This window comes from Acomys minous (assembly GCF_964271855.1).
Source record: "Acomys minous genome assembly, chromosome: 7".
Taxonomy (NCBI): domain Eukaryota; kingdom Metazoa; phylum Chordata; class Mammalia; order Rodentia; family Muridae; genus Acomys; species Acomys minous.
In genome coordinates, this window is record NC_140488.1 from 43,173,657 (window position 1) to 43,317,835 (window position 144,179).

General features: G+C 40.0%; 1 protein-coding gene and 1 pseudogene across 6 annotated transcripts; both read left to right on the forward strand.

Moving 5' to 3' along the window:
- Window positions 1–27,484: 27,484 nt before the first annotated feature.
- GUCY2F (guanylate cyclase 2F, retinal) lies at window positions 27,485–118,505 on the forward strand. 5 transcript variants are annotated; one of them, XM_084790129.1, is made up of 22 exons: window positions 27,507–27,590; window positions 31,526–31,616; window positions 32,100–32,170; window positions 33,837–34,651; window positions 43,163–43,464; window positions 58,062–58,416; window positions 59,788–59,875; window positions 64,319–64,415; window positions 67,900–68,031; window positions 75,453–75,542; window positions 83,097–83,273; window positions 85,469–85,625; window positions 91,752–91,901; window positions 96,420–96,568; window positions 98,742–98,905; window positions 99,697–99,889; window positions 102,915–103,089; window positions 106,067–106,165; window positions 109,093–109,187; window positions 114,494–114,582; window positions 114,679–114,767; window positions 117,980–118,505. In XM_084790129.1, the coding sequence occupies exons 2-21, from the start codon at window positions 31,569–31,571 to the stop codon at window positions 114,764–114,766; spliced, it is 3,534 nt and encodes a 1,177-aa protein (XP_084646255.1). In that variant the 5' UTR covers window positions 27,507–27,590; window positions 31,526–31,568; the 3' UTR covers window position 114,767; window positions 117,980–118,505. The 5 variants fall into 5 exon arrangements, with proteins under 5 accessions (XP_084646257.1, XP_084646259.1, XP_084646255.1 ...); XM_084790130.1 differs by having other exon boundaries at window positions 59,791–59,875; XM_084790131.1 differs by lacking the exon at window positions 31,526–31,616 and having other exon boundaries at window positions 27,485–27,590.
- Window positions 93,945–94,563, forward strand: LOC311602275 (BCL2/adenovirus E1B 19 kDa protein-interacting protein 3-like; annotated as a pseudogene). Its single transcript has one exon. The product of its transcript is annotated as a BCL2/adenovirus E1B 19 kDa protein-interacting protein 3-like (transcript).
- Window positions 118,506–144,179: the final 25,674 nt, after the last annotated feature.

Genomic DNA, 144,179 nt, shown 5'->3' on the forward strand with positions numbered 1-144,179 from the left:
ACAAGAAAATGAAAAAGAGGCTCCTTCCATGGCTGGAAGAAACTGATTCTAGAATCTGTAAGTTATTAAACTTATTATTTCCAGTGCCAGGGATGTAAAACATCTCCATGAGTTGTTGGGGAAGCTGTAAAGGCACATAAAACAACACAGGCTTTTTGTCATTTCTCTTGGTTTCCCATCAAAAGCTAGATAGATGACTATTCATATAGTCTATCCAAAAGATTCTATAAATTATTTAAAATATTTAAGCAAACAACAAATTCTGGATAAAATTAGAAAAAATCATTTGTGTGTGTATATGATCATCATCAAACAACTAGAAGTAATTTTAAAAGATCGACAAGGTTTGTTACTACATGCCTGTAATCCCAGCTCTTGGGAGGGTGGGGCAAAAGGATTGCTGTGACTTCAGGGCAACTTTAACTTTAGAATGAGTTCCAGGTCAGCCTAGATTATATTGAGACACTATCAAAAGAAAGTATTTTTAAGAAGACAAGACCATTTACAATATCGTAAAATTCAAGTGACTTGGGAGGAAATCTAATGAAAGTTGTTTGCTACTCTTAATGAAGCATTGCTAAGAGAAGCAAGAAACTCAAAGCAAAAAATGATACACATATTATTGTTTTGGAAAGTCAACATTATTACAATTTTAATTTCTGTAAAGTGATCTAATATTCAACGAAATCCAAACCCAAGTCACAATGTAACTGATTGTCAAATAAGAAAAAAATCTGAAATTTTTGTATCAAGATGCAAAAGATCCAGAACAGGAAAAAAATTGAAAAAAATCAAAGAAAAGGTTTTAAAGAGATATTCAGAACCAAAAAATAAAAAATAATAAATAAATAAATGAATGAATGAATGAATAAATAAATAAAAAAATAAAAAGAATAGCAATTAAAAAACAGTGAAACTAGGTGATGTAATGCAAAGATCTGAGTTGTGATGAAGACTACACTGCTGTTTACTAGGGGAAAGGAATTCTTTGCAATAAAAGGTCACCTGCTCTGTGCTTCAAATCACACCATGTAATAAAGAACACAAACTACTAAAGTATAGAAGAATATCTTAAGGACCTCCACGGTAGTTAAACTTTTCTGCACTGGGACACAATAAGGACAAATATTAAGAGGGAAAAGTGAAAAATTGCATCTCATCAAAATTAAAACCATCTTCTCATCAAAACACACCAGTAAAAAAAGAGAAAATGAAAAGCCAGAAATCTAAATAAGACATTCAAGGTACATACATTTTTTTACTTTCCTTTAAAAGTTTATTTGTTGTTTTTGTATGTGTGATGGATGTATAAAGGGAGAGTGCCATGAAATACATGTGTAGGACACTGTTGTGGAGTTTCTTCTCTCTTTCCATCGTTGTGTGGGTTTCTGGGATTAAACTCAGGACACAGGGCTTATGTGGCAAGTACTTTACGCACTGAGTTATCTTAATGGCCTGTATTTATTATTAGCTGGGAGATTTTTGTAATTTGTATGTGTATAAGAATGAGTATATTTTATTTAGGCTATGTAATTTTATAATTGTTCATTATATTCTTTTGTACACATTTTTATTAAATTATATTTATTTGTGGTGTGTGTGCATGTGTGTGTGTGTGTGTGTGTGTGTGTGTGTGTGTGTGTGTGTGTGTGCTTCTACCACGTGGGGTCCCATTTTTTAATTTTCACTTTATTTGGGTCTAAGATTGAACATATGCCCTCAGGTTTGGTGGCAAGTGCCTTTTAAAAGATTTATTTATTTATTTATTTATTTATTTATTTATTTATTTATTTTATGTAGATGAGTCTCTATCTGCATGTACACCTGCACACCAGAAGAGGGCATTAGATCTCATTATAGACAGTTGTGAACCACCGTGTGCTTGCTGGGAATTGAACTCAGGACCTCTAGAAGAGCAGTGTTCTTGACCACTGAGGCATCTGTCCAGCCAGGTACGTGCCTTTTTATCCGGCAAGTGCCTTTTTATGTTGAGCCATCTTGTCAGCCTTATTTTGCATTTTTATAGCTTTAAGATATGCCTTCATTTCAACTTTTTATTTTAGCGATCCATTTCTCCTCTGTTTTCCCTGTTAATTTTGGCAATGTTTGCCAGTTTATTAATTATTTCATAAAATCAGCTTTTGATCTGATAATACTCTCAGTTTCATTTATTCCATATTGACATATATGGTACTCTTTATTATTTCCTTTTGCATAGTGATTTTAGCTTCTTTTGCCCCTGCCCCATTCCTTCAGGTATTAAGTTATTGATTCCAGATGTTTCTACTTTTTTAATGTAAACAGTTCCTGCAATAAATTTCTCTTTGACCAGTGACTTCATTATACACCATATATTTCAGTATGCTTAGTTATTAAAAAAACAGAAACTTCCAAAACGTTTCTAATTTCCCTTGTGACTTCTTCTTTCATCTATCGACTATTTAAGGCCGCAGTGTTTACTTTCCACATGTTTATGGATTTTCAGTTTTTCTTCTAATGATTATTTCTGGCTCCATTTTGTGGTACTCAGAGAAAATACATTGTACAAAGAATCCTCCTCAATGTATTGAGAGTATTTGGGGGAACTTAACAAAAGATCTATTACAGAGAATGGGCAGTGTGGGCTTGAGATGAGTCCCTCTAGTTGGGGCTATTGAGTGTTGTACTTGTTTCTGGTGCATTTTTTTGGTTTATAGTGTTGCACATCTCTATTTTCTTACTGATCTTCAGTCTGTATATTCTACTCAGAATTAAATGAGAGGAAGAGGCCCTGGAACTACCCATTTCACCCCTACCTCCTATAGCACTGATTACCTTTTTTTAAGAAGTTGTTTTTTGGGGAAAGAGAGGATAGGTGAATGTTTCCCTTTTATTGAAAGTAGATTTTTTTAAATCACAGAATATATCATAATTATGACTTTTCCTCCCTATGCTTCCCCCAGCTCCTCCACACCTCTCTTCCTATTTGGATGAGTCCCATTTCTGTCTCTCATTAGAAAATGGACAGATTTCTAAGAGATAATAATAAAATAAAATTTAATATAATAAGATAAAACAAAATCTAGCACATTAGAATTGGGCAAAACAAACAAACCGGGAGGATAGCACAAGAAAAAGAGACCTATTTGTTCACACACTCAGGAATTCCATAAAATCACTAAACTGGAAACCATAGTATGTATGCAAAGGACCAATAGGATAAAAAGATAGAAGGAAATAAATAAATGAAATAAAATTAAAATTTAAAAAGATAAAAACTTTTTTTTAAAAAAGAATGATCATTGACAGATTATTATGAGACAAGGAACCTCCAAAAATGCTATTGAGTTCATTTACTGTTGGCTGTCGACTGCTGGACATGTAGCCTACCCTTAAGAGTAGTAGTTATCTCAATGAGGACTCATTTGAGCAAAGTACACTTTTTCTTTTTTTTAATTTTATTTTTTTTTACTTTTTTATTAATTTATTCTTGTTACATCTCAATGGTTATCCCCTCCCTTGTATCCTCCCATTCTTCCCTCCCTCCCATTTTCCCCTTATTCCCCTCCCCTATGACTGTTCCTGAGGGGGATTACCTCCCCCTGTATATGCTCATAGGGTATCAAGTCTCTTCTTGGTAACCTGCTATCCTTCCTCTGAGTGCCACCAGGTCTCCCCCTTCAGGGGACATGGTCAAAGGTGAGGCACCAGAGTATGTGAGAAAGTAATATCCCACTCTCCACTCTACTGTGGAGAATGTTCTGTCCATTGGCTAGATCTGGGTAGGGGTTTAAGGTTTACGGCCTGTATTGTCCTTGGCTGGTGCCTTAGTTTGAGCTGGACCTCTGGGCCCAAATCTGCCTATCATAATGTTCTTCTTGTAGGTTTCTAGAACCTTTACTTTTCAAGTGGTAAGCAATTGGAGATTGCTTCTGAGTGTGAGGTGAGAGCACATGTCCACCCCTCCTTTTAGCTCTAGGACTCCATCTGTTCACACCCATGCAGGTGCTGTGTGAGCTGCCTCAGTCTCTGTGAATTCATATGTGCGTTGATCATGTTGATTTAGAGCGCCTTATTTTCTTGGGGGGTTTCCATGCCACCTGGTTTTTAGACTCTTTTTGCCTCCTCTTCTGAGGGGTTCCCTGAGCCCTGCAGAAATGGATTTCATGGAGACCTTGTGCTTAGGGATGAGTGTTCCAAGGACTGACTCTCTCTCTGTCTCTCTGTCTCTGTTTCTGTCTCTGTCTCTTTGTCTCTGTGTCTCTGTGTCTGTTTCTGTTTTTTTTTCAAGACAGGGTTTCTCTGTGTAGCCTTGACTGCCCTGGACTCACTTTGTAGTCCAGGCTGGCCTCGAACTCACAGCGATCCGCCTGCCTCTGTCTCCCGTGTGCTGGGATTAAAGGCGTGTGCCACCACGTGTTTCTGTGTCTGTGTCTGTCTGTCTCTGTCTCTCCCTGTCTCTGTCTCTCTGTGTCTCTGTCTCTCTCTCAGCATAATGTCTGGCTGTGGGTCTCGGTATTTGTTTCTTTCTTCTTGCAGGAAGAAGCTTCTCTGATGATGGCTGAGCAATAAGAATTGCAGGACATTATTAAGAGTCATTTTATTGCTACTTTTTAAGCAGTAGTATTTGGTTTTACCTGAGGTGGCTGGGATATTTTTTCTTAGGTTCTTGATCATCCAAGCAGTATTGGGTATGAGTTCTTTCTTGAAGAATGGGCCTTAAGTTAAATCAGATAGTGGTTGGTTACTCCCACACATGTTTTGCCACCATTGCTCTAGCAAATTTTACAAGCAGGACACCATTGTAGATCAAAAGGTTTGTGGCTGGGTTGGTATTTACATTTCTTCTTTGGTAGCATGCAGAGTAGCTTCCTGTACCAAATATGCTAGCCCATAGGAGTGAAGGCTCTATGTACAAACAAGATCTACTTCATATTCATGTGGGTATTGTCTTCAGCAATGTGGCCCTCCTGTCAGTTTTTTTTTGGAGAGAAATCTATGGCCTTGGCAACAGATTGGGATGTTTGTAAGTTCCTATGGGGCCCCTTCGGGCAACAACTCAAATAGAAAGTTCCATGTATAGTTGAAAAGGTATATTCTTTTGTGTTTGGGTGAAATGTTCAGTAAGTATTTTTTAGTTCGATTTGGTTTATAATGACTGCTAGCTCTAGCATTTTTCTGTTTGTCTTTTATTGTCCTGAGTGATCTGTCTGTTGGAGAGACTGGTTTATTGAAATCTTTCACTATCGGTGTGTAAGGGTCAATATGTGATTTAAGCTATAGTAGTGTCTCTTTTACAAAGTTGGGTGTCTTTGTGTTTGGGTATAGATGGTAATGATTGAAATGTCATCTTGGAAGATTTTTCCTGTAACAAGTATGTAGTGTCCTTTGCTATTTCTTCTGATTAGTTTTGGCTTGAAATCTATTTTATTTGGCTTGAAATCATATTAAAATGGCTGTACCAGCTTGATTTTTATGTCTATTTGCCTGGACTGTTTTGTCCATCCTTTTACTCTGAGGTGATGTCTATCCTTAATGTTAATGTGTGTTTCTTGGGTACAGCAGAAAGATAGACCCTGTTTTTTAAAATTCATTCTGTTAGTATGTGTCTTTTTATTGGGAAATTGAAACCATTGATGTTGACAGATACCAATGAACAATGTTTGTTGATTCCTGTTATTTTATTGTTGTTGTTGGTGGTGGTGGTGGTGATGGTGTGTCTGTGTGTGTGTGTGTGTGTGTGTGTGTGTGTGTGTGTGTGACATTTTTTATTTTACTGGTCTTGGATAATTTATTCCTTCTTTTTATTATGTCTGGCTAACTCTATAGGTTGGAGTTTTCCTTTTATTCCTTTTGTAGAGCTAGATTTGTAGGTAGATATTGCTTAAATTTGGTTTTATCATGGAATGTCTTGTTTTTCCAGTTACTGTGATTGAAAGTTTTTCTGGGTATATTAGTCTGGCCGTCATCTCTGTAGAATACCTATCCAGGCCATTCTATCTTCTAGACTCTTTATTGAGATGTCAGGTCTTAATTCTAATAGGACTGCCTTTATATGTTCTTGGTCTTTTTCCAAGTTTTTATATTTTTATTTGTATTTATTTTTATATATTTATATTCATACATATTTACATATAAGTCTTTTAACATTCTTTCTTTGTTGTGCCTGTTTAGTGTTTCGGTTATTATGTGTTGTGGGCAATTTCTTTTCTTTAGTGTACTATAATTTATTCAGATTACATTCCAATTATTCTCTCTTCACTTGTATCTTCCCCTTCCCACCTTCCCTTCCTCTTCTGCCCTATTCCCCTCCTCTAGACCTCTGACAGAAGGGGACCTCCTCTCCCATCACAGCTTATCAAGTCTTATCTGGATAGCCTGCATTCCCTTCCTTTGTGTGCCTGCTGGGCCTCCCCACCAAGGGGAGATGATCAAATCAGGGGTACCAGAGTTGATGTCAGAGGCAGTCCCTGCTCTCCCTGGCAACCGTGGAGAATGAGCTGTCCATTGACTAGATCTGAACAGAGGGTCTAGTTTTACTGCATGCATTGTCCTTGGTTGGTGCAACAATTTGTGCAGGCCCCCTGGGTCCAGATCCTCTGATCATGATGGGCTTCTTGTGGGGTTCCTGAACACTCTGGGTCCTTCTATCCCACTATTCTTCCAACCTACTCTCAGTGTTCCACCCAGAGTTTAGCAGTGTTTCTTTTCTGGTTCAGTTTATTTGGTGTTCTGTTAGCTTCCTGTATTTTATAGGCATCTCTTTCTTTAGGTTAGTAAGTTTTTTTGTATGATTTTGTTGAAAATATTTTCTGTTCATTTGCCTTGGGTTTCTTCTCCTTACTGTAGTTCTTTTATTCTTAGACCTGGGTTGTTTCCAATTTCTGGCTATGACGAATAAAGCTGCTATAAAACACTGAGCAAATGTCCTGTTGTATGTTAAAGCATCTTTTGGGTATATGCCCAGGAGTGGTATAGGTGGGTCTTGAGGTAGAACTATTCCTAATTTTCTGAGAAATTGCCAGATTGATTTCCAAAACTGTTGTACAAGTTTGCACTCCCACTAGCAATGGAGGAGTGTTCCCCTTTCTCCACATCCTCACCAGTATGTGCTGTAACTTAAGTTTTTATCTTGGCCATTCTAATGGGTGTAAGATGGAATCTAAGTCAGTTTTGATTAGAATCCAGGACCATCGGCCCAGGGATGGCACCACCCACCTGGGCTTGGCCCTACCCCATTGATCACTAATTGATCTTACAGTTAGTAAGTTAGCCTTACAGTTAGCTTTACAGCTGAACCTTTGGAGAAATTTTATCCACTGAGTCTCCTTCCTCTCTGATGACTCTAGCTTGTGTCTTGTTGACATACAAAACCAGCCAGTACATTTAGTTTGTATTTTCATGGATTTCTTTATGGGATTTATTTTTCCCTTTTAGGGATTTCTGTCATATTCATAAAGGCTATTTAAGGTCTTTGTCATCTGTTTCAGATATGTTGCAATTGTCAGGGCCCACTGGGATTTGGGTTGCTGGGCTCTAGTGGAGAAATTCTGTCTTGGCTGTTATCAATTGTGTTTTTACACTAGCATCTAGGCATCTAGATAGGTTTGGGAAGATTATTATCTTAGGTCAGCAGTTCTGAACTTGCTCTCAACACCTTTGGGGACGAATGACCCATTCATAGGGGCCACCTAATACCATCGGAACACACAGATATTTATATTCTGATTTACAATAGTAGCAAAATTAGAGTTCTGCAGTAGCAAAGAAAATAATATCATGATTAGGGGGTTAACCACAATATGAGGAACTGTATTAAAGGGTTGCAGCATTAGGAAGATTGAGAATCATTGTTGTAGGTGCTGATATCTGGTCTTGTCATGGTTGTATGTGTGATTTGTTCCTTGGTTTTCATCATCCCCATTCTTAGGAGAGTGTGGTGGCTGTATGTTGCCTGATAAGAAATTCTTCTGGGATTCTGATAGGTGTGGTCACTGGAAGTCCCTGGAAAAACATGTTCCTAGGTGTTGGGAGCTGACACTTGGGAAGGGGGATGGAGTAGGCAGGGCACAGGGGTGGGGGGTGTCCACAGGAAGGAGGAGAGCAGGGTGTTCCATGTGGATCTGTTTAGTCTTCTGGGAATAAGTCAGTGAATAAAGAGAGGGCACAACAGGTAGTCTGCTACAGAGCTGTGGATGCAACTAAAGCATTGGATGTGGAGGAGAGAAAGGAAGAATGGAGATCTGAAGCTCACTTACCTGCTCAGCTGGTCTACCTGCTTCTCAGTCGGGCTTGGCTGATGGGTTCCCAGAGAAGGTCTTCTGGAGCCGGGGGCTGGGTGAGCCTGGAGGAAGGCTGGAGGAGGAGATCTGCTAGATCCCCTGGAGATGCTGGCAGGGAGAAGGGAGAGGAGGCCCCAGCAGGTGGTCTGCTACAGAGATGGGGATGACAATAGGAGATTGCATTGGAGGAGGAGAGGGAGTGGTGAAGAGCCACAGGCAGACTATCTGCTTCCCTGGGTGGAATAGCTTGTGGGTTCCCAGGAAATAATTGGTAGAGCTGGAGGTTCAGATAAAGTAATGAGTGTGGGGAGTGAAGTTTGGAGGGGAAGATCTGTGTGATGCACTGGAGATGATTGGGGGGGGTGCTGCCTGGGGTAATATGGGAGAGGAAATGACTGAGGCAAGAGCAGAGCTAGGGATGAAACCAGGGGGTTGATTTAGGGAATGGGGAGAGAGGTGAAGATCTGCAGTTAGCCTTCCTGCTTCCCTGGATGCAGTGTTTTCCATTAGGTTCTTTTTTTCTTTAACTGCTGAAGTATCATTTTGTCTCCTGTTTTCTTTCATTTTTATTGAAGAAGAAAAACACTTTCTCATTATGTGTTTTTATTTTTCTATTGTAACTACTTTTCATATTTTCTTTAGCTAGCTTTTCTAAAGTTTACTTCTGGTATATATATATACCAGATATATATATATATTTGTTCCCTGATTAGTTTTTTGGGGGGCTCCTTTTGTATGTCTTTTGTCAGTCTTAGAAACATTTCCGTCAGCATTTTTTCATATAGTACTTTTGACTACTGATAGTTACTTTGATTCTTATCACATGCACAGGTGGTGCCCTATCAGCTCCATGAGGGTTAGTGATGTCCAAGATCTTCATATGTCTGATGGACATTTGCGTGTTTCTTTTTCAGAAATGCCAGATTCTACAAATGGATCATTTAGAAGTGGGTTTTTTTCTGAATTGTTTGAGTTTCATGTAAATCCTGTGTACTAATCCCTTGTCAAATGTATACACTATAGATATTTTCTCTCATTGGAAAACTGTCTATGTGTTGTGCCACTTCTTTTTACTGTGAAGAAGGTCGGTCTTTCTTTCTTTCTTTCTTTCTTTCTTTCTTTCTTTCTTAATTTATTGCTATTCACAGCTAGTACTTAATTCAGATAGCAGTCTCATTACACATGGTCCCAGAACACTCAAGTAAGAACTCAAAATCAGATGTTAAAAATTGGTCTTCAAACATCATAGCCAACAATGCCACGTTTGCCTATGATCTCTCCAACATCAAACTGCATCCACACGTCAGTTGCCCCCAAACCATTCAGAACAGCCTCTTTAATTGTAAGCCCTTTGAAGCTACCCATTTTAGCACTTTCAATTATTTTTTTCAGGCTCTGAATCGCTGTAGAGATTTCAGCAGGGGTTGGGGGAACCAACTCAGTATGCCAAAGTAAAGAAGGTTTTTAATTTGATGTAATATCCTTTTTGGATTTTTACTTTTGTGGCTTGTCCATTTGGAGTCATAAAAATAATAGACTGTTTCATTGTTCTAAAATGTTTCCTCTCAGTTTTCTTTTAGTAATTTCATGTATTCTAGTTGTCTTATATTTAAATATTTATTTCATTTTAGTTGATTTTGTAACTGCTTTGGTATAAGTGTGTAATTTCATTATTCTATATGTGGACAGCCAGTTTCCCAGCATCATTTATTTGAGAGACTTCCTTTGTTATTGTGTGATCTTGGTTCTTTTGTTAAATATAATTTGGTTATAAATGTGTGGTTACTTATGGAATTCTTATTTTTCACTATGTCTGTTATATCTGTGTTTATGTCAACACCATGATGGTTTACTGACTAAAGTTTTGTAGCATATTTTGATGACATAAAATGTGAAATATTTGGCTTCATTCTTTTTGCTAAATATTACGCTGGCTGTTCGAGCATGGTTCCATATGAGTTTCAGGAATTTTTTCATTTGTCTGTGAAAATAACACTGATATTTTGATAGGGGTTATATTGAATCCAAAGGCTTCCTGGAGTAATATGGACATTTTAATAATATTAGTCCCTTATGATGTGTAAACACAGAATATCTTTTCATTTATTTGTACCACTTTTTTTATTCTTCAAAATTTTTTACCTTTGTGTGTATATGTGCATATGGTCTTGTGTACTTATGTGCACATATATGTACCTATGTCACATATGTGACAGAGATCAATGTCAGGTGACTAAGTGTCCCAGTGAACCTGGAGCTCATGGTTTCAGTTAAACTGGCTAGTCATCATTGCCTCAGTGCTAGCATTATAAGTGATCACTGATCTCTGTTTTTCTTCATTAATTAGTTAATTAATTTACATCTGGTTTGGAACTTCCCTTCCCTCCTCTCCTCCCAGTCTTTCCTTCTCACCATCCCTTCCCTACCCCTGTACCCCCTCCCTTTCTTCTCACAGAAAGTGAGACCTCCCATGAGTATCAAGCCACCTTGGCATATCAAGTAGGGCTGAGTACATCTTCTTCCTAGATGAGACTGTCCAGATAGGGAAAGGGATCCGAAGGCAGGCAACAGAGTCAGAGGCAGCCCCTGACTCCCACATGAGGACTAAACTGTACATCTGTTACATATGTGCGTGATGGTGGTGAGGGGGCTAGATCTGTTCCATGGATGCTCTCTGGTTGATGGTTCAGTTTCTTTAAGCCTCTACGGGTCCAGGTTAGTTGACTTTTGTAGGTGTGTGTGTGTGTGTGTGTGTGTGTGTGTGTGTGTGTGTGTGTGTGTTGTCCTTGACCTATCTGGCTCCTTTAATTCTTCCTCCCCCTCTTCCATAAGGTTCCTCATGCCTCACCTAATGTTTGGCTGTGGGTCTCTGCATCTGTTTCTATCAGCTGCTGGGTGAAGACTCTCGGAGGACAGTTATGCTAGCCTCCTGTCTGAGACTATTGCAGACTGTCATTAGTAGTAGTAATAGTGGGCTCTCTCTCATAGCATGCGACTCAAGTTGGGTTGGCTGAGTTGAAGGTTTTGTGTAAGGGTTGGTGCTCCCCATCCTGCACTGGAAGTCTCATCTGACTACAGGAGGTGGCTGGCCACTTCAGGCTTCATATTCCCTTTGCTAAGAGTCTCAGCTAGGGTCACCGTAATGGACTTCAAGGAGCTTCCTCATTCCCAGAGATGCTCCCTCACCAAATTTCCTTCTTTTTCCCAGCTCTCCCCACTTTCCCCCATACCTTATTCTCACCCCAGTTCCCCTTCCCTACCCTCTCTTCCACCCATTTACCTTCTTACATCTGCTTCAGATGTCTATTTTATTTCTCCTTCTGAATGAGATTTAAATATCTCATCTTGAGCCCTCCTTGATGCTTAGCTTCCTTGGGTCTGTGGATTATAGTGTGGTTATCCTGTACTTAATGGCCAATAACAACTTATAAGTGAGTACATAACATGCATGCCTTTTGGAGTCTAGGTTGCCTCACTCAGGATGATATTTTCTAAGTTCCATCCATTTGCCTGCAAATTTCATGATTTTTTTGTTTTTAATAGCTGAGTAGTATTCTATAGTGTAAATGAACCACAGTTTATTTATCTATTCTTCAGTTGAGGCACATATAGGTTGTTTCTAGATTCTGGCTATTACAAATAAAACTGCTATGAACATAGCTGAGCAAGTGTCCTTATTGTATGGTGGAGCATCTTTTGGGTATATGCCCAGGAATGGTATGGCTGGGTCTTAAGGTAGAACTATTTCTAATTTTCCAAAGTAGTTGTACAAGTTTGCACTTCCACCACCAAAGGAAAAATATTTCCCTTGCTCCATATTCTTGCCAGCCTGTGTTGTCACTTGACTTTTGATCTTTGCCATTTGGGGGTGGGGTTGAGATGGTTTTCTCTGTGTAGCCCAGGCTGCCCTGGACTTTCTTTATAGACCAGGCTGGCCTCGAACTCACAGCGATCTGCCTGCCTCTGCCTCCCAAGTGCTGAGATTGAAGGCATGTGCCACTATGCTCGGCATTCTGACAGGTATAAGATGAAATCTCAGAGTTGTTTTTGATTTGCATTTCCCTGATGACTAAGGACATTGCACATTTCTTTAAGTGTTTCTCAGCTGTTAGAGATTCTTCTGTTGAGAATTCTCTGTTTAGCTCTGTACCTCATTTTAACTTGGGTTATTTGGTTTGTTAGTGTCTAATTTCTTGAGTTCCTTATATATTTTCAATATTAGTCCTCTGTCAGATGTACAGTTGGTGCCATTTTGTCCTATTGATGGTGTCCTTTGCCTTACAGAAGCTTTTCAGTTTCACGAAGTCCCATTTATTAATTGTTGATCTTAGTGCCTGAGCTATTGTTGTGCTGTTCAGGAAGTTGTATCCTGTGTCAGTGCGTTCAATGTTATTCCCCACATTCTCTTCTATTAGATTTAGTGTATCTGGTTTTATGTTGAGGTCTTTAATTCATTTGGACATGAGTTTTGTACAGGGTGATAAATATGGACCTATTTGCATTCTTCTACATGCAGACATCCAATTAGAGCAGCACCATTTGTTGAAGATGCTGTCTTTTTTCCATTGACTGGTTTTGGCTTCTTTGTCAAAAATCAAGTATCCATAGTTATGTGGGTATATTTCTGGATCTGTGATTCTATTACATTGATCAACCTGTTTTCAAGCCAATACCATGTGAATTTTATTATTATTGCTCTTCAATGCAGCTTAAAATCAGGGATGGTGATGCCCAGAGAAATTCTTTTGTTATACAGGATTGTCTTAGGTATCCTGGGTTTTTTTCCATATGAAGTTGAGAATTGTTTTGTCAAGTTCTGTAAAGAATTGTGTAGGTATTTTGATGGGAATTACATTGAATTTGTAGATTGCTTTTGGTAAGATGGCCATTATTACTATGTTAACATGGGAGATCTTTCCATTTTCTCATGTCACATTCTTTTCCTGCGATCCAGATGTAGAACTCTCAGATATCTCTCTGGTGCCCTAAGACAGGGTGAGTGCCCACATCCCAGTGAACCCTTATCAAACAGAAGAGATCAGATTGACAGACCAGCTTGAGCCCTATCCAACCCCAAAGGATTCCCTTTCTTCCTCGACAAGTCTCTTCCCCTTTCTTCTAGAATATGAACTGCTGATAGCAACATCCTTTGGGTGCCTACAAGAATGTGGGTGTCAACCCTTCTGGGCTGCACTTTATGGTCCCCTTATCTGTCTCACTGATAGAAGGTGTTCACCTGCCAAGTGATGCTTTTGGGCAATTCAAAGCTGAGCCTTAGCTGGTGGCTTCCTGAACAAAAGGCCCTAGGGCCTGGGGGAAAAGTCAGCCTTAGGCTTCAGTACTCCACACCCATGCATGCAAACAATCACAACAATTCATTACTTTTCCTTATTGGAGAATTATGAGACACTGGAGAATGTGCCATAGGGCCCTGGTCTTAATTTACCTGTGTTTATCTTATTGGTAAGAGGGCTTTCTAACACATGAGCTCAGTTTATTCTGGGTGCACCATGAAAAGGTAAGAGACGGATCTTTTAGCTGGTAGTGGTGGCACACTCAAATGGTCTCAGGACTCAGGAGCCTCTGGCAACAGGTTATGTAGTGCTGGAGGCTAGCAAGCTTCAAAATATAGAGACAAAGGGTGGATGGGCAGGAGAAGTACAAAGGGAATGGGAGGCAGAGGGGGGAGACATATTTTTAAATCCAAGTTTAAAACATTAGAGATTATTATAGCTTGGATTTCTCGGAAATAACACTACTGTCTTCTTAAGAAGGAGAGGAACTCTCTTAAAGAGACCACGCAGAAAAGACTTTTCTGAAAGCCAAGGTCCAGTTCTTGTCATCAGGGCTGCCAGCCTGGGCATGGGGTGGCAGGATCTGAAGAAGGTAGGGAGTTGGTGACAGGAGAGAAAAGTGCCTACTCAGAGCAGGGTCCTGAGTCTCAGTGACAATCATGCTGCTTCTGAAAAGAATGGTAGTGGTGCCAAGCTTCAGATAGCCCAGCCACAGAGGCTATAGGAGGCCACTTCCCATCCAGCTGGTTTAGATGCCCTGCAGAGTGTTCCACTGCTGAGTCCAACTGCCCACCGTGAAGGGTGGGAGGAAGTCACCAACTGCCGTAGGGTAAGTATGGCATTGACGCAACTCATGCCTGTGAGAGCCTTCCCCTCCTATGTCTTCTTCAGCTTCACGACATTGCTCTTTGGGAGTATGGCTTCATTACATCACAGGTATCCCCTGGACCCTTGTTCTGGACTACCTAAATAGCCTACACTCCAAGGAGGTTTAGAGGTGGCCAGCCATGATCTCTTCCCAACTTGATGATCCAGCATGGTTCTGCATGGGACCAGCTTCAGGCCTGTCTCTACAGTTTTCATCTGAGGAGTCATACCATAGACATGTCCAGCAGGAATACCAGTGGACAGTCTCATACCCAGATTCTGCCTGGCTCCACATTCTGGCAGCTTTTCCTGTCCAGAGGCACTGCCATCTCAGGGAGTAGATGGGAAAGACTTGTCTATACCCACGTTAGGGACAACCTCTAACCATTATGGTAGGCCACATTCTTTGCTTGGCGGTAGCAGTAGCAGTACTTAATCAGCAGTGTGACTGTAAGGGCATTTGCTTGATGCTTTTTTTTTCTTGTTTCCAGATGGCAAAACCCACACTATATTTGATGCCATTTCCCTATTAATGCTGGATAACCTTGTACTGCCCTGTGAGGAACAGCAAGTCCATTTTGTTAAGGACAAGCAAGGGATGCTTTAGCTCAGGCGTCTTCTGGAGCACAGAGCTGTGACTTGAGTGTGAGATCCTGTTAAGGGTCCAACTTCATGCTATTTCGAATATGCTTCAGAACCTTGGTCATTGTAGCCCAGTAACCGACGGGACACATTGCTAATACCCTAGCTGGAGACACTGGCTTCAAGTGACCTGAGTGCCACATGGAGCTTTTAGTTAGCTCACAATAATTTCTTGCTTATCCCCTTTGTTTTGTGGAATCAATTGAAATGTTCCTTCTTTCATTTCTGATGTTGACTGGCAGGGACTTTCCACCTTTTTTTTCTTACATAGTCTGGCTGGGAGTTAAGGAGCTAAAAATCTAATCCTTAGTGATTTGGATTAGAAGTCTTTACTATCCCATCTTTGACTTTAAAATAAAAAAAATAGCTATTATTGTGTAGGGGTGGAGAGGGTGGGCACTCTCCATGAGCCACAGTGCTCATGTAGAAGCGGGAGGACAATATCCAAGAGTCACTTCATTTCTACCATTGGGTCCTGGGATTCAAACTCAGAGCATCAGGCTTTGTAGCGAGTACCTAACTTACTGAGCTACCTCACTGATTTTGCCTTTGATTTTAAATGGGGATGTTACTTTGTTTTTTGTTTTTTTTTTTTTTAATTTTTCAAGACAGGGTTTCTCTGTGTAGCCTTGGCTGTCCTGGACTCACTTTGTAGACCAGGCTGGCCTCGAACTCACAGCGATCCACCTGCCTCTGCCTCCCTAGTGCTGGGATTAAAGGCGTGCACCACCACAGCCCGGCTGGGGATGTTACTTTATTATATGTATATGGTTGCAGATTTCTTTTCTCGTCAACCACCTTATTTCTTGGTGTATTAATGTGGATCTATTGATTTCCCACGATTTCTTTCTGAACTAAAATTTAATCTAAAAAGCATACTTTATATTTAGCAATGCAGTAGATGTGTTAAATAGCACTGTAGCAAGAGGATTTGATACAGTAGTGTTTTAGTCAATGCTTTATTGTTATGAAGATACAGCAAGACCACGGCATTTCTTTTAAAAAAAAAACATATTTAATTATGGTTGTCTTGCAGTTTCAGAGGTTTAGTACATTTTCATCATGGTGAGAAGCATGGCAGCACACAGGCAGACATGGTATAGATGAGAGTTCTACATCCAGGTCCACAGGCAGCAGGAAAAGAGAGAGAGAGAGAGAGAGAGAGAGAGAGAGAGAGAGAGAGAGAGAGAGAGAGAGAGAGAGAGAGCCTCTGGACCTTCATGTGAAGTTAATAACATATTATCTGTAGATGCTATTCACATATGACATATTACAACAGGGAAAATATAGCCCACAAAGCCTAAGAATATTTGCTGTCTGCACTTTGACAGAATAATATTAGCGATCCCCTACTGTAAGCTATTAGGATCCACTGTAGGATGTTGAACACATGAACGTTATGTAAGTAGTACTACTACAGAGATATACCTTGACCTGTGCAAGACATTTTTGTCTTGAGCTATAAGGGGGTATGTATTTGTCACTTTTCTGCTGCTGTGATAAATAACATGACCAAGGCAAGTTAAGGAAGAATGAGTTTATCTTAATTTTATGGTTCCAGAAAAATAACAGAAGGGAGATACAGCAGCAAGTAGGAGACATGAAGGCTGGAGCAGAAAGCCAAGAGATCACATCCTCAAACACAAGGATGAAGCAGAGCATCAATAGGAAATATGGAGAGACTATAAACACTCACAGGCCTTCCTCAACGATGTACTTCCCCAAATAAGGTCCCAGCTCCCAGAGGTTCCACAACATCTCCCAAAGAGGGACACCAACTAGGGACCAAATGTTCAAATATCTGAGACTACTAGGGACACTGTCATGCAAACCATCACAGAGTGGCTAGAGAGAGAGGAGCGCCACATAGACTATCAGGCAATTACTATAATATACATAGCAGTTATAATAGCAGTTGGTGTTTAGTGGCTAGTATTTTATAAACATGTATACTTTGCAAGTATTATAAGACTTTTAATTTCACAGCAACCCTGTAAAATACATCATTTCTAGTTTTATGGTGTACATGTGAACTCAGCTTTCTATGTTTGAAGCAGCAAGAGCCATTTTGCATTACAAATGAGCCCAGGATGTATCACTCCTTAGAAGCAGTGTTTTTTCTTTTTTTAAATCTCATCAATGGTCAATCACTAAATTGACCATTTGTGCAGTAGGAATTAGACAGGACTAATCACACTAAACCTCTTAGAGGTGATGTTCATTTTCAAATTTGTTCTGGTGGAAGGGTTCTGTAACCTGTCATGTTTCCATTCTTTCTTCAGTTAATCCTTCTGGTGGCTTCAATGAGAATGGCCCCAATAGACTCAGAGATTTGAATGTTTCATCACCAGAGAGTGGCAATATTTGAAAGTATTAGAAGGGGTGGCCTTGTTGGAGTAGGTGTGGCCTTATTGGAGGAAATGAGTCACTAGGGACTCATTTGCAGACAGCAAATATTCTTAGGCTTTGTGGGCTATATTTTCCCTGTTGTAATATGTCATATGTGAATAGCATCTACAGATAATATGTTATTAACTTCACATGAATGTGTTCCAACAAATTTTTACTCAAAAATTAGTGGGTAACACGTTCCACTGGATGGCTCCACATTCATGCACATATCGGCAGCATTAATGGGACTCAGAGTAAAAATAAAAGACGTAAAGCTAGGAGGGGGACACATTGGGGAGTGAGTCCAGGATGAATTGGAGGGGGGTATAAGGTAAATATAATTAAAATACATTGTACACATAAATGAAATTCTCAAAAAATAACTAAAATATGCCTAGTTTTAAAAACTTATTATTTTTTTAAGGTCATGTTGTTTGACATCTGCTGACTCCTGGTCCATGGATTTCTGTCTTGTATTCAGGAGTCTATTGCCTGCAGCTTTGTTTCACACTGCCTGCTCCTAATATACATTCAGTCAAACCAGACAATGCTCTTTTCTCTTTGTTTACACCATTTCCCCTGTTTCCTCCCTTTACAAGCAGTGTCAGTTAAAATAATCTCTCCTGTGCCAGGCATAGGGAGGCTGAATCAGGGAGATCTCTGAGAGTTCAAAGCCTGCCCAGTCTACAGAGCAAGTTCCAGGATAGCCAGGGCTACACAATGAAACTGTGTCTCAAAAATAATCTTCCTAGCTCACTGTCTCAAGTATAGTCCTTTGTGAGCAAGCGACAGATGACCTTGCCTATAGTACAGCGTGTGGGGGTTCATCCCTACAGTGATCACCCTGTAGCTACACTTTCACTTTGTGAAGTTTTAGTTTCTCATGGTCAAATGTGCTCTGAAATTTTATGCAGACAGTTTGCAAAATAACCCTTCAGTTTTCAACTGCCTACAGTTGTGAGAAGTGAGATGAAATCCCATGCCGTGCTGTGTTGTCCTGGCTGGCCATGCGTCAGTTCTTGATCAAGTGTGTACAGGCTTTACATTCTAACTTCTCCTTACTCACTTAGTAGCACCAGTCTGGCCTATCGGCTTGATTGCTACACACTGTTTCTGCTTAAGGAACCCACGCTCTGCTTCTTAAGGTCCCCAAAGCATAAAGACAATGGTCCTGGAAGTTTTATCTTAGTATGTTGATGTCATTGTTATATTTATTTTATTCTTAGTCATGCACAATCACTTACTATGCTTCATTTATTAATTAAAATTTGATGTAGGTATGTATGTATAGGAAAATTCTTTGTACAGTTTTCAGTACTATGTATCATGGTGGGGGGGGTGGCTTGGAGTTTATTTCCCATGTAACAGAGGAAGCTAATGAATCTAAGATCTTTTCTTTGCAGATACCTATCCAGGTTACATTTCTTGGCTAACTTGGCAAACACATCCCTGCCTTCTGGGCAGTGTAATTTGAATATAAATGATGTGTCCTGTTCTCCATAGACCACCACCTCATTTGATCCTGCCCATTAGATGCAGATGATTCTTAAGGCCTAAAGTAGATCAAACATAGTCAAAGAATGGAAGCAAATAACTGGGGCACATTCTCCCAGTTCATTCCTTTTGAATGAGGAAATGAACAGAATTCAATATTTGCGTCACCACGGTGTGGGGGTTGGTTTATGACATATGCAGACTACTATCCTTCCTAATTAAGGACCCAATATGGAAGAGGATGGGCTGACTGCTAGTAGGGAAGCTGAACAATTGGGTCTAAGAAAATATGGAAACTGCGGCATCTATTAGACGCTACATCGAATAAAATAATAGACTACTTTCCCAAGGCACCACGGGCCCTGTGAACACGTGCACTATAAGTTATGTAGCTCAAGCTTCGTTTGGGTAGGATGGTTAGCAGAAGAAGGAAAGGGCGTGAAGACTGGAAGTCCCTAAACGGTCTCCAAAATGGGAAGAGGACAACCTTTCACAAGGGAAAGTATATCTTACAACATTGCTAAATCTTGAGCTTGATGGTGGACAAACCACAATTCTATTAAGTTTACAATTTGACTTATTGTGCCTCTCAGTTTTGGATTTCCATTTGATTTTCTATTACATTATGATTTTCTGGTGACATCCATTGTGTCGGCTTTTATGTTCTTTAATATTTATAGCCCATGCCATTTAGCTGACATAACTTGGTCGTAATGAGTTTTTCTATCTTGCCTGTAATTTTTCTTCTTGGTGATATTTCTTCAGATTTCTGTTAATTTTTTCTGGCTCTGTGCCTTTGTTTTTGAACAAGTATACAGGCTCTTGATGACCTTGGGTCCTTCTAAGGATGACCCTCACTGTTTTCTGTCAAGAGACAGAAATAAAAATTATTTGAATCAATGCAGCCTCTGAGCTAAGACTGGAGACTACATCCTAATATTTGTTAGGCTATATTTATGTCTAGCCCAGCACATCCTTAAGATCAAAGGAGACACAACATGAGATGCAGGCACAGGGGTTTACCAGATTCAGTGTTCTTCAAGAAGTCCCTTGTTAGCATTCAAGGGAATAGCATCCACTCCATTTTTAAAAGCCACTTTCTTCATATCTACACTTTTGTCCTTTGCAACATGACTGGCAGGTTAAGTTACTCCTCCTCTTCCTCCTCTTCCTCCTCTTCCTCATCCTCCCCAGAATCAAGGCTACTCAAATCTTAGGAGGGCTTGGATCATCTCAAACTCCAATGTTTGTTCCCTTGAGTTTGGGAACATTATCTAAAGCGATGTTGCCTTTTCTGCCTCTTTTCTTCATGTGTCTGGCCCACAGACTGACAAATTCTCTAGGGGGGCATGGAAACCTCAACATGCTTAAAGTTGGGCTTGTCTGGATAGGAACTGATTGCTTGTTTTCTGTCTCTCTGATGTCTTGAAAGGGGAATCTGGGGTCCAAGCAGAAGACCCTTGTTTGGTACAGCATTTCTGAGAATTTTCTTTCAAATTTATCTTATTTATTCAACCCATTATAAGAACAGCCAATTATGAGATCCAGCACTTAGAAATGAGTTCGGGAGGCTCTGTTTGACAACTTTTCTGTGTTCAGAACTTAAAGTATTATAGATCCTCAATAAGGTGGCTAGTGAACATGACAGAAAAACTACATCTGTGCATGTGCACACAACTTTCTAGCTTGCCAGGCAATGTTTGACTGCCAAATTGTACAAAAGTGCATTTACTTGATAACATCTGATATATATATATATATGTGTGTGTATATATGTATATGTATATTTATGAAAAATCCTAGATGTATAATGTTCTAACATGAAAAGGAAGCAATCTCTTTTTATTATCTGATTGTACGATACTTATAGTATGACCCACTATATACTTCCTTATTTTTTACTTTAATTGTTTTGAAATACATTTTTGTTTATTTACTTTGCTCATGTGTATACATACATCTATGTGGTGTGTGTATGTATGTGTGTGTGTGTGTGTGTTCATATGTGTGCCACCACACACAGGTCATAGGACAACTTTCAGGAGTCACCCCTCTCCTTTAACCTTCTAGGTCTCAGAGATTGAAGCCAAGTTCTCAGTCTTAGCAGAAGCAAGTACTTTTACCTAGTGAGCCATCTCACAGGCCCCACACTATTTAGTTCTGCATAATGGTGAAAAATAACAATTTGGGTCATTTCTTGCCTACTCTTGAACCTTAGAAGCAGAAAAGGACAGATAATTCACAAAACAGGATGTGGGAGGTTGGCTTAAAAATTATGGCAACAGATTTTAAACATGAAATTACCTATTATAAGAATATGTGCTAAATCCTATAACTTGGGATGCAGAGGCAGAGGCAGAGGCAGAGGCAGAGGCAGAGGCAGAGGCAGACCCAGCCTGCTGTACAGAGTGAGTTCAAGGACAGTCAAGGCTACACAGAAAAACCCTGTCTCAAAAAATAAAATAAAATAAAATAAAAAGAAAGAAAGAAAGAAAGAAAGCACTAAATGAAAAAAAAGATTAAAATCTTAAAAAAAAATACACTAAAACAAAATGTTATTTTGAAAGGTCCACAAAGCTTTGGAAAGCAATAGAATGGGCACTTTCATTTCATTTGCTATTGGTGAGAGCACAAATTGGTTGTAATATTTTGTAAAATAATTACACCATATATACTATGAACTATACCTGATGTTCATACACTCTGATGTGGTAATTTCACTTCCGAATCTATCCTAAAGTAAGCATCCCAATGTACTATAAATAGGGTTATAGTTAAAGATCACACATTGCAGCATCAGTTATAATGGGAACATTGGAGACAATCTAAATCTCTATGACAGAATATAGCTGAGCTCATTTTGGAATGGACACAATGAAATGCATTATCTTGAGGGCTGCAGAATATTTCAGAGGCACAATGTCCCAGACCTGTAAAGTTCCCAAGGCCTGCAAAGGAATTTGAAGCTTGACTAAAGTTGTTGGAGGTATTGGCTCAATGCAACAAGATAAATCTAAAATCCAAGTCAAGCAAGACATGATAGGTAAATATCAAAACGTACAATGCATTGACTTTATGCATGCTTACATTTTAAATTCAGAAAAATTTACTGGTTTGTCAAAATGTCTAGTTGACTAATACATTTGTAAGAATCCCTGAGTATCTATAATCTCTAGCAAGAAGTGTAAATATAGTCTCAATACGTGGGAGGTGGATGCAGAAAGATCGCAAGTTCAGCGTCAGGGCCAATGAGATGTTTTAGTGGGCAAGGACATATGTTTCAAAGCCTCATGACTTGAGCTTGATACCTAGGTCTCACATGCTGTATGCAGAGAACAGACTCTCCCAAGTTGTCTTCTGGCCTGGACTAGCTTGTTTCAGCTTGCTTGCACATGCACTCACACGCGAACACAGCACACACATGCACGTGCCACGCCAAACAAATTGAGAAAGAAACCCAGGAGAAATTCAGTTCCATACTTCTTTAGATAGCAAGTTTGAGGCCAATCTGGGCTATCCATGAGACCTCGTACTAAATGACAACCACAAACATGTCACCAATAAAGGACGAGTACTAATCAATGTTAGAGCTTTAAAACTCTTTACTTTTAGTTAATGCATATGAGTGCTTTCCTGAATTGATGCCTTGCACTATTTGCATGCCTGCTTCCAGGCAGCCAAAAGAAGGTGCTAGATTCCTAGAACTGAAGTGGGTGCTGGTAACTGGACCCCAGTCCTCTGCCAGAGCAGCCAGTGCTCTTTAACAGCTGTGCTATTTTTCCAAGCCTTTAAATTCTTTTACACACACACACACACACACACACACACACACACACACACACACATACACACACACATATATATATTTGAGGCAGGGTTTCTCTGTGTAGTCCTGGCGGTCCTGGAACTCATTTGTAGACCAGGGTGGCCTCGAACTCAGAGGTCCACTTGCTTCTGCCTCTCGAGTACAGGGATTAAAAAGATATGCGCCATCTCTGGCTGACTCAAATTTACATTTTACATTACATGTCAATGTCTGTGGGAGAAGACATGAGGCAGGGCCTCCAAAGGCAGTAGTGGAGAGGCCCTACCATAGACTTAAAAGGCCTTGAGAAAAAAACACCATGATTGGAGACCCTGCTGCATACTAGACGTGTCATCTTTAATCTCCACAAGCAAACTCATAAAGTTAGGAAAGGAGGAGATGGTATTTGAAGGCAGGTCCGGTTTGACTCTGTAGCCTGTCATTTTAATGAGAATATGTATGTTGCAATATCATATCTAAAGCATTAACTGCACTGGGCATAATGGTGCATGCTTTTAGTGCCAGCAATTGGGGAGTAGAATTAGGCTAATATGTGAGTTCAAGACCATTCTGGTATAAAATATAAACCCAGTGTGGTGGCTGACACCTCTAATCAGCACTTGGGAGGCAAAGGCAGGAGGATTGTCACAAGTTCGGGCCACCTCGTACAGTAGAGTGAGACCTTGTCTCAAAAAAGCAAATGCACACACGAATGTGGCATTCAATGTAAACAAAATATTTTAATGATTTTTTATGGTTCTATATCACAAAATGTTTTCATAAGCAACATGTGAAGCTTTATATTAATATTAAAAATTCAAGTTAGAGGAGTTTTTTTAGTCATAATGGTATAATAGTGACATCCTGTGACTATGTGCTGTAATTACAGCTTTAGTTTTAATTGTAGTTTCGACGCTGACCACTAGAGGGCAGCACTGAGCCTTACGCTATGCTAGCTGGAGCAATATGCCACCAGTCCAGTTAAAACTGCAGAAAAACAAATCCATTTCTAACATTTTAAATGAATACATAATATGTGCACAAAATAATACAGTCATGAAATTATCTTCCTATTGTTTTGTGCAACCTGAAGTAATATAACAAAATTATTAATTGTCAAGTTCTCAAACCACACTCCCTAAATTCCAGTCATGACCCCATTATTTACTAACCTCCTTAGTCAAGCAACATAAACATATACGGCATTAATCAGTTTCCCCACATGTAAAGTGAGGCTAGCAATTGTCTCTGCATCTTAAGGTTGCTGTGAAAAATAAATGAAATAATACATATGCAGTGCCAGTTGTGAGTCTGGGTAGAGCAATTGGTAATTATGATATTGCTCCTGACTCCAGACTATCCTTTTTAAAGAACCAGTGTACCTCCCATTGAGCACTATAAGCATAATAAATGGAGAGAGATCTTTGCTATCACTACTGAATGAGCTAAAGACATGTCAGCAATGGGACTCAGCAGTTAAGAACATTGGCTATTCTTCCAGAGGATATGGGTTCAATTCCCAGCACCCACATGGCAGTTCATAACTATCTGTAACTCCAGCCTCAGGGAATCTGACACCACTTCTGGCTTCGATGGGTACTACATGCAAGTGGTTTACAGACATACATGCAGACAAAACCCATACACATAAAACTAACAAATGATTGTTCAGTGTAGGGGACGGGCTATATGGCCAATGTTCAGCCATCTTGTCAGAGCCTAGGTCCCTATTTCTCCAACAGTCTGCCATTTACCAGAGACCAGTTGACCTTGTTGTGGTTTGGCAGTTAGACACCTGTTGTGGTTTATTGTGGTGGCTGGTCATTCTAAGACCCCCGAGCTACTCCTTTTCCGGTAAGACTACTGATAAGATCAGATTAAAGGCCAGCTGCCTGCAAGCAGCAGTTCTGGGAACTTTTTCCTGACTAACCAGATCCTTCACAATTTCCCTGGAACTTCTCTCTCTGCAATTATAGCAGCTGTAAAGGTAGACACCTGCTGGAGCATTCCAGAGTTAGGTATCCATAGCAACCCTTGCTTATGCAAATACCCATGCCTCTGTGCCTATAAAAATTCTGTGAAAATTTTCAATAAACGGGGTTTGATCAGAATCCAGACTTACCCCCTTCTTCGTGTCTTGTGTTCTGTCCCTATACAGGAAAATTCTCCTCCTGAGCGTTAGTTGAACCCTGGTGGGCCGGGGCAGTTCAAGATATTTTAAGAAAACAATTTCAGTGGCATAGTGTCAATATGACACATTTTTAAAGCTTAAAAGTTGTCAATAAATGCCCTCATGGGAAATAGATGGGCTGTGGAAATCTGTCTAACATCTTTTTTTTTTAATATTTTATTTATTTTATCTATGAGCGCTCTATCTGGATGTGCGTCTGAATGCCAGAAGAGGGCACCAGATCTCATTAGAGATGGCTGTGAACCACCATGTGGTTGCTAGGAATTGAACTCAGGACCTCTGGAAGAACAGATAGTGCTCTTATCCACTGAGCCATCTCTCCAGCCCCCCAACATCTGTCTTTAGTAGCATTACTCTTCATTCATACTTATTTTTCCCCAACACATTCTCCGGGTTCCTGCACCCGATTTCTTGTCTTGATGAAAGAACTTGTCCAAGGTTTCATTATCAATGATTAACTATGAACGTGTCATTGTGAATCTGTTTTTATAACCCGCACTCCAGCCTGCACCCTAGTCATGGAAGGAATATGAGGACTGTGGGCTAATGCCATGTAAAGCCTTTGCCACATGTCCATGATATATGTCTTTGAAGTCTTCTGTAGTGTTTAGTAGGAAAAACATCATGAAATGGAAAGAGACTGTATTTTATTTTGTTTGCAACCATAATTACAAAGGAAAGCAGGGGGCCAGCTAGATGGGTCAGGAGGCAAAGGAACTTGCTGAGCAAGCCTGGAAGCCTGGAGTTCAACCCCCTGATTTTATATAAGGGGGGAAGGAAAGAGTGGGCTCCCCCTGCAGGTGATTAATGGGAATACATATGCCTAGGACACATTCATATCCAAGAGAAAAGAAAATAATATTTCCACTTAATGTGTTGTTGTTGCTGTTTTTGGAGACAAGGTTTCTCTGTGTCGCTTTGACTGTACTGGAACTCGCTCTGTAGACCAGGCAGGCCTTGAACTCAGAGATCCACCTGCCTCTGCCTCCTGAGTACTGGGATTATAAGTGTGTGCCACCACCTTCTGGCCCACCGAAAGTTTTTTATATGAAATTACAGCTGGAGATGTGGCTCAGTTTGTAAAATTCTTGCAGTGCAAGCATGGAAACCTGAGTTTATCTCTTACAACACACATTTAAAAAAAACCTGAGCACAGTGGAATGCTTCGGAAATCCCAGTGACGTTAAGACAGAGACAAGAGATTCCCAAGGCTTGCTGGCTGCCACGCTAGCCAGATTCTTGTTCAGTGATAGACCCTGTATCAAAAAAGAAAAAAAAGGCAGATAGCAATTGGGAAAGACACTGAGATTCTTGTCTCTTCATACATGCACACACATCCCCATGCATGCACACAACCTACCCAGACAATCCTTTTACATAAAATAGAACATTTTATAAGGGCTGAGAAGCAAGAATACCCAAAATAACAATGATTGATGAACAAAATGTGGTATGTCCTAGAGGATCTAAAGATCTGGTAACTCCAAGATAGTGTAAACAAAATGTGGTATGTCCAAGATGGTGCAAGTAAAATGTGGTATGTCCAAGAGAGTGAAATCTTATTTTGGCATAAAAAGTAATGGGGTATTTATGAACGATACAACAAGCCTGAATCTATGAAATATACTATGTGAAAGCAGATCAATGGTTACCTAGGCATAAGAGGAAAGGGGAAATAAGAGTGATTTTTAATCAGGAATAGAATGTCCTTATTGGAAAATGAAACTTGTTTCAGGATGAAAGAATGGTAATTGTACAATCTTGTGATTATATTAGAAAACTCTAACTCTTACATGTCGTTGGAGTAAATATGGTAGGGGAATTATAATAAAGATAAGCTCTTGTAAAAGTGTTTGTCATGTAGTAACCTTTACTTAATATAAGTCATTTTTACTCATTAATAGCTCAACTCTTAAAGTCTGCACTCCAGAGTAGAGACCGGAATGAATGGTGAGCTGTCATCTAAAGAGAGGGATCATGGGAAAAGCATAGATCTGAACTCTAGGGAGGGGACGAGGACTGGAAGTTAGCTGCCCCCCTTGGACGAAAAGGAAGTGCAGGCCCTTAAAGGGGGGCATACAAGAGGGAGAGAAATTTTATTTTCTTTGAAATTTTCAGGAGTCACCCTGGACCATCATTCATACCCTTGGACCAGAAACACAGCTGATAAATGGTCTGGCATTTAGAGCTGTCCTGGAGAAAGGGAGCGTTCTAGTTATTACACAGAAGGGAAAGAAGGAGGAACTCACAGGCAAAAATCAAGGCTATGAGAGCTTGGCTAAAAAGCTAGAAGAAGGCAGCAGTCTGTGGAGGACGCCTACACCTCCAGGCTTCTCATTGCTAATCTCTGGGTCAGTGCATTTAGGTCAGCTCGAACTCGGCTATGGATGGGATCAATGTAAGGGATTAGCAGTGTCACTCTAAATCCTAATCCAGGTCTTGGTGTGGGGATGCTCGAGTGATATTCCAAAGGGTCACTATGCCTCACAATTATTTACTCTTTCAATGGAATTTGCCAACAGACCATCCTTGGCAGGATTATGAGGGCCCGGAAGGTGTGCAGAAATGGCTGCATTGGGGTAGCTGTCCCTGAGATCTGCACGTGCAGCCTGTCCGCTGAAGACGTTTGAATGGTGATTTACATGGTAAGTAGTGGATAACTCTTGTTTATAGGAAAGACTGTGATGGGGGGAGGAAGAAAAACAGCCCACTTGTGAGCTCAGCCCCTGCCTGCGATTTGTTACTTTTACTGCAGTATGTGGTGAAAGAAGAAAGGAAAGGAAACAAAGGGAGGGGGAGGAAGAGAGGAGAGGGGGAGGGGGAGGGAGAGGGAGACAGAGAGAGAGAGACTTCAAGACACTTTTAACTCAAGATTTGGATTTAAAAACTCTCCTCCAAGCTTTCATTTACTTTCTCTCATGACTCTTTTTTATTTCTTCCTGATGTTGTCTTAGCCAAGCTGTTAACTTGATTTAGGCTATAACAGCCACCATCAATCATCCAGAGAAGTCCCCAGCTTGACAAGTTAGGATAAGGAGCCATTTCCCTCAGCTCTAGCTGTCAGAGTCGGTCTTTGTGTATGTTTACAGAGCTGGGCTGCCCAACAGATTGGGAAAACTACCTGAAAGGAAATGGTGCATCCCTATGTGCTAAGACCCCTGCGCAGGTTTTCATACCCATGTTGCCTAGGCAACAACCCCAGAACTGTGGATCAGTAGTGTTTTAGTACCAAAATTTCATAACTTCCGATTTCATTTTAGTTATGTCTCTGCTTCCCATTAACCCTAGGGAACCCTCCAGTAGGCTTGCCTTGTAGGCAATAGACAAAGGCCTTTTACACAAGAGTGCTATAATTTGTCTTAAAATCAAAGCCAACAACAGGTAAAGGCATGCTCTTTATTACTTCCTCTTTCCTCCCTCTTCTTCTCTCCATTTCCCCTTTTCCATCCCTATCCCTATCCCTCCTTTCATTACTCTATTCATTCTTTTTTTTTTTTTAAAGAATCAGTTGTCCTCCCGCAAAGTCTTGAGTTGGGGAATCCAAATGAAATACCATAACAACAGAGGTTTCTGGTTCTTCAGGGAGACCTAGCAGAGTTAGCAGTGGAGTTTAACACATGGCATTCGTGCCAGGAAGAGTGTGAGTGCACATCTCCAGCTTGGTGCAGCATTAACTTTTCAGTTAATGAAGGAACAGAGCAGCAACACCTGGGAGGGAGGGGCAAGGGGCTCTTTCCGGCCCGTGGCTAAAGGAAGGGCCTATGTTGTAACTGTATATAAACTTTGAAAATGCTTTAAGAGCAGCAAACCTTTTAGAAATTGAGATGGGGGCAGGCATTGTGCTTAGGAAGCCTGACCTGGATTATGCCATTAGAATGCCAGGATTATACTACAAAGGACAGCTGATGACTTTGATCTACAAGCTCTAATTTTCCTGTTCGAAAAGTGGACACTCCTCACATCCCTGCAACATAGGCTTTAAAGTAGTACAAATCAGATACTGATAAGTTGGGATGAATGTGTCCCTGCTGCTATTTCCGACACTCTTGGCCTGAGAGGGCTAGGAGAAGCCATCAAGTGTTCTCATTTTTTCACATACCCGGGCAGATTCTTGAAAGAGCATTTTCTCTAGAGTTGTTTTTCTCTCTGTTGATGGAAAGACTAAAGAGAGCTGACAAAAGATTTGGAGGCAAGCTTCACTCTGCGGATTATTTTGCAAAGGTGGATACTGACCAAGGTCAAGAACACAGTAATGCAAAAACATCTCATTACTGCTTTTTCTTCCTCTTCATCAATTGCTCTAAAACTATTGAGCATTTCCTAGGTCCCAGGCACCATGCAAGGTGCTCAGGTTCTCCATGTGTGTTTTGGACACAATAATGATAAATGGTGGCTTTAGGAATGCAAGCTGTCAGCAGAATATAACTTACATGCCAGGGCCTCTGTCAAGGATTGTGAGTCAAAACTAGGAAACTGCATCTGCTAGATGATGGAAAACAGTTGGCGATGAAAGGTGAGGAGGAAGCCTTTTGGAGGAGGAAGGCCTTTTGCAGGGGGATGTTGGATGGCCTTGCAAGCACTTTAATAGTGGAGTGGCTTGGAATCACCGAAAGAAGCAGAGAAGCTAGGACCAGGGAGTACCAGAGCAGAAAGGTGACTGAAGATCCCCAAGTCCAGTTTAGGGGGGAAGAGGGGAGCCATTTGTTGACAGCCACATGGTGCATGGTAGTTAGTCACTGGCAGAGCTGGATCCAGAGGCCAGACCCTGTGATTGCCAACCTGAACCACTTGGCAACCAGCAAAGAAGAGCCCATGTTATAGAAAGACAGTCGAGTTGGGTGCTTAGCATCGTAGCTTCTTTAACCAGCTCTCTTCAAAGGATAAAATTTCATTTAACCACATTTTGCAGATGAAGAAATGGAGCACCGAGGGATGTGCTTCCAAGACTTCCACTCCCAAACCCCAGTGTAGGCTTTGTGCATGGTGTAGTGGGACTAGTGACCCCCCCCCCAATTTCCCTTTTTGCAGGACTCTGCTTCAAGTCAGGTTGTTTCAGGGATAGGATTAAACATAAATTGTAGATTTCTTTCATTTAAATAGAGAATTTTTTATTCTTTCCATTTTGCTTTATTTCTCTGCCTCTTTGTCTAATTTATTCTTTCACAAGGAGGGAAGGACTAAAGAAGTCTTAAGCCACAAATGAGTCAATAAAATTCAATTTGAGTAGAATAGGAGGTATAATGAGGTGATCTCAATTATTTTATAGATTAGGGGCTATCTGTAAGCCTTCTATCACAGTGCCTAATCAACTGGAGTGTAAATCCTCAATCTACCATTGGTGCACCCTCAGGCAAGTTGTTCTTTCTCAGTATTCTTTCCTCATCTATAATTAATTATGACAGCAGGTACCGCTAAGAACCATAATGAATTCTTTAAATTAAGTTGTTATTAAAATAAGATAATATATGCAAAGGGTATAGCCTACTGTTTTTTCACTACTAAGAGCTCAGTAAATTTTAGCCTTTATTACTCAGGGTGCTGATTTCTAATTTAAATGTACAGACTATGGGAAAGATCTCATCAAACTGGTGTACTTGTGTTAGAAGAACCAATTGTTTGTCTTCGTAGTCCGTTTTGTGTTGCTATGACAACATATCTGAGGCTTAATACCTTATAAAGAAAGGTGTTTATTAAGCTCACAGCTTTGAAAGCAGGAAATTCAAGATCTGGCAGCTGCATCTGCTGTGCGACTCATGGTACCCTGTAACATTTCAGGTGACATTGAATTGTAGGTGCATATCTAAGAGCGCACATGGCATGAAACACTAGGGAGGGGTACCAAGCTCACTTTATAAGAACGCACTCATGCTTTCAAGAACTCATCCATCCCTGTGTGGACACTACGTTTTCCCAAAACTCATCAATCCCTCTGAATGGCCTGCGCATCTGCACTTCGACCAAAACACTGTTATGGTAGGGATGGTGCTTCATCAGGACTTTTGTAACTAATGCACAAGCTTTCGTATGAATGATAGCATTTGTCGCCTTGTTGCTGTGAGTGGGCGTCAGGTCACCACATGGAGTTGCTTTCATTGTTGCCCATTCCCCGGGCTTGAGCAAGTGAGGGACTGTGAGCTAAAAGGCATATAATTCAATATCTTTGTCACAAAACAAACCTGAAACAGAGACCTCCCCTTCCCCACCCCATGAAATGGAGAGACGTGGAGTGGGAAGGAGGGAGACAGAGAAGCATGTGATTGTTTATTAGACCTCAGCGTGTAGCCCCCACTTCATAGTTCAGCTTGTGTCTCACCCTCATGTTGCCAGCATAGCGCACAGACCAGATGTGGGTTTTTTTTAATTTTTAATTTTTTTTATTTTTATGAAAGAGAGATTAGCCTATGCTCTCTTTCAGGATCTAGCAATGGTTCTGAAATCTTCAAACACATAGGCATCCCAGAAGCACCTTCTCTCCACTCCCAGGGCAGTAAGGAGCTTCTCTTTCTAACTCACAACCACTAACCCCGCCCCCCCAATCGTTCTCCAGCATGTTATATTCTGAGCTGCTTCTTTTCCCAAGTTGTCTCCACAGGCATTTAAAGCAACCCTCATTGGCATATGGAATGTTGATATTGGCCACACTGGTTTGGTGGCTCTTTAAGATCTACCAGGTGTGCCCCAATTAGGGTTTCTCACAAAATTAGGGGTTGGAGCCAAGATAACATCCAACAGGGCTACCGGTTGCAGTTAATAAAATGAGTGCAGTTAATAAAAAAAAAAAATAGCTTGGCCTGATCAGTGCACACCTGTGCTGATTATCAACCCTGAGGAGAGCCAAGCCATTATTTTTACATTTGATTCAAGCTAAGTATTTGCTAATGATTTCCCCCATTACCATCTCTCTTGAGCAATTCATGTTTTTGAATGTATATAGTTGTTTAAAATTAATTTTCATTTGAGGGTCTCAGTTTGTACATTGGGCTACCCTTGCACTTACTGTAGTCTTAACGTAGCTTCCTAAATGCTGTAACTACAGTACTGAGCAGTGACTTCTATATACTGAGGGCATTCCTGGCCTGGGATCAACTCGAATGTGTTGTGTATTCCTTTCACAAACACAAACTTGATTGTCTTTGCTGGACACTTTGCTTCAGGAGCTCCTAGTCCAATGGGACTGTTTCTCCATACAGCTGCCCTCGTCAGGACTTAGTCCCAGTGACACTGTGTAAGTACAGAGACACCAGTTGAGTTCCTTGTCCCAGCAAGAAATATAGAAAGCTTAGAATGAGAACAACACCTTCCCTCACAGTTACAAACACAAGTCAACCTGGGAGGGTGACCTCAGTGGGAAACATTTTAATTGGTTCTTGAAGAGAGAGTTCATCATAGAGCCCGGAAAGAGAGAATGGAAAGAGGGGAGGGGGGAGGAAATCCACACAGAAAGCATGGGGCTCTCTAAGGCCTAGGTTTGTCCCATGATGTGAGACATATGTCAGAAGAACCACATGACATTTATCAGAGCGTGAAGAAAGAATGGCAGGAGACGGCGTGGCAGAGGCAAAGACTGAAGCTTCTGCATTTGTCATCTTGAGTTCTCCACACTTGCTGGCTTTACAGCATTCACTTTCTTATTTATTTATTTTCTCATTCTGGTCCTCGAACTTGCATCTTTACTCTCTGAGTCTAAGTCTACTGGACCCCCGTGTATCTTTCGTCTACTTGATTTCACAGTGTGGTACTGATAGACAGTCTGCGTCTTCAAACCTTCACCATCCTTGGAATATACAATAAGTTTTTCTTTTTTGCACCAGCTTGTAAATCTTCATTGTGACCTATTTCCTTTCGGACTGCCCTTTAAGTCTTGTATAGTCTCAGAGATTTTCCTTGATAGTTTTATTCCTGGAGGAATCCACCTTAATCACTCTACTTCTTCACTCCTATGCTCTTGGACTGTTATGTCTCTTCTTTTTCTTTCTTTTTGTAAAAAAAAAAATTGTTTTATGCACATTGATGTTTTGTATCGATGTATGTCTGTGTGAGAGTGGCACACCCCTGCAACTGAAGTTACAGACAGTTGAAAGCTGCCCTGTGGGTGCAGGGAATTGGACCCTGAGTCCTCTGGAAGAGCAGCCAGTGCTCCTAATTGCTGAGCCATCTCTTTACCATCACCACCGCCGCTGCGGCCTCAACATTGTTGTGTCTTATATGGGTACTTCCAAACTGTCTTGCCAGCCTTCATCCCATTCTCCACGTTGCTGCTAGCAGGCATGCCTGACCTATAAGCCATGGTAATGCATTGCTGGGATAGCTATGAAGTTGGCCCAACCAAAATAAGTTATAAACATATTAAAATGTTATAAGATTATTTTGTGATTGGGGGATGAGTAACAGGATGACACCTTTCTTGAGCACGAACTCTGTAGATGGCAATGTCATTGCAGTTATCTGCTTTCACCCGTCTGTCTCTAGGAAGGCAACATGGAGGGAAGTGGGCATCTTGAAAACCATGACAATTATAATGTTACATCAAATATCATTCTGGTGATTTTCCTAGGCCAAACTGCAAGCACTTCCCATATGTTCCCATTGTGTTGTCACAAAACTGTGAGGTGGGTGGTTCTTATTCAAGTTGGAGCAACTGGGCTTGGAGAGAGCCTGGAGGGGCAGCAAAGAAGGAGCCTCCGTACTTTTGCAGTTTTTGACTAAAGCAAACAAATGAACAGTGGGCAGAGAAGACGTCATCCGCAGAGCTAAGAAGAACCAGATGACGAAAAGTTTTACTTGGGGTGGGGAGTAGACAGTTTTGACTTGGCCGACGGCATTGTTTTCATAAATGATTTTTCCTAGAGGCTTTAGAAAGAGTGTAACAAATATTTCCCTCTGGTTGACAGGCACTCGGAAACACCATCGTCCATCTGCACAAGGCAGAATAACCGCCAGTGTTTCATCACTAGCTTGCTGGGAGGCAGCAAGGCTATGTTCCTCGGACCCTGGCCTTTTTCTCGCCTTCTGTCCTGGTTTGCCATTTCCAGCCGACTGTCAGGACAACATGGCCCTGTTTCCTCCAAGTTTCTGAGGCGCCTGTGCTTCTTGGCCCTATTGCCTCTCATATGGTGGGGGCAAGCACTCCCTTACAAGATAGGGGTAGTAGGCCCTTGGACATGTGATCCGTTCTTCGCAAAGGCCCTGCCTGAGGTTGCCGCTGCTTTAGCAATTGAACGAATCAGCCGGGATGTGTCATTTGACAGGAGTTACTCCTACGAATATGTGATTCTTAACGAAGACTGCCAGACATCCAAGGCCCTCTCCAGTTTCATTTCGCACCAGCAGATGGCCTCAGCATTTGTTGGACCTGCTAACCCTGGCTACTGTGAGGCAGCCTCACTTCTGGGAAACAGCTGGGACAAAGGGATTTTCTCTTGGGCCTGCGTGAATCACGAATTAGATAACAAACATAGCTATCCGACCTTTTCTCGGACCCTCCCTTCTCCTATCCGGGTGCTTCTAACTGTCATGAAGTATTTCCAGTGGGCTCATGCTGGGGTCATTTCCTCAGATGAAGATATTTGGATGCAGACAGCCAATCGAGTCTCAAGTGCTCTTCAGAGCCGCGGCCTACCTGTAGGGGTCGTCCTGACCATAGGACAAGACAGCCAAAGCATTCAGGAAGCTCTGCGGCAGATTCGCCAGGCAGACAGACTTCGCAGTGAGTGTTTGTGCCTGGCTGAGGTTTAAATGTGGTTTTGGTGAAAAACATGACAATCTCTAAAAGGTCGTCTGCCTTCATACCCTAGGCTAGCACGTTATTTCCTAGTTCTTTATATGCATGCCTTCTTTCATGCATACTCAGACCCCAGGAATGTGGCCTCAACAGAGCCAATCTTAGGGACTTAATAGGGATTTCAAGAACTCTATGGTCAAATGCCCCTGTATGCCAGCACTTGGTCTCAGCACCTGGTGTAGAAGAATGGCGTCAAGAGTACTGTAGCCATTCATTGTGTTTGTCCTGAGGACCACAGCCATTTCAGACTAACCACACAATGTGCTCTCATGGTTTCATTTTTGTCCATTTTGTTTTGTTTTGTTTTGTTTTTTTTTTTTTTATCATGGAGTGGAAATCTAGTTTTGTCTCCATTCTGAGTAGTTCCCTTCATGGGTACCCAGCTCCATTTTGTCATCACATCTCACTTAGACCGTATCTTCTCCCTTCTCTCCCCTTCCTACTGAACTGGGACTCCCTGCAGCCCACAGCTCATTGTTTTTTTTGGGGGGGGGGACACTCAGGTAGTGAATGAAAGCACAGCAAAGCATGCTTTGTGTTAACATGTCTCTTATTTTAAAAGGAATCTCTATGCTCGGAAATGACTCTTGCAGAGGCAGTAGGCAGGCAAAAACGTGCCACAGGAGACCCGACACACCGAAGCTTCAATTACCAACAGGATTTGAATTCATTTGGGGAGGGAACCTTCCTAGTTCTCTAGAATCTGATTTTTCTTCCCTCACATTTCTGACAGTTGGTTTTAACTTTTGTCTTTTCCATCCTCTTTATTTGATTTTTAAAAATAAATCTCCTCTGGAAGTGGCAATGACATATGGGAACAATGGTCATGGACAAACTGCAGCCACTCCATCACTTTAGGACCTGTAGCTTGTCAAACTGATTTCTTCTAGGATTAGCCCTGGTCCCAGTCATCTTCTTAACATAACAATGGACTTGCTAGAGAATGGTCCATCTTAGGCCGGGCTTATAACCAGAATCCATTTTAAATGTCAAGTGTCTCCACTATTGGACCTTAATTATGATCACTGCCAGAAGATGAAAGCCAGAGGCCTTCGTTGCAGGAGCTACAGTAGTCCTCCAGTCTGTAAGCTCTAGTCTATAAGACCTTCAGTGTCAAGCAATCAGCATGGCTCTGATTATTTCATAACAGAACTCAGTACTTGTCAAGCACAGAATTATTTTTAAAGATATAACGTTTCTAGAGAGGAGCCATGCTTGAAATAAAACAACCTATTTAATGTCAGAACATTATGTTACAGAGCTTCATGAAGCCCTATGTCTTCTGTAAGTTTATATTCCATGAGTGTGCTTCATATCCCACTCATGCTAAGTACTTTACTTTGAGCTGATATTTTGGTCCCTATCATGAAATGTTAAATAAATAAAATCCAGGCCCTGGGCTTCTTTTGTCAGCATACTGAGAGGAAGTAGGGTTGAGTGCCAACCTCCACCAAACCCTTTGAGGTGGAGAGGTAGCCTCTCTTTTCCTTATTCTTCTTGCATTAGCTGACCACTACAATTACCTGGACATCTTTTCAAACTGACTGAAGCTACCTCCAGAGACTTGACTTGAATTGGCCTATGGTGGGGCCCCATGCAAGTCTTTCAAAATAGCTTCCTTGGTATTTCTAAAGCACAAGGAGAGTTCAGAGTCACTGCCTTTAAGGTAATTAGAATGCAAATAAATGTCTCTCATTTGTCTTAAGAAGACTTTATTGAGTCCAAATGTATTTTTGATGATGATATGAATCAGCCCACTAATGGGATGGAGATTTTGAGAATGCAGGGAGAACCCAACAGAGACTGTTTAAGGAGCAATGAAAGCCCCTGTGTAACAAGAATGGCAGTAGCAGATGGAGGAGGGGGACTCTGAAAGAGACAATGTTGGGGGTAAAGAGAAATCTATGCTCTGGGATTAGTTTTCTCTGTTTCTGACAAATATAAGCAAACACAAATGAAGTGTCCTAGGAACTCACTGCTATGAGTCACAATGGGATGGGGTATGGAAGTAGAGAAGTTGAGTTGTAAATTGGGCTGTCGACTGAGTATGATTTCATGTATCTCTGTGTAGAGTGAATAAAGGAATGCATGGTTCCTGCAACCGGTACAGCTAAGTGATGGAATTTGAGTCTCTTCCAATCAGTAGGTGAGATATGAGAGTAGGAATTGTAGAAGAGAAGTGAGTATTAGAGAAAATAGGTCTTGTTAGGTTGTGGAAATCAAGAGCTCATAATACTGTCACCCAAGATGGAAGTTCCCCACAGGATGTAACTCAATAAGATTGAGTTCTTCATAGAACACTTTGCAACTCAGAATACAGTGGGAAGGGACCTCTTCCTTTGAAGAGATTTGGCAATAGGTGTAAGGTTGGGTCACAGTAACAGTGATGGCACTTTTATGTGACAGTGGCAGTGGGTAGTGGTGATAGGGATGGAGGGAAATGAAGGCTCTGGTCCACATGCCACTTCTGTTTCTTATAAATTAATACTTCCAATTAAGCCATATTTCTGGAGCTTCATTGAAAGCATCTTTCTCACAAACAAGCCTGAATCATGTTTGTAGAGTACAAAGGCAATCGTAATTAAACAGTAAAGTAACAATAATAAAGCTACATACTTGTGGAAGGAGAAACAATAAAGGCTGGTTAGATGCTAGGTGTTAGAGACAATAAAAGCTACCACAATCCTTTCTATCTTGCATATAAATAGCACTCTGTAGGTTACAAGGTATTTACACATTGACCATCTCATTTGCCAGCGTTTTCCAGGAGATAGTTTATTTTTTCTTCAAAGTTTACAAGTTCCAAGAACAAGTAGATATGTGTCGGCATTGTTAATACCAAATAATAGGGTCAATGAAGCCTCAGGGAAAGGGAATCAGCCTTTCCAGGGTAACCTATTCATTTCTTTTAAATTTTGGAAGTGATTGCCAATTATCTTTATTTCTAACAAAGTCAAGTAGAGGTATTAATCAAAGACAAAGACTTCAATTTGCAGTCGGGAATCCTGGGTGGGATTATGTAGGTTTTGCCCTGTGCCTGGGAACCTGAGTAGGTCTGGAGGCCAAAGTTCCCTCCACTCTCTGCTCCTCCAACCATGATCCCTGCTGGAGGTTTTTGTCCCTTGACACAAAGGAGCATTCACTTTCCATGCAAAGCACCTAAGGGATTGCGTCCACCCCCAAGGGTTCCTTTTCTCATTCCTACAAAGGCCAGCAGGAGGCCTTACCTCTGGCTCTTCAGAGGACTTTTCAAAGAACTATTTCAATTCCTTCTGTTTTCTTATTTTGAAATCCTTTCAAGTATGAATTTACCTGGTTGTCCACCATTTTGGGTTTCCTTTAAATTCTTCCAAATTGGAATTGCTTGATTGTGGAAGTTAAAATGGCCTTCTCTTGTTCTTTCCAACATTAGATACAGTTTTCCATCTTTTTAGCCAGGGCCCCACTAGCTTTGTTTCATCTATTACATTCTGGCACGTGAAAGAATAACTGATAATACTTAATAGTTATTGACAGTTTATTATATCCTAGGCATTTTGAAAGGACTTCACTTGGACTAGTTCATTCAATTCTTTAAATGGCCCTATAGTATAAGGCCAATTACTGTTTTCCAATTTTATGGGTAAGACCTCTGAGGCAGCAGGGTTAAATAACTTGCCTGATGTCAGACAGCTAGTGAATGGGTATGTCTTCGGGTTTATCTGGCACAGTGGCTCTCAAATAAATCTAAGTGAACATCAGAATTTCCCCGAGGGCTTCTTCAAACAGCTTGCTGAATATCTTCTCCAAAGCTTCTAATTCAGAGAGGCTGGGGGTGAGGTCAAGAATATGCATGTCTAGTAAGTTCCCAAGGGATACTCATCCTGCTGGCTCATAGACTATACTTTGAAAACTGATCTATGGAAGGACTTTACTGCTTCCTCTCTGGTTGAGGTATGCTCCTAAAACACACACCCTGGAGAATTTGTGCTCTCTGGGTCATGTATAATTCAACCCTTCTGTTTTTCTTAATTCTAAGGTTCACTGATGAAATGATTTTAAGTGTCCCCAGTAGTGTCAGGTTTAAGCCCTGTGTCCAACACTTATAGCAGTGGTATTGACAGTACTTTGGTAAATGGTGCTAGTCCTAATAGGTATTTTGGTATACAATTTGCTATAGATATATGTAAATGTACATAAATATAAGTGGCAAGAAGACCACCTGCATTTATGAACTGATCCACTATCAGCAATGATCAAGCCATTGAAGACCTAGCACTTGAAGAAATCTATAAACATCTAAGCTTTCCCCACTCTATATGTGCCCTCTCTATCTCGTTCCTCCTGTGGTCTGCCCCCTCCCTTCATTCTTAGCAAATCATTAAAGTAAAATAGGCTAAGTGAATGTCAGTGGGCGAAAATGGCACCAAAAATGTCTAAAATGCAGGTGGAGGGCCGAAGACTGAGGGTTCCCGTTCACTGAGAGTTCACAAACATAAGAGTGGTCCCAAAGGCTTCCTCAGCACTAGTTAGTGGAACTATTTCCATCTCATAAGGCATGAAACTAGGCACAGTTTTTACCACAGATGATTCTATAGTCAGTGTATCTATGTGAGATAGACTGAGATTTGCTGGTTTCTTTTAGACAAAGTCTTCTTGTGATCCAGGCTGACCTTGAACTTGTAGTCCAGGCTAGCCATGCACTGTAGGACTTCATCACAACCACCCTGCCCACTTCTCCCAAGTGCTGGGATCACAGACATGCAGAACAGTGTTTGACAAGTTTTGTCCTTTGAAGAATACAAATCATTTATCGCAAGGAAAGAGTAGGTAGAGAATTTCAGTATAAGAAGAGAAAAAGAAGAGTTGAGGAACCCAGAAACTGGCTTTTCATGACATTTTCTAGTAACCCTGAAGGTGAGAGAGGATCCTACATAGCTTACAACAGGCAACTACATATCCTGAAAACATGGCTGCTAGGTAGTTGAAGTGGGGTGCACATATACCAGAGAAAGTGCTGGTATCATTCTTGTAAGATATAATCTCCAGAGGGGCTATTTTTTGGTCCTTGTTTTGGCTATAAAATGGCTTGACTGTTAACAATCAAGATGGAAAGTTACAAATTAATATTATTTGGTGACCACCTGTTGACCTAAACCTTGTCTCGGATTTAAGTTTTCTGTATTCTAATCCTTTCCTGACAACTTAGAGGTCAAATCCCATTTTAATGAATGTAATTTTGAGATAATAAAAGCTATTTAGTAAAAACCATCTCATAGAACAGATGCATCCATAAATCCCTGTGTGCATGAAGCACTCAATCTATTAAATTAAGATGCTGTTGTTTGAATTCAGTATTTATGCTTTCCACTTTAATTGTGTTCAATGGCAAGCTTTTCCTTTGCAAAAATAGAGGCCTGAGATCATTCAATTTCAACATTTCCATTTTTTAAAATCTAAAAATGAGAGGGAAACGTTGGGCTAGATACTCTTAAATTGTATTTCTAGTTCTGGAAATTTGGTCCCCATCACTTTTTAAACATGTTATTCATTTGTGCCAATGAGAAGAAAAAAAGAAACTCAGATTGATGAGGTAAGATAATGGAACTCAGCACTAAATATAAGCTTGCTCGTGTCTACTTGTATAAGAATATAACTTCCAATTGCTCTACTTTCTAATAGTACAAATATGCCCATGTCCCATGTCTCTCATATCTCATGGCACCTTTAAAGAAAAATATGTGAGTGCAGACTCTTTCCTCCTAGGAAATTGTTAGCATGGAAACATCCATGTAAACAATATGTATGTGCCCGCGCGCACTTGCATGCCTGTGTGTGTATGTGTGGTGGGTATAAAAGACAAATAGACAAAGTCTCTGACCCTAAGAAGTCCAGTTTTATAGAAGAAGCTGTCATATACAAATTAGAGCAAGTAATACTGTGGTTGTCTTGATAGAAGTCAGTTTAGGGTATAGTGGTAACTTGAAGCTGGTGTAGATGTAACTTTGAGGGCAGGAAGCTTACTGCTGATTGTTTTCAAGTATAACACTCACAAAGGGAGAAGAAGCCTATGGATTATGCAGAATGAACTGAACACCAAATGCCTCATCTCCAGTACCCTAAGGGGTACTCTGGAGCTGGGACAACTAGAATTGAGATAAAGAGTTTGGGGCTTTCTATCACCATGTAAACTGCGCATTGTGCATAGACCCAAAGAAAGGATACAACATGCTAAGAAGTGTTTTAGCAAGCATCTTCCTAGGAGTGAGAAAGTCTGGATTTATAGTTTGCTGATTTTCGTAGAATAAATCATTATCACCATGGCCAATTTCAAGATAATAACATTTACTGGCTTACAGATATCCTGAAAATGTAACCATGGGCTCAGTGTGAGTCATCTCCAACCAGCTTCAGTTCACTTCTAAAGCCAAGTGACCTTGTGAGAGGTGGCTCTCCTCAGCTGAGGTTAATTATTGGTGAGGCATTAGCTATTACATGTTAACAGTCTCAGCAGTTGGGGGAATGACTGTCAGTCCTGAAATGTGTGTGTCTGGATGGCTCTCACTGCATGCACTGAAATATTTGTATCTTAACAAACTCAAAGTACTTAGTTAATGGTTTCCATGCAGTAATTTCAATACCCCTTACGGAAATTAAATGGAACTGTTTGGTAACCTTGATCGAGTCAGTTTACCACTGCCTTTGCAGAAGAAATGCCAACACTGACTTACTTGTCAAGAATACTAATGAACTAGTTAACTAAAAGTACATGGTTTAGCTAATATCTTCCCCTTGCACCACCCCCACCCAACAGATGTTTGATTTGACTGATTGGATCAAATAGATTCACATTTGATGGTATAGTCAAACAGAAAGGGTGATGCTACTTTAAAAAAAAAACCTTTAGTTTTAATTTATATTTACTACTACTCAAGTGTTGGGCTTCAGAAGAGAAATTAAAAGTAGGGGTGATGTGACTTTTAATTTCTCTTCTGAACTCAACTCTTGAGTTATCAAACCTCTCTAGTACCACATTTTTCCATTCTACAGTGTGTGATTATCAACAATTGAAGCAGAATTCTTTGTATGGCTCATGACATAGCTCCAAAGACATCTTCAGAGAATTCAAAGGAAGGTCTGTGCCTCCCAATACATGTAGATTCTCTTAAGTATTTGTTTCGTAGGAGCTAATGGTCATTTAAGAACTCAAATTCAGCTGGGTTTTGTGTGTGTGTGTGTGTGTGTGTGTGTGTGTGTGTGTGTGTTTAAAAAATTCATCTTATAAGTTACTAGATACACTAAAAAATTAAGGGGTGGCAGCTCTACTTCCAAAGCAAAACTTTCTAGGAGTATTTAAAGTGTTAAGAAAGCTTTTGAAAACACATGAAGCAATACGATAATGCCAAAGATGAGTCATTGAATATAGTTAAACACACTTAGTTCCTGAGATTAAAGGTTCCATAGAAGCATGTATAATTAATATTTACCAGTGGTGATAGCACTTGCTTTTCTTCAAGGAGCTCAGAATACTTGCCAAGCAGTATCTAATTAAACTACTCAATGTACCTGTGAAATGCACTGGATTCTGCATTTTAAAGATGTGGGCACTGAAGCACAAGTGGGCTTAAACTAAACTCATTTAGCATGCCAAGGACAAAATTGGATGTAAGACTTTGAGTCTCCTGATCCAGCCGCCCTTCTTCAACCGTGGCCCCCTCTAATCCAGCCTATTCTAGCATAGCCTTGCCAAACAGCATTGTTTCATAAGTCTAGGAAGAATTAAATTGCGTGCAAAGTAATTCCAATTATAGGGAAGTTAGATTGAAAAAGTTGAACATATCATCCACAACATTAGTAGCATTTATGGATGAATATGTGTTAGTGCCCTTCATTGTCTACAATGGTTTTCGTAAGAGTGGGGAACATTAGTTAAAATATGCTGAAGTACAAATTTGTAATGAGTGGACAGCAAAGAAGCAGTAGTGGCTATGCGCCTCTCTCCCAATCTCTTTCTTACACAAGAGTAGATGTTAGCCACATAGTGCTATGTAGTAGATGCATGTTATGAATTTTCTCCTTGAATTACCTCCTCATGAATTATTGACATCTAGAGGCACAGTGAGGACAAGTCCTTTACCCAGAAGTACACAGCTAATACCTAGTGCTATCAGGATATAAACTTAATAGACCTTTAGACCTCAAGGCCTCTTTGTTTGATAACTTATACTGTCTAGAATTAGGCTCCACAGCCCAGAGACATGCCTCTCTATACAGCTTAGAATTCCCCACATGTAACTCAGACTTAACTTAGGACCTTGTTATCTTGCTCAACTTGTGGGCATAGGAAAGAAATCATTTCTAAATGATCGGTTAGAACGCATTTATTTATTTCTCCTGCTTGGTTTCTGATGCTATGTTTTACTACCATAACTTTTCTCCCCCCCCCCCTGGTTTCAGTAATCATCATGTGTATGCATTCAGCCTTGATTGGGGGAGAGACTCAGACACACTTCTTGGAATTGGCTCATGATCTGAAAATGACAGATGGGACTTATGTCTTTGTCCCCTATGATGTGCTGCTCTACAGTTTACCTTATAAGCGCACCCCCTACGAGGTCCTGAGGAACAACAAAAAACTCCGGGAAGCCTATGATGCTGTGTTGACTATTACAGTGGAGTCCCATGAAAAGACCTTCTATGAAGCCTATGCAGAAGCAGCAGCGAGTGGAGAAACTCCTGGGGAGCTTGACTCACACCAAGTAAGTGCAGATGCGCAAGTTGTCATAAGCTGAGAACATAAAACAAACAAACAAACAAAAAACTGGGGCAACATGGCTTTTTTTTTTCCTTCAGCAAATATTCTAACCCTGTCAAATGAATAGCTGCCAACACTTCCCCCAATTCTGCTGGCTTTCGCTTCTCTCTGGGAACCAGCAAAAGGGAAACAAAAACATACTTTAGCATATGCTGGGGATGTTTAAGGGGAACTAATAAAATAGAGGTCTTGCCTTGTGATCCAAGTTTAGAACCAGTACACCAACAAGACAAACAACAACAACAACAACAACAACAAAAAACAACAAAAAAACAAAAAACAAAAAACAACAACAACAACAACAACAAAAAACAAAACAGTAGGCAACTCTGGAAAGCTGGGAGTGGGAGAGGTGGTCTTCCCCAGGAAGCTTGTGTGTGTGCCCATTCAAATGTGTGTGTGTGTGTGTGTGTGTGTGTGTGTGTAATAAAAAGGAATTGAAGGAGAAGAAAGCAGAGAAATAGGTGGAGAGCGACGACAGAGTGAAAAAGAAACATTCAGAAGAACGAGAGGAAGAGACAGAAAAGAAATGGGGCTGTTTATATTAAAGATATACACATGGAAGCCTCCTCCCTCACTTCTTTCTTTTCTTACCATTTTTCCTCCCTTCCTCTCTCGCTCCCTCCATCCTTCAATCCCTCTTTCTCTTCCTTCCTACCCTCCTTGCTTCCTGACTTTCTTCTTCCCTTCTTCTGTCCCCTCCTTCACTCCCTTTCCCTCCTTTTCTTCTTCTCCCTCATCCTGCCTTTATCCTGTCCTGGTCCTCCCCTCTTTCCCTCTTTCTCCTTTCCATTCCTCCCTCCCTCCGCATCTCTCTCTTTCTTTTGGACAAGGTCGCTTTGTAACAGATTATAGTCTGGAACTTGCACTCTTGCTTCTGCTTCCCAAGTGTTAGAATTCCAGTTGTGTCTACCTCTTCCCAGCTTACATGGTAGTTTCTTTAGATTAGAAGTTAGAGTAGAAAGTCAGAATTTTCAAAAAATAGTTAAAGTGGCATGTGGACAACTTTCAAAGTTTGAGAATTTATTAAGCACATTAGCGCTATTGATTCTCACTATAAATAACAGAGGGTTCCACAAAGATTGTACTAAATAATTATTGTATTGAAAAATGTGAAACAGATAGCTCTACTGGTGGTCAACTCAGCAAATCAGTCACGTCATGTAGGAACCAGCTTGCTTTCATTGTTACACTTGTCCAGTCACACCACTTTAGCTTTCCCTCATGAACTGGTTCTTCTGAAGGTCCCCAAGTGACTGGTGCAGTTCCAGACATTGCACATGGGTATGGATGCTCAGAAATGCAAAATAGGAATGCTTCTTTCTTGTATTTCTGTTCACGGCTTGGAAAATATTCCCCAGAAGTTACCCATGTAGACTTTCCCTCATACCCTCTTTGTCATAATTGTGTCTCTTGTCAATGCCTGGATCAATAATCTGGAGAGAGGAATGACACCACTGTGATTTAGTCTATCGTTGCCAGCAGAGTATGAACAAAACTGAAATTCAGTTAGCAAGGGAAAAGCGAGACTGTGTTGTGTTTAATTCTCACATTCTCCAAAGACATGCTTTCAATTCAGCTTTTTTTGGGGGTGGGGCCCAGTTGGTTCTTTCTCTATGAATAAGTTATTCTATGAAATTCAGGATTACGTATGATTTCCTGCCTTGATAGCAAAGATTTCTCATATTGTTTTTCTTTTAAGAAAACTGACTACAAAAAATACCGATAGTACTGGGTTTATTCTGCATCCCTGCTGATATGTCTATTAGAAATCTGTTAGTGGATACACACACACCTGAACATAACTGGTCAACAGAGTCAGGAATTACAGGACTCCCTCAAATTACTAAGAATAGTTGGTCAAACCAGTCATTCTGTATTGTAATTATGCACAAATGATTAGGTTGTTATTTTTTGTGCCTTGTGAGCCAATGATACAGCACCATATAAATATAATCTAAGAACTCATCTTTTCCCTATAATCATCAGATTCAGGGAATAAGAGACGCGTGTGTACATGTGTGTGTGTGTGTGTGTGTGTGTGTGTGTGTGTGTGTGTGTATTGTGCATATATATGAACACATATATTGATATAAAAACTCAGACCTTGCACTCTAGATATTTGATTCAGTCCCTTTGAGCCTGTGCAAAACATAAGATAATTAAGGCAAAAAAGAGACACCATTAGCTTGGTTGCTAGGCAGCCTGCACTCTGCTTTAGACAAGGAAATAGAGAGCTACAACAAAGAGCACAGAGCTTATGTTTTTAAAAGGCTTCTTGGATGCATTTCTGTTCCCTCTTTTCAGGTACCTAGGCTAACCCGTATAACTAAAGAATGTAAAGAATGATGTGAGGCACAATAATTGGCCTCATGTCTCTGATAAGCAAAACCCCCATTTAAAAAAATTACTCTTTAAAAAAGGTAGTTTTGAAGGCAGCTAGTTTAGCAGGAAGAGACTATAACGAGGAGTTAGGCAAACGAGTCTAAATGCCAGCTCTCTGGGGGAAGGTTGATCAGTGAGCAATGAAGACTTAGATGAAGCCAGATAGGAGAAGAAGTTGCATGATAACGTGACTGTAGATAAGATGTTGTAACATGTTTTCAAAAAGGCAGAAGAAAAGATTGTTTAAAAATATTTTCATTATTAAATGATGGGTGACAGTTGTCTTATTTACATTACTTACCTGATAAATGCTATAAAGTGTAAGAAGTTATACAAGGTAAGCATGTATAAAAACATCACACAGTATCCCATGAATATGTATAATTTTGTATTTTAATGTGTTGGTTAAAAGTAAGCAATAATAAAACCGTAACTGTCAGATCTCATCCTTACTCTCTTGGGAAAGTGGCTTGGAGTTTAGGACTTTCAGTCTCCCCATCTGTAAAATGGGGAGGCCTATCTCCTGGAATTCTTGTAATGGTTAAACAAAGTAGCATGTATAAACTGAAGAGCTGAATGTGCGGCTCACTCCTATATTCTTTTCTACTTTTGCCCCCCTTTGAGGGATGGTGTTGTTGATTGATAGTGACTCAGCATCAATTTACATTCTCACTTCAGCTATTTATATTTTCTTCATTTTAAGTTTCAAAAGCTTTTACTGTTTTGAAATTTACATTTAAAATTGTATCTGATCAGGTTACATAAGGTTCTTTACATACAAGTATATAGTTACTTTGAACACATCCTCTATCTTGTTCTTTCTTATCTCCCATTTATCCTTTTTTCTCCCTTAGACAGTTTCAGTTCTACTCTGAGGAAATCTGTAAATATACGACTTTGCATATCAGGTGTCCATGAACAGATGAATGCATAAAGAAACTGGTAGAGATACACAACGAAAGCTTTTTAGTCACAAAGAACAATTAATGTATACAACTTCTTATTGTTTTGAAGTTTTATGAGGGTCTTTCAGTATTTCCAGCATTTGACATTATTTGGCTTTGAGATTTTTAAATGGGTTTCTCAGACTAAATAATTGCATTCATTTGTTTAATGTTGGTCTTTCTCTGGGCTTATGTTGTTTATTACTTTTCAATCAATAGGTATACTGCTGTTCATTGAGTCATCATGTGCTAAGCACTATGATTAAGTGCAGAGAGAGGAAGCAGGGAATAAAACAGGAAAAAATTCTCTCAGTGCTATGTGGGAACAAGTTCACCAAAGCCAACTTGATTCATCTGTTAACAGTTCACTGTTTAGTGACATCATTTTGGTAGCTTGAGATCAGGCACAAAAAGAGTATTCGCATGACTAGAATTTATTGTGTCTATAGAATCGCTATTAACATTTACCAGCATATTGCTATTCCTGCCTGAATAAGGCTTACATTTTAGGAACAGTGAGGAAAAATTAATGAGTGAATAAATGTTCTGGATTAGCAAATGTATTAGATATAAATTGCACTGAAAATGATACGGTTGATTAAAAAGTAGATATGTAGAGGCTGGAGCAATGGCTAAGCAGATAAGAGCCTTTGCTGCTCTTGCAGAGAACCTGGATTTGTTTCCCAGCACCCACATGGTGGCTCACAACCATCTATAACGCCAGTTCCATGGAATGTGACACCTTCCTTTGGCCTTTATGGGTTCCTGCACACATGTGACACACATTTACTCATGCAGACATACACACATACACCTAATCAAATAAATACATCCTTAAAATACAGCTATATTATTCTTTTCCCTAATAACTTTCCATGGAACTAAAGTTAACTATAGCAAATATTTCAGATACACTTAATTTATTTCTTGCTTTCTTTAAAAGGTAAAGTAGAAAGACTAAAACCAAAGACTTTTAAAAGACTAAATATCAAAGAGATAAATACACATATTTCAAAGTTAGGAAATGTTGAAACGTTCATAGCAGCAAAAAAAATTCTTCTTAAATTCCATCTTCCACTTCATCAGAAGTTTTCACTATCACAGGGATTGGGTTTTTATTCTTGTGCAAACACACACACACACACACACACACACACACACACACGCACAAATGCACATGCACACACGTGTGTGTGTGTGTGTGTGTGTGTGTGTGTGTGTGTGTATGTGTCTGAGGGTATGTGCATGTGATTACAGAACTCACAGGGTCCTCTTAGGCTGGAGTTGCTGGCTACCTGAGATGGATGCCTGAAATCAAACTCAAGTTGTCATAAACAGCAGTGTGCTCTCTTAACTGCCTTCACCTCCATATTATTCTAGCTACCAAGCTGGTATTAGTATATCTTGATTACTCACTTTTGGCCATTCTTTGCATTCCTATTACAGTGGAGGAAGACTGCTAGCCTTTAAAAAAACAGTTCTTATCTTCCTTCCAATCCTCAATATGATGTTACATTTTAAAATTAAATACAAGTATGTTTTGCTCCCTCCTTCTTTTAGACAGTCTCATGAATCCCAGGCATACCTTGAATTTACTACGTAGCCAAGGAAGAAATCTGTGGACTCTTGATCCTCTTATATCTCTTAGTGGCCACTACATGAGTATTTTCATTTTTATTTTTTATTCTTTCATATATTACACCCTAATGGAAGTTTCCCTTCCCTCTTCTTCCCCCAGTTTTTCCACTTCAACTTCCCCAGATCCACCCCATCTGCTGCTTCCTCTCAGGAAAGGGTAGGCCTCCCAGTGACATCAACCAAACATGGCATAACAAGCTACAAAACAACCAGGCACATACCATCACATCAAGGCTGGACAAGGCAACCCAGTAGGAGGAAAAGGGACCCCCCCACAAAGGCAGAAGAGTCAGAGACAGCCCCACACTCCCACTTGTAAGATTCCCACAAGAACATCAAGATACTCAGCCATAACATATATGAGAGAAGATCTAAGTCAGGCCCCTACAGGATCCCTGGGCTCTGTGAGCCCCCATGAATCCCAATCAGTTGTTCCTATGGGTAATGTTTTTATGGTACCCCAGGCCCCTCTAGTTTCTCCAATTCTTCTTCCCCTTAGTCCACAGGACTTGTGAGTTCGACCAAATGTTTGGCTATGGGGCTTTACATCTGCTCCCATCAGTTGCTGGATGAAGTCACTCTGATCTTTTTGATGATGATTTTGCTAGGTTCTGGTCCCAACACATTCTGTGGGCAGTATTTTCAAAATGGTCTCCATCTCAATATCATTCAATGATGATACTGCTGAAACCAAAAGTTTATATGGGGCATATGTTACAACAGTACCAGCAAAATTTACCTTGCATGCAAAATAAACTTACTTTAATTTGCATTTCTAAGTTATTCCACGCTTTCTGATAAGACTGTAAAATCCTCTCAAAGCAATTTTATACATGGTAAAGTCCGTAAAATCCCTTCTCAACTTTGTTTTACTTGAGGCCCTTTGCGTTCCTAGTCCCATCTAAGCGCATGCTTTTTAAGAGCACCATACAACCATTTGTCTGAAATCTCCATTTCCACATCTTACAAACTCCTGTTTTCTTTCTTTTGTATTGGATGCACGGCATTTCATAACTTTCATGACTCTCATTTTTCTTGATTTGTTTTCCCATTTATTTTGTCCAGCACATCTCCTAGTAGCTTCTGAAAAAGGAACGTGGGGTAAATACTTAAAGTTTTGTGTGTCCAGAAAGTCTTTAGTCTATCTCTGCTATATCAATCTTGGTGAAAGTTTATTTCCCTCAGTCTTTTGAAGTTTATTTTTGTTTTGGGCTGGAATGGGGGCTTACTGGGGATGGAATTGAGGGTCTCATACTAGCATAGGCAACAACTCTATCACTGAGCTAAATCTTCAGTTTTACTTATCTTTATTTCTGATGTAATGAACTATGATGCTGTATGAGTCTTTAACATATCTGTACTATTCTTTGGTAGACGCTTTTGGTGTAGAAGCCCATTCTTCCTGGGATATTTGTTTTTATGATTTATTTGATATTATTTTCAATAATTTTGTCTTAGTTATCTTTAGAAAGACAATTAGGTAAGAAAGATTTTCTTTTTTCTTTTTGTTTTCTTTTTGAGACAGGATTTCTCTGTGCAGCCTTGGTAGGTCTGGACTCTCTTTGTAGACCAGGCTGGCCTCAAACTCACAGAGATCCACCTACCTCTGCCTTCCCTGAGTGCTGAGATTAAAGGCCTGCACCACCACACCCAGCAAGAAAGATTTTCTAAATTGATCTCTTATATTAAAGATATTGAAATATTTTATTTAAATAAGTCACAAGGGCCTAGAGATGTTGCTCAGTTGATAGAGCCCTTATCTATAGTGCAGAAGGCTCTGGGTTTAATGCACAGTGCTGCAGTACAATAACCCCAGCACTCTAGGAGATAGAAGCAGGAACATCAGAAGTTTAAAGTTATTATTGGTTACATAGGGAGTTTGAGATACATGAAACCCTGTCTGAAACAAGTAAACAAACAAAGACACAAGACAGCAATAAACAAAGAAGTAAGATATACGAGTAGTTTTTAGTTCTATTTTTATAATTCTTAATACATATTTTGAAAATTAATAGAATTCAAATTAGTGTTGTTATATGCACATGCATGATGTATATGTTCATGGTATGTATCCACACTTCTACCCTCTTTCCCCTGAACACTGTTCCTCATTCCTAAAGGTACCTCTTTTATTTATTTCTGTCCCTTCTCCCTTTTGTCTTTCCCTTTTTCTAGAGTTCTGTTATATACTCTTACAAGTTGGCTTATTGTTCTTCTTAAATGGATGAGAACATATGGTATTTGTATCTGGATTTTTTTAACTTAAGATAATGTTCTCCACTTCCATCCATACTGCTGAAAATGACAAAAAATTTATCTGGAACAGATGAGTGTCCCATATACTTCCTTTTCTTTATCCTTTCTTCTGCTGAGATGATGCATCTGGGCTGTTCTCATATTCTGCCTATTCTGAACAGCGCTACAATAAATACGGAGGTGCAAGTGTCTTTTGTTTGTCATTTCATCTGCTTTCTTTCTATGCTGGACTGATCTGCTAATTGTTTTGTTATTCTCTTATATGCCCCATATCTCTGAATTATCTTACCTTATTGAATTTCTCAACTTTATGCTCTTAGCCTTTTATCAATTACTTTCAAAAATGCTCAGTTACATATTTAATTTCAAAGAGTCCATTCTATTTTAGTGGTGCCCTGTTTCATCAAGGAAAAATGACATTTGTCCTTAAGTATTTATGGAATATTTGTTTCAGAGTCTATGCATTCTCAAATTCTTTATATAAAATCATATAGCATTTGTACGTAGTCTATGCTCATCCTCTTGCATGCTTTGAATCACCTTTAGATAATTTATGATGTCTAATACAAGTGCTACACATGTCTTACACTATATTATATGGGGAATAACAAAAAAAGGGAAACTTTCAAGCATACACACAATCTTCTCAAGTGCATATACATGGAGATATATGCATACAAATTTGTATGCATGCAAGTATATGTGTTGTATTATTTGAGATCTGCATTTGGTTGAAGTTGTGGATATGGAATTCAAGGACAACAGACAGCTCTTATTTCTTTGAAAATATCCTAGCCTCTTTAAAGTTCTCTTCTATTATTTCCCCTTAGTTCCTCGGTTTTTTGTGTGTTTCTTTGTTCTGATCATTGTATTTTCTGTTAAAAGCTTTGCTTGGATATGCAGCAATGGGAACATCTGCCTGTAGTTAAGAATGAAGCTTTAAACAGCCGACTTGAAGGCAGGTGTGTTGCAAGTGGCCTTCTGCAGAGACCAGCTGCCTAACCACCTGTTGGTCAATTTTATTTTGCTTGTTTGTTTGTTTTTGGTTAATAACTGTTAAGATCTGACCCTTGGGTCAGTGACTGTTTTCAGAGAGGAGACTTAGAACTCTTTACTGCCAGAAGCTGAGCACAAATTTGGGTGAAAGAAACTGATTCTCATGATCAGTCTCATGAATACATACATTAACTTCATCACTGTTTTTTTTGTTGTTGTTGTTGTTTTGTTTTTGTTTTTTTGTTTTTTGTTTTTTTTGGTGCCCCATCACAATTCCCAAGTTTCTTTGTTGCCATAGTTTTGGTTCTGGAGTTTGTGTGAATCAATGTAATGTATTTCTGTTTTGTCTTTGTTTTTGTTTTGTTTTGTTTGTGGCAGTCTCTTTGTTCTCAGTAGATGTCAGGACAGAGGGACGTCTAAGTATTCTTGATATTCAAAGAGCTTTCTCTCAATGCTGAGCCTCATCCCCACTAGCATAGTGCTGAGCAAAGCTAACTACCACTCCTTTTTAGTATTCTAAGAAAGCATGGCTGCTTGCCTCTTATCAATACTTCCCTCTGAAAATGCTTAAGTTTGATTGGTCTCCACACTGCAAAATCAGTTACCACTCCTACAGGGTTTCCAGAGGTCTTTGATATTACTAATTATAAAACACTAATATTTTTTTGTTTCTTCTTCTCCCTGTACCAGGAGGTCTATGGACAAATCATGAGAGACAAAAGAAGTTACAAAAGGGTCCATCTGATATTCCTTTGTGTTGCTTAGCACAGCTTTGTAATTAATTCAACAACTCAGATATAGCATGCTGGTTAAAAGCATCAAAGAGACTGCCATTAATATGCTTAAATTCTGTATCTTCTCTTCATTTTAAATTGCACATCACAATGGTACCCTCTCACAGAACTGCGAGAATTAATTGAGTGAAGACATTAATGAATTTGCCTGGCACTTAATAATTCCTCAATAAATGTTAGCCATTATTAGTCAAAATTAGTTACGGTTATTAGTATTGTGACTCAGGAACTCTGCAGGGGCTATAATAGGAAACAAAATATAAATAGATTTTTGTCCCACTCAATAAAGAGGAATGCTTTTCCCATTCAGGGATATCGAGACTACAACTGGTCACAGATTCAAGCGTGGAACAAGGAGCATAAACACCACATTTCCAGAACGGTGTTACCAGAGACAGAAGCTCCTCCTCATAAATGCAAACAATATCAGGCATTGTGTACTCAGTAGCTACTCTGTACTAAGCAATTTGATTAAGTGATCCCACTGAATCCTCAAGCCAGCCCACAAATTAAATACTACCATTTATATTTTATGGATAAGGGAATTAAAGGTCAAAGCAGTTTCTTCAAGGTCAAAACCTAGGATTGCACACCAGACTGCTTCCAGAACCTGACCGTGGAACCGCACATCAGGCTTGCTGTGCTTTGTTACACTTAGCGAAGATCTAATGCTAATTCTTAAGTAAAAGAACCAAATGAGTGCTATTTTGATCTGAACACATTTATTGGATTCTTTTCCATGGATATAGGAGGTACTTTACAAGGATGCAAGAAAAGAGATCAGTAAATCACAATAGAGAGATTTCGGAGCTGGAAAGCACTGACAAACTTCCCAATTTGGTCTCAGGATGATTGGGCAAGGATTATCACTATGTACCTTTATCCTTTGGCACAAAACAGACTCCTGAAATTAGGTTTTGATGCCTGAATTCTTCCTCTTTTATTGTACTCTGACGTTTGTTTTAAATGAAAGTCTGTTGGCTACACGCATGCATTGCTGGAACACACATTTTTTTTTTTTTGATATTTTCTCCAAGTGCGGCCTTGTATGGCTAAGCAAAGGAAATCCTCCAGGTTTCCTAAGAGGCTGTGGGAAGCTCATGTTCCTTATACCTACTGCCTTCCATTACCCTAAATATGGGTGCTTAATGGAGGACTGCTAAGCTGAAGGGGAGATAGTTCAGCTTGGAGCATTCCAGAAAGAAGTCCAGCAGACTCCTTTAACATCTGTAAAGAAAGATCTCTCAAATTTCACCACAACCACAGTTGTCTTCCTACCTTACTCTATATAGAATAAGAGTATTGTGTTATGTGTATCATACAAACAGGTTGTTTTTCATTCAGCTTTTGGCCATGTCCAATGGTTGTGATCATGAATTATTGTAAGTATTATTCTAACAGCAGAAATTCAATTACCTTTAAGTTTTTAAATCTCTGCATGTGCCTAGCTTCTTGTTCAAAAGTGATGTTGCCATTTTGTAATTCAAGTAATGACTTTTTGAGGAAGCAGGTTTTAATGTTCACTTCTCAAGACCATGTTCCTTGGAAGCCAGTTTGAGGCCGCCTCACGCACAATAGATCTGAAGTGATGATCATCAACTTTATCAGAGCACAGACTGCATAAATAAGCCAGATAGCACCGCTCCTTACTGTGACCTTTTTCTCGTCTTCAAAAGTTCTCAAAAACTTAGAATAGAGTTATCTAGAGTCATGAAGCGAAAACCAACAATATATTTCAATTGCCATCTATTTAGAATTCTCAAACTCGGGTTCAGAGGTATAGAGTATGCAGAAAGAGTAGCATGAATCATCAATGGTTTTACCATAGTGGACTAAGTCATCTGTCGGGAAGGCGTTCCTGCCAATTATGTCTTTTTTCTTATCTTAGTTTTCTATTGCTGTGACAAAAGAGCATGAGCAGGGCAGCTTATAGAAGACAGTGTTTAATGGGCCTTACCATTTAAGATGGTGAGTTGAGGACTATCATTGCAGGGAGCATGGCAGCAGGCAGATGGGCATGGTCCTGGAATAGTAGCTTATATCTTACATCTGACCCACAGGGGGAAAGAGTAGATCAATAGATCAATTGATAGATAGAGAGCCTGGCATGAGTTTTTGAAATCTCAAAGCCCAAACCCAGTGACTTGCCTTCTTGAACAAGGCCACACCTACACCAACAAAGCCGTGCTTCCTAATTTTTCCTAAACAGTTTGGCCAACTCAGGAGCAAATATTTCAACATTTGAGCCTATGGAGGTCATTCTCATTCTTTACTGTTTTAGTGAGAAACCAGGACAGGGCCATGGAGAATGTCCTGTAATCCCTTGTTTCATTCCGACTTCCTATTTGAATTATCTGCTGCAAATCCAATGAGATATTGCTAGGATTGATACTAACAGCATGCTTTGCACTTTGGACTTCTGTGAAGGGGATCTTTTCATTGCTAAGAAGATGAGTGGGTGAAGGAGACCCAAGCGCCCATGGACAGTGGGCCAGGGTGACAGCTCTTCTTTTGTAATTGCTGGCAAACTTTTCTTGTAACTTCAAGCCACTTGTAGTTAGTTATGAGAGCACTTACATAAGTTTCTCTGGTGTGTATGTGTGTGTGTGTATGTGTGTGAGTGTGTGTGTGTGTGTGTGTGTGTGTGTGTGTGTGTGTGTGTGTCTGTCTGTCTGTCTGTCTGTCTGTCTGTCAAATATGGAAGAGGCAAGAGAATCTCAAAGAATAAACTTCAAGTTTCAATAATCTTAGGGAGTTGCTGTCGGCCCATTGTACCGGGGGCTAACTAAGAACACAGAGGGCAGGATAGACTAGCCAGCAGAAAGCACAGTGCAGTGTGTCAACTCAGAGGAAGAGTTTTTTTTTTTTAAAGAGTTTCAATATTTTCTTTTGGTTATAGATAGATGTGGTCTTTTTTCCAGAAGGTTCCATGCCTTTCAAAGCAGAACACCAACATTCTTTTCTGGTTTCAGGGGCTTGCTGCCCTGTGGGTGTTTAAAAACTAATTCTTATTTTACTAGTATTGATTTTGTACTCCGCCTTCACTTTTTGTCATAACCTACCAATATCTTTGAAAGTAGCTGGGATCTTGCAGGAGTCATAACGGCAACCACTGTCCAAGAAAGTCAAGACAGGGGATTATTGAAAACTTCCTAAGGGACCTCTGTGTATGTTCATCCACTAAAGTTGGCTATCATGTTTTCATCCGTTTCTAATCTGTTTCGGAAGAGTGTGAGTTGGGGTTGGGTAGTGGAGAGGGTTCATTGAAACAGAGTCCAGGAGACTGAGATTCAGTAGCCTAAAAAACTGGAAGAACACAGTAGCTATTTAGAAAAAAAAGAAGGCCACTTATTGTAGGTGTGATGGGGAAGGGTTGGGGGTGAAGATCCATTCAGGGTATGTTGAAATTTAACATGCAAGTTGAGACTTGCAATTGTTGAAGAAAGCAATTGATTATTTGAGACTGGAATATAAAAGGGAGGTCTGAACTGGAATTTTCAATCTGAGAATTAAGGAATCGATATGCTATTTCAATTCATAAAATCAGAAGTGGTCATAAAAGGAGAGAGTGCACATAGAAAGATAGCTAATGACCTGACTTTGGGACACTCAAATATGAGGAGAACAGAAAACTAAATAAGAACCCATATATGGGCCAAACAAAAAATATCTGCCTACTAACTTTAGTGCATTGGCTAGGCCAAAAGTCAGGAATTTTTAGAGGAATTCAGAATCAGAAGGAACTGAGGCCAACATTTTTTCTAATCAGGAACACTAATCCAAGATATGGGAGCCCTGTATTCTAGTCCTGATTTTATAAGTGAATGAGTAAATTTTTCAGATAACTTGGCTTTTCTGAATCGTCCCTTTCTACCTATAAAGATACTTAGTCAACTGGCATAAAAGGTCATGGTAGCCAAAATTCTGTAATATCATTTTTATAGAAGACACTGTGTGAGGGACAGTCTATTACTTCTACAAATTTTAGATATGTTAAAACCCCCAGGGAGATTTTCATATCCTTATCTCCGGGTCCCAAATTTAACACCTCAATTCGTTGCTATGAGTTTGGTTTTGATATTCTTCATGTGATGCTAATATGTAGCCATGGTGATCTTCTGTATCCTATGTAAAGCATGACAGTGCCTAGTTAGCTACTGCACATTTCTGCATAGTAACTTGCATTTCTAACACAAACACAATTCAGTTAATTATAAGTACTTCTCTCTGTCTCTGTCTCTGTCTTTGTCTCTCTGTCTCTATCTGTCTGTCTGTCTGTCTGTCTGTCTGTCTGTCTCTGTCTCTGTCTTTGTCTCTGTCTCTCTGTCTCTCTTTCTCTGTCTCTGTCTTTCTGTCTCTTTCTCTCTCTCTCTCTCTCTCTCTCTCTGTCTCTGTCTCTCTCTCTGTGTCTCTGTCTCTCTCTCTCTCTCTCTCTCTCTCTCTCTGTCTCTCTCTCTCTCTCTCTCTCTCTCTCTCTCTCTCACACACACACACACACACACACACACACACACACAAACACACACACACATGAAACTTGTCAATGGGAGGTTAGCTATGTAGACCTTGGGATATAAAAGCAGTGAGTATCAGCTTTTCTCAGAGCTTGGTAAAAATGACTTGAGCATAGCCTTTTTGACCTCCATAGTCTATCTGTAATGCTACAGGAGACCATGAGACCATGAGACTGGGGGCTGCAGTGTAGAGGGATGGTTTGATCTTTCTCTTCATCTTTTATAATAAAAACACACCGGTTACTAAAAAAAAAAGTTGTAAGATTAATGAGTAGTACAACATGCATAGTATACAAATGCCATTGCCTTTGTGACAGTGCTGTAGCAGGCATAGTCATGTAGTTTTCTGTAGCTTACTTACTGATTTACAGTAGTTTCTCACCAAAGCTTTGCCACTTTGCCACTGGATAGGTTGTAGGATGTGTTGATTTAAACTCAGTTGTCTAGTGGGGGGATATGCACTTAAAACTGAATCCTAGTAACCCATTCTCTGAGGAGTATGCGACTAGTAGACTAGGCATTTTGGACAAAGACAAGAGGAGACAGGCATGGATTGTGGCGACCCATTATTCACAATCTTGTCATATACATCTGCCTTCCTAGTAGTGCAAAGAAGTGATTTTTACCATGCACAGTATACCTCTAACTTACCTGGTAAATTTGCTTTGAACTCCTTTTGTCTAGTTCACACTGGTTTTTTACTGCTTTTTTTTAAACCCCTAAATCATTTTTTTTTAAGTTGAGTAGCATAAACATATACTGTGTATGACTGGGCTTGCTCATAAAATTGTCATATTTGATATATCTAAAGATATGAAAGCCTTGGGGGAGAAAAAACAGAAAAATTCAGGGGAGAAACCAAGCAAGTCCTCAGAAATATGTCCCCCCTCTGGGTCTTCAGAGCTCTGCTCCGTTCAGACGTATGACACGTAATAATGAAAAGAAGCTTGGAATATACTCTGAAATTGCTCTAGGGTGAGTAGGGCTCAAGATAATTGTAATTTTTAAAAATAGGTTTCACCGTTGTTTGGAACCATCTACAATTCAATTTACCTTATCGCACGAGCCATGAATAATGCTATGAAAGAAAATGGACGGGCTAGTGCTGCCAGCCTGGTTCAGCATTCCAGAAATATGCAGTTCTATGGATTCAACCAGGTGATCAGGATGGACTCACATGGAAATGGAATTTCTGAATATGTAATTCTGGACACCAACGGGAAAGAATGGGAACTCCGTGGCACCCACACTGTGGACATGGAAACTGAACTGCTACGGTTCAGGGGAACCCCTATCCACTTCCCTGGGGGCAGGCCCACTAGTGCAGATGCAAAATGCTGGTTTGCAGAAGGAAAGATCTGCCGAGGAGGTAAGGAACGGGAAATCACTGGTCATCAATTTAGTTCAGTGTGGGTTATAGGGGTGCTTCTTGAAGACAAGGTATAGTTTAATATTGAAGCATTCACAAGGACAGACATTAACATTTCCAGTTGTACAAACATCTTGGTACTTTATCTCCTTAATTTAAAAATAATCAGAACCACATCCACAAGAGGCACTTTCCAGTCTTAAAGATTCATTCACAATTTAAAAGTTAACCCATCACTGATTTTGAAAGAGGTCTCAATCTTTCTCAAAGGCATTACTCTAATAAAAGGAAAATGTTTTCCTCCCCTTATTTTAGTTGCCTGTGACCTGTGGTTGTTTTACTCTACTCTAAAGATGCCCTGGGTATCCTCTGATACATCCAAATCCTGTCAGTCAGCTCCTACCACAAGAATACCGTATTAACACCAGCTCCCGTCTGAACTGCCATGACATTAACATTCTCTGCCTCACAGCTTAGCACAAAATCACTTTTTAGTTGTTTCTCATGTATTGGTTTTGACTCTTCACTCTCCAAATACAGTGCTCCTCCAGGGCAGGAGCCACAGCTAGTAATTCTGATGTTCCTCACTGATCCAGCAGCTTGATTGACTAGTAGGACTCTTCTAGCTTTTGGAAGAGGGAAACTTCATCAAGTCTCTGACAGCCACAGGGTACCTTTAGAGGCATCCATCTGATTTTGATTCAAGTATCTCTCTATACCTTTCCAAAAACATGTGCATTTTTTTTAGATCAGCTTTGACTATGATTTTACTTTAACGTGACACATCCTCTTCACTCACTTCATCATGCATGTCCCCTGAAATATTTCTAATCTATTTAAATATTTAGATTTCATAGAGATCAATATATATACATCCTTATGAAAACACTAATTATCAAAACCAAACTCTACCTCACCCTTGAAGGACAGTAAAGTACTATACAATTCATGAGGTCTGGGGACACAGATGGATTAAGAAGGTCTTTTATTTTAGACAACATAATGCTTACCCTTCACAGGTAAGAGACCACACCTATTCGCAAGAATTTTATTGCTATAGAACTTAAATTAATGCACTCAAAGTTTCCCAATTGTAGACTTTTTTTTCCCAAAGAAAACACCCTGCTCAGCCTTAATTCATGTGATTTGTTATTGTCAGCGTGGTGAGTGGTTTTGTTTCAGAACAGTGAAATTGCTTTCTTGTCCATAAAGTCAACAAGACGAACTATGCTGTAGAAAAAATGGAATTAGGTTAGGTACATGTGGCTTGATTTTAGAGTCACCAAAAAGCACAGGGAGTCACTCTGTGGGGCACTTTATTTACTGCTTTTCTGTTTTAATGCTGTTCTTTTTCTTTTCTCTCCATCTCAGCAGGTATCGACCCCGCCTTTGCCATGATGGTCTGCTTTGCTTTGTTTATAGCCTTGCTGTCTATCAATGGATTTGCTTACTTTATAAGGTGCATTTTTTGTTTTTTGTTTTGTGTATACAAAATTCAAGTCCACAATAGCCTTGTTAATATTGATTTCCAGGAAGTCATGTTTCAGTACAATTGCCTCATTACATGAACCACTGATTTTCTTTTCCATAGTGATTTACCATCCCTACTGGCCCCATTTAGAGTGAAGTGTTTTCATGATGCTCAGAATAACATTTGTAGTTGTATTATCAGTGGTGCTGCTGCTTATGTGTAGATCAGGCTCTCAATACGATGGTGAAATAAGAGAACTAGGATTTTATGCCTCTCTATTCCTGTTTATCTGTGTTCCTTCCCCCATGCACCCCAGAATGGTATGGTAGGGGATGGTGTTGGAATATTGTAGGTAGACTTTGAATAGATTCTAATCTTCACAAATAGTGGTGCTAATTCATAAGTTTGGAGTACCTGGTCCTGCTTGATCATTCAGTGTGTAAAGGCAATTGCTGCTAAGTCTGAAGATCTGAGTTTGAGTCCGAGGACCCATAATTGTGAAGCAAGTGAATCAATTTGCATAAATTGTCCTCTGACTAATATATGCATGCTGTGGCACATGTGCACTTAACCTTCCTCCTCTCTATGCACACACATAGGATGCATGCAAATATTATAGGAGGTGTAGAGTAGCTTCATGGATAAGACTGATGCTAACAGTACTTTTTTTGTTTGGTTGGTTGTTTGGGGTTTTTTTGTTGTTTTGTTTTTTGAAACAGGGTTTGTCTGTGTAGCCCTGACTGTCCTAGAACTCACTCTGTAGACCAAGCTGGCCTTGAACTCACAAAGATCCACCTACCCCTGCCTCCTGAGTGCTGGAATTAAAGGACTGTGCTACCACTGCCAATCTGTGGGTAAGATTGAATATTGAGTTTAGCTCCCAGCACCCATGTCAGGTAGCTCACCACTGCCTGTAACTCCAGTTCTGGAAAGTCTGATGCCCTCATCTGGCTTTTGCAGGCATTTCACTCATGCAGATAGCCATATGTACACACATATATACATATAATTAAGAATAAAATATTAAAACAAGATTATAATAAAGATTAAATAAGCAAAAGTGAGTAAAAACACGTTCCTCAGCATGTGATTTATAGTAGGCACTCAATAAGTGGAAAAAACCTTAAGCCCTTTGTACATACTAATTGTTGAGAACCCAGGATCTTCATTTGAACATCTATGCTTCTTGTCCACTGTATCACAATCTGGATTTCTACTGTTCTTCTTCTTGGATAAAAATCTAGCCTTTATATTCATCAGCATCATAGTTAGCATCAAGTCTGTCTTCCTTCCTCAAATCCCTTAACAGGTGGTCTACTAATTTGATGACCTGTTTTCAAGACTGCTCTGAATGTCACTTAATCTGAAAATCCTTTCTTATGATCTTTGTCTTTTAGGTGTTGGACTGTGTCCATGTGAGAGTAATTTGGAAGGAAATGAAAAATGAAGTAGCTCTCTCTTTTCTACCTTGTGATCTCTTTGTAAGGGCAGGTCCAACAATAATACGGCATGGACTCACTGGGAGTGAAGCTATTTTGGTGCGTTCCAAGAACAGGTGTGCAGAGCATATGACCTTGGACAAGCCATTTAACCTTGCTTGGCCATGATTTTATAATTTGTATGTGAAGGAATAAGATTAGATGATTCTGAAGAGTCCTTCCAGCTTTGCTATTTTAATGAACTTACCAGAGAGAGAGAGAGAGAGAGAGAGAGAGAGAGAGAGAGAGAGAGAGAGAGAGAGAGATCAAAACCAGAAACACAGGTGTTAAACTTCCTACTTAATACCTCCTGTGTTGAAAAATTGATCAACACACATAAAAGAATAGGCAGGTTATGAACTGTTAAGACACACTCAAGAAAGATTTGTTCAAAGGAAGTTTTTCTTATAACTTCTGTGGCTAGGACATGTCACTGCTAAGAATAGAAGTTTATTATCCTTTACAGATGCCAAATAACTTAATATTTAATTAGCATTCTAAGATACTCAGTAAAAATAAATGACAGACAATTAACCCCCATCCCCCCAAGAGAGATTTTAGGAGTCATAGGCTTTTTCTACCCAATATCTAACCTCCTCACGGCAAGGTAAAAACTGGACTCATAGTCAGTTGCTTATATTACTCATCAACAGCCCCAAATGATAATTCTTGCTGGTCTTTTAAGCTGAATGGATTGGTACTCTGGGCTTTGAGTGAGTCCAACCCATTAATCATTGGGAAGAAAAGGAAAAAATAAAAGAGCAGACCCACAAAGGAGGGAGGATTGTTTGGAGCTTGTGAGCTGAAGGACAAAGAAGACTGGAGAGGAACATGATTGGAGAGGGACATGATTAGAGAGGAAAATGATTGGAGAGGAAAATGAGTTTGAGACAATTGGTACTTCAAGTGGCCACAGAAAACTCAGAGATGGGAGAGAGGCACATCATTCTCCCGAGTTACTTGGTCCTTGGCTCCTCAGCTAACAAAGCACAAAAGATGCCCCCTCTTTGCTGCCTTCCTCCCTCTCTCTGCCCACCACGGCTGCAATCAGAGGAGCTGAGCGGCTGATGAGTTGCTGTAATGGATGATACTTGCAGGAGAATGACTCTCTGTTCCTTCCTTTTCTGTGTGTTTTGATTGTTTAAGGGTTTTTTCCCAGAAAGAAAGACGTGCAAAGAACCTAACCACCCCAAAACAAAGGATTCTTTGAACTTCTCTTTTCTCCCTACTCCTCTGAACCAGATTGCATTGCTTTTCTGCAAAGCTCTCCCGAGCTTTGTAATACTAATGATCATAATGATAATAATGAGCCCTGATACTTTCCTAGGGCTTCGTGCTTTTCAGAACACTTTCACATACATTATCTCATTTGATTTTCAAAACAACTCTCGAAAGCAGGTAATGTAAGGACTATTATTCAGCTAGACTGGAGACACTGAGGCCTGGAGAGGTTAAATTATTTATCCAAGGTCACCTGCACCTGGCTAATTAATGACAAAATCTGTACTGTACTCCCCCTCCAATTGGGAGTCCAATTTGCTTTCTACCAGATTGTATTTTGAAGCACAATTATTTTTTTTACAGGTGTACCTGCTGTAAGACAATTTTCTACAAATCTGAAACAGATAAGTTAGGGAGTGATGTTTTACTTTGCCAAGAGATTCATGTGCTCTACCCAAAACGTCACTACAGGGCTCTTTTAATTTTCTCTGCTGGGCAGCAGTTCCCATCGAGATGAGGGACGAGGGACATATTTGTTGGCAGATGATTAGAAACACATTAATTACTTGTTTCTAAACTAGTGAAGTCACTGAGAACAATTGACTCGGTTGCCGGTACTTAAAGCTACAGTGATGTTATAGACATTTCCTTAGGTCAGTTTGGCAAAGCATTTTGATTCAGTGATTGTTTCTTTCAGCCTGGCCCTTCCAGAGAACACATTGCATTATTGAATTGTGGGAAAAACAAAGTCAACGTAGCTTTCAGCATCAGGAGAGAGAGAGAGAGCGAGAGAGAGAGAGAGAGAGAGAGAGAGAGAGAGAGAGAGAGAGAAACACCATACACCATACAGAATAAGGTTCCTTCCTGATCCTAAGTTGCCTGCTAGACCCACCTGACTGTGCATAGACATTATACACTTTTATGTCTCTATTAATTGATTTGTATAAAATAATTACATTAACTGCAAATTAATGGGCATGTTTGGAGAAAGTCATGTTTAAATTGTGTTTGTGTAATGCTCAGACAAGAGATCAATCTGGTAAAAGGGAGGAAAAAACCCAGCCAGCCCACTTGTTTGGAATCATGTAGACAAAGCAAACAACTGGTTGAATTTTTCCACATTTCAACCTGTTGCTTTGGCAACGCATGGATGCAACTTTGCGAGACAAGTGACCTTATGAGCAGAAACCTGGGCCCACAGCCAGGGACCAGGATTACAGTTCCAGCTCTGTCTAAGGCTAGGGGAATCTCACACAATTTCTGTTATTTTGCTTTGTTTCCTTAATGTGTTTTTTGTTTATAAACTGGAGATCGATGACTTTTAACCCTAAGATAATTAGGATGCATAGTGTGAGTAAGAGGCTCGCAGAGCCCCTTCAAATTATCCAGAGGGCTTTTGAATGCGCCCCTGACGTGAGATCACTATTATCCAGAGGGCTTTTGAATGCGCCCCTGATGTGAGATCACTATTTTATTAGTCCATGATTCTACCTGTACATCACCCTTGCTTCCTCTTTGGATATCTTTTCAATATTATTTTCATGTTTGTGCTTTTGTCTTTGTAAATTGTGATGACCAGGGCTGTGTGTGCTTCTCTTTACTTTAGATATTATGGTGAAGATCCATGTATGTGATGAATATATTTGATTCATATGTATGCCTTAGATATATATCTATTAGAGTGAATTATCCAGCACCCCTCCCTGACCATCTTATTTCATATTTCTTTCAGGCGACGTATAAATAAAATCCAATTGATTAAAGGGCCCAACAGAATTCTCCTGACTTTGGAAGATGTGACATTTATTAATCCCCACTTTGGCAGTAAGGTAAGTAGTCCCCTTTCTGGCTGTATTGACTGATATCAGAGGCAGGAGCTATAGGTTACCATTAAAGCACGTCATGTAGTTAGTTTCTATGATGATATGCTCTAAAAGTAAAATGGATGGGCTAGAGAGATTAAAGCTAGGCTCACAACAAAGAATGTAAGAGTAAAACTCACACTCGATTAAGAACTCTTAATATAAAGACATCTCATGAAAATTTGTAAAAAAAATGATCACAAATAAAAGTTATTTTACATGTGGGGTTAAATAAAGAATCTTATTAAATTATTTTATGTTTGTACCTGTTGCTATGACTTCTAGAACACATATAACTACATATGCAGCATGCAATAGTCTTCAGCCACAAAAGAATAAAATCTTGTCATTTGCAGCTACATGGATTGAACTAGAGGACATGATGTTAAAGGAAATAAGCCAGAAATAAGAAGACAGTAGCACATGATCCTGCTCATATGTAGTAGGAGGAGAATGGACTAATGGTCAGTAGAAAGTAGGAAGGGCAGAAAACAGGAAAGTAGACAGATATTAGATAACTGGTATCAAAATACATTTAGACAGGAGGAATAAATTCCAGGGCTCTATAGAACACTTGGGTGACTATAATTTACAACTTATTGCATAATTTACAAAAGGAAAGAGAAAGAAAAAGAAAAAAGGAAGTCAAAGATTATGAACATAAAGAAGTGACACAGGGAGCCTGGCACAGTTGATGCACAGCTGTAATCCCAACACTCAGGGAGGCAGAGACAGGTAGATCTCTATGAGCTAGATGCCAGCCTGTCCAGGACAGCCAAAGCTACACAGTGAGACCCTGTCTCAAAGAAAGAAAGAAAGAAAGAGAAGGAAGGAAGGAGAAAAAAGAAAAAGAAAGTGAATATGGTCCACTCTGGGCAATAGTTTAGCTTTGACTTCATATAACCTCTTTTAGGTAAACTTTATATTAGCCTCTAACAGCCAACATGGTTTTTATAGTTTAAGATATACTAATAAAAGTTTGGAGAAAGATGACTCAACTCATAAAAGAGGTTGAGTTTCTCAAGAGTCCTGGTTAAATTTGTGTTATAATAGGTGATCTTCATAGGGGCCTGCTACTGCTACATTTTGTGAGATTTCATGTAGTCCTTACCTCCTAGAGCATTACAGTTAAGTTAAAGACAATGAAATTTTGCAAGGAAGCCAATAGGTGCCAAATTGATAGGTCATTTCATTTATGGTATCTTTTGATCTGAAGGAAATAAAAACATCATTACAACTTTTTACTCTAAAAGTGAAGAGATGCCAAATATCAGTAGTCCTTTAGGGAATGCTGATGCTTGTTTGCTTGTTTAAGTGTTTTAGTCTAAGTGGAAAAGAATGGCATTACCGAAGAAGAACATAGCTCTCTGCTTCTAAGTCCTTTTTTGGCATTTAGCTTCTCTCAATGATTCTGAAATGGAACAGACAGGGGAAGCATACATTTTGCTTAATTGCTCTGCAGTCACACACTTGCAGCTGGCTGTGTTTAATCAGTCAAGAAACCAAGCCAGGAATTCCATCCAAACGGAATGTCTGAAAGTGTGTAAACTCTTTGAGAATACAGAATTAATTCAGCCTAGAAAAATTGGCAGGTTAGGAGAAGTCAAGTCAGAAAAGGAAGATGTTAGAAGAAAGTGAGGCTGAAATCCAAGAGTATGTGGATTTGGGCAGACTTTATGACTTTCTCCCGTACCCTTCACATAGAGGTCTATGTCTTTATATAAATACTACGTGCTCTTCCGAGATGTGAAAATAAAGACTAGAAGGGAAGCAGATGACTCCTTGGCCTTGCTCTGTTGGAGGGAGTGCAGGTTGATGGAGGGGCTATGTGAGGGGTCAGGTTTTACATGTTGCCTAAATCTTGAGCTGTTAAAATTTCAGAACATTTTCTCCAGACTTTGTGATAGTCTTGAGGTTGTAAAGAACTGAACTCCAGACTAAAGCAACCAGTTGTTTTCAGTTGATCAGAGTTCCCTGTAATCACAGCACTCGGAAGCATATAAGATGAATTATTGGCAAGCGAGACTGATAGAAAGCATGATGTGGTAAGAAAGAGCACAGGACAGGCAACTAGACCGACAACTCCTTGTCCAGGCCCTTGCATTCTTTAGCTGTCTGTTTCCTCCTTATAAGGAGGAGACTGGAGGAGCTGGGCATTGGAGCTACGTACTTATAATCTTGGTCCTGTGAAGGCAGAGGTAGGAGAATTGTGTTATTGAGGCCAATCTGTCATACACAGTGAGACTTTGAAAATAATGAAAAGATGACTATGACTACTAGTAATAACAATAATTAATAATAAATGAGTGGGCGGTGGTGTTGGTGTTGGAAGAGGACCCTTGCTTAGATAATAACAAGGGTATCTATTCACTTATATCCAGTACAATTCTTTTAAAAGAATTTTAAGAATTATAGAGAATAATATTGAGGTACCTGTTGACTTATTCCCTCTTCACATAATTTAAGTCTAAAGGCTTATTTGAAGATACAGAGGCTTATCTTTAAAGGTGAACACAGATGACAGGGAGCTCTTTTCATTTTGTCTTTCAACTGGGAAGTTTCCAGGTCCCCCTTTCAGACTGTGTCCAAGTAAAATCAAGGAGTAAAAGATCTGGCCTTCTTCAGCCTTACACTTATCATGGGCCAATAACCCACTTACTCTGTATCTTCTTAATTGCTCCGTGGGCGACCTTCTGTCAGAAAGAAAGATGCTATTTGGCAGAGTAGAACAAAAAGGAGCCAGTACTGGGAGTCAGAGGCTGACATGATTTCCTACTTCTAGTTTTAAAAGTTTTGATTTCTGTACGACCACACTTCTCTTAATGAAATCATTGAGAAGATGATATTTGGAAATTAATTTCCACCTTTGGAGTCTAAATTTCAAGTCTAGAAAGCGAGGACACCACGTAAATTACTGACAGGTAGTGTTTCTCAGCTCACATGGATATAATCCCAATTTTCCCTGCCCCTCAAGAATAGCATGTTGCATACCTGTAATCTTAGCACGTGAGAAGGTGAGGTAGGAGGATTATCAGTTCTAAACCAGTTTGGATTACACAGTGAGATCCTATCTCAAACAAACAAACAGACAGACAGACAAACAAGTAAGTTTATAGGAACTGAGCAGGTTGTATTTATACATTTAGGAATATATATTCACAAACATATATGGAACAACAACTAAAGAAAGAGAGGCAGTTAGGGATGAAAGGGAAGGGTTGGAGGGAGAAAAGGGAAGGAGAAAAATGATGTAATTATATTTTAATTTCAAAAAGTTTTTAAAAAACAAGCAAGTTGTCTGGGAGATAAAAATATTTGTGGATGTTAACCTTTCCTTGGTGCTATATAGAATTTAAATAAGCTACCAACTACAGCCAATAAAGAGTTCTGAATGATTATAGTGAATTAGTTTTAAATAGTTCAATGTTTTTTTTTTCTAATTCTTTCACAGAGAGGAAGCCGTGCCAGTGTGAGTTTCCAGATCATCTCAGAAGTTCAAAGTGGGAGGTCCCCAAGGCTGTCCTTTTCTTCAGGCAGTCTAACTCCAGCTACTTATGAGACCTCCAACATAGCAATATATGAGGTAAGACAGTGAGAGACTCGGCAGCCTTCTCAAGTTTTTCTGTCTGTGTCTATTTACAAGCTTGTTTGATTGATATTTTTGACAGTGATTTTTTTCCTGGCAACTGATGTTACTAGAAACTCCATTAATATTTCAACTTGATACATTTACTAAGAGTGTAGGTAAAAGACTTGAAACCCAAATAGTTAAAATGTGCCAGTTATCCCATACCACTCTATGTAATAGAAGAAGTAATTCCCTGAGTCTTTTTTTTTTTTTTTTTTTTTTGGTTGTGAGATGTCTAGAGACCCAGATATGTGGAGTAGTGTTTGGAGGTAATCTTCAAAGTCTAGATATTTTTCCCATACTTATAATAGTCTGCTGACACAGAAACTTTAAAAATTCTTTCTTTTTAGACACCTGTACTATCTTTGGGAGTAACAGGTTACTTTGTGTTTTATAAAATAGAAATCCCCTTTGAAGTTTCTGTCTTTCAAGATTTAAGATGTCACCTCCTCCCTATTGTTCTTAGATATTGGAATTTGGCAACCAGAACAAATCTTGCATGAGTTGTAGAGATGAGCTGTTTCTTCTCAGCAGGAAAGAGTTAAGCAGGTGGTAACAGGGGAAGCAGACCATCCCTCTGTTCCTCTGTTCCTCCTAAGTGAGGCTTTCCCAGTGTGGTTTCCTTGTGTTTGGAGACCCTCCCAAGAGCAGCTGACACTCTCAGCTTCAATAGTAACTGCAAAGAAAGTCTAAAACAAGGATGAATTTGCATGGTTGGCTGCATTGGCTTTTTCCAAGTGAATATTCTCTTCCATCAAATAAATAATTCACAGGGGGTTTGCTAGGGATTGAACATGTTAACCTCCAAACTTTAGGTGTTGAATTTTAATGACCAGTATGATGCCATTTGAAACAGCTTGAGATATTAAGTGAAAATGTGTTTTCTCTCATCTATGGATTCTAGAGTTTTATAAATATACAAACCAGAAACAGATATATGACATGAATGTAGAAGAAAGACTGGGAGAAGGGAGGAGACTAGTGGGAGGGATAGGGAGAAGGAGGATATGGGGGAGGGGAATGTGAATGTGGTTAAAGCACAGGATATTTTTGAAAGAACTTGTCTTTATGAAACCTATCACTGTGCACAATGAACGTGTGTCTCAAAAGGAGACGAGATTTTAAAAAGGGATTAAATCAATGTGAGAAAAGCTCTTACAAAACAAAAACAAACAAACAAAAAAACCCTACATACAGGATTTGGCCCACATGTCCTTATCCCTTCCACAATGTTTTTCTCCTTCAAATGCTGTGACAACACTGTGTTGGGTATAGGAAACAATTCTCACTCAACAACTGAATCTACTATCCCTTGGTCTTGAACTTTCCACTCTCTAGAGTGCTGATGAATACATTCTTGCTTTTCAAAACTATAGATATAAGTTGCCCAGTTTCACAAGTGGACTACCCAGGCCTACACACCCAATTAGCATAATACATTGTCTTTCCTTATACCTGAGAGTTTTATCTTAGTTTGAAACGTGAAACCTCTGGATTTTACTGTAGTTTAATCCAATCAACAGGGGGATTTGTTTCCAATGTGAGCTTGAGGTTTTAAGGAATCTTCTTTCTGAAAAACTAAAGGTACAAGTGATTGGCTAGCTTTGGAATGTCAAACAGAATGAGCTTGGGCCTTTACAGTTGCAATACACCATTAAGATTCTGAAAATAATAAGCAGGCTACCAAGATAAGACTTGATAGATAGCCTCTGATCATATAGTGGGGGGAGGAGATCCCCCTTGGTCACAAACCTAGGGGAGGGGAATAGGGCGAAAGTGGGAGGGAGGGAGGGAGGGAGGAACAGATGGATACAAATGAGGGGAAAACAATTGAGATGTAATCTGAATAAATTAATTAAATATAAAAAAGATTCTGGAAATAAGTATCAGCAACTTTCACTTTTCACTTACCAAATTAGAAGATGAAGTGAGTCCTTAATCTTGGGGGCTCATTAAAAATCTCCTTCCAAAAGTTAAAAACAAAGCTATGCCCAAACTCCCATTTTTACCAATTGACTCTTGGTGGTATTCAGTTGGTTGGTAGGAACCTGCAACCAGGCATTTATGTATTTTTTCAAGTCCATTGATGTGCTTTTTGATATGTGTAGCAAGGTGTGATAATTGCTAGACAGAGAAGTCTCTAAGGCCACATCTGACACAGCTCTGATATGATTCTCTGACTCAGTGGACAAATCTATGTGTTGAATCATGGTGTGCTTTATTCAGTGGGACTGCAAGGTCACAGTGTAGAACTGAGAAAGAAAAAAAGGCCTGTTTCTGGCCTTGATGATCATGTCAGATACTTTCTTGTTTTGGAAGGTGAACAGGGAGCTGGTTATATAACTTTCCATGAAGGACTGCTGGTCAGTCAGTTCATGAGTGGGGGATCTTTATCTTTATAAAATGAGGATGATCTTTTAAAATTATTTTAGTTATTTATTTTAATGTGTGGGTGGATGTTTTGCCTGCATGTATATCTGCACCACCCGTGTGCATGACCTTAGACACCAGAAGTGGGTGTTGGAAGCAATTTACAGACTGAGCATTGCCCCAGTAGAGGATACCATTATGCAGCTCTAACTCATTTAGTAATGGCTGTGTAGCTCAGGCTGTCCTTTGTGTAACAATCTTCTTGCCCTAGTCTCACAAGTGCTGGACTTATGACTATGTATCACCATGCTGGCCTATAGTAACAATCTTATGGAAAACTGACTTGTTTGAAACCAAATCTACTGGCTGATGAGACTTCAAACAATTTACAATAGAGGACCATTTGAAAAAGCTGCTGGATGGCTGCTGCTGCTTCTACTTCTTCTCTTTCCTCTCCTTCCTCTCCTTCTCCTTCCCTTTCTCTTTCTCTTCCCTTTCTCTTCCTCCTCCTTCTTCTTCCTCCTCCTCCTTATCTCCTCCTCCTCTTCTTCTTCCTCTCCTCCTCCTCCTTCTTTCTACTGATTCAATTGTTTTATACTCCATCTTAGACAGCTCTTTAACCCTAGCCAGGCACATAAACTTCCCACACACGAACTAGTACACACACACACACACACACACACACACACACACACACACACACACACACATGCAAACATGCACATAAAGCCAAAGGAACAAACAATCTCAACCAAGCAAATGAGAGAATTATTCTTGAGAGTCCTGGGATTTCCAGATAATATGCTTATAGATGTTAAGCAGCCAAAACACAGGCTTTTCTGGGTCATCCCATACATTGTACTATATCCACGCATATTTATACCCTGGTTCATGTACAGATGTATAACCTTCCACAGATAATCTTTGAATATAGAAAGGAGAGCCAGATAAGCTGATCAATGGGAAGAAAGCAGTGCTAGCTGATGTTATGAGGCATTTGTCATGATCTGCTCTAACAGCCATAGTCTGGGAGACTGGAGAGATGAGGGAGAACTCCCCGAATTAATCTTCTGCTTCACTTTTGACACCTTCCAACTCTCAGCCTCTCCCTATGTGTTCCTCCTTGACTTTCGGTTCCCTATACACTCATACCTTTCTCAGGGATTTTCTCTTTTTCTTTTTCCTCCTTCCTATAATACTTATCTCTCTCCCTTCCACCAGCCATTGTCTCTCATCATAGAGGTATAGATCAGTAAAGTTAAAAGGCCTTGATAAATCACCTGGAAAACCTCATTCAAAAGGTGTGGAAACTGAAGAGAAGGCTGATTAAGTGGCTGTGCTAGGGCTATCTGTGAGCTTGAAACAGAGACATATGTAGGACCTTGCTTTCTTGTTTTAGTTAAATCACAATGGCCATAGTGCAAAACAGATAGATTTTCAATTACTTCAGGAAACTCCCATGAATAGAATTTGATGTTTCTTCTTCTTAATTAAAAAGTGATAAGTGAATATTTTATCATTCTGTGTTAAGAGACTAAAACAAAAGCTATTTAGCCTGTGTGTGTTGAAGATAAAACCTGCCCATTTCCTCCTTTTCTCTCATTTTTCATGAACGAGGATGCACAAGGACTCAATAAAAACTCGCTTATGGAGTGTGTGTGTGTGTGTGTGTGTGTGTGTGTGTGTGTGTGTGTGTGTGTGTGTGTGACAGAGAGAGAGAGAGAGAGAGAGAGAGAGAGAGAGAGAGAGAGAGAGAGAGAGAGAGAACTAACATTTAAACAAACCAAATCCTCTAAACAGAGGGAGCCTGACAATGAAACAGGAAACAGAGAAGGCCCTGGAAGATATTGGTGCAACTCTAGCTCTGTTATTGTCTCAGTTTCCTTATGGACATATGAGATTAAGTTAGATATACTTAAGACACTTTCCAGCTTTCAAAAACTACTCTTAGCTACTCTGGCAGTTGAGTAATCCAAATAGAAGGCCAATCTATGTCTCTGACTGAACTAACTCCATTAAGAAGGTATCATGTATAATCTACAAGGCAGTCAGAGCTGTTAGTAACTGCTGTTCAGACCGTACAGTGTATGGTGGCATCACATCTGTGAGGGCTCTATTCACAGTGACAATATATTCTAACTTAAATGGGAGTTGTACAGAAGGAGATGCAGGCATTCCAGTCTAGAGCTGGGTGGGATCTCAAACCTCACATCTGTATCTATACCATCATTCCCAGTGATGCATATTGCTCAGTCATTATTTTCGTTATGCTTTAAAAATTCCTTAAGGTTGCATCTTTCTCCTAACTTGTATTAGTGGATCCTAGAGTCCAGTTTGCTTCTCCCACCCTGATACCCTTACTCAACACCTCATTAAAGAGGCTTCCCTTGGCAGGGAGAGCTTGGTGATATGCAGACTACACACACTGCCAGTGGGATGTGCTCCCTTGTGACCTGGGTGTTGGATGAGTAAATGTAAGTGTGGAACAGACATGCTTAGAAAATGTGCATGCATTTATGCATCCAAGACGGCTGCCCAAAAACAAAGTGCATAATTATATACTCAAAAAATTAGGACATCTTTTTTCACTTGGGGGAAAACATCATTATCCAATTAGCACTAAGGTGCCATAGTAGCTGGTAGTTACTAAGGGCCAGGTGACAGCTGCCAAAAGGCTGAAGAGGCTTTTTGGGTTTTGTTCCCCCATCAGTGTGTTTTATACATCGTCATATTTTGTAAGATCCCAGTTAGAGTTTTGTTCTATTGGCTTAAGGCTTAACCTCTGATAGCTGTAAAGGGTAAAATACTTTGAAAGATAAAACTGTTAAGCTTGAGGCAGGTCCTCTTGACGTCTATGAATGCGTTTCAGATCCCTGCCTGAGAGCAGAACTTGATAAGAGAAGCTTAGTGCGAGGTAAATGGAGAGGCTATGAATGAAGGGAGCATCCCAGAGATAAGGCAAGGGGAAAGGCTGAGCGTTAGGTTGCAAACTTGAACATGGATGATAATTACAAAGAGGACATGATAACATCCACATTACATGTCCTAGTCCTACACTTTTTGATTCCTCAGATGTTCTGTGGGACTCAATTCTTGGTGCTGCTAAACAGTTTCCAGCTGACACCGATGCAGCTGGTCCAGGGTCACACTTTGACCATTGTGCTATAGCATCAACTGATGCTACGTTGCCTTGCTGAGCTTCATGGCAAGGAGCTTGTCTCTCATAGGTTTGTCAAGTTCTGGAAGGTCTCCTAGAGTTATTGCGTAGTTGAGGGGCTTTGAACTCCTTGCCTAGGAGAAGCTTTGTAACAGAGTGCAGGGGAGTTACTAAGATGCCTGCAGCTACCATTAATTAGCCTCTGCCTCTGGCAGCTTTCCAGCTGCTTGCTACAGCTGGGTATATTCCTTAATAAGAGAGTGGTTACACATTCCTATTTTCACAATTTGATTGCAGAGAGCTCTCTGCTTTATTATCTCTACTTGATGGCAAGTAGGTGCAGCCTGAAACGGAATCTCCAGGCTATAGGGAATAGCCATGCAGGCACTTTGAAGATGAGGGAGCACAGTGTAAGACATTATCATTATCACACAGGAAAGCAAATCTATATTTATATTGCTTAAATTTTTTTTACCAATTACCAAAAGTTTAATGAACATCTAATACACTCCATTGTCTATACCAAGCTCTTTTTTTCTTTTTTTTCTCCTTTATTAATTTATTCTTGTTACATCTCAATGGGTATCCCATCCCTTGTATCCTCCCATTCTTCCCTCCCTCCCATTTTCCCCTTATTCCCCTCCCCTATGACTGTTCCAGAGGGGGATTACCTCCCCCTGTATATGTTCATAGGGTATCAAGTCTCTTCTTGGTAACCTGCTGTCCTTCCTCTGAGTGCCACCAGGTCTCCCCTCCAGGGGACATGGTCAAAGGTGAGGTACCAGAGTATGTGAGAAAGAGAATGGCAAAGTAGAAGGATCCAGAGGGTCCTAGAAGCCTACAAGTAGAACATTATGATAGGCAGATTTGGGCACAGGGGTCCCGCTCAAACTAAGGCACCAGCCAAGGACAATACAGGCGGTAAACCTTAAACCTCTACCCAGATCTAGCTTAAATTTTTTTTTGGTTGTAACAAACTAAGTAGGGCTTGATGACTGATGGCATCTCGAGGCTATGCATGCAGAAGAAAATTATCAGGTACTGGCAGTGAAGTGAAGAAAGACAACGACGTAATTGAGTTTGAATTGATAGTGACCTTAGAAATTGTAGCTTTGTGTTTCAAAAGTTAAGAATCAATGCTAATTACTGATATTTGATCGTTACACATTGTACACATGTATCACATTATCACATCGTACCCACAAACATCTAAACTTAAAAAAATGATTATGAATGGAAAAAGTTGGAAATAGACTACTGAAAGGGTCTAGGTGACCTATTACTCTGGCGGTACCTGTATGGGTCAAAATAAAAAAATATTTAATGTACATTTAAATCAGTCACTTAAGATTAAGGTGTGAGAGGGCCCCCATCTCCACCCCATGGCCTGTCACTCGAGAAACTATGAATCAAGGTAAACGCTGCAAACCTTTGTGGCACTCCATCTCCGGCCTTGCATTTCCCACTAGAGACGCCTCAAGGCAGTGGGAATTGCAATCACCACCCATCGCCATAAATCGAAGCAAGCTCTGTGCTACATCACTTAGCTATGAACAAATGAACTGGCCCAGAACTTTCTGCAGTTAAGGAAGACATTTCAGAGTGGTAGCTTTGCTTTTTCTGGGAGCTGTACACCTGTGTGTTGTTTCCCTGGCCTGAGTGCTTTGACACTTTTAACTTTAGCTTCTTTGTATGAGTTCATTTTAATCTAGAATATGGAGTTTCTATAGGGTAGAGGATGTGGAAGGAGAAAAAAAAACCCTTCTTGTATTGAATTTTACTCTAAGCCTTTTATGTGGGTGAAGCTGCTGACAACTAAGTCTCAGTGTTCTTTCCCTTTTCTTTCCAGGGTGACTGGGTGTGGCTGAAAAAGTTCCCTTCTGGAGATTTTGGGGACATTAAGTCCATCAAATCGAGTGCAAGTGATGTATTTGAAATGGTATGAAAACGTCTTATTTATATACATTCCTATTCAGACCAGTCCTAGGTAGGAGGCAGTCTTAGAAAGCCAGTGCAAGTACAACGTTGTTGTTACTAGATTGCTATGATCCTGTGACCCAGTGGCAAAGTCATGAAAATGAAAAACTCTGAATGCGAAGCAAAGAAGGAGCTTCATTAGTCTGAGTCTGTCACCCAAACTCCCCGAGAGCTTCCCTTCATGCCCCTATTTGCAAAATGTCTGTCTGCTTTTTACTGCCTTCCCTCCTGTGCCGAGAAGAGAATTAATTAAATGACAATACATACAATGCTTCTTGCATATTTCTGACATATAATTCCTTTAGAAAAAGATGCCTATTAAGATAATTATCAATTAAGTATACCATAATCACCTACATGCCCATTTTCCAGACCTGCTAATTATTGTTTGAAATACGGTTATTTTCCTAACTCCACTAGCTATGTTCAGAGTGTCCTTGGATGGTTGACTTAAGGAAGCAGGCTATGAATAAGTCAAGTATGATAATTTTTTAAGCCTCCTCCTTGGGGCTCCTTGTCTCCACCTTGAACTTGGATTGGCATCCGTAAAAGATTTGTGAATATTGTCTTTAGTTCTTTCAAACGATAGCAACAGACCATTTCTGCACATTTTTAAAGCAGGCAAGTCATTCCATCAGATATGAACAAGGACCAACTCCATGCAGATCAGAGTGGAAGTGAAGAAAGAAAGGGAGCAAGGGATGCGGCCCCTGGGGATCCAGGTGTGCCCTAAGGGTTAAGATGAAACACCGTGATAGTTTATGCTATAGGTTCCTGTATGGCTCTTTGGGTTCTGTTAATATGACAATTTCTCAGACTTCTATTTCTTCATCTTAATATTTTTGAAGCGTTTGGATCAGTTATTAGTAGAGCGACCCTCCACCTGGGTTTGCCTAGTATTCACATGGTTTGCTTTACACATCTTTACCTAGATAACTTTGGGAGTGATGTCGTTTTTGAGCACTTTATCCAGAAGGCACACAATGTGGCTGGTGATGTTAACTTTGAGTGTGTTGCTGAGCTATATAGCTTCCTGGCCAATGAGTTACTTTTCCTCATTGTAATTATACATTATTTTTTACACAATTTGAATCTATAGAAATAGTTTGCTCCTTTTTGAGATAGGATCTTACTCAGTAGTAACACAGGCTATCCTATAACTCACTTTGTAGTACAGGCTGTCCTCCAAATCATAGAAACCATCCGCTCTTAGCCTTACAGCAGCTGAGATTAAAGGTGTGAGACACCATGCTTGGATCTTTTTTATTTTATTTTATTTTTTTACTTTATTAATTTATTCTTGTTACATCTCAATGGTTATCCCATCCCTTGTATCCTCCCATTCTTCCCTCCCTCCCATTTTCCCCTTATTCCCCTCCCCTATGACTGTTCCTGAGGGGGATTACCTCCCCCTGTATATGTTCATAGGGTAGCAAGTCTCTTCTTGGTAACCTGCTGTCCTTCCTCTGAGTGCCACCAGGTCTCCCCCTCCAGGGGACATGGTCAAAGGTGAGGCACCAGAGTATGTGAGAAAGTAATATCCCACTCTCCACTCTACTGTGGAGAGTGTTCTGTCCATTGTCTAGATCTGGGTAGGGGTTTAATACTATTCAGCTATTAAAAACAAGGAATTCCTGAAATTTGTGGATAAATGGATTGAGCTAGAAATGATCATAATGAGTGAGTTCACCCAGAAGCAGAAAGACTCAAATGGTATATACTCACTTATATCTGCATATTAGTCCAAGGGGCATGTCCCACGAAAGCCTTCACTTACCGGGAAACTGAGACAGAGGGGAGGACATTGTAGTGGGACTCTAGATGAGAGAAGCATGGGAGAATGGCAAAGTAGAAGGATCCAGAGGGTCCTAGAACCCTACAAGTAGAACATTATGATAGGCAGATTTGGGCCCAGGGGTCCCGCTCAAACTAAGGATCTTTTTTATTTTTTACAGCCCACTCTTATTCACTATTTTACTTACTAATTGATAATTTTATAGTACTAACATTTTCTGTACTTATTGGTTGACATTTATTATAAGAAAAACCTTCCCTTCTCCCCTAGTATTTATATTATTTTAGTTTTTAATCATTATACGTGCATAGGCTTTCCAGTTGGTTAGTTTCCAGTTTGCCAAATTTCTGGTCCAAAAAGAAAAGGAGTTAACACAGTGCACTTCTGTCCAATGTTATCTGTAAGTCATATATATGTACTTCTACTTCTGATTGTCAACTTTTTTATCACGTTGTTTTCTTCTACCTATGGAAATGGTTGTTATTCATCCCCTTATTCTGTTAATATAGTAAGTCACATTGCTTTAAAGTAAGAATTGAATAAACCTTGACATAACTGGGATAAGTTCCACTCGGTCATTACATACTATCCTTTCAAGTACTCTGGATGATATTTTTAGGGATTTTTTTTTGCAGCTATGTTTATCAGAAAGATTTATTGATTTTTAAAAATCTTACATAGCCTCACCAAATTCCGGTCAATGTTTTTTATTTACTATTAAAATTTCCTTATTGTTTAATTCTATGATTTTTTTCTTTGTATACTTTGATGCTATAGTGCTAAGGGGATGCACATTAGTGTATTAATAAGTATCTGCAGTAGTGTCTGTGTGAAAAAATAAATACCCAACTTTGAATATTTTCTGAATGTACTTTCATTATGAGTATTTTCTTTCTTTCTTTTTTAATTACCTATGTAATATCACCAAACAAAGAGTTGAAAGAATTCTATAAAATTAGTTTCCTGAGATCCAATATGAGTCAGCTTCAGGACACAGCTACTCATGCACATTTATGATAGCACGGTCTTAGCTTTTATCATTACAAAACATTCACTTTCAGCTCTGGGAATACTTATTTGCCTGCCATGTTTTATTCAATAATAGTATAGCCACTCCAGCTTTCTGATTTGATTTTGTGGTTTTTTTTTGTTTTGTTTTGTTTTGTGTTTGGTGTTTTTGAGACAGGATTTCTCTATGTATCTTTGGCTATCCTGGGCTTGCTTTGTAGACCAGGCTGGCCTGAAACTCACTGTAGTTCTCCTGCCTCTGCTTCCCTGAGTCCCGAGTGCTGGGATTACAGGCATGTGCTACTGCTGTATTCTATTTTTCTATCTTTTTACTTTCAATCTATTTTTTTTGGATTTAATGTTCATTTCTTTCAGGCAGCATACATCTGTTGTTGGGTTTTGTTTTGTTTTTTATCTCCTCTGTGCTGTTCTGCAACTCCTACCCAGTAACAATAATCTGCAGTACATTGAGGCATCGATTGAAGTAGTCCAAAGTTTGATCTGTCAGTTTTCCTCTAGTTCATCTAGTTCTCTGTTTTATTTTGTTCATTCTTCTTGCCTTCTTTTGGACCAAAATTATGTGGAGGCACTTCAGTTTGTTTCTTATATTTTCATTTTAGGTATACTTTACTGAATTTTTAAATTAATTGCTCTAGAAAGTTCCGAATGCATTTTTAAATTAAATTAATTTATTTATTCACTTTATATCCTGATTGTAGTCCCTTCCTCCTCTCCTCCCAATCCACTCTCCCTCCCTCTTCCTCCATCCCCCCTCCTCTATTCCTTAGAAAAGGAGAATACCCCCTCCAGCTTATCAAGTCTCATCAGGACTGAGTGTCCTCTTCCCCTGTGGCCTGGTGAGGTAGCATTTGAACTTGTCACAATATACTTAGAGTTAGTATTATTACCCCATTCCCTAAAATATGGCAACTTTGTAGACACATTGGTCTTTCCAGCTTGTCTCCATTCTTTGCTTTACTGTTTGAATGTATACTACCCTCATGTATATCATGAACCACATAATGAAGGCCAATATTGACTTTAAATGTTCATATATATTTTATAGAAATCAAGACAATTAAACAAAGTACATTCTTTTATGTTTATCAATACATTTACTATTTGTTATAATTTTTATTTTTTTTTCTAATAGTCCCAACACTGCTAGAAAGAAGTGGGAACAAAAAGTGGTATAAATTCTTAAAAGTCAGGGACGAGGAGACGGCTTGGCAGTTCAGAGTAATGGCTTTTCTTTCATTGGACCCTACTTCAATTCCTAGACCCTGTGCTGGGTGGCTCACAGTCATCTGGAACTCCAGTACTTGGGGATCTGCCACATTATTCTGGCTTTCATGGGAACACAACGGATATGCCATACACTCTTACATACATATATACACAAAAATAAAAATTAAAAATGTAGTTTTTAAAAAGCTCAAGAAGTCCCTTGGCTTTTGCAATATATTGGTCTGTGATATTAGATCATAACATTTCTATTATAAGAGCCAGGTACAGCGATGCATACCTGTAATCCCAGCACTTGGGTAGGCAAAGGCAGGCAGATAGATCTCTGTGAGTTCAAGGCTGACCTGGTCTACAAAGGAAGTCCATGAAAGCAAAAGCTACACAGAGAAACCTTATCTTGAACAAACCAAAAACAACAACAACAACAACAAAAACTCCCCAAAACCACAAAAACAGAACAAAACAAAAAACCCAAAACAAAACAACAACAACACCCCAAATGAAACAAAAACATGGTATTCTTGATTAGGAGGTGATCCTCCTTCAAAACAGTGGTTCAGAAATCCAAGCTATAGCCATCTTATGGCTCTCTTATGTCCTATGACCTTATAAACATGTATATTTATGCACAGAATTGGAAAAATAATACAAAAGGGAATATATTTGCTTCCTAAAAGCCTTAACCTAGAAAAATGGAACATAGCCCTTCTCTTCTATCCCACTGCGTGTACTTCATATTGATATGAAGACTAGGGAATGGGAGTTAAATTATTTTCCTAATCAATTTTTATTATTTCTAGAACACAATTCCAGAGCCCAGTAGTTTTGGTTGTTTGCTTTGTCAGAGAATGAAATCTTAGAAGATGCTTAAATTGCTACATGTAACCTGAGGTTGAAGCAGACTCATAATTGTCACGGGTGTCAGGCTTTTGTAGACTTAGTACGCAGATGAGATAGTCAATAGTTATCATTCCCATGATGACTAACATAATTTGCTGAGATTATCTTGTTGAAGGTGTTACATTATAATCTGGACCAGTAAATGGACAGTCATCTTCTCCAAACTCTATGTGATAATCATTGAACTCTTTCTTTCATTTCCCATCTATTGACATGAGATTTGTAGCTCCAATATATGTCTAAGGTCTAACCTGCTTCTATTCATTCAGTGTTGCTATCATTCTAAATCTTTGTGTACCTGAATGTGTGTACACTTACATATATGTAATTATACATGGCTGGAGAGTTGTACTTCCTATATTCAGGGGACTGGTTCAAAAACCCTTCAGATACCAAAATCCATGAATACTCAAATCTCTTACAAAAAAAGGGAACATGACCTTGTATCCAACCTATGAATACCCTACTATATTCATTGCCTTGATTATTTGTAATGCCTATTATAATACAAATTTCATGTGCAAAATTGTCTTATTGTTTTGAGAGTAACAAAAAGCTATGTAAATGTTTAATGTAAATACATTTTTTCAAATATTGATCTATAAATTAGCTTATTGTGCAGTTAATGTACAACTCATACACATATATGTATGTTTGTGTGTATTTATGTGTAAACATGTTTGCATAGTACTGTTCTAGGATCAATAAGTATAATGGCCAATTTAACCAACATTTTCTTGATGTTACCTGACTTCTCTGATATTTAGCGTATTTGTGTTTTATAATGCTAACAATATTGGTCTAAATAGAACTACCTTTATTTTATGGCCTCCCTCTTAAGACATTTTTAATGTGAGCTGATCCTTATTTTTCTATCCTTAAGTGTTGATATAGTTTTTCTTCTCTATAATTTCCTTGGGTATTCTCATGTGCACATTGATTTTATCTACAATTTACATACTTACATTCTGTCCATCTGATCTCAGATCATACCTGTTTCCTAAAATCTAAATCACAAACACATAACACTCTAAAGAAGTTCCAAGCAGTCAAACAGTGGTGGCACACACCTTTAATCCCAGCACTTGGGAGACAGTAGCATGTGAATCTCTGAGTTCGAGGCCACCCTGGTCTACAGAGCAAGTTTCTGGGCAGCCAGGACTGTTACACAACCCTGTCACAGGAAGAGGGAGAAGTTCCAACTTGATGTTCATGAGTAATTTCGCTGTGGAACTTTTGGCTTTCTCCACAGCGAAGTTTGATTTTTCATTTGCCTTGGTAGATTATGTAAAATCTGAGCCTAAAATGGGAATTCATGTTCAAGTTATATAATGACAGAAGAAGCAAGGTAGAGCAGAGGGAAAAGATAAGTGAATGTTTGATCTCATCTGGAGGTTAGTAATGCTATAATCTCATGGAGGACATTCTGAAGCACACAGGAAACTACATTGTCTCATGTAGGCTGAACTTGTGTGTTTTCCCCATTGAATCTTTGCCTGAGGTCTATGAGTGGGACCTCGCCTCTTAGTAAGGTGACTCTAGGCCATAGGACAATTTTCTTGAGATGGTAGTGAATGTAAATTGTTAGCTAATATGTATAGCATAGCAGCTAGATAGAGAATGAATAGTAAACAGTATACAGGATATGGGCAGAGCACCGCAAAACCTGCCACTACACTTTCCTCAAATCTCCTGTGTTGATGTGTATCATGACTATCTATTTAGAAACCCAAGAAGAAGTCTGAGAATGATTATGGAGGGGTACTTTTTCCTGTCTTACATCTATATAATTGAAATATTAATAATGTATAATTAAATTACATACCAGGGTTGTCTATGGAATTATATAACATATATGAAAATGAAATTATGAGGCCAGGCATGGTGGCGCATGCCTTTAATCCCAGCACTCAGGAGGCAGAGGCAGGCAGATTGCTGTGAGTTTGAGGCCAGCTTGGTCTATAAAGTGAGTCTAGGACAGCCAAGGCTACACAGAGAAACCTTGTCTCAAAAAAAAAAAAAAAAACAAAAAAATTATGATATTTACTCCATGGCTCATTGCCCCTGTCTATTGTTATAACTTGATATTTCTTTTTCTCCCCATTGTACTGTAGTCTGGGAAGACTAAACCTGTTGTGGTTCCCTCAACTCAGAAGTATTTTTCCCCTCCAACTTTTATGTTCTTCAATAAAGCCTAGTTATCAATTCTTTGGAAAGCTTCCTTTGATACCTGCCTCCCTCACTGCCTGTCTGAATGAGACATTTAACCTCTCTGAGCTCACTCAACATCTTATGGTCTCTCTTAAAACACATTACATGAGGAAATTTAATTTTCAGATCACTTTCCAATTACTTTGTGCTGAGTATGAGCTCTCTGGGACAAGTGCCTGCGTTGTTTTTATTTTTTTCTCCTATATTTTATTTAACTTTTTACAGTTTGCATAAAGATGATGGTCTTCATCATGACATTTTGCACAGTCTTATTGGTGTACCTTTTGTGTATTATAGGCAACAGTCAGCAAGTGAGACAAGACAGCTGTGACTGGTCTCTGTATGTCTTCTTTGCAGATGAAAGACCTGCGGCATGAGAATGTCAACCCTTTATTAGGCTTCTTTTATGATTCAGGGATGTTTGCCATTGTGTCAGAATTTTGTTCTCGAAGGAGCCTAGAAGACATACTGACAAATGATGATGTGAAACTCGATTGGATGTTCAAATCATCACTACTGCTGGACCTCATTAAGGTTAATGGCAAGACTAAGGGAGTCTTGGGTTTTCCTCACAGATTTGAAATTTGCAAAGAATTTGGCTTGTTGTTTGTGTTCTATATTTAGGTTTGCAATGTAAGATTCTGAGATGTTTTCTTTCCTGTGGGTTATTGTGGTTATTTCACTCCTCCACCTTGTCTCCCAAGTCCTGACTCCTCACCACCTCACCGCCCTTTTGCCCATATGCATTATAGAATGTTGATAACAGGAAGTACTTGTCTGTGTTCCTTCTCAATTTGAGGGACAGACTTTGCTCTCTTCTTCTGTTTATTATCAAGCTCTCCTATGCCTTTAACCATATTTCACTTCTCTGCTTTGTGGATATGGGGAAGCACTCATCCCCAGAATCTTTAACATTGCCAAAAATCAGCTGCTGGCTTTCGTTTTCTAAAGATGTGTCACCTTGTAGGACTAGACGATGAGACTTTGCATGTCTGTGTGGCTGTGAACCTCTGCCATAGGACAAACTGATTATATAAGGTAGCACCTCCACTCTATGTCCATGGAGTACTACAATGGGAATCTATGCAAGTTCCATAGATGAGCTTCTGTAGAGCCATTGAACTCTATGATATGTCATAAAGCTCTGTGTATGTCTATCTTAATGGACTCGGACTGAATAATTGATTACTTGTTGAGCTATGTACATATTAATCATAGCCTTGCGAGGAGATATGGAAGGGGAAGACATCATCTCCTTCTCATTGTAAGATGGCCATGATTAACCCTCTCACCCAGAGGCTCAGAGATACTAAATCAGACTGTCTTTATTTTACAGTATCTACCACATGTAGTTGGTTCTTAATACGCATTTCTTAGCTGACTATTAAGTGGCAGAGCTGATAATAGAATGCTGTGATGATTAATATTGTCTTACCCAATGCAAATGAAAATCTCCTGATTCCTATTCTATTGCCATTTCTACTCTAAGCAAAACCCAGCTAATTAAAATAGAGGTCTGTAAGTGACAATCTTCTTCTGTCCTGTGATGAGTGATATTCAAACACTAGTTGGCCTGGGAAAAATCTTGCCCATTGGAGACTTGGCTTGCAATTAGTGGAGACTATGGCCTTCTTGAGAGCACAAAATGGAAAGCAGGGGATTATGAAAGGGTATCAGGATGCAAAGCAGAGACAATTAACTGCAAGGACATTTGGTATCATCAATTCTGAGATGACTGCACCAAAATACAGATGTCTTTCTGTGCAGAAGGATTAAGCCCATCTGGTGGAGAGTTCTTATACATCATATTTGAATGTCATGTTAATGCTTTCAAGCAACTCTAGAGTCCAAAATACCTAGATTTCTTCTCCATTTAGCTATTCTTTTATGTAAAAGTAGTATATTAAATTAACATTTAAAATCAAATGCTATAATATATATGGGAAAAATATTGATATTTATCTAACCCTCTTCTTTCATCACCTCTACCCTAAGTTAGTTACTTATAACAATTTTATTTGTTTTTAATACACATGCTATCACATAACTTGGCAACTCACTATTTTGTACTTTCTATTTGGCTTATAGTTATATTAATATCAATACATACTGATCGACATTATTCTTTGTAAGTATTGCAGAATTTTCAAGCATAAGAATGTATGCTAAATCTAGCTACTCCTTTATTGGTTAGTTTATTTCCAATTACGCACCATAAAATCAAAGCTGCAATGTATGCTCTTGTCTGTTTGTTAACATATATGCAAGCACACATGCTTTTTCTGAAGAATTGAAAGCTCTACAGTATATATATATTTTATTTCTTTGTAGGTCCTGTTAAATTGCCAACCCTCTAAGCCACATCAAGCTTCCACTTCTGCTGATAATGGATTGAGAGTTGTATTAGAACTAGTGAGGAAAATCAGAATCTCTCATTTCCTGGCAATTTCATGTGAATGGATCCATCTTGTGCTTGAAACGTCAACAGGTCTCCCAGTAGCACATAATTCTCAATAAACATAAGATATGATTCTTAATCAAAGCCAAACATTTTAAAGCTAGAATGGACCTAGACATCTTATCAAAGGTTTCCCTTGTTTGTGAATAAGAGAAAAAAATCTGAATTCTGGATCATAATCATCGATGCCATTAATAATCTCAGAAATTAGCTCTAAAAGTACAAAACAGTTAAAGAAGTGCCTAAATAAATTTTGTTGTATCATCTACAGGGAATGAAATATTTACACCACAGAGAATTTATTCATGGGAGGCTAAAGTCTCGGAACTGTGTGGTAGATGGGCGTTTTGTACTAAAAGTGACAGATTATGGCTTTAATAACATTTTAGAAATGCTGAGACTCTCTGAAGAGGAACCTTCTGAAGAAGGTAAGCAATGAAGTGTACCCTCGGATGTACACAGGGTAACTTGAAGGTTCAAATGAAACTATGCATTGAATTAAAGCCTTAGGGTGATTTCAACTCCTCACTTTTGTTGAAAATCCAGCCTCATTTCCAAGCCAAGAGACTTGAATGAAGTCTGCATGCTGTAACCTCCGTGCAGCCTTTCCTTCCAAACAAAGCCATTGCAATAATGCTCTGTCCCCGCTGAGACAGGATTAGGCTGTATTGTTTAGACACCCCAGCAGTCCCGGGAGAATCTTGATGAGTGCTAGGCACACAGTAGGCGCTCAATAAATACTTGTCAGATTGAATGGAGAGTAATTTAGAAGCTAGACTCCCACAAAGTATATTCTAGAATGGTATGTCACTGGAGCATATCAGCACCGTGCAAATGAGTGCTCTATGGGTTGTGTCTGTGGTTTCAGACAGAGTGGCACACTTGTAAGTGAGTGGGCATGCTGGTGACATCCATTTTGTATTTTTGTCTTCTGTCTAGTGCACCAGCATACTGAGGAATGCCTGGCAGAATCTTAACTCATCAAATCAAAAAGAGAAATCTGAGGTGTGGGAGAGCAGACAATCTTTCAAAAGGGGTGGAGTGAGGGGTGTAGAAAATGGTGGTGGGCTGACGAGTGTTAAAACTGCTGACTTCATTATACATTATACATGCCCAGATGGAGAGCAGGTCATTAAGGGCATCATGTTTGCACTTCTCAAAATGCGTGCAATGCTAAATTGTACGAATCCATCTAGTCCAGCTCACCCATTTACAGACACAGAGATTCATGAGTTACTCAAACTATACAGCAACTTCACAGCAGTTCAGTTGAGGTCTTACCCAGCCAACAGACCTCAGTGTTCTCTTTCTCTGTCCATTCATGTTTTGGAAGAGTTGAAAGTCTTGAAAATGATAGTGACAGCTGTGAGATTCCCCTTCTCCCTTTCCTGCCCTGGTCCTGACATAGCTGTACGGTAGTTACTTGTCTAATTCTAGTTTGAATGCCTGGTTTGCCATGTGTCTTACTTTACACTAGGGTGTTGGGATAATAGCTGCAGAGATGGCAGGTACTTGAAATGTTCTATAAAAGTTAGACATGTAGAAAAGGCAAAACCCAATACTTTCCCATAATTCCATTTAATTCACATTAGGACGTCTGTTCTTAAAGTGGGGAAAGGATGTCTTCAGTTTGTGTGTGTATGCCTCTGTGTGAGCACACCTGTGTGTATTGTCTACTGTCGCTGTCTGTATCTTGGTTTTTCACTCTTATTTTACTTCACTCTCCAAACTGCAGCCTATTCATCACATACTGCAGCCAGAGGGAACTTTCTAGACTGTAAATCTGATTTTGTTATAGGTGTCCCTCACCAAATGGCTTCCCATTGCCTTTAGGTTAAAGTTCAAATTCCATTATATGACATGCGAGTCTTACTTGATTTGGACTTACCCATTTCTCCCCCCCCCACAGTCCCCCCCACACCGCCGCCCCTGCCCCGTCTGCTGAACGCTGAACTCCTTCAGGTTGTTTATGTATGTCGAGCTCTCTCTTCCTTCCAGCCCTTTCACATGTGCTGTGCTTTCTGTCTGGGATACTCTGCCTTTCTCATCTTCATAAACATTTATCTGACCATAGCTAAGTTGACCTCTTTTAGGACTCAGCTTAAGTATTGTTGCATTAAGTGGTTTCCTGTGACCCCCTTATGCCCAGCCAAGCTGCTCTTTTCAAGATCTTTAAGGTCCCCACATTCACTGTGGATTTGTACTTTGTTAGTAATCCTTTATTCAGTTGTCCTTTCCTTATGCCTGAACCATAACCGCCATGAAGGTAAGAAGCAGGTTGGAGTCCCTCACGTGTGTGTCTGCTTCTCACTTCTCATAGCAATTGTGGTTTGAATGTAGGGAAGAGACAACCAAGTACAGTATTATACAGTATTAGTAACAGTGTACAAATCCACAGTGAATGTGGGGACCTTAAAGATCTTGAAGAACTCTTTAGCTGGGCAGAAAGGGTCATAGGCATATTGGGTGGTGCTCAGGGAGAGTTGTGGAAGAGTTGGGGGAAGGATAGAAGGGAGGGGGACAGAGCTCCACAGGAACACCAACAGAGGCAACTAATCAGCGCCGGGGGTGGGTGGGAGTGGGTGGGTGGGTGTGGGTGGGAGTGGGTGGGTGTGGGTGGGAGTGGGTGGGTGGGTGTGGGTAGGAGTGGGTGGGTGGGTGTGGGTGGGAGTGGGTGGGTGGGTGTGGGTGGGAGTGGGTGGGTGGGTGTGGGTGGGAGTGGGTGGGTGGGTGTGGGTGGGAGTGGGTGGGTGGGTGTGGGTGGGAGTGGGTGGGTGTGGGTGGGAGTGGGTGGGTGGGTGTGGGTGTGGGTGGGAGTGGGTGGGTGGGTGTGGGTGGGAGTGGGTGGGTGGGTGTGGGTGGGAGTGGGTGGGTGGGTGTGGGTGGGAGTGGGTGGGTGGGTGTGGGTGGGAGTGGGTGGGTGTGGGTGGGAGTGGGTGGGTGGGTGTGGGTGGGAGTGGGTGGGTGGGTGTGGGTAGGAGTGGGTGGGTGGGTGTGGGTGGGAGTGGGTGGGTGGGTGTGGGTGGGAGTGGGTGGGTGGGTGGGGGTGGGATCTTACCAAAACTGAAGCGGCAACCAAGGACCTTGCATGGACTGGACCTAGGCTCCCTACATAGATGTAGCTAATGTTACATCTGTTTGATCTTCATGTGGGTTCTCTAGTAAAGGGGAGCTGGGGCTGTCTCTGACATGGACTTTGTTGCCTGCTTTTCAATCAGTTCCCCCTTGTGAGGCTGCCTCACCAGGCCACAGGGGAAGAGGATGCACTCAGTCCTGATGGGACTTGATGAGCTGGGGTGGCTCGGTGGGGGTGGCTCTCCCTTTCTGAAGAGTAGGGAAAGAGGCGAGGGAGGAGAAGAGGGAGGGCGTGTGGGACTGGGAGGAGAGGAAGGAGGGGCTACTATTGGGATGTAAAGTATAAACAAAGAAATAAATAAAATATTCATTAGATTAATGGATGAATGAAATAAAAGGAAATGTTGCAGCTGGTCTCCAGCCTTAAATGATGAAGCTTAGAGAGTCTTGTAATTGGACAATGTTTGAAACTTACTTAGCTCAACTTTTGCTTCAGGAAAATTGAGGTTCAGAAGAGAAAACTGACTAGGGGTCAAGATGGTGGTTTTAAACTCAGGTCTCTTGACTTCCAGTTCTATACTTTTTTTTTAAGGCTGTATTATCATGGGTCTTCAAAGTTGACTTTACCAATACAGCAAGCTCAGAGGAAGTGGTGTCTGCAGCTGATACAAAGGAAGCCAAAATAATTTTTTTCTAGTCTTTCTGACGGTCCACGACTAATGGTAGCTAGTGGCTCTTACTTGGTTCTGGAGTGGAGATGAGAATGAGTGTTCATCACAGTCCTGTCTCAACTGTATGAATGCAGTCCAGACACAAGCTCATTTTAGCCATTAACAACAGAGACACCGGTGCCCTCTCAAAGCACTATATGGTAATGATTTTAGTTAATCACCTAGCTTTTTGCCAGGCAGTTTGCTTGCTTCCCCTTGTATGCTTTTAAATGTATAAGGAGTGCAGGCCATGAACAAGGACTGTTTTTTTGTTTTTGCTTTCAAATATCTACTCTGGCTCTCCTTCCTCAACCCCCTCCGCTTGAAATCCAAATCCGACAGTCAGAGAAGGCATTCCTTTGACTAAAGGATTATCCAGTCACATCCGTATTTTTGTAACTATCATTCTTTCTAGGGAGGGAGGCATAAGAGCAAAACCACTGCCCTGGGTGAACCTGTCCTGTGAGCAGAGACTTTCATAGAAGTCAGTGTTGGGTGGGAAGTCAGAGGTGCATGCTGCTGGGAACAGATACTTGAAAGGCCAAGTGAGAGGAAGGGTACATGAAGAAGCAAGAAGGCATATGCTCCAGCCTTTTTATCATGGCGGTCTAAAAATAGGCTACATTGCTGTTTCCTGGATTTTTACTAACAAAATACATCATCTCTGTTTTCTCTTCACCTTCTTGCATCATAAGAACTTGTCTTCTAAACTCCCTTCCTAATGCTCCCACTTTAGATGTGATAATGATAAATAGCTACCTCCAGCTCTAGCCCTGGCCCTAGCTTCTGTATCCATATATTGGCTATAGCATCATTATCTGAACCCTGGCCCTAGCATCACTATCTGAACCCTGGCCCTAGCATCACTATCTGAACCTTGGCTCTAGCATCACTATCTAAACCCTGGCTCTAGCTTCTGTATCCGAAGCCTGGACCTAGCTTCTGTATGTGTTAGCAGGCATACTCCAGCTTTCTGATCTGAACATGAACATATTTATGTCAACTCCTCTTTCACAAAGCCCAGGAAGGGGAGGTGCCTGACCCTGTCACTTCCTTTTTTATATTGTAGCCCCCCTCCCGCCACAGTATATCTCGTTCCTGGCTCTGCTGCTGCACTGCACCCCCATTCAGGTCCCTTTCACTTGGGGGGACAGCTCTTACTCTTCTTCCTAGCTGATCGCCCTGACTCCAGCCTTTCTCCTTGCATCCAGCTTGTGCAGGTTGCCAGATTAATCTTCCCAAACAGAGATTTCATCAAATCCCTCTTCAGCTCCAGCACCCCTACTGCCTTTTGTATTCACTCCAAATGCCTTCTCCTTTGGCTCTCAGGGCCTCTCACCTTCTGCCCTCATTCTTCTCGCTACCCTCCCTACCCCCACTTCATCAAGCCCATTATTCCTTAACAGAGCCCTTCTCTGCGGCCCTTCACTAATCTACTTACCACCTTTCCACCACCCCGAACAATTTGCTCCTTTCTGCCTCTTGTTCTTTTGCACATACTGTTCTTTCTTCCTGCAAAGCCCTTACCTCTCAGCTCTAGAAGCTGCACCCTTGACCTTCTTAATGGGCACATTTGAGATTTAACTTTTCCAGGAAGCCTTCCTGGATTAATTTTGCAAGCTCAGATGTTTGTTACTGTAAATCTGATGAAATTACTCATATTCAATGATTTTTCAACTCACAGAAATGGTGATTTTTATATAGTCCAACAACAACACTGACAACAACAAAAACCCAACTCCTCTCTTGACTTTCCCTTTTATATTATAAAAGTCAATTTCTTTATATGTTAAGGTATCTGCTATGAAATAGTCCAATGCTCTGACTGCTAAAAACTATGAAAGAAGCAATACATTTTACCCCATATAGGGCCTGAAGTTCAGCAGAACACAGCCATTACTCAAACTTGGTTTTTATTTTTTAATATATTTTATTAATTTATTCATATTACATCTCAATGATTATCCCATCCCTTGTATCCTCCCATTCCTCCCTCCCTCCCATTTTCCCCTTACTCCCCTCCCAAACTTGGTTTTTAATAGATCCATTTCCTTGTCCTACATAGTTGTTCTCATCAGTATTAGCCCTTTTGTATTGCACTAAGGGATGCACATGGATGTCTTACTCTCTGGTCTGTGAATACTTCTTGGGCAGAGTAAAGGCTTGGTTCATGATTGGCACCATTTTTCCACATAGCATAGTACCTGGCACATAGTAGACACTCAATAAGTATTTGAAGAACCAGGTAGTAGCTGCTGTACCCTTTTTAGCTCTATAAGAAACACAGGAGGCCTGAGGATGTTCTAATCCTCTCAGAAAAGACCTGGAGAAAGCAAGTTGTGAATCCCTGAGGCCCGGCACAATCAAATTACCAGACACATATAGATCTTAGCAAGCAGCAAATCCATGGCAACGAGTCTGGCAGTGCCCTTGCCTTTCCATGGAAACCTGCCAACTGCTACTTGCAGCTCAAGAGAGTGAAAAAGCAAGCACCAGATAGTGCTTCTCCTTCTGCAGTCCTGACGGTCCCCACACCTTTATACTGTATCTTGCTGCATGGTTGTGGGGTGTGGAGAGAGTAGTGTGCTTTCTCTACATGTGTGTAATCCCTTAGATGAATAGATTCAGACCCCGAGGGGCCCTAGCATGCCAGTCTGTCTAATAAAAAAATATAAAGCAGTTAATAAAACAGCACCCTTAGAGCCCTTTAGGGCATTGCAGATGTCAGTTAATCCTCCTTGCATTTATTAGATAATTCTTTCTTTGCAGAACTGCTCTGGACGGCCCCCGAACTGTTAAGAGCCCCTGGGGGCATCAGGTTAGGTTCATTTGCGGGAGACGTCTATAGCTTTGCCATCATCATGCAAGAAGTGATGGTCCGGGGTGCCCCTTTCTGCATGATGGATCTGCCTGCCAAAGGTAAGCAGGATGTGAGAAAAAGACACTATGGGCCCACTGTGTCCCATATTAGCAAGCCGACCCAGGCTGTCATATTTGCCAGAAGACTGTCAATAGCCTGCTAGCTTGCAAAGAGCTAGTCTGTTATATGAAGGTAGGGCTTGGAGCCAGGCAGCTTTAGGCATGTGGAAGAAATTCCCTCATCCAGGAAGCTAGTCATTGTGCAAACTAGGACATAAGCCAGGGTCTTTAGCACCTATGTCAAATTTCTCCTCCAATATGCAGTACTACTGATCTCTGAGATGCTTCAGTGCTTACCATGATTCTCTGTGATGTCAATCTTCTCCTGTAGCATGTCATAGATTTTTCAGGCCTGTCTCCCGTTGAAACCTTTGAGTGTTAGGTATGATCCATCAATTGAGGATAAAAATCAATGAATGAAAGTTTTGGGGTAACAAGATAGCTGCATATTCTCAAAGTGTGAGCTCGCAAGATGCTTCGTAGCTACAAATGTAAGAATAGTAAGTTTGTAAGTTGAAGCTCTTGGTGACGTCACCTTAACCAAATGATCAAGGTTGCCATCACCTATAACAAGACAGATCTACATCATGTACCCTTGACATGATGTACTTAGGTAAGTGTATCACCTTTGTGTGCATCATCTGCTTTGTGCTAGAGATAGGTACATCTCTTTTGTGGTGCGTTGTTTCTGAATAAAGCAATAGCAAAAACAAAAGCAAAGCATAGCCTCAGTCCTAGTTGAAAGACATTTTACAAAATAACTGACCACGACCTGGGCATGGTGACATAATCCTATAATCTTAGTTCTTGGGAGGTTGAGGCTGGGGTGTGGCAAATTCCAGGTCAGTGTGTGATATACAAATCAACAAACAACTGGTCAGTCCTTATGAAGGGCATATAAACCATGAAAGATAGGAAAAGAATGAAGAATTATCACAGTTTGGAAGAGACAAAGAAACAACAGTTACATGAAGAAAAAGGTCTGGAATTGGACCGTGGAACATAAAAATATATACTAAAGAAAATACTGATGAAATCTAAGTAAGGGCTGTGGTAATAGTATTATACAAATGCCAATGTCCCCAATGTTCTTTTGTGTTCACATTACGGAAAGCTCAGTAAGAAGTATGCAGGCAATCGCTAAAGTATTATGACAACTTCTCTGGAAGCCTAAATTTACTTCAAAGTAAAAGGATGTTAAAATGTAGGAAATGTTACTAAGTTATGGTTCTGTCTTTTACCAGGGTCAGCATCCCATGTCACACCTCTATTTAAAGCCCTCCAACTTTTCTTCACCTGTCTCTAAATGAAGCCTAGGCTCCTGATATGCCATGCTAGCTATTGATATTCCATTTACTTTCTGCTTCTCTTGAGTTTATCTCTTGTCACTTCTAGTAATCTAGTGCCTTGAGAGTACATGGTCTCCCCCACCCCTGTGCCTTTGCGCACGCCATTCATAATACCTCGGATTTCCTCACTTCCTTCCCAAGTGACCTCATTCAACTCCTGTCGCCAACTCTGGAAATTGTCTTTTGACTTGTTCCATGTGCATCAGGTAGCCCCATCTGTTCTTATCTGTATCCATTTGTTCTGTCTAATGCGTGTGTAATGTTTTTCATTGCTTATCTCCATGGATTGTGAATCTTCAAGGCTAGGAAACATGCTGGGCCTTAGCAGAGAGCAGACCCAGTCAGCTGCATGGATTCTGACAAAAAGTAGCCTTTCTGGAAAAGTCTTTTTCCAAGGGGGTTCATTCTTATGAAATCCATGACACTGAAAGCCCCTTATATTGGCTTCTCTGGGTGAAAGGAGTAAAGGCTGTGCTGTAGAAGGAGCCGAGAAATCAGAGGCAAGAGCAGGACTCCTTAATGTGTTAGGATATGCAACAGCACCGCTGAAGTGTTACAGAGGTAGAAAGGGCCATCAAAGTTGTATTGTAGATGGAGAGGTTCAAAGTTAAGGGCAAGGGACTCAACTTGTGTTGCTGCACAGCCTGATATGGTGCCATGCCACTCCCAGTCTCCCGGCCATGTGAAAAACAACTGTGAAGAAGGGGAGCAGTCTCTGCCGGCCCTCTGGCCTCAACAGTTCCTGGGTGGAGCAACCCATGAACAACAGCAATGGCAGTGACTATGAGAATGTGAAGAATGGGGCCCTGGAGCACGTCCCTTCCTCATCTTCCATCCACAGTAGAGACATGGAGAAGGTCCTTCTGGATGCACAGCATGAGTCAGGACAGAGCCGCTCCAGAGGCCGTTCTCACTGTGATAGCCTTTCACCACAAGAAGATGGACACATCATGTTTGCTGTTCAGATGCACACTAGCAGGGACCACAGCTCTCAATCCAAATAAGTTGTAGATGGAGAGAAAGAAGTTGAGGCTTTGAAGAAAAGGGCAGGCTGGGTATCAGAATGGTCCAATAGACCCTAAAACATCCCTTCCAAAGAGTTCCATTTCAGACACCCTAAACATAAGGAAGTGTGGAGCCACGAAGAAAAGGGGCATTTTCTCTGCAGAGTTCCTAAAGGTCTTCATCCCATCTCTCTTCCTTTCTCGCATGTTGGCTTTGTGACTCGACATCTATATTGGAAAATGACTGAGCACACCATCTGCCAGCACCTACTGAGGCAAATGAAATCCCCTGGAAACACATGGCCTGTGAAGTAGTGTACTGTAGTTTGAATTTGGGACCTATTGTAACCTTATTTTGACATACTCAAATCCAATAACTGTCAATCCAATATTTCACTCAAACTCTGTTGAGGCATTTTACTAACTTTGTTCCCCTTTTTGGCCTGTAAGACACTTTAGAGAGTCTTAACAGAGTTTACTGTTGTTTAGAAATTTGCAAGGGCTTTTTTTTCAGCAATGCCACCAGCAGATTATAATCTTGTCAACAACGCATCATCTCCTCTTAGTAGCACCAGGCCACACCTGCATCCTTCATGCTAGAAGCTGTGTTCTAGCCGTGCAGCTACATCTCTTTCTAAATGAGATCAGGTTTGCAAACAATACTATAAACGCTCTGTTTAGTCTTCGCTTTGTTTTCCAGGACAAAACCAAGCGTCGCTAAGCTTGGATTTATAGTTACTAAAAAGAAAACCAACCCCCCAAAAAGCAATACACAAGGGGAAAATATCCTGGAAAATAAAAATTACTTTATACAAACAAACAAACAAACCAACAAACAAAAGTTAAGGGCAAGGCAGGTGCAGTGGCGCCTGCAATCCCAGCACTCAGGGAGGCAGAGGCAGGCAGATCTCTGTGAGTTTGAGGTCAGCCTGGTCTACAAAGTGAGTTCTGGACAGCTAAGGCTACACAGAGAAACCCTTTCTTCAAACAAACAAGCAAACAAACAAACAAGCAAACAAACTCCAAACAGTTAAGAGCATTGGAGAAGAGGAGACTTGGGATGAGTAATGAGTCTGAAGAAATAGTTGGGGGCCATGTTAAAGAACTGGATTTTATTCTGTTAGCAATAGAAGTCATGAAGGGATTTTGAGTAAGATGCATATTTTTAGAATGGTTTGGAGAAGTTCAGGCTGGAAGGAACAAATTAACTAGAGGCCCAGTAGATAGTGACGTTGGGAGCTAATGATTTTTTCCTATTTATAAAGTTTTCTGTGTTTGTAAACAAAAAAAAAAAAACCAGACAGACAAAACAATAACAACAACAAAACCAAACTCAGTTTGGATAAACTAAGCCTTTGGCCAATAAAGACTTGGTCTATGTAGGGTTCTATGATCTTGCAGTTGAGACCTAAGGCTTTGAAAGCAGAGCAGTGTAATAAATGAAGATTGCTTGAGTTCTGACCTGTATTCTGTCACTACCTATTTGACTTTTAGCAAGTTACTTACTCTGTGTGTTCCAGTTTTACCATCTACAGACAGAGTAAGTGTGCTTACCTCATCTGTTTGTGCTGAGCATCCAATGGAACAACACAAGCCAAGTGTCCATGCTATGTAGCTAGGCATCTAAAAAAATGTTCCATTCAAAGTGGCATTTATTGGCCAACAGCCTTGAGAGTCACAATAAGGCCCTGAGTTGTTCACTGTTGTTCTTAATTCCCCTTGTTTAGTGATTATCCAGGGCCAATCACATGCACCTTGTCTGGATATAGGCTAACAGAGAAGGCTCCATGTCTTTGTTGTAGTAATTGTGAGACTTAGGTGAGTTGGGGGCAGTTGAAAGAGATAAGGTATTGAAGTTGCAGTAGTGGAATTGGTGTCAGATAAGCCACATCTACAACCTAGCAGAAGCAGGATAACATGGTAACGGCGACTCAATTCCACTAACAGTGCAATTGATGAGTTTCTCACTCCGCTCCCAAAAATTTGACACGGCCTTCTCTGAGACATAGTCAACATTAAAGCTACCTAAGTAAAGGTCAAAGAGAAGGTATCTTCAGGTTTTTCTCCCAACAAAGGCCTCTCTTGGCTGAAACTCAGCTCCCTGTTAAATCCTGTGCTTTTCTCATGCATGATTCACGGACTTTTCTCTTCTTGTCCCTTGTCAGAAATCATAGACAGACTTAGAAAGCCTCCCCCTGTGTATAGACCAGTGGTTTCTCCTGAGTATGCCCCTCCAGAGTGTCTCCAACTGATGAAGCACTGCTGGGCCGAGGCTGCAGAACAACGACCAACTTTTGATGAAATATTTAACCAGGTAAATCTATTAGTGTTACCACTGCCCAGTAGTTAGCCACCCTGAGGCTAAACTCACTGGGACCTTATATTGTGGAAGGGGTCCCTTACGAAGGAAAAGAGACATTTTCCTCTCTTTAAAAAGCAGTCCAGGACTGGCTTTGAGGTCCTCAAGGCTGGAAGATGGCCAGCATATCCTCTTTGAAGCCAAGGGTTGGTTCTGGTGCTCTTCTGTGCCTGAACTGTCTTCTCTGAGGCATCCAAACTCTGCTCTGAGCCGTATGTATGTCAATGACGGATTTAAACCACCAGGCATTTGGAAGAATTAGCATTGCAACTATGGGAAGGTGAAGCTCATGAGCACATGCGGTACTCACATGGCCATGATTCTTTAAAAGTTTCTAGGGAACTCTGAGGAGTACACTACTTAGATTCTAAAGGTTAGATGATGCTGGGTTGTTTTTGTAGGGTCAGGAAAAAATCTGTCATGTTTGAAAGGGTGTTCAAGTGGAACACAAAAGTAGAAGACTTTTTAGGCTCCCGGATCTACTAGAAAGAATAGGTTTGTGAAAGTGATAACCCTCCCCTTAAGATACTGCATTTATAAAGAGGTTGATACTTTTCCTAGAGTCTGAGCTAGGAAGAGGGTGGAAGGAAAGACAAGTTCCTCTGCTGGCACACACAGTTTAAGCTTTGACTTGCCTGATACAGAAATCGCGGGTGCTCTCTGTGAGTGCTGTGTCAGCTCTGGAACAGAGGCGTTTGAGCCTGGCTAAAGTCCAACAGTGAGTTACTTTATGACTGGCAGGTATCTGAGGCAGAAAAGAGAAAGACTGCCTGAAAGCCTGAGAGGGTCCTGCTTTTGAAGTCATCCGTGTCCTTCAGCTTACAATACTTCCATTAGTCTGCCTGGAGTACTTGAGGACACTCTAGTGGGTGTTCAGTGGTATGGAAAAAGCAAAGGACCATAAAGGTCACATTTCTAAAAACTTACCATACGGCAGGAGGAAAAGCCATTTGCCCTTGTGTTGATGTTGGAGATGTTATTTCAGAAGGCAGCGGAGAAGTCGCTGATAGACAGGAACAGTGCCCATCATGCGACTTTCAAACAAAACATTACTGGGGCTACTCTCACTGAGATACTTTACTGGAAGTTTATTCTGTTGATGACCAGAGCAGCCTCCTCATTTCCTGCCTCTAATATAACTTGAGTGTGAAGAGGTGAATGACTTTTCTAAGTCAGGCTATAGGGTGAGCCCAGCAGATCCAAACTGGCTGGTGAGGATCTTGGTGAACATATAGATGTGTACCAAGTTCAGAAGGAAGTTCCTTTTGTCCACTTTGGCACAAAGAGTGTTATGCAGAGCATTTGTAACCATTATGTACAAAGATTGTTGGGCAGAACCTTCAAAGTCAACTCAACAAAGCCACTACCAGTCTTTTCTGGTTATGATTATGGTATCCAAAACAACATGGAGGGAGCTACCAAGTCATGACTCTAGTGCTTATGCTAATAAGTTCTTTAAAGATGGACACAGTCCCAAGATGGTATGTTGAACATTCCCACCAAGCAGCTACCTCTTAGGAATCAGGGAAGAAAACAGGCCAAAACTACCTGAATTTCTACACGACCCTGGCTTATATGAAAGGCCAGTACTAGATAGAATCATTTAGTATTAGACTTCATGTTAAGAAGTAGAGGAAATTTTTTCTATGTTAAAATATGAGCACTCTATATAGTCAAAACTCTCCTTGACAACACGATATCATTTGAGGAAAAGGGTGATTTTTTTAGGTTGATAACTTGAATGATAAAATATTAGATCCTGCTCCCTTTCTCCTTCTTGTGTTACCTACAATTCACTTGGGCTCTAGACCAAACACTGTTTCCTCAAAAATGGCTACTATTGTTACAGCATCTCAGAACTAAAGGAGCTTGCTCTGAGCCCCTGTCCTCAGACTTGAAAGGACCATAAGAAGTAGGGGGACGTTTTGGGACTAGGGGATGGACAGTGCTCTGTGACTGGGCCAGTGTGACAAAGAGACTGAATGTTGACCTTTCCTGTTCATATCTGGGCTCATCTCTCCAGATGTGGCACTTCAGAGGAAAAAGATCTGTGATGAGGCCTGCTCATCATCATTACTGAGTTTGGGGTTCAAGCAGTCATAGGCTCTTCTTTCTCGGTTATTTTCAGTTTAAAACTTTCAACAAAGGGAAAAAGACTAACATTATTGATTCCATGCTTCGGATGTTGGAGCAGTATTCCAGCAATTTGGAAGATTTGATCCGGGAACGGACTGAAGAACTGGAAATTGAAAAACAGAAAACGGAAAAGCTTCTAACACAGATGCTACCACTGTATGTGTGAACACCTGAGGAGTAGGACTCATTATAACAGTGTGTTTCCTTTTTTTTTTTTAAAGAAGAAGAAAGTTACTCACCAGCTAACTGTTCCCTCCCCCTATCCTTCACTCACTCTCTTCCCAGTGGCTTTGAATCACACCCTCAAATCAAAGTAGAATTGGAAAACAGGGAGCCAGACCATGCATCTTAATTCTTTACTTCCTGTGGAACATGATAGTTATTTCAGCTTAGGGGGGCTTGGGTTTTCTACATGTCACTTCATGACAGAGCCAAGAGTGTGGCCAATTTAAAACAAAACAAAACAAAACAAAACAAAACAAAACAAAACAAAACAAAACACACAGCTGTTTGAGCTTCTATAGTAAAGAAGTAGGCCTATTTCCAGGGGACTTTCTCCCTAACTGGAGACTAGAATTTCCATTTTCTCCCCAAGTAACATGGTCTTCAAGGAGATAAATGCTGAATCTAGTCTCATGGAAAACTAAACACTTGGGAACATTCTCCCAAGAGAGAGGATAAAGTAGAAACCAGGGAGCTGAAGAAACTCCATGGAGACAGAAACCAGATCGTCGTTTTCAGTGCTATAGTCCAGTACCTGGTCCAACACCTGACACCTCATTTGTACTCAATATATACTTATTGAATAAGTGAGCAATTTAATCACTTAACCAGGTGAAACTCTTTCTCATCATGTCCCTGACAATGATTTTTAGAGAATTTGTCTTTAGTGTGGGGCACATAAGGTGGCTAATCTCTTCTTAGGGATAGCTGTGTCTATTTTTCAGATCAGTTGCTGAATCCCTCAAAAAGGGCTGCACAGTTGAACCAGAGGGATTTGACTTGGTCACCTTGTACTTCAGTGACATTGTGGGCTTCACCACGATCTCAGCCATGAGTGAACCCATTGAAGTGGTGGATCTTCTGAATGACCTGTACACACTCTTTGATGCCATCATTGGTAGTCATGACGTCTATAAGGTATGCTAATTAGCAGACTAATGCTTTCTAGCATGAAACTTTTTACTATGTGTATTCCAAAAATGGAGCATGCAATTTTATAGAATGTTGTCTTTTAGGAATGAAAATTAAATTAATACATCCTTCCATTAGTATTCTGTTGGGAACACAGGTCAAATAGAACAAGTCTAAAACAAGGAGTAGATTACTGGAAAGACTTCTTTTGAGATCTTTTCTAGGGGAGACCTATTGCAGTTCATTGGATGACTCTCCACAATGTACAAAGTGTTGTCCTGGGTAATGAAAATGATACAGAAATAGGAAATTTTCTTATACTTGATGGATGCTACAGAGTGCATCTTGATAAAAGTGATGTTGATATAATACATGCTATGAAAATTTTACTCTTCTCCTTAGTTATTATTTTTATACAAATGTGACTTTTGGAGATTGATGCAGGATAACCCAAAGTACACCTATTCATCTAAGATTTGAGGAAGTAACTATTCACCATGTCCCTTCCTCCCAACATAGTTCTACTCTTTTTTTTTAAAAAAAAATCAAAAGTTGCAGACTATGAGGAGACAACAAATGACTCCTTTCACCCATTTTGGCACTATGCTTCTTTACTGTTATTCTTTATATGTGATGTATTGTCTCTAGGTAGAAAATGACTAAAGACCTCATACTTCTGTAGAGACATTTCCATGTTGTCAGGAACATGGATTCCCATCATATTGGAAAAAAGGATGCCTCAAGTATCCCAAAGTTTAGATGACTCTTATTTCTCAGGAACCATGCAAAAGCTGGAGAATGAGTCACTTCATTTATTGAATCTGTCACAGTAGTCTCAAATGTTCCAGCTTTCAAATGACACATGGGCAGTGTATTTATCTCAGAACAGTCAGGTAGAGACCCTTACGGCTAAACTATATAATCTAAATAGGGTTCAGAAATAGACATCATACCTGTCAATCAGCAGGACCTGCAAACTAATCAAGAAATGCGCATGGAAACTACTGTGGAGGAAAAAAAAAATCTATGGAATCAGGCACCTGTCTTAACTTGTTGAATTCAAGCAGCCCGGAGAGAAAAACAAATCACTGAAAGCTAATTCAGTTGCAACTAAAATCAAAGATGAGTCAGCACGTGCAGTAACCCAGCCACTAGTTTAATCAATCCTGTTGATTCTGCTCAGGCAATCATTGGGGGTCCTGGGGATGAGGCCATTAGCTATTTTGGTACTTCTTGGCTGTAATATAGTTAGTGGGATGGTTTTAAGATGGAACAGGGCTCTCAGAATCCAAAAATGGAATCTAAATCTTCAAGCTTGTTTATTAATAACAACTCAGTGCAAAGGAAATAAAAATTGAACCATCAGTGAGTCACCAAGCCTGTGGTTATTTTCATTTTCCTTATCCATAAAACTGGAATCACCTCCCCTGGAACTTGATAATCTAAAATGGATGTGAGAAGTCTACTGCAGGCATTGGTGATTTGTTTGAGCTCCCACTTTTTCCATTGCCTCACCTCACCCAGATGCTTTGCTTCCCTTGAAGTATTCTTTGATGGATGCACCCCATAATTCCTCATAGCCCTCTCTCTACACATTAATGTTCATCTGTGCCAGGTTTTGTGTTCTTTTAATGTCCTCACTTATAGCATTGGGGTCTCTGGAGGTGACAACTTATCAGAACTAATGGTCAGCTACCATGCTCTGATAATAGCCAACCACTTACTTACCATATGCAAATAACATCTGCATTGTAACCCTTCCTTCTTTTGGTCAATCTGTCATGTCAATTTGAGAGCAAGAATCTTCCTTCTAACCCATATCAGAGCTGAGAGATGGAAAGGAAGCACACAGAAGTAAAAGTTCTAGAGGGTCAAATGTCCATTATTATTTGTTATTTAGAAAATCACTATGTGAGCCCTGTTGCTGAATCTTGAACTTCATTTTATGAACCTGAATACTAACCATAATCCCGAACTGGCTTCAGGACCATACTTTTTGTTGATGTTGATGGTGTTGTTGTTGGTAGTGGTGGTGATAGCTTGCACTTAATATATGTTATCATCTGCCTGCTCAATTTTAAGCACTTTGATGTACATTAAGTTGTTTAGTTCTAAAAATCATATGATGTAGGCATTGGCATTATCTTATTCTAAAGAGGGGCATACTGGATGGAGCAAAGAGGGATTAAGTGACTTGCTCTATGAGTGTAAGTGGTGAAGCTGAGATTACACTCAAGGCAGTATGTCTTGAAATTTTCATTGATTTTTTTTAGTTGTAGTCAAACTCAAAGTAGGCCAGCATGACTGGCACACTTCATAGAAGCCTTTTCAGTTTGCTTATGATTTGAATTTCCCTGAAAAAATTCCATGTATAAGCTAGTGAAAAGAGTGAGCATACTCTGTGGGAAAGATAAGGAGCAGAGACTTGTTTCTTGCAGAATAGTCAAAGGCCAGGGTCAGTGCCACTCAAGGATATAGCAGTAGGAGAGGAGATGATTGATAGGGAAAGACCCAGTTCTCATACTCAAAAGGTTTGTGAATTTGACTGTCGTATTATCATGGCAAATCAGAGGGTCCAGACTCTTCTTGTTCTTTTCCTTTCCCTGTTACTTCCCCCAAGGCTGCCTTGTTACCTAAAATTAGCTAAAGAAAGGCTTTGTCTCTGACAGTATCTTGGTTACATTTTGCCTGAATAATTTACCAGGGACATCCTAGGGGCAGTGCCACTTTTCCTTCATAAAGGAATTTGCTGAAACTCCATATTTTCCTAGGTTCATTCAATAGGCTTTGAATTAGCTATACTTACTTCGGAATCCCTGCTTGTGAGATCTATACATCAGTATTTTAACAGAGCTGCTTAAATGATTCTGATGTATAGCCAGGCTTGTAACTTATTGACAGTCCTACTCTGCCTTCCTCACTTTACATATGTGGCTTCCATCATACTCCTGAAACCCTGTGGCGGGGGGTGTGGGGGGAATAATATAATGAAGCTGCATGCTTGTTAATCCTACTTTTTAATAATTCCCAGGTAGAGACCATTGGAGATGCCTACATGGTGGCCTCAGGCCTCCCAAAGAGGAATGGCAGTAGGCATGCTGCTGAGATTGCAAATATGTCCCTGGATATCTTGAGCTCTGTGGGCACCTTTAAGATGCGACATATGCCAGAAGTGCCAGTCCGAATACGAATAGGCCTGCACTCAGGTAACAGAAGCTAGTGAAAGCAAGAGAAACCATTTTCCACATGCCTAAATGAAGACTTAGAAGAGGAAGGATATATATATATACAGCCTCTGCTTCTGGACAGCTGCATTATCCTGGTGTCCAGCAATGCTTCACATCTTTCTGCCTATCCAGTTTTCCCTCTCTCCTCCACCTACAGCACTGCACTGGGCAGCAGGCCCTGCTCTACAGCACAGATGCTGCAGCCAACCTTTCTGCACCATCATTTCTATGTTTCACTGCGCTACAAGATCACCAAGTCTTTGTTGTCCTTAAGATAATGTAATCAATCAATCAATCAAAAGCATTTTCCTCTTGTACTCACCCAACCTCGAATAAATGTTGTCATGCCCCACTCCATCCCCATATCTTTTCTATTTCACTACTATGTACATGCTGGGCACTGCAGGCTATTTATTTTTTATAAACATATTTTTAAAACTTAAAATACAATTGCATTACTTCATTTTTTAAAAAGGTTTATTTATTTATTATGTATGCAGTGTTCTGCCTGCATGGACATCTGAACACCAGAAGAGGGCATTAGATTACCTTATAGATGGTTGTGAGCCACCATGTGGTTGTTGGGAATTGAATTTAGGACCTCTGGAAGAGCAGTCAGTGCTCTTAACTTCTGAGCCATCTTGCCCCTTTGGCTTCACCTATATGTGTCAGACTTCCTGATGACATTTCCACCTGAGTATTTTATTTGGTCCTCAGACTCCACTGTTTAAAACAGAATTATTTTCTTTCCATACAAACGTCCTCTTTTGTGGTTTAAATTTCATTTAGTGTTACTGCAAATGACCTGGTTATCATCTATGAAGCTATTTTTGACTCCTCCCTCCCTCTCGCCTTTAATATTAAGGCAACTACTAGTTAGTTTATTTTACTGTGTACATGTTTATGTCACAGTACTTGCGTCAAGGTCAGAGGACAATTTACAGTGCTTAGTTTTCTCCTTCAATCATGGAACTCAAACTCAGGTTGTCAGACTTGGTGGCAAGTGCCTTTGCCTTCAGAACCATCTGGCCAGCTCCAACTATTAGTTTTTAAACTTTTTAATACTTTCAAATATTTTGTAAGACCATCTTGTGTCACTTTGACAGTGGCTGCCCAAGTCTAGGCCACCAGAATCTCCTTCCTAGATTGTAGGAGCGTCATTTTGCTTCTTTACTTGCTTCTCTCCTTTCAGCCTTCCCATGGCAATCAGCACAACCCATGTTGTCTTCGTTGTGCTTCCGTTAGATTTTAAGCTCTTTGGCAGCAGAACTATATCCTATTCATATTTTCACATCGAATGCTTACCATATAGCAGCTGCTCACTGTTTCTCCAAGGAAAAGTCCCCTGTTTGTTATACTAATTATTTCAAATATAACATAGTTATAGTTTCAAACTGTCTTTTTTGATGACTGCACAGAAACTTAGAGTGCTGTGCCAACTTAGTCATCATAATCAATCAGACAGCCAACAGTTCTATTAGTTCTCTTTACATAAGGTCTGTCTTTTAGGTTTCCATTTTGGCTGCCTCCCCTCCACCTTCCACCTTCCTTTCCAATGCCTTGTGTTTGTTTCTAGCACACCAGATGTCTAGTGGCTTTTCTATAGAGTCATCTGCCCCCTTCAATGCACCTAAAACACTGAGTTGAGAGGAAAAAAGATAAAGAATATTCTTTATATAATAACCTTTGCTCACCATTCTCTAATGGGCCAAGGACTTTATTTTGTACAACTCATCTAACCCAATCGGATCTATAATCTCTCCCCAGATGCCTGAACTGGTAGAATGTTTTTTCTACAAGCTTCCCAGAAGTCCATACATGCTGAAATCCAAATCACAAGCCTTTGATTTCTGTCTCTTTCTTCTGTTACTGAATCCTAGTCACCTTCCAAGAATCTGGGAAAAGCTTGCCTACAGGAACCTTCTTCACTGAGTCAGGTCCTAATAAGTACTCTGCATTTTCTAAAATACTCCAATTCTGTCTGTACAATTTCTTGGCCCCAGCCCCATTGCCATACACCATTGCTTGCTATCCTCCTGCTTGGTAGTCTGTTCTCTTCACCTAGATTTGAAGAACTGATATAATTTAGATCACACATTATTTATTTTTGACTTCCCATAGTGCCTGCCATGGTACCCAACTAGATGCCACTGAATGAGAAAGAAGTGAATTAAAAGGAAAAGAAACATAGTTTCAGTTCTAATTTGTTCTTATTTACAACAGACTGGTGAAAAAAAAAGGCTGAAAAATTTAAACATAGAAAAAGCAAAAATAACAAAGATAAAGATGTGGGACTTTCTGTAGACTGTTAAACTCATTTTTCTGTTTGCCTCCTGAAGTTTTTTTCCCAGTTATCTTGAACATGTAACACAGCAATAATAGTGTAAGAACAAGAATTCCTGTAAGGACAAATGGGAAATAATTTTAGATTATCTCTGCACACCGCTCTTCCACACCCCTACGACAGATAATGGAAAGTCAGCTCTACTTGTTTACACATTTTTTGATTGTCTGAACAATACTTTTCTTTGTTATTACAGTTGAGAGATAGACTTATGAGATTCTTTCTTCTACCCCTAAGGCACAAGAAACAGTCACATTTCCCCTCTTGCAGCAAACCTGTTTGGATTCTGAGTCCTTGTTTAGGCTTCTCTGGTTTGATGTTGATGTTTCTTTGTCCGTGTTGACAGACAGTGACATCTTGAGTAGAATTGTTATTAGAATAGAGGTATAAATAAAAAAGGTACTCATGTCTAGAGAATAGTAAATTTGCTTCCCCGCCCCCTGTAGATCAGAGTTCATTATTCAGTCATCAGTCTTCCTTTAGATTTTTTGAGCAGTTTGATGGAAGCGTTGGCACTTCTACCAGGCCACTCCCACTCTGCTTGCACGGCTCTTCTATTAACACTGAATACACACCTGTTGACTCCAGTCCCACTCTCCTGCTGTTCAATAGGACCTGTTGTTGCTGGAGTGGTGGGCCTCACCATGCCCAGATACTGCTTGTTTGGAGACACTGTGAATACAGCTTCCCGAATGGAATCAACAGGGCTACGTGAGTATCTGTAGATGACTGGGGTGGGGCCATCTTCCAATTGTGAAAGTGATTCTTCAGGAGAGGGGAAAGAAAACGGGGTATTCATTGTTTTAGTGTTTTTAAGAAAAAGACAAGGTAATTCAAGAAAATTAAGGGCTATCACACATTTCCCTGGTGTCTAATAACAAACCAGTAGGGGGTGATGTTGGGCTGAACATGTAGCTATCTTGTTCTAGAAATAAAGCTGTAGCTAAGGGCCACTGAAAAATCCAGTTAATTTGATCAAAACAACTTCAAAAAGTCTTTTGGGCAAAAGAAAGAATTGGCCAGCTCAGTAGGTGTGAGGGATTCATGTAGAGAAGAGAACTAGGTAAGAGATTGACATTTTCAGTTTTCACCTAGTTTGTGGAGGCCCATGAGCCAGCTGCTTCCTAGCTGGTTGCTCCTTATGGCTGCTTGAGTCCAATTTTTGAACTAGTTAGGACCCCAGGAGTTCCTGGTTTATCAAATAAGCCCCTAGAACTTAGCCAGTGATAATCCTTCAATCTAAGGAGCTTGAGATTCCAAAATAATTAATCTCAACCTGCCTGTACATAAAATCCTTAGCTTCTCTCTAAAACATTCATAGTAGCAAAGATCCTACTTCCTCCTCCTCCTCTATTTGCAAATAAAGCTGTACAAATTATTCTTCCATTTGTTCGTTATGGGTGAGACGCTTTATCAACCGTTTCTTGGTTGCCACTACTTTTGCTGAGATAGTCAGCATCACACTGTGTCTTTTCATTTCTACCATGGCTCAGCAAACCAAAATTTCCACCCTATTATAAGAAATACATATAGAATAGCATTAAACCACCCTATGTATAGTTTTCATGGACCTTTTGTTTTTAAGTGAGAGAAATAAATCATTTAAATCATCAATAACCCTGGCCCTGAAAACTACTAGGCAAGACAATCTTCACCTCAACTTTAGCAACATACTGAAACAAGTCCCCGAGGATTCAGTAGCCTGTAGCACAGCAGGTGGTACCCTATCTGACCCCATTTCACATCACTCATGTACAGAAACAGCTTTGTACAATGGGTCTAGTCTTAGCCTATTTAGCCTGTGCAGCCATGATTAAGAAACATCACGGAACTTAGAAACTGTTTTCAGAATAAATGTTCTGGCGTCTGGGAAAGTCTTTCAAACCCTGCAGCAATGGCCATGGAAGAAGCCATCCAGGAACCAATGAGTGACTATAACTTTGCATATGACTTTGCTCTTGAAGTGCAACCCAGGATAGAGTGAAAATGATCATGGAACTGCAATGCAGATTTGGCACAATGCTTGCAAGTGATGTAAGCTTGTAGAAGGCTGAAGTCATATTCTGGTCGGCACTAGGGAAAACTCCACACATTACTCTTTGGAAAGAGAGAGCTGAGAGCAACAATTGAATTCTGAGATTTAGTTAGATAGCATCTTGTCTAGTGGTCAGGCATGAAGAGAAAATGAATCACCCACAGTAAGCATTTAGTAAGCCCTGGCTTTGCAGGTGTGGAGTACAAGGAAGCATGCTTGTATGATCTAGTGTGCCGGAACCTGCTTCCGGTGCTTTTCTGAAGGCTTATGACTAGGAACCGAATGTGCCAGTAAGCTCCACCACTGTGAAGGTCTGCTAAGAGGCAGCCTCTGACCTCATGTTGGACGGGACACTGGAGTATGTAACATGCTTCTTAATTTAAAAAAAAAATTGGTTCCATCAGTATCTCTTTTGTTTCCAGTTAAATAGAGTGAGATTCTTGAATAGGAGTGATTAGGGACTTACAAGTGATCCTCCTTATTACATAACTAGACAGTGGTTAGAATCAACTGCCTTTTGAAATATATGCCCTGCCCCATAGGCAGGATCATCCTACTTCAAGATTTCCTGAAACTCAAGGCTAGTGGGATGGCACACAGTGCAATGGATACGCTTGTCAGAAATGTGGTTCTTAGGAACAGGATAACCTTTTCTGAGCAGATGAGTGTGCATCAATGAGAAAGACAACGAATGATACTGAGCTGATAAGGAAAATCATTGTGAAAATACACAATAATGCTTTCCTGTTCTTTTCAGCCATGCCTCCCTCCTCAGATTGTCCCTTCTAGACGGACAGCTTCTGCGAGTACATAGGAGAACATAAGACAAGATATCAACAAGGTGTCAGGTCACACAGTGACAGTCAGAAAGCTCAAGGACCTTATCTCAGGGGGGCAAAGTGGTTGGTTTTCAGTCCTAAAGGAATTTGGAAAGATCTAGCTCCCTAATGTAAGGCTCCTATCACATGTTGAAATCCAAGCCTGGAACTGAATACATTCATGCCCATCTGGAGCACTCACTGACCATTAAAAAAAGTTAGGGTTGTCTGATGCTTACAAAATACTGATGGACAGAAAGAAGTAAGCCTATTTCTCACCAACATTTTAAATATGATCATATTAAGAGATGGCTATAAGTTTACCTGTTCTGACAAAGACACCTTTTAATGGGAAGTAGAATTATATAGGTCTGGAGAATTCAGCCTTAATAATAGCCCACGCAACAAGCTGCTGAAGCTGAACTCCCCTCAGAAGAAGTTATATTGTAGCTGGGAGCACAGTGGTGGTTGCCGCTTTCTCCCTCTCAACCTTTGAGTTAAATTAACACCTTGCTATTGCATGACCTTTCATCTGAGATAGTGTCTAGGAGTCTGGTGGGTGCTACTGCTAACACCTTCTTTGGGCCTGATGAGGTCATCACTTCTCCTCTTTCCATTCAACTAGTACTAAAGCTCTTTCTTTCTCCCCTCTCAGCGCACCCCTGGGGGGGCTTTTCTGAGAGCTCCCTATACTCAGAAGCAGGGGACATTCATTACATTGTTAAAGTCTCATTGATTTTGCCAGTGAGAAAGGAGCTAAGTGATGCATCTCCTCTTTTTTACAGCATACCGAATTCATGTCAGTCTTAGCACGGTAACAATTCTTCGAACTCTGAGCGAAGGCTATGAAGTAGAGCTTCGTGGAAGAACAGAGCTCAAGGTACCATGACCTTTTGTTTGAGGAATCAAACCCCATGGACACAACCTGCGTCCCGAGAGGTCATGGTCTGTTGAAAAAGCTCCCTTGGGAGTCTGAGACTTGGAGCTACAACTTGGGCAGATTCTCGAGTTCCAGCTGAGGTTTCTTTGTGCTTCGTTGTTTTTCCTTTTGAAATATTAACCTCAAATAGGGTGTGGGACAATGGAAAATCTTTGATTCACCCCCTCCCCTCAGACTATAAATTCTATTTTTCTATCTAAAAGAACTGTCCAGAACTTGGTTTACTAACGAGTTATGGTATTATTTTGATTGTCTAATTTCCATTTTATTTACTCATTGGCACTTTGGAACATAGTCACAGTACCAGTGAATTTAGATTTTCTCTTAGCTCACTCAGTGACCACCCTTTCTCACTTTTTAGTGGTCCACTTTCAGTGGCCCCTTTTCTCACTTTCAGTGGCCAACTATATATACAGGTCTTTCTCCAAGGCCACGGGTACTAGAAGGGTGGGGGATGGGGCCAGAGTCTGTTTATATGAAAGACACATGTTTAATGAGATCTCCTGTCTACTGAGGCTCTTACTTGACCTGAAATTTGGCACTAGGATAATCCAATCTCCCTTTTGGAATTTCCACGGAATTTTCTTCATCTCCTTCTAGCCTTGTGAGCCTAGGATTCCAGGGATCTGATACTCTAACTTTCTCTATTTCTGAAAAAGAACCAAGACCCAGAAAGGCAAAGCCTTTTTACAGGTTAACATTGTCATTTGTTAGTAGAATCAGGGCAAATCTTGAAAAGCCTGATTTGCTTCCATGACAGCACGGTAAATGAAGATGATTTTTAAGTGATTATCTACGAGAAAAGCAAAGATGGGTAGTAAGGGCGGTGGAATGTGCTTCTGTCATTGGCATGCTTTCCCTGAATGGTGGTGATTTAAGTGTAATTAGATTTAAGGAGTTAAAGATAGGAAGGCCTACCTCTAGTTGATTTGTCCCTTTTCTACCTCATGTTAGTTCAGTGCTTCCAATACATCTTTAATATCTTCTGGCAGATGGGATGACTCACTTCTAAGGGGACAGAGGCTTTTTTATCACTTCTGCAGAGAACTCACACAATGACATGATGGGGTAGGGTTATTACCTGGGCAGCAAATCAGATCGCTCAAGGCTTTTGTGATTTGACTGTATTGGTCTGTCATTTCCCAGCAGCGAGGGACAAAGGCAGCTTGGCTTCCTGAAGCACTTTTCTCCCTATTTCTCGGTACAGAGATTTCACCTAAAAGCCTAAGAACTGAAGAGCCCTCACTTTTGAGACTGAAAAAGAAGAAAAAAATGGCTCTAGACCTACGGTTTTTTTTATTGCCCTACAGGTTCTAGGTAGGAGCAGTTGCATCTTTAGAAGTTTCAAGCACACAAATGGGAAATGAGGCTTAACTTCAAAAGAGCCCTTCGTATCCTTAAGGTTCCCCAATTCCAGGGAATTTGGGAAGATGTTAGAGCAAGCATGAGGAAGAATTGGACCTTGGATTTTAGGGTGGCAGGAGCCTCATAAGAGGGAGATGTTGAGAGTGAAGAGGAAAAAAGGACAGCAGAGGAAAGGAAAGAATATGGAAAGGAAAGAAGAAGAGAAGATTCAAAGAGAAGAGGGAGCATAGGATAGCCTTTTCTGTTTCTTTCTGTTCATTCTACCTCTTTCCCCACGGGTCAGAAATTGCACATTGTATTGCAGGAGTCAGGCAAAGGAGGTTTCTATTGTATTGGAGACAGGTAATGTATGCCCACTCTGACCAAATAAATAGCCAGTCCATTTCAGAATGTCTTAATTCTCCACTCCTCATCCATTCTGTTGTTGCAAGGAAAAGTTACTCCAGTGTTTGGGGCACAAAGACCACATGTGATGGCCAGCCAGATGTGATTTCAAACTTGATAGCTACAAGCATGTTTTCCTTCCAGCTGCCTGGTGCTTGAAGTCTCTCCAGTAATCTGCCTTTGGATCCAGTAGCAATGTTCTTCCCTTACCCCACTTCCTTCACTGAAGTGATGGATTTTTTCCTATATTGTTTTCCTTAGTGGAATCCAGGTAGTGGCTTAGATTGGGCAAGAGAATAGAATATAACACTTACATGGGCTATTCATAGTGAGCATTCCAATATGAGGAAAGCTGAGGTCGTTTGGGAAAGGAATCATTTAGAGATGAGAAGCTTGGCCAAGCTAGAGAGCTGTCCCAATGCCCACTTAACCCCTTACTGCATTATACTGGCAACACGTTTCCCAATGCCTAACCAGGCAGATCTGCTTTTTAGGCATTTTCTTTCTCATGGCTATATAAGACTTTAGGTCATTTTTATTAACCTTCCCCTCAGCTGAGTTCTCTTGACTAGTTTGGAGCTTGTGACTGAGCTGTTGTATACATTGTAGCCCATCAGTTCCACTTCCCAGAGATTTTTAAAAACATAAACTTGTATTCTGAAAAGATGCACTTAAACTCTTTTTTCCCCTTAAACTCTTCTTCTCAGCCAAAATATGTTTTCATTGCTAGAGGTGGACGCTTTTAGACTTTGTGTCTGATTTCTAGGATTAAGTAGTATTTGGCTCTCTGGTCCATAAATAATAGTATTGTTTTGTGATTTTCCTTCTCTAACAATTTTTACTCATCTTAACCAATAACACACACACATACACATACACACACACACATACACACACACACACACACACACACACACGCACACACACACAGAGCGAGAGGGGTGGGGGAGGGAGAGAAACAAATAATGTTAATTTGTTAAGTTTATGAAAACCAAAAGGTCTGTTCTCTAATTATCAATGACATCAGACAAGTAAGTTCATCCTCTCTGTGTTTCTGTTTATCTTACTTAAGATTACTAGGAGGCCCATTAGTCTCTCAACTTTTATGGTCCTAAGAGCTGTCTTTCAGCCTCTAGATGTGTGTGCCTTGTGACTGCACTATATTGAAGAAATCATTTCAGTCTGGTAGGCTTGGGTTCAAAAGTCTGTTATGCTTGCTTACTAACAAGCCATTTAATGTCATGAATCTCAGTGTCCCAAGTTGTAGAATGAGACTGATAATAAAAATATCTTCAAGGACTTCTGTAAAGAATAAATAAGACCTCCCTCTTAACAAACAAACAACAAAACAAAACAAAACTGAATGCGGTGGTGCATGCCTTTAATTCTAGTACTCCAGAAGCAGAGGCAGGTGGATCTCTGTGAGTCCCGCCTGGTCTACAAAGTGATTCTAGGACAGCCAAGGCTGTTACACAGAGAAATCTTATCTAGAAATGAGAGAGAGAGAGAGAGAGAGAGAGAGAGAGAGAGAGAGAGAGAGAGAGAAAGAAGAAGAAGAAGAAGAAGAAGAAGAAGAAGAACAAGAACAAGAACAAGAAGAACAAGAACAAGAACAAGAAGAACAAGAACAAGAAAGAAAGAAAGAAAGAAAGAAAGAAAGAAAGAAAGAAGAAGAAAAGAACAAATAAGACAGCAGATGTCAAGTATCTTTAAAATGTCATGCCAAAGCAACATGCTATTACTTTTCAGGGACATGCTCTGGGACTGTCTAGAAGGAGAGAGTTTGCCTCTGGCTTTGGTTGTTGTCCTACTTGTTTTGCCTCCCTCCTTGTTTTCAGAATAGTGGAAGTGGCTATTTAACCAGGGAGCCAGGATTTTCCAAGAATCTTCTTGGATGAGCTCCAAAACCTCAGGGAACCACTGGAGCTCCTTTGCATATTCTTTGACTTGGAAACTTGCCTGAGCTTATAACACTTCCATCTTCTTTTGCAAGCATTAGTTTGGGCATTCCCGAGTGACCCAGGACCCACCCAAATCTCTTCATAATGCTGGCATCCAAAAGGTTTCTCTGGAAATTACGGTGCTGTCCTAGTGGCCTGTCAATCTCAAGAGAAACAGTTAAATATGACTAAGAGCTGCGTCTCGAAATGTGAATTCTAACACTACGAACCATAAGAATTCTAAGTGCTCAAAGGTTAGGAATTTCCATTAATGAAACTGCTCTACAAGACATTTGACTAAGTACAGTGAGGAAAGAGGAAGTAGACAAGTAGTGTTTAATGTTTTAGGAAAGGTGGCCTGGTAGTTGTTTTTGGTTAACCATTCTGTGAGCTGCTTGAGGAGAGAACCATCTTTTTAATAAAAATTGTGGTATAGGAAGGATACAGTAAATAAGGAATGAGTGATAGAATATATTCTTGTCTATTTTTTCCTTTTCAGAAAACAGAGGCCCACCAAACAGCCCTACAATGTGGAAGTTAGTGTTAGTTGGTTGTTATATAATACAACTTTGGCTCTGTAGTGTCCTTTTCTTACTTGTCTCATGGAGAGTTTGTTTGAAATCTGCTTGAAGACTCTTTAATTGTATATGCTAACTTTTATATGGCAATTATCATTACTAAGGAAGGAATATATGTGACTTTCTGTCTAAACATTTTTTTTCCTGAATGAATTAGAGTAAATGAGAAGACAGGAAAAAAAAAAAGAATTGGAAGAAAGAGAAAGCATACTAATAGAAAGGTTTACTATAAAAGTGGGGAGAAGAATAGAGGGAGGGGATACAGAGTCATTAAAGAGATGGTCCTGTGGTGATTAGCATAGGTTTGTGTTCATTCTCTTCTAAGACCCATCTTCTTGACAGCTTACCAACATGCCTGTAAATAGGGGCATCCTTGGGGTCTTACTCTACTTAGAAGGAAAAAAATTAATCTTCAGAAATACGGACTTCTCACAGCAACCAAGATGCTCCAGGCTTAAAAGCAAGATTGTGCATCACATTTCGATTCTCTTCTGCGGTCTTACACTAGTTGATGGATTGTGGAGCATAGGGAGAAGTAGTAGACTCTGCATGCATGTAGTCTAGGCAGAAAACACAGTGGCTTGCTTAATGCCAAAAGACCAGGACCAAAACAATAAACAGCACCTCCAGCTGACCATTCAGTGCTTGCTTGCTTTGAAGTAAAACAAAACAAAACAAAACAAAACAAAACAAAACAAAACAAAACCACATGTTGCTGAAGATGGAGCTGCCTACTGGTGAGCACAAAGAATATCTGAGTGATAGCAGCTCCACATGTTCACTTTGAATCTAGAGCTCATCTCACCTCAGGTGCATATGGAAGGAAGCCACATAGAAATGTAGGTACAAGCAATGTTGACAGCAGGAGAACAGAGACTATTTCCGAGCTTCAATGAATGCTTGTACCCTACTGACCAAAGGATGCTTTTAGAAAAAAATGGCTGTTACATGGTTAAGATTTTCTATGTTTTTCAATAAGGGCAAAGGCACAGAGGAGACCTTCTGGCTTATTGGAAAGAAAGGTTTCACCAAACCTCTTCCCGTACCCCCACCAGTGGGTAAGGATGGGTAAGTGGAATTCATACTTAGTCACCTGATCAGTTTTCCTATGTCCCACTCTGGCATACTCTCATTATACCTATTTTGGTATCTCCTGCCCTACAGACAAGTGGGCCATGGCTTGCAACCAGCAGAGATTGCAGCATTCCAAAGAAGAAAAGCAGAAAGGCAGTTGGTGCGAATTAAGCCATAAGGTAACCTGTGGGGGAAACAGGGAACAAGAGTTTGCCAGATTTTCCAAGCTAGGGCTCCCTTTGGCATGTTTGCCAGTGTCAGACTTTGCTTTTTTTTTTTTTTTTTTTTTTTTGGCAGAAGATAGTATAGCTGGTTAACATTCAAGCTCCACTGAGTTGAACAGAAAACCTTGCTGTGGAGAAGCCTGTTGCAGAATGGGTTATACTTGAAGGTTATTGGCTGTTGTGGCCTAAGAGAGCCCTTTGTCTTCTACCTTGATAACATGCTCAAATGTTAACAACTATGGCCTTTTTATCCAGTTATCAGTCAGGTGCACCTGCTTCCCATTGTTGAGCACCTGGGCCATGTGGTTAGTCATTGCAGTTCTGTAGAGATTTACATCTACCTAGGCAGTACAGCAATATCCTCGCTTTTATGGGATACATTGGCATGGCTATATTGAAGGGGATACTTATGTCATCTCCTTTGGAAGCCCTGCTGAATCTTTTCCATGGGTGGAATTGCTAAGCAGGTTAAGAGTACCTGTTCATTGACCTGGATTCAGGATAAGTCTCATTCCCTTTCCCCTGTTAAGATGAGATGACTTTGTAGGAGCAACAGCGAAATGGTTACGACCACATAATTATATCTGAGGGATCCACTGCTTTCTTATTATTCCTTTCAGTATCTTTTCTTTTATTGTTTTTGTATATGTGCTTCTGTGTAAGTATGCAGGTACCCATGCACATGCATGCGTGTGGAGGCCAATGGTTGATGGTTGACGTTGGCTGTCTTCTTCAGTTGCTCTTCACTTTCTGTTTTGTGACAAGGTCTCTCACTGAACCTCAAGCTTGCCAATTCAGCTAGACTGGCTGTCCAGCAAGCACCAGGAAGTCTCCTGTTTCTATTTTTCCAGCATTGTGATTATAGGTGCATGCTATTGCACTTAGCCTTTTACATCAGTAATGGAGACTTGAACTCAGGTCCTCCTGCTTGAATGACAAGCAGTTTACTGATTGAGCCATCTCCTTCATGCCTTATTTTCTACATATTGATTTCTTATTCTGTCCTTTGTGGAAAGAGACTTTGCCCCTGAAACCCATTGCCTTCTCCGTGTGTTTCTATGAAGTCACCAAAGTCTAAGGCTATCAAAAGATTTCTGAGGAAAACACTCCTGATCTCTTGCTTTCTAGCATGGTCCAAAATAATCACAATTCTAGTAAAATCTACAAAAGGCACCCATGTAACGCCTATTCTTATACTAACATCTGCACTCTGTCAACATTCCATGAGTGTTTCTGTCACTTAAAAAAATCCATAATATATCTTTGTTTTCCCAACAATCACAAGTAATATATACTAGTCAAACTGTTCTACTTCACAAGCAGCTGCTCGTGGCCTTTCAGTACCACCTCCTGATTCACTGCCACCTGGGGTCTGGCTCTGTTATTTCCTGCTGACCAGCATAAGCAGATAAGCAGCTGGGAGACACAGTCATCCAACTTCTGAAACATTCTTTCCTATGGGTTAGGGAACAAGGACACCAACAGTCGCAGATTCAGTCTCTCCTTTGCTCCCTTACTCTTTCTCTGGCCCCCCTCCCCTTCACCTTCCTCCCTTTTACTGCCAGAAAGAGTTTGGAAACTCTTTTTTTTTTTTTGGTTTAACCCCCAAGCACACTAAAGAAGAGCCCACCTATTTCTAACAATGCGTTGGACTTTGCCTCAGGGCATAGTGCAACTGACTCGCCACCATTGGCTGTGTGCTTGGTGGTGCTGTTCTGGCCTCAGATAGACGTAGTTTAGGTTATATACAAAACTCTGGATCCTTGGCGGCTAGCCAGATTGTGGCTATATGAAAAATTGAAACCATTGGCCCAGGAAGGGATTCAACTTCTGATCCTGGCTTCATTTGTATTTGTGCTTTAATTATGTTAATTGAACATTCTGACCTTGGTGGCCTGTGAAAATCACACACACACATACAAAGTCTCTAGAAAGAGCAATACCCTTGACAAATTTCAGAAGGCTTAACCTAAACCCAAGAATTCCCAGGTACCTCATTTATTTCTCATTAAATGCCCTATATTAACGCCACCCGATGAGACAACTTATTCTAGAATGTTTGCAAATTTCTGTGAATTTATAGGCTGATTCTTATTGAAATAGAACCAATGTACAAAGGACCCATAATACCTATGAGTGTTCTGACCTGCTGCCAACATCACTAGCACTGATGAGGAAAGCAAACTTTTATCAAGCCTTGTGTGATCAGTCAGACACTGAAGAAGGAAAGATGTTATGTAAGATGACAAAACTTCAGTAGACTGGTTCCCGGGGCTGCCTGATAGGCAAGGACATATTGTTGATCCAGTAGATTTAGCTTATATTCCTAAATATTCATGACATCCCAAACCAATTTTTTCACTTCCCTTCCTTACACTTCCTAAGTTTCACCAACTGTGGTGAATATGAGGCTGAATGTGCCTTTTACAGAGGAAAAAGGAGTGAATTGCCCATACCTATCATAATGAAGATGAACTGAACTCTATATTTAGGAGGATGTGACAGTTTCATTTTGATGAGGACAGGGAGAATTGAGGAAGTTGGCAGTTTTGAAGAACAGAGTCACAGAGGCAGGTTTGGGAGAACAACAGAACAGTGGCTTTCTGGGAGATTGGTGAAATGGGTATAGAAGTGAGGAAATCAGTTTATACTCCACCTTTTAAAAACTTTTCCCTTGAGGATACTTTAGACTTAAAGAATGGAAATGGAATGAAATCTTCTTATCCTTCTGCTTTTAGAAAGATAGTTGGATTAGAGGTCCATGCAGATTGAATCAAACTTTTCAGACTGGCTCAGAATCTGAGCACCCAGGTGTGTGTGTGTGTGTGTGTGTGTGTGTGTATGTGTGTGTGTGTGTGTGTGTGTGTGTGTGTGTGATGGTTTCTATAGAGGAAAGCATTCCATGTTCCACATAGTCAAATTATTCATTAGTAAATTTTTTAAAAGTCCATATATTTGTCCAGTATTTGTGAAAAGTACGTCCTTATTCATGCAAACCTGACAAATGTGATAATATTTATTCATTTAAGGGTCCAGGAAAGTTTAACTATTTACTCCTTGCTCATAGGAGAAATAATGTGTGGAGGGTAGAATCAGTCATATTAAAATCCTGTGGAAGGGGCTGGGTAGAGAAAGCATGTTTACTGTTTTCTATTTCTCCCACCTAGATGGAAAGAGCGCCAGCAATTGAATTTCCTCTTGACAAAGCAGTGGAGAAGATCATTCCAGATCAAGATATTGTTCTACCTGAGCAAGATATTAATCAATTATTATACCTCTGAGTTTGGCTAATCCCCAGGGATAAGTCCAGTCCAATTCTAGTGCATGCCCATAGCCTTTGGTCATTACCAAAGTCTCACCAAAACCAAAGCAAAGCAAAGCAAAACAAAACCCCCAAATCTATTTGAATGCAAACTGAAATAAATGGGAACACTGCAGAAGGGAATAGAGTCATCTGCAAGTTTAGTCATTCCACTGTAGCAGGGTCGACTTGGATGAAGAAAAGAAGCTCTCTTTTCACACACACACACACAAAGTCAGAGCCACTTTGTTTTCCTTTAAATTTCATTTGAATCTCTAGAAAGTTTTTAGTGAGCATACTTGATAACTCCCATGAGATTAGATCCAGGAAAGGGGTCATCCAGCAAATGTACAGCTTACTGCTAGCCCACTATGAGCTTAGGTGACTGGAATGCATGGCTTACTGTACTATCTGGATAACTGGAGGCTAAGGTGAAACTTCTCTTCTTACTGCTTAGTGTTCAAAAAAAATCTTTCCAAAATTGTTACCGTCTCTTTTCTTATCTAAGTAAAGAGAATCTAGACAATATGATTGAGTTGTCCTTGCTAGGTGAGACTTGTCCTGGGCCTCAGGGACATACACTGAACCTGACAGAATAAATGCCAGAGGCATTGTCAGGATAAAAGAGAAGTCACGGAAGCAAGTGAGCAATTTCCTTCAAGTTTTATACTGCCCTTTCCTTCTGACTACTCTGCCTTCAGCTCTGTAGCCCTGTCTCTAAAAGCGATCCCTTTCAATATGTGTTTTCGTTTTATAGTTTTAGTTTTCCAGGTTATAATTTTCAAGAAGCTATTGGCAATGGCTTGCCCAAGTCACAGGGACTAGTGCAGTAAGGCTTAAGTCATAGGCATGTTTAAAATGGTTAAGCAAGCTTTTCTTCCCTTTTATTATAAAAATAATCTCTTTATTAAAACCTAACCCAAACATGTAAGTCAGGAAAGAAGTTAATATTCTTTTGGAACAACCATTTTAAAACAAAGAAATGCCTCAGGTATAATTTGATACCTTTCTCACTATTTAATTTTTCCATAATCAACTTATCACAAATCTGAGTTTGGAGTCAAAAGCCAACCCCAGCAGTTCCTTTTCCTCCAGCACTGAGTCACAGTGCCCTGAATTGCTAGCTCTCGCAGCCTCAGGTGGTTGACTTACTATGCCAATGTTTTAGGGGTCTACAGAAAGACTGATGTTGCCGACACCTTCTCCAGATTAGCTTCTCCTTCTTTCTCTGGATGTTCTAGAGAAGAACAAGGCCCCCCAAAAATGCCATCGTCTCCTTGTATCAAGGCCTCAGTTGAAAACTGAGCTTGTAAGACTTTACTTCTAGAGTGAGAGATTTTTTCCAAGCAGGTTTTCTCTTTCAGAAGAGGCAGCACAGCTCTCCACTAGGAAAATGGAGAGGATTACTGTGGGCAAGGGATGGGGATTATGCTAAAGTCCAGCATTCTGTGGATCAGACTCCTCCCAGACAGACTCCTGTTCTAGGCTTCCCCATGTGTAGGCTTTGAAATAATTGCAGTCCAACCAAGTGGTTCTCAACCTGTGGGCACAACCTCTTTGGAAGTCCAATGAATCTTTCATAGGGTTTCCTGAGACCATTGGAAAACACAGATAGTTACATTAAGATTCATAAGAGTAGCAATATTATCGTTATGAGGTCATGATGAGAAGAATTTTTATGGTTGGGCATCACCAAAACATGAGGAAAAGGATTAAAGAGTTGCAGCATTCTGAGACAGAGGGGAGGACATCCTATTGGGACTCTAGATGGGAGAAGCATGGGAGAATAGCAAAGCGGAAGGATCCAGAGGGTCCTAGAAACTTACAAGTAGAACATTATGATAGGCAGATTTGGGCCCAGGGGTCCCGCTCAAACTAAGGCACCAGCCAAGGACAATACAGGCAGTAAACTTTAAACCCCTACTCAGATCTAGCCAATGGACAGAACACTCTCCACAGTAGAGTGGAGAGTGGGGTATGACTTTCTCACATACTCTGGTGCCTCACCTTTGACCATGTCCCCTGGAGGGGGAGACCTGGTGGCACTCAGAGGAAGGACAGCAGGTTACCAAGAAGAGACTTGATACCCTATGAACATATAGAGGGGGAGGTAATCCCCCTCAGTCACAGTCATAGGGGAGGGGAATAGGGGGAAATGGGAGGGAGGGAAGAATGGGAGGATACAAGAGATGGGATAACCATTGAGATGTGACAAGAATAAATTAATAAAAAAATTTTTAAAAAAGAGTTGCAGCATTAAGAAGGTTGCGAACCATTGGCCTAGTCCAAACCTTTCGTTGAGCAACAAGATCTAGTGAGAGTACTTGCTTGCTGCTTGCCTGATCCTACCCCCTACTTCCTGTCCTTTTCTTTCAGTTTGTTGGTCACATTTGTCTTTTCTAGCCTACAGCATTCTTTATGATCACATCTTCCTTTCTTTGATTTAATCCTGAGTGAGTTTTTAGGTAAAGCTGTTCATTTGTCTTGGTTTCTTTTTCCTGAATGCCTTCACCATTAACAAAAATTAACCTTTTTTCTATTTGCCTTAGTACTTATTAATTATTCAAGAAGAAGGAACACATTGCCCATGCTCATTTGATTGACTTAGTGAGGTATATAGTCTGATTCCTATGTATAGGAATACAACTGATTATCAGCGTGTTTGCTTGCTAATACAGTGGCTGGAGCTGGTGGAGACCTGAATGATATTTTTTAAAGCACTGGTTTTTTTTTTTTGGTTTGTTTAGAATTTTTCCATTTCATTTACTCTTCTCTCATATATTATATCTTGACTGCATTTCCCCTTCCCACTAGTCTCCATTACATATGTACCTCTCCTTTCTCTTGTATCTATTCTCCCTTCACCTCCCCTCAGAAAAGAGCAGTCCTTTCAGGGACATCAACCAAATATGGCATAACAAACTACAATAAGACCAGACACATATTCTCACATCAAGGTGGGACGAGGCAACTCAGTAGGAGGAAGAGGGTCTCAAAGGCAGGCAGAGGAGTCAGAGACATTCCCTGTTCCCAGTTAGGAATCCCACAAGAACACAGAGCTATACAACCATAATGCATATGCAGAGGACTTAGGTGAGACCCATACAAGCTCCCTGATCTGTGTGAGCCTACTTGAGTCCCAGTCAGTTGCAGTGTCTTTTTTTTTAAAGTTTGAATTTCCTGTATAAGACAAAATATTTGGGAAACTAAGAATTTTCCAATAGAGATTTAAGTTAGTTTCATTCTAACCATTATATCTTCCTATTTTCTTTGGATTTGTCTCTTATCAAAATGGATTACTGCAAAAAGAAAGCAAAATTCTAATGAAGTGCAAGCTAAGTTTTGTTTATTTGAAGTTTTTACTGTACATTGTAAACATTACTTACTGAAGTTGTCATTCATGGTCAATTATTTATTTATTTTTCCTTTTTTCCCTCTATAGCTCTCAATAATAGTGTATGTTCACTGTATAAAATATAGAAAACTTGAAAAGCCATAAAGGAAGTTTGAATTGCTTTAGATCATTTATTCTATTTGTGATTCCTGTTTGGTTCAGCTTAATATATTTTGACATGTTATAATATCTGTTCAGCCTAAGTCAGCTGATTCTCAAACTAAACCATTTTGCTTTTATTTTCTTGCCAGTAATGTTTCTAATATTTTATGGTAGAAGTCAATTTTTGTATATTGTGGGCAGATTTCAGCGAACCATTTGTTCTTTGTCTCACTTGCCGTAGCAAAGTAGAAGGAGATAACTGACAACTACCTACCTCTTCCAAGGTCTTTAACTTGATTTTGTCAAGATGTATTGGTCTAAAGGACTCACATGACTGCCTTGTCTTAAACTTAACTATTATTATACAAATAACTTGATTAGCAAGAATCTTGTCTCATTCTATCCTTGTACTCAAGCCAAATGAAATCAGCTTGCAAGGAGTAAAAAGTGACAAACAGCCAAGCAATAAAACTTCATAAACGAGGTGGTCACATCTGTGTGATGACCAAGCAATAGAATACAACTTAAATACTCAGTTGAATGAAGTCAGTATTAATTAGCTGGAAAACCACAGTGGTTCAATCATTTATTTTAACCTCTTCTTTAGGAAAATATGAGTGGTCTAATCAAGACCACTTCGCACTTTATTCATTGTGCAGATCATTAAAATAATGGATTCTGGCATGAGAATGTTACTTTATGTATAGATATGAGTTTGAAAAGACCACTTTAGCATGTAACTGCTGAACACCATCACAAGTCAGCTAGAAAGAAAAGATTGGGAAGCCCTTGAAAATGAATTGCTTTTGTCATTTACATGTAAGCATATTTAGGGCCATACAATTACTAAATTAGTAGCACTTTCATCCATCAGAGCCACGAAAGAGGATGAGTTGTGGCTACAGTTGAGTACCCAATAAGGTCATGCTGCCAATAAAGAAGCTTTGCCCCACGCTTACTGACACTAGCCACTTCAAAGGTGATTGAGCCCAGATTGGGAACTAGCCTCAGATGAACTCTTCATGATCATGGGTTCCCAGGACTATAAATCAAAGGAAAAGCAATTGTTCTAAGTCACATTGGCAATGAAAAGAAACAACTTAGAGAATGGCCTGTTGGAACTTGTTTCTTTATCAGTGACAGTGTTTTAATTTAGCCTTTGGTGTCATTCAAAATCCAGAGCAGGTTGTTCTTTTAGGCATCTCTTCATCTAGGAGCCATCTAGACACATAGTAAGAATGTCTTCTAACATGTAGAAACTTCTCGATCAGATTTGGATTGGTTTAGTCACTTGCTTCGAGGACAGAAACTCATGTGAATCATCTCCATTTAGCCTAGAATTTGAAAGCACAGGAATACTTTGATGGTTTTCTAGAGATGGTATTCCAAAAGCATGCTAGAAGATGGTTGTGTTCCTGCAGGGAATTTCCCTCCTCTGTGTGTACATCTTTTCTTTTTCTGTATTTTAGCACATTTTGGGGGAGGGGTTACAGTACTGATCTTATAATTTTCCTACTTTAAAAACTTCAGTGTTTGTTTTTGTTGATTCCTTGGCTTTCACTTAGCTTTCCTACCCTGCTTCCTCAGTTTTTTCCCTAGCCCAGACCTATGATTTCCTTTAACCCAGTCCTGCATCTGATTTTATGCCTCAGGTTATGCTGTTCCATCTACCTGAAAGTTGTTCTCTGTCTCCTTCCCTCCACATGTCCAAATCCCACCTATCCTTCAAGAAGTCTAGTTAAATAACACTTGCTCTATCAAGCTTTTATTTCTTGTAAGCAAATACCCTTATTTCTGACATTCTATAATAATTTTTAATCTGTACTTCTTTAGTGGTTATGAACTATTAACTTCTTACATAAGTGTTTAGATATTTGTCACCTTGTATTATACTTTGACTTAGAGAATAAAATAAATGTTATACACTTCTTGAAGGCTAGAATTAAGTTTGACTCCTCTTTGTATTCCATACTGTACCTGATATATTTAAGGGGCACTCAGCATGTATTCTACTGAATGAAATAAATTGATACTTCTATGTCTCTCCAATATGTTCTCTGTGAATTTTCCCCTTTTGACTAAAACTTTTCTTATATTTCTTCCCATGTGTCTATCTATATCACTTTCCTTTTACCATCATTATATATGTATATAAAACTTCATGCATGTTATGTAAAAGCAAATTATATTGTATTTGTTGAATTTATTGGAAGTTAAATTTGGTTTTATTGAAAAGCAGTGTAATGTTTTCATACTCCACACATATAATTCAAAACAACCAAATTAGGTTACATATTTATCATGTTGTAATTAGTTACCTAATTTTTCCTTGATGGTTACCATTTGATAGAAAAACATTTTCCATTCAGGTGCTAAAATAATGTGCTTATTGCTTAGCATAATTCAATGTTTGCTTGGTGTGTGTGTGTGTGTGTGTGTGTGTGTGTGTGTGTGTGTGTGTGTGTGCGTTTTCAGAAGAATCTGGATCAAATTGTAAAATCTGGGTTTATAAACTTTACATAAGTAAGAACTTTTTGTAGTTAAGAACCACCTAAAACTGAGTGTCTGAGCAAGAGAGGGGGGGGGAGCACTTCCCCCCCCATGAGGACATATTCAAATCAAGTGGTGAGAAAGATATTATGGCAAAATCTCTTTCTATTGAGAACCCTTAGGTGTATAATTCCTTTGCACACCTTTTAAAACAAACTTAACCAGTGTCCACATGTTAAAAACCACACCAAACCAGATTAGTTCAGACACATAAAGAGGAGAAAGAGGAGGAGGAGAGTAAGATTTTGAGAAATACTACTAGAAACCTAAGACAGACCTCCTGACAAATCATCATATTCGGTCACTAAATTTTCCCCCTGAGTTTCTTGTCAGCTAAAGGAATATATGAGAAGATACAACCCTCTCCCCAGTGGCTTGCATAGTTCCCTACTGAGAAAAATGATGCCATGCTCTTCTCTGTGAAGACAGATCTTTTTCCTGCTGCTTGATTTAATGTGGAGTTGATCAGTGACTCTATATGATTGATATTTGTCTTTACAAAAATCCAGTTTTACAAAATTTGTAGACCAAATTTTGAATGAGAAATCTCTTTCTTCTTCCAAAAGACAAAAAGGAGTATAAAAATCACATATTCAGTCAGTATGAATCTTCCCTTCATCACCCTCCAAGAAAGCTAAAGTATTTGGGTTTAGGTAAGTCACTATTTTTTCATCTGTAATAGTGTAATCGGAATTAAAGAAACCTAGAATAGTCCGTTAACATGCCGTCTATCTACTTGCAAGCATCTTCTGTATCAAGGAATCCTTTAGGTGAGAACTGTGTAGCCAAATTTTTGTGTTGGCTATCTCAAGGAACACTGAGATTGAGAGCCAACTATTTGTGATCTCTATCAATTACTTGCTTACCAAAGACAATAAAAATACATAAGTTGATCCTCCATCATAGACCACAGAGCAATCACACAAAGCTTCCATGAGGACAGAAGAAGAGAACATTGATTCCAAAGCATTGTGGGGGAAGTTACCATTTTTAACCAAATGTCAGAGATGAGGAATAGTGCTGTTGCCAGCAGCCTGTTAAGGCCTCAGGGAAGGCTTTGGTGCTTAGCTACTGGGAAAAGCCAATTTGTCAGGTCTGCTACAAAATGTCATTGAATATCTACAGGGCCAAGGCATACAACCTAAGAGAAAGATGATCTTATGAACTTATTGAAACTCTTATAGAGGTGAGGATCTTTATGACTAGCATCAAAGTGTTGAGTAATTGAAAATTTTAAGATATTTAAAAATTATATATTAATCAAAAGTCACAATGTACTTAGAATAGCCCACCAAAGTCACAATTCTTTTCTGGCACTTTTTTGTTTTTATATTTGTGGGTTTTGTTTGTTTTGTTTTGTTTTTTGAGACAGAGTTTCTCTATGTAACAGCTCTAACTATCCTAGAACTCATCATTGAGATCAAGTTGGCCTCAGGCTCGCAGAAATCTGTTTGTCTCTTCCTCCTGAGTGCTGGGATTAAAGGCATGCACCAACACCGCCTGGCTTTTCTTGCCTTTTTAAAACTCCCAGTTCCACAGGTTTTAGGTGCCTCTCCTTTCAATATACCACCACTCCCTAATCATTCCTAGACATCCACCTTTCTCAATATTCTCCTCTTCCTGACAACTTTGTTTTATAACATTGGCACAGATTGTAGTGTAACCCCTTCCCCCTTCCCCATTCCCTCACATGTACTCTTGCTACCACTTCTGGATTCTACAGTACAAAAGCCCAAAGATTGATTGTGCCCAAGATAGGTTCTTAGAATAGTGAGATTCCGAGAAAACAAGAAACAACCAATCTCTCCTTGATGGAAGGAGAAGGTTATGAATATATATATATATATACATATATATGTGTGTATATATATACACACATATATATGTATATATATATATATATATATATATATATATATATATATGTAATTTTCACTTCACCATATCAGAACAGAGCTTAGTTAATTCTTTGTTATAGACAAGTAGATTACCAAAACCATTAAAATTTACCTCCTTTGCTATTAATTCATTTCATCTCTTTCTTCACTTTAACTTATAGATTAGGGTTCTTCATAGAAATTAGGAATAAAGCCCAGAGAAACAAAGATTTAATTGTAGAAAACCTTGGTGGTAGTTGCAGTCAGAAAAGATATCAATGCTGGAAAAATGACTGCAGTGCCTCTTGAATTTGCCCTGTATATCATTCTGATAGCTATGTACTTGCTAAAGTTTTTAAAGCTCATTTTCTGTGGTAAGCTCCAATATTTGTTGTACTGAGGAGTGCCTACACATTATGAATACTTTTTATATAAAAATCTAACCCCAAATTTTAAAGATAAATATAAATACTTCAACACCTGATCCTATTATTCTTTTTTCTCTCTTTTGCTGTCACCTCTTTTCTTTGCCCGTTTTTTATTTAAGTAATTTATTCAGATTACATCTCAATTGTTATCCTCTCACTTGTATCTTCCCGTTCCCCTCCCTCCCTCTTTTGCCCTAGATCCTACTATTCTTTATTGATTGGAATCCTGGCTAAGAGACAAACAATTATATTGAAAGCATTGGAAGGATGTGAGGATAACACCTACATTTTCTCATTTCTAAAATGTGAGCGAAAGAAATGTCAGCTTCTTCGTAACATAGAAAAGGTAAAGAAGTGTCTCTAAATTCCATGGTGTCTTTACAGACCAACAATCACTGTAGTAGCTACAAGAACTTTATTATTTCATGTAACTTATGGGGTACACTGAAACCAGATAAGCTACACTTTGATTCTCGGTATGAAGAGCAGTAGCTGGCATAAACACAGCAACGACAATAACTCGATGACTCACGGCAGTATTGGCACAATGTATCAACTGCTTGGCAATGACTCTGCATGTATTAAGAAATCAGGCCAAGCACTGTAGTTGATAACAATGATAGACATCATTATTATGTACCCAAATATCCCACTGACTGATCCCCAACTATTTTGCTTTTGTTCCTTGTTTCTTTCTATGGTTTCAATAAATACATTTGTAGAATTTCAATGCAGGAAAGGTCTTACATGTCGTTGGCTTTAACTTTTTAATTTCATAGGCTAGGGAAATAATCATCAAGAAGAAAGCACCTTCTCTGATTTTTCTCAGCTGGTAAGTGGCAGTGCTTGGACTAGAATTTCATTTCCCTCTGATTCAGGTGCATAGCAGTTGTTAATTCAAACCCTGACTGTCAGCAGGGAATCCACTATTGAAAACATACATCCTTATTTCTGGAGTGTCTGAAATTTTATTCAATATCGTATGACCCCTTTCCATTTTGAGGCCAATACGTTATTGGTGATTAATTACAACTTTTGTGTGGCACGGTCTTTTCTAACCTCTCCTGTGATGTATGCTTTCCCTTCATCTTTAGTGCCAATTTTTAGACAAGCTCAGTTGGCTAGTTAAATCATGTCGGTAGAAAGGAAAGACCACAAAGTTTCATTTAGTCTATGCTCTTAAGAATTTCCTAACTTATTGTTTCTACATGGATTTAGTCTTTAGACTTCACAGTGAAGTAAATCACACTCATGTGAATAATGCATTTACTCAGCTTTTTTCTCTTCCATAGGAGACAGACTTGACATTACTAGTCTATGGATTAGTTTAGGATCACATATTAACTGGGCATTTTTCAAGTACTTTAGCCCAAGTTTACTGACTATGGAAAATTATAACTATGATGACGATCTACTGAAGAACTACCAGATCCTTTATCTTGCCAGATTGAATCCTTACCAGATCAGATGAGATGTGTTAGGGTAGCTGTAGCTTCAGATGAACTTCATCAAATTCTATTTCTTGTATTAAATAATCCCAAAACTTCATGTGGTATTTATAGTAGTGAATGTTAATTCCACTTATTATGATGATACTCCTTGCAGCAATGTATTCTGTCTTTAGTAGAGGAAGTTGAATGTATTCTAAGTGAGCAATAGGCAATGGAAACATTTTTCAGTAGATCTGTAGTCCTGGACATATCCTCAAACCCTCAGTTACATAGGGATAAGCTTAGCTTCCGGATGGATGACAGGATGATTTTGTTGTTATTATTATTGCTTGACATAAAACATTAGAAAGCTTATTGTCAAGAAATTTTAGAGCGTGAAAGTTCAAAATCTAGGTACTGGCTGCTTCAGAAGCCCCTAGGGAAGGATCTTTCCCTGCTTCCCAGCTTCCCGAGCCTCGGGGAAACCTCTGGGGTCCAAAAGGATTAGTTAATGTATTGACTGCTTCTCAGCGGAGCAGTCAATCAACGGAAAGCTTAAAACGCTATCCATCTGACTAAGTGTACCAGGGCATTTTGCAACTAAATGTCTTCTAGATTCCACCCAAGGTGTTACTAATTGCAGGAACCTATTGGTTCATCCTCATTCTGTGAAAGCAGACTTTTAGGTTGCCTGGAAACCCTGGGCGCTTGTTTAAGTCACAGAGTCAAAGAGGTAGTAATAGAAGGACAAGTATTAGATTTCTTTTATGACGCTCTTCAACTCTCATGTGGTTAGCAAGGAACCAAGGGCAGCTTGACACATATGGCCAAGAGATCTGGCAAATACTCTGGTCAGTCACACCAGAAGCCAAAGCAGATAAAGTAAACACAAAGTGGAGCTTTGTTTGCTGTAGGGGTGCTGAAATTATCTGGATAGTCTACGAGAAACCAAGCAACGGTGGATTTTCTAAATATTTATTTATTTTTAGCTCATCATTGCCTAACAAACATTAACTGTGGCTCTTAATTCCAAGCATCATTAATTTTCTGAAGAGTCAATACATGTCAGCTTCAAATCAGAAAAGTGTTAAATCTGTTCCTTTTAGCACATCATCATCATCATCATCATCATCATCATCATCATCATTATCATTACCACTGTATACCTAACATGGCAGAAACTATATATGTCTACTATCTTCTGATTCTCATATTGGTGCCGGAGGTTGTGATCTGTTATGAATGCCAAATTGTGAATGGAGAAACTGAGGCTCATAGGAACTAAGCAAAATTTTCAAGGCTATAAAGGTGATATAAGGCAAGTAAAATCAAAGGCAGATTCAGGTTCATTTTGAGTCCTGTCACATTCAACTATAGCCACATGACGTGAAATCATCCAGGGGGCACTAAAATAATATGCACACTACAGATCCCTTAACAGCAGGTGATATATATATATAATTCTGAATTCTAGAAATTGAATGCCTGCTCAAGAGAAAAGTTTTTTAGCTCTGAGCCTTGGTCCAATAGATACCCTGGCCGTGGCAGTTACTGAAGAACATGAAAAGGCTTGGGCAAGCACATGCAGCAACCTGACCCAGAGATGTATTGCTGTGCTTTGTGTGACCTGGTAGGTAGAAACAATTCCCCTCACATTTTGAAATGAAATAAATGAAAAGACACTTATTTACTTCATTGATGTTAGCTAACATTTCAGCCTCTTAAAGTAGTGTTGTTTTAAAATATTTGTCAGAAGAAACACTATCTATTGAATCAGGTTTATTTATTTATTTATTTATTTGCTTGTTTTTGTTTTGTTTTGTTGAGACTGGGTTTCTCTATGTAACCTTGGCTGTCTTGAAACTTACTCTATAGACCAGGCTGACCTCAAACTCACAGGTCTGTCTGTCTCTGCCTTCTCAGTGTTGGGATTAAAGGGATGTTCCACTATTGGTCCAGATTTTTCTTTTTAAGTCCCATATCAAGGATACTGTCAATGCTCCAAGAAGGTCTGCCTCTGCTTACAAAAAGAGTTTCTGATGAACACTGAATACTGGTACTCGGCAAGAACCAAACCAGGAACCAAAACACTAGAACTTGCCCCACTCACTTGCTGACCATCAGACCCACTGAAACAAAATATTCTCATTGAACTGTGACCCGGTATGCTGCCTATTTTCTGACATGACGTAATCCAAACTAACACAGAGCTTCTCAAAATAATCTTAATATTGAACATGCACTCAATTGAGATGAGCATAGTCTAGTCAAATTCAGTCCTTGGTTGATGTTGCTGCCGTAGTTACAAAGTTAGAACTTTACTCTGTGTTTGGAAAGCCTGTCTGCAGTAGCTCAGTCATTCTCATGCTCTGAAGATCGCTGCGCCATACAAGTCACAAACCTATCCACCTTCTGTGAGAGCATGAACATTAAACTACGATGGAGATATCATTTTTTTTCCTTATATATATATAGGCTATATGTAGTTGTCATAGAAAACGGATTTTGGTTTCATTGTTATTTTCCTAAAATATATTACCACATCCTTGCCTCAGTTTACACATATGTATTTCCCTATGTTCCCATATTATTTTATCATCTTTTCTTGCAGATCTTTGCTCAAATGTCATCTCAATGAAGAATGCCTTCTTTAATTATGTATCAAAAAAGCACTCCCCATGCATTTTTTTATGGTGCTCAAATGTCACTTGAACAATGATATCTTTGTGCTAAGTTGTTTATTGGTTGTCCCCTCACACCAGAACACAAGCTGTCTGAGAACAAATATTATATTGCTCACTGTCCTATGTTCAGCTCTTAGAATAATCTCTGTTATGTGGGAGGCACTTAATACTTAGGGAAAAATTGGAAACTGTCACATTAAACAAAATAGCATATAATTGAGAAAGGACAGTTTTGGGAGTCAGAGTATCTCAGCCTCACTGTACACTGGGCTACCAACTTGCTGGGGATTGGGACACATTATGCTACTCCTCGGGGTGTACACTTCTTCACTGATCAAATAGGACATTTGTTCCCTCTTTATCTGACTCATGGGAATGTTGTAAGGCTCAGAAGAAGTAACATATGAGGAAATCTTTGGAAAAGAAGACAGTAGTGGGTTCGTGTTTCCTAGGAGCCTGTTGAGATCACTTGTGCTTAGAGAAACCCTTCTCCCTGGCTTAACCCATTTAAACATCTTGTTGTCTTCTCATATTCCTAAACTGAGATAAGTCCCAGGAGACCAGTAACAGACAAGATTCTAGTTAAGGTCCTTCACCTCCTGAGTGCTGAGGGACCCTGACACATCAACAATTGGGACCTTAGATGTGTCAGTAATAAATTTTACCTATACCTATACCTCCAAAAAAAAAAGATTCTAGTTAATATGCCTATCCAGTTTCAAACTCTTGGTAGAAGATAACTAAAGCTTAAAAGGTAATCTAACCGAAGCCAAAAACCTTAGCTGATTAGTTTTTGCCAGAATTTGCACTATTCTTGAGATTAAACTGCACATTTGAGATGGGAATATAGACAAAAGACCCATTAAGATCACTCACAAACTACATTAGGCGTGTCATACTATTAAGGATTATGTATGCAATCAGTATCTCAAGTGACCTAGGATCATCAGACCCAAGGAAGCAAGCAACTGACATTTTTTCTGGCATCCTACTGCAGTCTCTTCAGGCCTACTATGAATACACACTGAATAAGATATCCTGAAATATCATAAGACATATCATTGTCCTGGTGGATATTCATAAGCCCCAAGCCCAAATCCAATACTGCAGAACAACAAACTCTTCATAATTATCTGAATGAAACCTGTGGAAACAATTTTTAGTTTGTAATACAAGGTAATGCATTTGCCATCCATCACTTTGGCATGCCTGTAGGGCATGGCAGAGTTACCTGGACACATATAAAAACAAATCTAATTTCCCACCAAATTTCAAACCGATAGATAGTACAGCCATTGGCCAAGCCCCAGATATGACTGTCAACTCCATGCTACAAAAAGTAAACTGAGATCCAAAGATGTTGGGTCAGTAGCAGAAGATGTAGCTGCCTTGTGAATAGAGAGGGTAAAAAGGAACACATGGAATGTTCTGCTAACTAAGGCCTATGGGTCCAAGATAACTTGAGTAGGTTCTGTGAGTGAAAAGGAAGCAAGAAATGGACTTCTTAATTGTTTCTGCTGAGAACTCACTCCATTCAAACTGTACCATGGCCACCTAGTACTTTATCTTTGTTTCTAGGAATGGTGACAGTGAGGTAGTGATGGCAAAGCAAACCCATTAATGACCCTAGAAGTCAACTGCAACTCCTAGCATTTTTTTTCACCTTGAAAACAGCTGGACCTACTTGCACCAGGCTAGCCACACTAATGTTTACGCCAGGAGGCTAAGTACCTCTAGCCCAACTAGCTAGCTCTCAGATACTTTGTGGCCTAAATTTATGCTCCTTCTTCAGTCAGTTCAAACTGGCACTATGTCTACATTCAGACTGTACTTTAACTTAAATGTTTGAAGGTATGAAAATGATACATATATATTGACACCTTTTAATAATACACGAATGAACTAAAAAAAAAGAAAAATTTATGATTCCTCATTATTGCTCCAGGTGTAGAGTTTGAATGAGACTGGCCCTTTCCAGGCTCATATGTTTGAGTATTAGGTCCCCTGAGCGTGGGTCTGCTGGGAAGAATTAGGAGGTATGGCTTTGTTGGAGGGAGTGTGTCACTGGGGGCAGACTTTGAGGTTTTGAAAGACTGGTGCATTCCTGTGTGGCACTTTTCTACCTCCTGACTTTGGACCAAGATATGAGCTCTATTCAGCTATCAAAAACAAGGCAAATGGATGGAACCAGAAAAGATCATCCTGAGTGAGGCAACCCAGACCCAGAAAGACACACATGATACATACTAATTTATAAGTGGATATTAGCAGAACATAGAAGTCCTCTGAGAAACTCCATCCAATGTGAGTTCGGGATAGATACTGGGACTTGCAGCAGGACCTTGGGCGGAGAGCTGAAAGTTGTATGGAAGAGGGCAGGGGTGTGTGTGGAAGGACCCAGAGGGGTCAGGGGCTCCACAGGGAGACCTCCAAAGCGAGTGGATTTGGACTCAGGGGGCCTGCATAAACTGATGCATCAACCAAGGACAACGCATGCAGAGTACCTAGACCCCCTGGTCAGATGTAGCTGATGGACAGCTCATTCTCCATGTGTGTAGTGAGTGGGGAGAGAGGAGACTGCCTCTGACATGAACTATGGTGCCTGCGATTTGATCATAGCCCATTGGCGGAGAGGCCTTGTCGGCACACAGAGGAAGGGGATGTACGTTACCCTGATGAGACCTGATAGACTGTGATCAGATGGTGGGAGAGGAGCCTCCTCTGCCCCCTGTCAGAGGTCTAGGGCAGGGGAATAGGGTGTAAGAGAGAGGGAGGATGGGAACTGGAAGACAACAGCGAGGGAATAACAATTGGGATGTAATGTGAATAAATTATAATAAATTAATAAATATTTTAAAAGATATGAACTCTAGACTGTTCCTGTCACCATAGCTTTGTTCTTCCATCATGGCTTCTAACCCTCTGAAACCATAGGCCATGTACTTTATTTTATATAAGCTTCCCTAGTTATGGGGTTTTATTACAATAGAAAAGTAAGATACCAGGAGTTATAATGTTTCCTGTAGATTTGGTGTTTATAGTTACAGTGTTCAATGTACTTTACACTCACGAAACTCAATAAGATTGTTAAAAATTTAAGAAATTCAAGGTTAGGGATGTAGCAGAGTTGGTAGAGTCCTTACCTCTCATGTTTGAAACCCTGGGTCCAATCTTTTCATTGCATAAACTACCCTAGGGAGGCAAAGGCAGGAGGATTAGGAGTTCAAAACTCATACTTAACTCCCTGGTGTGTTGAAGATCAGCCTTATTTACAAAAGGCCCTGTCTCAAAGAAAAACTCCAGTAAGGTTAATTTAGAATTCTGATGATGGCAGATGTTGCAGATCATAGGACAGTCACAAAGTGAGAAATCTCTCAGGCAACATGACTCTTTTTTGATTCATGCTGGTGGGATGCAATATATTCGTTGATCAAATAGTTGGAAGTTAATGAATAAAGTGTTCGGTAAGATACACATGGTACATCTATACTTCAGGCTGTTTTCCTGAAGAATCCTTGGTCTTAGGATTAACATTTTTGGCTTCGCTGTTAACTTCTGGGTTGTGGGTAAAGATAAAAATCCATGTCATGTGATAAACAAGATGTCCTGGTGAGGGGCTAAGGAGATTGCTCAGTGGTTAAGAGTACTGGATGACTTAGGTCTATTATCTATAGTCAAGCTCTCCATCTGCTCTTTGCACACTCCTTCTGTTTACTTGCACTTCTTTTTTATTTTTCTTTTTTTTGCACATACATTTATATTCTTACACACATATGCAACAAACTACCTACAACAAGAAGAACCATGAAACAATCAGGAATTACATAAATGTTACATTCATAGTGTTTTGGTTATGTGTATTTGGCAACCTTGAAGAAAGACCTTTCCAATCTTGGTGCACCAAAGGTAATTTTCCTTTTGAATTATTAGAACTATAAAGTATAAAATCGCTCATATTCATAAAACTATATGTTTATCTTACCTTTAAATATTTATGGGCTATTAACTTCTAACTTACAATTGTTCTATAAGCTAAGGACCTACGGATGATGTTTTTAATGGTCTTGTTTGTTCATTACTGATATTTTATTGTAATGCTGCAGTGATGGCTTTAATAGAAAAGGGAAATGGTAAATGGATCACTGAAATGTCTAAGCATATTTTTGCATATGCAGAGACAGATGTCAATTTTGTAGAGAATTGGAATAATATATGTAGAAAAATATTTTAAGCAAACAAACAACAAAAGAATACTGGATGATCTTCCAGAGGACCCCGGTTCAATTCCCAGCACCCATAAGACCACTCACTCTCCAGGGTCTGTAACTCCATTTCCAGCAGATATGATAACCTCTTCATGTCTCTGTAGACACCAGGCATGCTCGTGGTGCACAGATATCCGTACAGATGAAACACCTATACACAAAAATAAATCAATGAAACATTGTAAAAGGGTGTTCTGGTGAAGGTAAACAACCAGCATCCCTAATTAAGTATTGACATTTTCTAGACACCTTTCCATATGGCTGCTTGTTTTGCTTAGGACTCTCTCACAGGAAGAAGAGCCTCAATCAAATTTGTCAGCTTAGTCAATAATAATTCTTTAGTGAAAGAACCGCAGATGCAGCTAAGAAAAATCATACAACTGCAGTGGGCTCATAAGGATTTAATCAAGACTGAGTAAATGAAGATGCAAGTCAAGGATAAATGCAACACATACGATTCTGCACTTACTCCTTCCTTGGGCGTATTCTCCAGCTTCGTATCTCTGAGCACTATTCCTCGAAATTTTCTCATCATTGTTCACAAGCGATTGTACCTCCTGAGTCACCACTGAAGGAGTAGCACAAAGGTGGAGGCAAGGTTTTCCCCCATATACAGGACAGAACCACTAAGCCAGTGGAAACCAGAAGTTTTACTTTCAGATATCTATTGCAAAGCATAGAGAAAAGAACCCAGAAACAAGCCTACATACCAACAGCCAGTTGATTCCAGGAAAAGATGCAAAAAGTGTACCTTGGTGTAGGGAGAGCCTTTTTAATAATAAACGGGACTGGGGAAATGCAGCACCTACGTGCAGATGATGACTGGAATTTCATTACTACTTCTTTTTGTTCTTTTTTAAAATTGAGAATTCATAAAAGCATATACTGTGTTTTGATAGAGTTCACCCCAGTTTCCTTCCCATCTAATTTCTATCTTGCTCTTCCGCTTTTCCCTCTAAACTTCCTTCTCATTTTTGCCCCGCTCCAACCCACTAAGTCTTCTTACTATTGAATGTCTGTGGAAGGCTATAGAATCCCCCGCTGGAGCATGAGTACTCTCTCAGGGGCTATATCCCTGAACTTCTTCTCCCTCTCTCAGTAGTCATCAGTTGCCAATAGCTCCATAGGTATAGTCTCTCTTATTTCTTATCCTGCACAGAAAAAAAGCCCTCAAACAAGTCAAAAGCTATTAGAGAAAAACATAAGGGAAACACTTTAAGGTATTGGCACAGGCAATGATTTCTGGATAGAACCCCCAAAGCACGAGATATAAAAGCAAAAAGTGACAAATGGGATTACATCAAGCTTAAATCTTCTGCACAGCAAAGAAAATAATCAATAGAATGAAAAGATAGCTCACAGAATGGGAAAATATTTGCTAGCATTTATCTGACAGAAGATTAATATCATGAATATGATATGTTAAAACTCAAATAACTTAGCAATAAAACCAATCAAACTAAAAGATGGCAAATGATATTAATAGACATTTTTCAAAAGAAGAAATAAAACTGGCCAGTAAATGCATGAAAAAAATGCTTATTAGTCATGAAGGAAACACAAACCAAAATTGAAATGAGATGATCTGTCAAATGGGCGAAGTGGAAGTTAAAGTGATATCACTGAAAAACAAACATATCAAATGCTGAAAGTATATGGGTAAAAGGAACTGTTAGACACTGTTATTGTGAATGAATACTAGTCTATCAATTCTGGATAACACGTGAAAATTATTATAAACAAATTGGTAAATAGATGGAACTACCATATATTTCACTATCCTAGCTTTAGATATACATTCAAACAAAATGAAGACAGTACACAACAGGATGTATATATATATATATATATGTGTGTGTGTGTGTGTGTGTGTGTGTGTGTGTGTGTGTGTGTGTGTTCATGCTTACTCTGGCACTACTTAAAACAGTGAAGATCCATATCAATGTATGTATCCATTAATGGATGATCAATTAAAGAAAGAAAATAGACTATTATTCAATGAGAAAGAAGAATGAAATGTCATTTGCAGCAACATTGATGGAAGTAGAGGGTACTGTATCAAGCCATCATATCAAGAAAAATCAACCCAACACATACAGACAAGTGCTACATGTTTTCTTTCATTCGTGGAAACTTGAAACAAGTATATTTGAAAGTAAAATAGACCATGGGCTGGGAAAGGCACTAGAAGTGCCCTTAGAAAGGAAGGTGGTTGGACATGACCAATGTGTTCTCTATGTATAAATGAAGATAAAGCACTACATCGCGTTAATGTATACAAATAAAATGTTAATAAAGTCATTTATTTGCCTGATTCTAAAATATTTCAAGGAGCTGGAGAAATGGTTTAGTGGCTAAGAGTATATTCTGCTTTTGCACTGGACATGAGTTTGTTTTCCAGCACTCTTGTTGGGAGGCTAACAATTACTTAAAACTTCAGCTCTAGGGAATCTGATGCCTTATTCTCATATCCACAGGCAGTATGGAAATTAACATTGAAGTTTCTCAAAATATCAAAATTATAACTTTCATTTACATGCCATATGACTTCTGGGTGTATACACAGAAAGCATATAAACCAGTTTCCAAGATATAGATACAAACTAGGTAACTGTTGACTAAAGGATAGATAAAGAAAATGTGGCAAATACACAAAATGGAGTTTGAGCCGGGATGGAACTGAGAGCATTGTGTTAAGTGAAATAAGCCACATTGGGAGAATACCACATATTTTCTTTCATATGTGGAATCACAAGAAAAGCTAGTAGTATCAAAGTGAGTTATATGAAAATGCCATGATGAAATCCATTGTTTTGTGTGATCAACATGTGCAAATATGAACAAAATAGTCGGCCTTGTTCAAAGAAGGTTAGGTTAATCAGAACACTTAAGTAAAGTAGCTAAGTAATAGCTCTATAAAACATACAAATTCATAGAGTAGTAGACTGGCAGAGCATAAATGTCACATGCTCAAACTTCTAATTTTATTCTAGCTCAAGAAACATCATGGCATATACTAGTTTGGGCAACTTGTTCATGAATACTTCAGAGATCAGATGACTCTGAGATACAGGACTGGTCTTTTATGCTTTGTCACGTCCATGTTTCTAGTTCTGTATGGACTTCATGTATTTTTTTTTATTTCCCAGTACTAGCATAAAAAGACATTATATTTACACAGACCACAACATCGCAGTAGGAACATCACAATGATTAACAAACCCCAAAGAAACATTGCTTTTGTTAAAGGTATTGAAATTATATATATTTAAGGCACACAGCATGGTGTTGTGATACATTTGAACAACTTTACAATGCTTCCTTTTACCATTGTACAATTCCCTTAGAGTATTCCTAATGAAAGAAATTATTTCTTTTATTTTTGCCAATGGATAAGTAGGTGAGTTTGAAGGCTGTTTGAGGTTCATATCAGGAGGCAATTCATTTATTAATGGTACTATAGCTACCCACAGTCTCATTAACAAATATTCGTGATGTGCATGCCTTCCCCTAGGCACCTCATTAAGCACTTGATAGAGCAGTGAATAACATTACCAGCCCTATTATCTGATGCTGCTTCTGAAGATTTACCTTCCATAGCAGGAAACAAAGTTTAAAAAAAAAAGTAGCAAGTAGAGATAAGGCCCAAAGATGGGAAGACAAATTGTTGGAAATAGGATGGATACTCCTTAGTGTTTTTGGCTTGAGAGAAAAGAAAAATTATTTAATCTGTGAATGATCTAGGGTGGTCAGCTTCTATTTTATGAAACAAAAAATTCATAATTTTATTCAAAAGTGATTAGTTTAGTTCCTCCCTCCCTAGGTAGGAAGAATGCATTCAGAATAAATTTAAGGTATTAAAAGTTACTTCATTGTCCTAATTAATATACTTTCTTCTTTTTTTTTTTGGTTTTTCGAGACAGGGTCTCTCTGTGTAGCCTTGGCTGTCCTAGACTCACTTTGTAGACCAGGCTGGCCTCGAACTCACAGCGATCCGCCGGCCTCTGCCTCCCAAGTGCTGGGATTAAAGGCGTGCGCCACCACCGCCCGGCTAATTAATATACTTTCAACAAGACCAGTGTAAACCTAGTTGCAGAGTGCAACTGATAAATATATTACATATATTGGCTTTTGGAGCATTCTGTTTTGCATGAGAGTGGCTATTATCATGAAGACAGTTACAGGCTGATATAACATAACACTAGTCAGGTTTTTGGAAGAATAGTCCAATATGAAGACATGGTGTAGGAAGGTGTCTGTCTCAAAAGGGTAAGAATATGGAAGGCATGGACAATATGTAGTGCCCTATTAACAGACACGGTTTTTCTTTTTAAATCAACAAGGTTGGCACAGCTTGTAGCTAGAAAGAGGAAGCACTAGAAGACTTTCCATAATCTTGTCTCTACACATGTTCATACACATCTGTGGGAACCAGGATCCAGTAGTGAGTGAGGGAGATGGAGTCTGGGAAACAGACTCTGGAAACTCTGGAAACCAGCATTGAGGTACAGACCTACTTTTATCACACAGAAGGAAACATTTTATACAGCCTTTAGACCAATGGGGAGTTGACACAATCTCTGGGGGCAGCCAACAATCCTACTGACACTACAGGGAGATGCCAGGCTTGCCAGCACCCGAAGAGATGTCGGTGAAGACATGAAAAGCAGCCACAGCTTTGTTTGGAGGCCAATCTGAGGCTCTCCCAGTTTGCTGGGATCTTCCTTTTGTGACACATGGTATGCCAACAGACATGGGCACTAGTACTACTGAGCAGTATGGAAGCTTCCCTCATCATCCACTGGGCCCCACTTGAGGCCCTCAGCACCCACATATGTCCTTTTCTTTCCTAATATTGTTATATATTAAAGATTGATACAATGAAAAGAGCCTTTTCCTTAGAGTTCAAATGCCCAAGTACCAGTCTAGGTTCTTTGTTAGCGGTATGGTTTCTCATAATTCCTTATCACTCTCTGAGGCTTAGTATTGATTTGAATATGTGGTACCCCCCAGGCTCACATATTGAAGGTTTGGTTCCAGTACAATCAGGGGTCAGAGATAATTCATTGAGGAAAATTATTAATCTACGGATGAAGACAATATTTAAACAGACTATTAAAAAGTGGTGGTACTGTAGAAGACAGGCTCTACTTAAGGGAAGCTATTCACTGGGGGGTATGGCCTGAAAAGATGTACCTTGTTCAGCCCCCTCTCCTTTCATTCTTGACTTCTCAGCTTCCTTCTGCCATGATGTTTTGCCTCATCATCTGTTGAGAAAAAAATAGAAGCAAGCCACCATGGACTGAAACACCTGAAACTGTGAACCAAAATAAACCTTACCTCCTTTCAAAATATTCCATTAAGAACTTTGTCAAAGAAAAAAAAACTACCTTGCTTGGTTTCTCTAATGAAAACCAATGAAAGAATTCAACTAGATTTATCTGCAGGCTCATGTGATTCCAATATCCTCACTACAGTGCTAATACCTCTCCCAAGCTGGCTTTCATTTTATTCCCTGGCTGTTTGTCTTAGTGTTCTATTGCTCTGAGGACACACCATGACCAAGGCAACTTTTATAAAGGAAAGTGCTTCACATGGCAGGGGGGGGGCTTGCTTACAGTTTTAGTGGCTTACTCATTATCATCATGGTGGGGGACATGGTGGCACAATGGCAGGCATGATGCTGGAGAAGTGGCTGAGAGCTTTATGTCCGGATCCTCAGTCAGCAGGGAGAGAGGAGAGAGGGAAGAGGAGAGAGGAGAGAGGGAAGAGGAGAGAGGAGAGAGGAGAGAGAAGAGAGAAAGAGAGAGAGAGAGAGAGAGAGAGAGAGAGAGAGAGAGAGAGAGAGAGAAGAGAAGAGAAGAGAAGAGAAGAGAAGAGAAGAGAAGAGAAGAGAAGAGGAGAGGAGAGAGATTGTGTTTGAGAGAGGTTGGGCCTGGAGTGGGCTTTTGAAATCTCAAAGCCCATCCATAGTGACAAATCCCCTCCAACAATGCCACACTTCCTAATCTTTCCTTGATGCCTCATCTAGGGACTAAACATGGAAATATATGAGCCTATGGGTGCCAATCTTATTCAAACCACTGCAACTTTGTTTCCTTTGAAGTTTCTTTGGTGGCCCATTCCTTGTTTAGTACCATATAAATAATTTTGTAGATCACTTCAATTGCTTTTCTTCAAATCTTTCCTAGTAGAAAGGAATTCTATTTTCTAGTCTATGGATAGATAAAAAGGAGTCTCTTCTCCCTGGGCACTTCTTCCCCACCAAGGTTCCTCTCCTGATCAGAAGTACCAAATGTTACACTGAAACGTGATGGACTCTGTTCTCTGCACAAGATATGGACAACCTGTTCCCAATTTGCTGCAGTTCCACTCTGAAGAAGCCATCCGTTCCTTGCTCTAAATTTTGGGCATTGTATGCTAGCAAACTCAACTTTCCATTATAACCATAATCAGAAGTTTAAGGAAACTTCCTCTCATGCTATTATCCATTTGAAACGGGAATGCCTTTATCCATCCTGGTGAAGCTCGTCTGCCCAGCTTTGCTTCTTCTATAAACTGCTGAGCTAACTGATTTTCATTAAGACCTCTTCCCTCTTTGGAAGCATCCTGGGTGGAGTATCCCAGGTCTGACAGCAGCTGTACTCCTTCCAATCCTGAAGGAAGTCACTGAACATTTTACAACTTCATGGTGAAGTCTTAAGAGGAAATGAATTCTCAGTTAAGTTGGACCATCCACAGTCTCCCAGAGGATTGTACAGTGGGTTGAAGAAAACCTCATTCTGGCCTGTTACAGCACCATGGGCTTGCCAAAGTAGACAGGGTGAGCCATTGAGCTCTGCCTTGAGCTGTGCCAGAGCAATGGAGGGCAGAGCAACAGGGTTCCCCTGACGTGACAACTTATGTCTGGCTAGGACTCAAGACCAGTAAGTTCTGTGCCATGGTGGAGTCTTTGTAGCCTAGTTAGCATACTTATCTCCACCCAACCATGCTGAACACAGCACAGATACCCAGGAACTGCCTTAAGTTTCTTTCTGATCTTAAAAGGTGCGTTGAAAAGAAATAAAGAGAGAAAAGAAGGATGAAAGAAATGCAAAGTGGGAAGGAAAAAAGGGAAGAACAGAGACAGGAAGCCAGAGAAAGAAATGAAGGATCAAACTTTGCCTTTGAGTGTTCCTGGACCATGGTAACAAGCTGCGTTGTAATCATATTTGCATATGGCTAGACAACCAGAATGTGTGTGCCTGACAAATTCAGGGCTCAAAGATGATGCCTCAAGCTTAAGAAGCAGGAGGTACTTCCTTCTCTGGCAGGCCCCAGGTTCTTATCTAAACATACTCAAAAGGACTTGAGGGCCATTTCAAAATAGCACAGCAGATGTGAAGTAATTTATGGAAGTCCTTAGGTACTTTCTGTCACTCAAGTTAGTATCCCAGCACAGACACACCACTGGATTTCCAAAATCCCACTGTGGTACCTACTAGACAAATCTGCTATCTTGCTGGGTCTCACACAGAGATATTTGTAGCCTCTCTCTGACAGAAATTTTAGGGCATTTTGATAATCCACTAGAATTTTAGGGAAGACAATATACAGCAGTGTTACCTAAAGGATACAAAAGTTATGTATGTGGACAGAGAAGAAATAGACTGTCTCTGACAACTTCAAGGGACCATGCCAGAACATCTTTTTTTCTTGATAACTAAGAAATACAAAGTTCTTTAATTAGGATTTATTTATCTAATCTATTTATTTAATTCAATTATCTATCTATCTATCTATCTATCTATCTATCTATCTATCTATCATTTTATTTAATCACTCTACAGCCTAATCCCACTCTCCTCCTAGTCCCACCTTCATGGCCCCTCCCCCATCCCTTCCACTCCTTCTCAGAGAAGGGGAGGCTTCCAAGGGATACCAACCCACCTTGGCACCTCAAATCACAGCAGGACTAAGTCCATCCTTTCCCACGGATGCCAGACAAGGGAGCCCAGTTAGGGAAAGGGACCCATCATTAGTGAGCTCACATGATGACCTAGCTGCACATCTGCTACATATGTATAGGGGGCCTAGGCCTAGCTCACGCATGCTCTTTGGTTAGTGGTTCAAGTCTCTGTGAGCTCCCATGGACCCAGTTTACTTTACTCTGTAGGTCCTCTTGTCATGTTCTTAATGCTTCTAGTTACCTCAATCCTTCCTCCTATTCTTCCACAAAACTCCTTGAACTTGGCCTGTTGTTTGGATCTGGGTATCTGCATCTTTTTCCTTCAGGTGCTAGATGAAGCCTCGCAGAAGACAGTTATGGTAGACTCCTGTGTGCAGACATACAGAATTTCATGTGGTCGGTCTCAAGTTGGGCCAGTCATTGGTTTGCCATTCCCTCAATCTCTGCTTCTTCTTTATCCCTGCATTTCTTATAGGCAAGAGAAATTTTGGCTGATGGTTTTATGGGTGGCTTGGTGTCCCCATCCCTTTACTGGAAGTCCCACTTGGCTATAGGAGGTGGAAACTTCAGGCTCCATATCACCTGATGCTAGGAGTTTCATCTACCCAGGGCCCTCTTCTGTCTCAGAGATGCACCCCGCAACAGATTTGTGTTCTTTCTACTGATTTATCCTGCACCCCCTCCCCACACATGATCCACCCCCGGTTATTCTCTATGCCTCCTTTCCCATCCAGTTCCCTCCTTCCATCTACTTCTGAGTGAGATTCAAGCATTCTCCTTTGGGCCCTCTTTGGCTTCTTTGGGTCTGTGGATTGTAGCATGGTTTCCTGGGACACAGTCTATATAAAAGAGAATGAGTGTACACGTGTGTGCGCGCGCACACACACACACACACACACTCACACTCACACACACACACACAATTTCTGTAATGCTTTTGGCTTTTCTAATGTCTTTTACTGTTGTACACCACCACTGACACATAAATTGCCACAACATTAAGGTTTGGTCTTCTAGATAAGCCCAAGTTTATCTAGGATTAAAGAAGTTAGAATCTTCTTAATTCTTAGCCCCCCAAAAGATAAACAAGAGAAAGTCACAAGCCCACTGGAGACTAAACCAGTAGCGGAAAGACATATTTAATTGTAAGCTACCGTAGTCTTGAGTCCATACCAAGAGGCTATGGAGATATTCTGGTGAGCTAGAGTTGTCTGTAAAGACTTTGTAATGAAGGTAGGAACTGATGGAGTGTCTCGTGACCCTTACTATGGAACTTCCTAATGAGGTAGGTGGGCTGGCAATCAGCTCTGCTTAGGTGTGTTGGGGTTTAGAGCTACTACAGTGAGGAAGCTGGGCAAAGCTTTCACAAGCACCCCTTTAACTGTACT

Excerpts from the sequence above, each read along its gene's own strand:
- GUCY2F (XM_084790129.1), top strand. The coding sequence starts at position 31,569 with ATGTTGATATTGGCCACACTGGTTTGGTGGCTCTTTAAGATCTACCAG. Across the intron at positions 75,543-83,096 it reads CAAGTGATGTATTTGAAATG|ATGAAAGACCTGCGGCATGA; the intron begins GTATGAAAACGT and ends TCTTCTTTGCAG. Across the intron at positions 106,166-109,092 it reads AATGGAATCAACAGGGCTAC|CATACCGAATTCATGTCAGT; the intron begins GTGAGTATCTGT and ends TCTTTTTTACAG.